Source organism: Carettochelys insculpta, chromosome 16 (genome assembly GCF_033958435.1).
Source record: "Carettochelys insculpta isolate YL-2023 chromosome 16, ASM3395843v1, whole genome shotgun sequence".
Classification (NCBI taxonomy): Eukaryota; Metazoa; Chordata; order Testudines; family Carettochelyidae; genus Carettochelys; species Carettochelys insculpta.
Window position 1 is genome coordinate 14,152,783 of NC_134152.1, and position 103,098 is coordinate 14,255,880.

The following is a 103,098-nucleotide window of genomic DNA, read 5'->3' on the forward strand; positions in this document are numbered from 1 at the left end:
TTCCTCCACCCGCCTTGCTAAGATTCTGGGGCTGAAATGATCCGGCACTGACAGGCTGGAGTCACAGCCCAGGAGTAAATGGCGACAGAGAGCCCCAGAGGGGCGGCAGCAGCGCTACGAGCAGAACCTTACCCCACCCAGCTCCTACACGTTGCTGCCTGTCCGAACCCAGCCTCAGCCTCCCAGACCCCACCCCTAAGCCGGCTTCCTGCCAGCCCCTCCCACGCTGAGTCCCCTCTTGCCCTCACCCGAGCCGAGAGGACCACACAACGCACTAGCCCCGCCCCGCCCCGCCCCGCCCGGGCGGCCGAACGAGCTGAGCTGCTCCTGCGCGTGCGCTTTTCAGACGGGCAGGCGACTGGGGCCTTTTGCTTCTCGCTCGCGGCCGCCGCTGATTTTCCCGGGGGGTGGGGCAACCGCCGTCCAGCCCCCGGGCTCTCTCCTGCCCGGAAGTAGTTCCGTGCAGGCGGAAGCGCTCCCTGGCCCCGCGGGCTCAGCTATGGCACAGGTTCCGGGGGCCGCGCCGCCGCCTCACGGTGAGGGGGGTTCGCCGCGCAGTGCGGGGGCTTCGGCAGTTCCCTAGCTCCTCTAATGCGGGTCCGCCCGCTCTCTGCTTCCCTTGCAGGCTGTCCCGGCGTCAGCAGCGCCCAAGCGGGCACCGCCGCCGCCTGCCAGGGATGCCCCAACCAGGGGTTGTGCGCCGCCGGCGGCCCGGCCGCTCCGGACCCGGGTGAGGAGCGCTGAGGCAAGGAAGCCGGCGAGGCCCGCGGGGCGGGATGGGTGTGCGGGAAGCAGCGGGCATGGGGGCACAGGGAGAAGACTAGAAAGTGGTCGGGTAGCGGGGCCGGGGCTGAGCGTTGGGCTCCCGGGGCGCCATCGCTTTGGTGCTCTGGCTCAGACTCTCGGGAACGCCTTTGGCTTTACAGCTATAGCAGAAATAAAGGAGAAAATGAAAACTGTGAAGCACAAAATCCTGGTTTTGTCTGGGAAAGGAGGAGTCGGCAAGAGCACTTTCAGTGACCACTTGGCTCACGGCTTAGCCGAGGACGAGACTAAACAGGTGAGAAACACCTTTCACCTTTCTTTGTAGGGCTGTTCAAAGGCTACAACTTGGGCAAAATATAGACAGAAATGGATGGTGGAAACTTCATTTTAATGAGTTGAAGGTGCTTGGAGAAGAGACTGTATATATCTCAAGTATTTCTGTTTAAAGCTAAAATCATATGTCAGACTTCTCTTACTTAGCAAAACAACGAGAACCACAGTTACAAACAGTTCTTACAATATTTTACTTTATTTTAATTACTGTTGTCAAAGTCCTAGTAGTTTGGTGGTAGGTACGTGGATATAAGAATCATGCTCTAGATTTTCTTTTGACAGATTGAGAACGAGTGGTATATATAACTTGCTAAGGAATTCTAAAATTCTAACAACTTTGTGCAGTGGTCTCAGAGAGGTAGCCATGTTAATCTGTATGTTCACAAAACAAAAAAGCAGTGATATAACTAATGATATAATTTATTAGGTGATGAGCTTTTGTGGGACAGACACACTTCTTCAGATCTGGAGAATCCTAAGATATTGTGAATCTTTAAGGTGCTAATGCACAGGTTTGGTTTGGTTTTTTTAACTGTGGGAAGTGTTTTCCAGGGTAACTGGAGGAATAGAAAATTCTGAATTTAAAATTTTATATTCAAACAGATCTGGTACTGAATAGTTAATGTAAAGACAGTGCTAAAAGTGCAAAATCAGCTTTTGATGTGAATGTTAATATGCAAGAGAAAAATATGACTAATTTAATGTGGGTAAGTGTAAGGTAATGCACATTGGAAAAAATAACCCAAATTACACGTACAACATGATGGGGTCAAATTTAGCTACGACAGATCAGGAAAGGGATCTTGGAGTTATAGTGGATAGTTCTCTGAAGACATCCACGCAGTGTGCAGCGGCAGTTAGTAAAGCAAATAGGATGTTAGGAATTATTAAAAAAGGGATAGATAATAAGACAAAAGATATCATACTTCCCCTATATAAAACTATGGTACGCCCACATCTTGAGTACTGTGTGCAGATGTGGTCTCCTCACCTCAAAAAAGATATATTGGCATTAGAAAAGGTTCAGAAAAGGGCGACTAAGATGATTAGGGGCTTGGAATGGGTCCCATCTGGGGAGAGGCTAGAGAGACTGGGACTTTTCAGTCTGGAAAAGAGGCGATTGAGGGGCGATATGATAGAGGTATATAAAATCATGAATGGTGTGGAGAAAGTGAATATAGAAAAATTATTTACCTTTTCCCATAATACAAGAACTAGGGGACACCAAATGAAATTGATGGGTAGTAGGTTCAAAACTAATAAAAGGAAATTTTTCTTCACACAGCACACAGCCAACCTGTGGAACTCCTTGCCGGAGGAGGCTGTGAAGGCCAGGAGTCTATTAGGGTTTAAAAACGAGCTCGATAAATTTTTGCAGGTTAGGTCCATAAATGGCTATTAGCCAGGGATAAAGTATGGTGCCCTAGCCTTCAGTACAAGGGCAGGAGATGGATGGCAGGAGATAAATCACTTGATCATTGTCTTCTGTTCTCCTTCTCTGGGGCGTCTGGCATTGGCCACCGTCGGCAGACGGGATACTGGGCTGGATGGACCTTTGGTCTGACCCAGTATGGCCATTCTTATGTTCTTATGTTCAGCATGCATTTACTGCATGGATTAGGTGAACTTTTGTATTTCTGTGTGACCTAACCACATTACATACCAAGAAGAATTAAGGAAGATGAGCTCAGATTATTTTAAAATGCGCCTGACAGTCCCGTCATGTTTAATGTCAATGAAGCCTGTGCATAGAGCGTAAGCACTACAGGTTGACCCAAGGTAGCCAGATGAGAGAGGTTCCTGACTGGTGCTGAGTGAGAGAATTTGCCAGACCGTCGGAGGTCAATATTGTCTAGCACATTACCAACACTTCTACATCTTACTGGGCTCTTACCTCTTAGAAGATATTTAAGGGTAAATTAGAGCTAAACACTGAGAGCCAGGACTGGCGGCTGTAAACAAATTTTTTAGAACCACAGAAAACTTGGCCACAGCCATAAGTGGTCGTCTGGCAAAATAAAATCATACCATGTTGTGGATGTTGTCAGATGAGAAGGTTCCGGATTAGGGAGGTTCAACCTGTAGTACACTCATTCCTTGTGTAACGAGTACTCTACTTAGGAGTACTCGCTAAAATGAGGGATGCATATACTTACCACTGTTCACTATCCAAGTGAGCTTCCCCCAGTCATATGAGCTGGCAGCAGAGTCCCTGCCCCGGGTATGGGAGACCTGCAGCCATGCGACTGGAGCTGAGCCGGCGGCAGGGTCCCTGGCCAGGGCGTGGGCTAACCTGCAGCTTGGGGGGGCGGGGCTCCTGGCTGGGGCACGGGGAGATCCTCAGTCCTGCCCAACATGATCGCAACATTCCCCTTGCAGCAACTCCCTGTGCATCCCCCTACCCCTACTCAGGACCGTATCCCTATCCTCCAATACGTCTACCTGACAGCTTAGTGTTGTCTGCAAATTTGCTGAGGATGCAATCCATCCCCTCATCCAGGTCATTAATAAAGATATTGCGCAGTGCTGGCCTTAGACTTGATCCTTGCAGCACTCCATTTGAATCTAGCTGCCAACCAGACACTGAGCCATTGATACCTGTTGGGCCCGCCCATAAAGCCAGTTTTCTATTCATCTTACAGTTCATGTATCCAATCCGTATTTCTTTAACTTATGGGCAAGAATATTGTGGGAGACTATCAGAAGCTTTGCTGAAGTCAAGGTATATCACATCCGTTGACTTTCCCATGTCCAGAGAGCCAGTTACCTCATCATAGAAGCTAATCAGATTAGTCAGGCATGACTTGCCGTTGGTGAATCCATGTTGACTGCTGTTAATCACTTCCCGTCTTTTAAGTGCTCCAAAATGGATTCCTTGAGGATTCCCTCCATGATTTTTCCAGGGACTGTGGTGAGGCTGACAAGTCTATAGTTCCCTTGATTGTCTGTCTTTCCTTTTTTAAAGATGGCCGCTATAGTTGCCTTTTTCCAATCATTCAGGACCTCTCCCACCTCCTTCACATCCTGCATTGCTTAGTGCCATAGTAGGGGAGCTAACTTTGTATGTGAACACTGAGGCAAAAAAAGCAAGTGAGTACTTCAGCCCTTCCCACATCATCTGTCACCAGGTTAACTCCCTCATCCAGTAACTGCTCCACACCCTCCCTGATAACCCTCTTATTGTTAATGTACCTGTAGAAGCCCTTCTTGTTGCCCTTCACATTTCTTGCTAGCTGCAGTTCCATTTGTGCTTTTGCTTTCCTGATTACCCCTCGGCATTCTCCAGGCATATATTTATACTCCTCCTTAGTCACCTCTCCGAGTTTCCATTTCTTGTATGTGTCCTTTTTGAGTTTAAGCTCACCAAGGAATTCCCTTATAAGCCAAGCTGGTTGCTTTTAATATTTACTTTTCTTACCGTGCATTGGGATGGTTTATTCCTGTGCCTTCCCTAAGACCTTTTTAAAATACTGCCAGTCCTCCTGAACTCCTTTCCCCTTTGTATTAGCTTCCCAGGGGATCCTGCCCATCAGTTCTCTGAGGGAGTTGAAGGGTCTTTATTTTACTGCTCACCTTTCTTCCTTTTGTCAGAATCCTGAAATCTACCATCTCATGATCACTGCAGCACAGGTTGCCACCCACCAGTATTTCTCTGACTATTTCTTCCCTGTCTGTGAGCAGCAGGTCAAGCTTGGCATGGCCCATGGTTGGTTCCTTCAGCACTTGTACCAGGAAGTTATTCCTGACATTTTCCAAAAACTTCCTGGATTGTCTCTATGCTGCTTTATTGGTCTCCCAGCAGATGTTGGGGTGATTAAAGTTTCCCATGAGAAACAGCACCTGTGATTTGGAAACTTCTCTTAGTTGTCTGAAGAAATTCTCGTCTGCCTCATCTACCTAATCTGGTGGCCTATGGCAGACACCAAACACTACATTGCCTCTGTTTCCGCTTCTAAGCTTAACCCAAGGACACTCAACTGTGTCTTCTCCCTCCATAAACTGGAGCTCTGAACAATCGTATTGCTCTACCACATAAATTGCAACTCCTCCTCCTTTTCTCTCCTGCCTGTCCTTCTTGAACACTTTATACCCTTCCATGACAGTGCTTCAGTTATGTGAATCATCCCACCAAGTCTCCGTTATTCCAATCACCTCATACTTCTTTGACTGTGCCAGGGCCTCTAATTCCTCCTGTTTGTTTCTCAGGCTTCTTGCATTTGTGTACAAACACCTTAGATAATAAGGTGACTGGCCTGCTTTTGCCTTTCATAGAATCAGAGAACAGTAGAGCTGGAAGAGACCTAAAAAAGCCGTCAAGTCTAGCCCCCTGCTCTAAGCAGGACCAAACCCATCGGATCAGCCCAGCCAGGGCTTTGTTGAGGCAAGACTTAAACACCTCTAGGGATGGAGACTCCACTACTTCCCTGGGTAGACCATTCCAATGCTTCACCACCCTCCTAGTGAAAAAGTTTTTCCTAATATTCAACCTGGACCTTCCCAACCGCAACTTGAGACCATTGTTCCAGGTTCTGCCATCCGTGACCACTGTGAACAGCATCTCTCCAGACTCTTTGTAACCTCCCTTCAGTAGGTTGAAGGCTGTTATCAAGTCCCCCCTCAGTCTTCTCTTCTGCAGACTAAACAGTCCCAATTCCCTCAACCTTTCTTCATTATTCATATTCTCCAGCCCCCTAATTATTTTGGTTGCCCTCCGCTGGACCCTCTCCAGTGTATCCACATCCTTCCTATAATTGGGGGCCCAGAACTGGACACAGTACTCCATATACAGCATCACCAAAGCCGAATAAAGTGGAACAATGACTTCTTTGGATCTACTGGCAACGCTCCTCGTGATGCAGCCTAATATGGCATTAGCCTTCTTGGCCACAGTGGCACACTGTTCACTCATGTCCAGCTTCGTGTCCACTACAACTCCCAGGTCCTTTCTGCAGAACTACTACCGAGCCAGTTGGACCCCAGCCTGTAACAATGCTTGGGATTCTTCCAGCCCAAGTGCAGTACTCTGCACTTGTCCGTATTGAACCTCATTAGATTTCTTGCAGCCCAGTCATCCAATTTGTCTAAGTCAGTCTGGACCGTGTCCCTACCCTCCAGCGTATCTACCTCTCCCCCTAGCTTAGTGCCATCCGCAAACTTGCTGAGGGTGCAATCCAACCCCTCGTCCAGGTCATTGATAAATACGTTGAACAGAACAGGACCCAGAACCGAACCTTGGGGCACTCCACTAGAAACTGACTTCCATCCCGACATTGAGCCGTTGATCACTACCTGCTGGGCCCAACCTTCTAGCCAGCTTTCTGTCCATCTTACTGTCCATTTATCCAATCCACATTCCTTTAACTTGTTGACAAGAATATTGTGGGAGACTGTATCAAAAGCTTTACTAAAGTCAAGATAAATCACATCCATTGATCTTTCCCCACCCACAGAGCCAGTTATCTCATCGTAGAAACTAATCTGATTGGTCAGGCATGACCACTTTCAAACGAGTGGTTCTCCTTTGTTGTACCGTCTTCCTTCCCTGCTTATCTTAGGGCTTGGGTCACCATCCCCCGTTGAATCTAGTTTAAAGCCTTCCTCACTAGGTTTGCAAGGCCGCCTGCAAAGGTGCTCTTTCCTTTCTTCTTTAGGTGGATCCCATCACTTCCTCGCAATCCTTGTTCTCAAAACTGAAACCCATGGTTGAAACCAAATCCCAGTCTCAGACACCACCAGTGGAACCACACATTTACTTTCATGATTTGACAATTTCTGCCTGGACCCCTTCCTTCAACAGGGAGGATGGATGAGAATACCACTTGCGTGCCATATTCTTTGACCTTCCTTCCCAGAGTTACATAATCTCCAGTGATCTGCTCAGGGTCGTTCTTTGCTGAGTCGTCAGTTCCTACGTAGAGATATAGGAAGTGGGAATAATCTGCAGGTTTGATGATTTCTGGAAGTCTTTCTGTCACATCTTAGATTCTAGCTCCTGGTAAGCAGCAAACTTCCTGAGATTCCAGGTCTGGACGGCAGATGGATGACTCTGTTCCTCCATCCCTGTTGTCTTTTCTTGGGGGTGGTGGTCGTAGAACTGCCATCCCTAGGGCTACTCATCCCATGCCTTCCAGCCAGTGGGGTCGTCTTCTGATCCCTTCTCTGAGAGGTCTCTGCCACAGCATTCTCCACCATATCACCCATGCAGAGAGCTTGAAAGCAGTTTCTTATCTTTACAGGAATTGAAGATAACTGAATTGGCTTTCGGCTTCTGGAGGTTACATGCTTACACTTTTCTTCCTCGGTTTCTACTGCCCTCATCGGTTGCTCAGCCTACTGTGCCTGCAGTACTAAATGATGCCTTCTATCAAGGAAGTCTTCACCTTCTCTGAGGGACCGAAGGGTTCATATTTGCATCTCGAGGCCTCAAACCTTTTCTTCCAAGATGGCAGCCAGCTTGCACTTGGAACATACGAAATCCCTTCTGTCTTCCAGGAGGAAAACAAATATAGCACTTGCAGTGCAGGTCACAACAGCTGACATGTCAGTAGGCTTGTCACTATCCATTTTTTCCCTTTCTTCGGAGAATTCACTCAGAAGATATTAGAGCTGCCTTGAAGGGCAGAAGAGAAACAAAACTATTTGATTTCTTTTTTTTATAATAATATGGGGCTCCCCTCTGCCTGCCGGGCGCCAGGCAAACTCCCGTGTTAGCAGCCCCCTGTTTGCAGCTCCCAGCTGGTCATGCTCCTGCTGGTCACTAGCCTCTGGCTTGTGAATCCATCTTTCCTTTGGTCCCTTCTACCCCTGGTGAGTGACGGGAGGGGATGACTCTCGCACACACAGACACTAAATGCCACAGTAACTGAAATTCAAATTCAAGCAATCAACCTAGCAAACTGAAATTCAAATTCAAACAGCCTAGCAATCAGACTCACCCACAAGTAACAGATCAATCAGTAACTGAAATTCAGATTCAAACAACCAAAGAGCCCAGGAGACAAACACCCCCAACAGCTCTCACCTGATTCATTGGGGTTCACCTCCTCTCCCAGGCAGACTCCCCTGTTTGCAGCTCCCAGCTGGTCACGCTCCCGCCGGTCACTAGCCTATTGATTTATTACTTCCATGATACATTGTGTTTTGTTTTCATAGTTTGCTTTAACTCTTAGGATATGTCTACCCAACAGCCTTGTTTTTAAATAAAATATTCCAGAAGAGCTATTCCAGAATATTTTATTTCAAAATAATACTGCTACACACAAAACACATTTCAAAATAGCACTTAGCTATTTCAAATACAGCATCTGCACACACGGAGCCTATTTTGAAATGGAGCCATTGGATGTACTGTGGCTTATTTCGAAATAGGTGAACCTCGGTATACAAGGAATAGCACCTATTTCAAAATATGCCAACTGCTCTTTGAGAATAATTTTGAAATGGTGGTTGTGTTGTGTAGATGCTAGGATAGTTATTTCGAAATAAGTGTCGTTATTTCAAAATAACTTGGCTGTGTAGACCTACCCTTCATCTCTGGATATATTCTAATCACATGAAAGTCACATCTTTCTTTGCTTGCTTCTAATATGAAGTTGTGGACTTGAAGTCGCTTAATTATGTAAATTATTTAATAGGGCTTGTCATAGACAAGTTATCTGTAAGGTTTAATAACTTATAATTTATAGTAACTTATAACTTATAATTTAGAATACTACTGTCCTTGTCTTGAAGCCTATTTAATAGTCATTTTTGAACAGTTTGAAAATTCTGGAGAGCAAGCAGTTGTGTCTTCCATGTGTGGTGGTCTTGACAGTGAATGTGTTCTTGCGTAAATCTGCTAACGTTCTTTTTTCATGTAACACTGCAAACTTGGAAAGTCAGACTTTTTGTGTGATGAATACCAATTTATTTCCTGATAAAAGAGAAATCGACAGTGTCTCAAATTCTTGTGTAGATAAGGTACGACATTCTTTCAGCAACTGCAAGCTTTTACACTGTAGGTACTGATGTTAGGCTGAAGGAAAGTACTCCTGAAATCCTCAAAAGATTAAATAACTGCTCTACATGAGCCTCTTGTAGATGCAGTATTTTTGTGTATCTACAACGCAATCTGAAGACAGCACAGTCCATATTTAAGGATCTTGTTGAAATAAATATAAATAAATATTTATAGTCTATCTGCCAACTCCATCTGTTCTGTCCTTGGTCTCTCATCTGTTTCGCCTCTTCCACCGAGATATACACACACACACAAGCAGACTGGGATCTTGAGGTTAAAAAAATGAAGTTGATTACATTTCTGAAAGGGCACAATCTAGCTAGACTTGCCATAGGGCAGGAGGATACATAAGGGATAAGAGAAGTTGCCATAAAACACGTTCTTCTGTACATACTCAGGCACTGTGGAGAGTAGGTCAAAGTAGCTCAGGCATGTGGTTGGCTTTCCATTTGCCTGTTAGTCTATACTGGTCTGGGCAAAATATGACCCACAGACACAGCGGGGATCCTCAGGCAAATTCCCTGCCTGCCTTGCCCCTGCATGCTGTTCAGAAAAGCAGCTGCAGAGCCCTGATTGAGCAGTTAAAAATCCAGGTGGAGAGGCTGTGCATACTGTCCCTACCCCCTGCACAATCCCATTGGCTGGGTTCTGGCCATTGAAAGCTGCCTGTTTTGAAGTACAGGCAGGACACAAAGCAGTTCACAGACGCACATGGCCCCTGCCATGGTCGGGCAGGCAGAGAGCCTGCCTAAGAAACCTGATGGGCTGCTCGACAGGAGTCATCCAGTTAAGTCTCCCAGCCAAGGCTTGCATCTGACAGTTTAGTCCCACATCCACCCCTGACTCCTACCTCACTATATCTTAACCCTATGCTCCTCCTGCTGCACCCAGACTCTCTCCCAGACCCTGCATCCGAGTTCCTTTCTCCAAGTCAAAGCCTGCCTCCTTTCCTAGGTCTCAAACCAAACCCCTTTTCACCCCAGATCACAAATGCCTCCTTCAGCCAAACTCCCTCCCAGTCTTCAGGCCCTGTCCTGCAGCTCAGTCCCTTACCCCAAGATCCCTTCTGAACCCAACCTCCATCCCAGACTCTGCACCTCCTTTGTTAATATTATGGAAGAGTACGGCCTTTGACCACTTTCCAGATTCTTGGAGTGGACCCCCTCCAGCAAAAATTATTGCCCTCTCCTGCTCTATACTGAGGGTTCTCTGAGTAAGAAGGATGGAGCACATGGTAGCTTTGTTTTACTCCTGTATATGCCTTCTCACCCCAGAAAAGTCAAAGCTATTAAATCCACCTTTTAAAAATATGGTCTGACACACACAGTAAAAACCATTAATGTGTTATTGGTTGGTTCAAGTGCAGTTAAGATTTAAAAAAAAAAAAAATGGTATGGGTCATTCTTCCCCAGTAGTTTCTATTATCAAATCTGTTAAGCTTACAGGTCAGCACAAGGCTCTTAACTGCCAACAGATTTATTGTGAAACCTGATTGTAAATTATGTGATGTACAGCTCTTCTTTGCTTCCCTGCTTGCTCAGTAAACATATTTTTCTTAAATATGAGCTTAGGCATTTTTGTTGCTTATATATGAGGTAGTTTGGAATGTAGCTGGCTTTTCTACTTCTAGCTGGATAAGAGTAAAAAGTTGTTTTTGTTGTGCGTGCGCACAATGTGTTTAGTGCTGATAAAGTTTTGTATTTATGAACTGTTATCTAGAATATGTCTCTTTGACTTTGAATATGACTTTCAGTTCATTCTCTTAAATCAGCTTCTGTTATTCAGGAAAGAACTTTCCTTTAATTGATAATATTTAAAGTCTTTCCCACAATAGTGAGTTTCCACATGCACTATTACATCATTCAGGAAGATAAATCATAAACACTTCACGTTAGATAAACTCTTGTTCCCTTTACCGTGATGTTTCACAAATGATACCTATGTGAGCAGTTCTCTACAGGATATTGCTTGATATATACAATAATCATAGAATCATAGAACCATAGAATGCTAGGAGTGGAAGAGACTGTGAGAGGTCATCATGTCCAGCCCCTGCCCTCATGGCAGGACCAGCTACTGTCTAGACCGTCCCTGATAGACACTTATCTAACCCATTCTTAAATATCTCCAGACATGGAGATTCTACAACCTCTCTAGGCAATTTATTCCAGCGTTTGACGATCCTGACAGTTGGGAACTTTTTCCTAATGTCCAGCCTAAACCTCACTTGCTGCAGTTTAAGCCCATTGCTGCTTGTTCTATCTTCAGAGGCCAAGAAGAACAAGTTTTCTCTCTCCTCCTTAGGACACCCTTTTAGATACCTGAAAACCACTATCATGTCCTGTCAAAGTTAGACTCGATATTCACAATTTGTCAGGCCGCTCTGTTAGCAAAGCTGCTCTGCTAATGTATCCAGAAATGTGAGTCCCCTTCCCCCCGCACCTGGGGCGTGGGTCTCTTAATTTATACAGCACAAGAAAGTGATTCCATAAACAAAGAAAAAGCCAGACTCTCACTCATCTCACATAGCCCCTGAAACCAGTCAAGTACCTTCATTTCCATATCAGCTTCAGCAATCTCCGGTTAATGACTCTCTGGTTACCTTAATTAATTACCATCTAGCACCTACTGCTGTGGTTCCTGCTTTCCCAGGCACACCTGGCTCCATCCAAACCCACCCTACATTCCTACACACAGCATCAACATAACTTCCCCTTCTTGAGCTCAGAAGCAACATTGTATCATAGTGTGATTTTTATAATGTAACTCTTACACTTCCACAGCCCCCCCATAATCTTCTTTTTTCCAAACTAAACAAGCCCAGTTCTTTCAGCCTTTCTTCAGAAGTCATGTTCTTTAGACCTTTGATCATTCTTGTTGCTCTTTTCTGGGCCCTTTCCAATTTCTCCACATCTTTCTTGAAATGTGGCGCCCAGAACTGGACACAATACTCCAACTGAGGCCTAACCAGTTCAGGGTAGAGCGAAAGAATGACTTCTTGTGTCATTTTCACAACACACCTGTTAATGCATCCCAGAATCATGTTTGCCTTTTTTTGCAACAGCATCACACTGTTGGCCCATATTTAACTTGTGGTCCGCTATAACCCCTAGATCCTTTTCTGCCATACTCTTTCCTAGACAGTCACTTCCCATTCTGTATGTGTGAAACTGATTGTTCCTTCCTAAGTGGATCACTTTGCATTAGTCTTTGATTAAACTTCATCCTGTTTACTTCAGACCATTTCTCCAATTTGTCCAGATAGTTTTGAATTTTGACCCTATCCTCCAAAGCAGTTGCAACCCCTCCCAGCTTGGTATTATCTGCAAACTTAATACGTGTACTGTCTATGCCAATGTTTAAATTGTTGACGAAGATATTGAACAGAACTGGTCCCAATACAGACCCCTGTGGAACCCCACTTGTTATACCTTTCCAGCAGGATTGAGAACCATTAATAACTACTCTCTGAGTATGGTTATCCAGCCAGTTCTGCATTATCCATAAGTAAACCCTGCAGACTATTAATGCCTGAAATCTTGTGGCAGGAGAGGTAAAGAACAAGCCAGGAAATCCCACAGGAATCCTGAATTCAGAACTTTTGTAGGGATTTCACCATACTACAGAAGACTCTTAGACATGAGCACCTGATCACCAGGCTGTAGCAGGTAACACAATTGTCAGAGATTTCTGGTACACTGTTATCTATACATTTTGTCAATAGCCAAGTTAAAACTAGAGCTGTTTCAGGCATGTTAAAGAAACAAAAAACTAGAAAAAAGTGACTTTATGGCACTCATTTATCTAATGTATAATATATATGACTTTTGGTTGTTAGAGCACCTGAAATCTGTGACTATGTGAACAGTGTGGCCTATTAGTGGCAGTAGTTCAGTCTGCATTTCCCCAGTCATAAGTTGTTTTTGCTGTGTCCATCCGTCTGTCTGTCTGGGCAAGGTTCTACCATAGTCTCATCCCTGGATTGTGCCGGCCACAGCCTCTCTTCTAGCCAGAAAAAGGCCTGGCCCAGCTCCCTCCTCTGGCCAGTGCAGGGCCCAGCCCTGCCCCACTATTTCTGACATTGCCTCTATGCGAGTAAGACTAGAGTTGCTGAGACCTGGCAATGTGAATCTTCATAAGCAAAAGTATACATTTGGAATGTTAATTTTCCTCCTAAAAGCAACCATACAATACAGTTGCTTAAAATTTTGTAAGGTTCAGATGCTTTCAACATCAGCAATTGACAGTTGTATTCTAATTAAATCAGTTTGAAGGTAGCTTGTAGTATTATTCAAGTTTATCAAGCTTACATACTTTGGCAGTTCCATCTAAGTTCTAAAATTTTGTATGTAATTTACCACTCTGTTCCTGAAACACTACATACAAACCCAGATATCAAAATTATTTCTGTGTAATCCTGCCTTATTTAATACTAGTCAGCAGAGGGAGCATGAGTTACATTCAGGTCCCAGAGCTGTGTTACTATGCATAAAGAAGATCAACAGGTATTTTATGAAGATCATCTTACACTTGGGCTTTCATGGTGTGGGGGAGTTTGAGGTTGAGTTTGCTAGAAGTAACCTATTAAAACAGACAAAAAAGGGGTTTCAGATGTGGTGATACTAAAAATAATTGGTATTCATTGCTTCTTTTAAGTGGCTGTAATAGGATGGGGTTTCTGGGCACAGCTAGAGAAATCTATCCAGGGTACCTTTGCTTAAAATCCAGGCCACTTACAGTCCCAGGCTGGGATTTCCTTCTCACTAAGGCAGATCTAACCAGCCTTCATAGCACTTCTGCCAGCCCCACTGGCCAGCCAGAAGCCACACAAGCAAACCCACAGACTTCTCAGCTGCTGTACCAGCCCAGGCCAACAACCCCAAAATTCACATGAGAGGCTCTTAAACCCATTTCACTCAGCACCACACAGATTCTTCCAGACCCCAAAGGGCCCAGGCCCAGACCCTGGCCAACATATGCTTGGATCTTACCCAAACATCACCCTCATCAGTTCTTTAGATCTAATATCTAAAGATTTATTAATAAAAAAGAACAGGGTTAGAGAGAAAAATTGTTAAAGTAATACTTTACATGCATCAGTCATAGCCAGTGATGCAGGCCAGCAATGTTATTTGCTGATTCTTGAAAGTCTCTGAAAGTTCATTTCAGGTTACATAGATTCAGTTATTGGAGCATTGTAGATCTGGCACACTGGGGTCCACATGCTGGCACATGGACCTTTGGAGACCAAAAGGCAAAGGATCGAAGATGAACTCTGCTAAATCCACACCATTGCTCACTCTTGTGTTGTGTGTCTGTTCCTCTTCTGTTCAGGGACAAAGCCCTTTCTTCCCATAGTCCCTTGAGGGTCCACTCCCACCTGGCTCAAGTGGGCTATTGTGACAACCTCCCATTGGATGAATCCCAGGGGACAGTCTCAAATTTCTGAAATGGTCCTGTTCCTTTGTTTCAGTGCAGGTCACTCAACCATTGGGCTGCATCCTATTGACGTGTCCCAAGCATCTGGAATTCGGATTCAGTGTCTGAGCATCTTGTTTCTACCCCGTTGTTCTGCCCAATGTCCCAGCTGGGGCTGAGTTCACATCTCCTATTGTGAAGTTTAGCACATAAACATTTTCTAACACTGCTACGTAGCTAAAATCTATAACTTTACCTACATACATGATACAGACATTTAAGTATATGGGGGGAGGGATAGTTCAGTGGTTTGAGCATTGGCCTGCTAAACCCACAGTTGTGAGTTCAGTCTTTGAGGAGGCCATTTAGGGATTAGGGCAAATAGATGTCCAGGATGGTGCTTGGTCCTGCCAAGAGGGCAGGGGACTGGACTAGATGATCTCCAGAGGTCCCTTCCAGTTCTAGGAGACGTGTATCTCCAATTATATCTTATATCTAAATAGCATACAAAGCATCAGGGCATCATCAGCTTTCATTTGACACCTCATGTGGCATCCCTAGCACAATACTTGGGGCCAATAGCCATGCTGGGCATTGAAATGGTTTCCATACCCAGTATAAAAATCTGGTCACATGACAGTGGCTGTATAGCCATAATGGTGAGGCAATAATCTTTGTAGACAAAGAGAATAAAACTGAGGGATCAATGTTTTTTGAGAGAGGTTCTTTGTTTGGTGAAAGTTAAATGTAATTGCAAATGCAACCTGTCTTGGCTCACAAGCTGGCCAACCTGTCATAGAATACTAGAAGACTAACCTGACATTGTGTCAGGGCTAATTCCCTACCCGACACTTCAAGTGTAGGTATTGGGGGACAGCTAGTCAAATAAAACACTGCTGGACCCTGTCTCTGCAGTTCCCAGAGACAGAAAAGTTTTCCTGGCTTCAGTCTTCCCTGAAATCAGTCAGTGGCTGCTACCACCACATGTACAAAATCTCCCTTTTCCAGGAAAGAAATCACTTGGAATCTCTTTGGGAGGGGGAGAGCATGGCAAAAATTTCCAACCTCCTTTTCCCAAGGTAGCTCAGTGGTTAGAGCATTGGCCTTTTAAACCCAGGGTTGTGAGTTCAGTCCTTGAGGGGGCCTCTCAAGGGCCTGGGGCAAGTCAAATTTAAAACAAAACAAAAAACAAACAGAGGGATGGTGATAAGTCCTGTGCAGGGAACTGGACTCAATGACCTCACAAGGTCCCTTCCTGTTCTTTGAGGTATGTATGTATCGCTCCATGTTTCAGGGTGTTATAAAGAGCACCCCCACCAAAAACAAATCAGTAAATAAATAAAAACCAAGCAGACTGCTGTGAGCTCTCTGGTAACATGTCTTTGCCCTAGCATGTAGTTTTAAGTCCAGTAGGATGCAGAGAATCAACCAGTACTTGTGGCTTAAAAAACAAAAAAACCCACACAAATTGCTTATACAGTAAAACCCTGACTTACATGTTTGTTGCGTTCCTACTCAACCACACATAAGTCAAATTTCATGCTAGTTGGTGGGGGTGCAGCGGGGGTTAGAACCGCTGCCAGCTCCATCTGGGAGCCAGGTGCTCCACCTTCTGGCTCCAGTCCCCAGCTTCCCCACCTGGGACAAGCTGCGTCACTGGGCCTGTCTGTCCCCTGACTCCGCCAGCTGGGGGAGCCAGGGGACAGACTGGCGGGGTGACAGGACTTCTCCTCAGCGTCCCCCCGCTGGGGGAGCCGGGGGACAGACAGCCGCTGTGGCATGGCTTTGGGAAGCTGGGGGCTGGAGTGGGAAGCTGGTGGAGGAGCTGCACTCTGGCAGCCCCCAACCCCTGAGAACTCCAGGAGTTCATGTTTGCATATACGTGTGAATGAGCAGCTAGGGTTTCCCTCCTGATTTCGACTTGCATTAACCCAAGTTAAGCTCAAGTCAAAACTGTGTCTATAGGAGCCTTACTGTATTATTAACACAAGACTGTCTTTGCAAGCACTGTAAATGGCTTGTTTTTTTGAAGCAAAACACAGGGTGATTTTCCTGGATCAGATTCTTGGTTACAGGAGGACAAAAAGAAACAAATAACCAGCTCAAATAATTTCCAAATCCCCAAAACAATAAATCTTTACATGACTGTCTAAACCTTTCCCCACTCGCCCATTCCAGTGAGCCCAGGGGATCTGTTATGGAAGAGTTCATTTCTTCCCCTCTGTCCCTAGAGAGAGCCCCATCACTTCTCTGCTTCTAACAAAAGAGAGGCTGCTGATTCAGTTTCAAGTTTGAATTTTTCCTAGCTCAGCTCAGCTCTTTGCCACTTTCCCCCAGACCCCCACCTCCTTGAGAGGCAGGTTATCTTAACCCTTTCCTAGCTCTCTGGGTAAGTTTTTTGGCTTTCCTTTGCAGCTCCCATTCATAACACGTTGCTTGGGTCCTTCGGGGCAGGTGTTTGAAGTGGAGGTGCTTCTTGCCCCTCCTGTTGTTGTTCATGGGTATGACTGTCCCTGCTATCAGAGCTCTCCCATTCTGTTTGATAAGAAACAATCAGATTCCATAAGACCATACTAATGTTACTGTATCTAACGTCTTGCATACATCATTTGCATTTTATACCGTGTAGTGCCTTCATTCCAAAGGATCTCAGATTGCCTCAGTTGAATATGTGTAAAGCACGGGATATTTTGTTTATGTAATGGAACATTAGAACTTTCATGTAGTTGGGAGCCCTTTAAGTCAGATGGTATTTTATTACAAGAGTTAAAAGTGCCATTAAATATTTTGGAAAGACGTACAGTAATGAACACAAGCCTTTTTGAATAGCAAAATGCAGCGTATTCCCTACAGAAAGTCACAGGGCACTTGAGGGAAATTGTTGTTTCTGTTTTTTGTTTTGTTTTTTTTAAACGGCGGGGTGGGAAGGGCAGAAACCCAGCAAGAGTGATTACTGGGAATATTGAAGCCTGAATGCATCCACTAAGGACAAGCTTATCAGTAAACTGGAGGAAACAGAACTGAAATTTTCTTTCCAATTGTAAATGTTAATCAGTGTAGCTATAGACCTCTTCACCTTGTGTTGGTGTGTGTGGGTGGTTCAAAACCACCAGATACCAGAGGAGAATTTGAATTTAGTTTAGCCCTCATGTCGTGTCCTCGTAGAGGAATGTGTGATTCTCCAACAGTAGGAAGGGTCAAACAGTATTCCACTTATATTATCTTTAAAATAGAATAATTTTTTTAAATTATTCACTCAGGAAAAATGTCAGAAATATACTGCAGGCAACTTTCGTGCATTGGAATGATACAGTGGGCTTTTTCTATCTGATTCCTTTTTACTTTATTGGTTATCTTTTACTGCACTCTTAAGCTACAGCTATACTAGAGAGATTTGTCAACAAAACTCACGGCGCATCCACACTAAAAATGCATTCTGTCGACAGTAAATCGACAGAACGCAGCACTTTTGACAATGTGCTGTGAAAACACCTTCACAGCCACACCTTGCCAGAAAGCCATCTCTCATGGCAGACCAGAAGGAAGCATGAGACACCTCCTGCCATGCTGTGCCCTCAAGAAAGTACCCTGAGATATCCCAGGATCCACACCTGGGGATAAAATGCTGGGCCCCTTCCTGGACCAGGCCAGAACTGCAGGACCTCCTTAGCCTCTGGGTTGAGGGATGCCCCATCCTACAGCCAGCTGGCCGCCACCCTGCCTGGACAATGGAGCAAGTCCTGGTGAAGGTCAAGGAGCTGAGGCGGGGTACACCAGGTATGCTGCCAGGAGGTCAGGGGCAGGGTATTTGTACAATTTGTACATGTTTTTTTTTTCTTTCCATGAGTATTTTGCGCTTCTCTTCTTTTATCTTACGGATTTCAGATCAATTATCCATATTACCAGTCATTTGACTGCTGTCCTGTCCTGCAAGGTGCCGGAGATGCACACTGTTGCATGGAAGGATAGCTGCCAGTGAGTCGGGTGCAGCCACAAGGGGCCAGGGCAGTACAACCAGCAGAGATGCTCAGGGTGGGTGCTGACTCTTGCAAGCAGTGGCCCAATGTGCTGTTGCTTTCACCTGACTTGGTTGCTGACCAGGAGCCTGCTGGTCTCTCTCATTGTCACCTTTTTTTCTTCTCAAGAGCTCTGTGGATATCCATTTTATATCAGTGGATATAAATTTGGTATCTGTGCAGGGCTCCACCAGGCCCTGCTTGGCTGCTGAGGGAACAGTCAGTTGTAAGAACACAAGGATTGGAGGTTCTATGACACTTTAAACAAACTGTAGTAACACTTTTGCCAAAGATACCTTCCTTCGTTTCTAATATGTACACCATATTATAAAAATATTTGTTATTATCAAACAGATCTTTTCTTACTAAAACAGCAGATGGTTCAAAAACAAAACATGTTATAACAACACAATCGCTGTGCTATTTTTTCATCCCCAGTTTGATTCAGCTTTGCATGAGTAGGTGGCAGAGTTGAGAAGACAAGAAACCCATTGCTTTTATCAAGAGACAAAACTTTTGTACTATTCTTCAGGTTTTTAATAGCTGTCTGTTCTATTTTTTCTGTCATCTGTTTCAAGGTTGTAAGGTTTTTGTTTTTAAATTATGGAGCTGCAAGAAATTAGTTATATTGAATGAATGCTTGTCTTTGTATCTGAGCATGCTTAACGTTTCTAGGTTGTGATGGGTACCATATAAACATCCTTAATAAAATAGCAAACTCTTAAAGTGGCTTATTTGATTATGGATCTTCCCAAAATGTAATCTTTGTTTTGGTGTGTCTCATACATTTTCGCAGAAGCACTACAGTATAATCAATCTATTAAGATTTCTTGGGAGCCAGTTAGCAATGGTATGTCTTGTGTTTTTGCCATGCTTGAAAATGCATGCTCAGATTTCAGACTTAATAGCGTATCCTATTCTATAATTAGAGTAAGTCAATGTTAAGTAAGTCAGATGCTTGCAGGTCAAGATTTCCTGATGCAGAGTTCAGTTATTATTCAACATGTTGACTGCTGTTAGAGGTTTTATGTGATGGTTTACTAATTCATATACTATATTTTACTGATACACTGTTAGAGGTTATTTTGATTCTTCTGCAAGTGACCCCATGGGCATTCCACCTTAGGTGCCAGGGCAAACCTATCACCTAAGGTAGAGTGTTCCCCTGGGTGCTCCACCTTTGGTATCAGGCTTGCCCTGGCACTGCAGCTCAGAGATCTTGATAGCTGTTTTCAGCCAGGCTGCGCATGCACTGGCTCCAACATGCCATTTCGGTCCTTTTCTATCGCATGCACGGTCTGGATTCAGCCAGTTCCTCTCAACTTCCAGCTGCTGCAGATGGAGCTTATACCTTGTTCTCAGCCTTGACTGTTGTTCATCTTCTTTTTCCCTTCTTCAGGTTCATTACCTGGAATAGAGACTTTTACAGTTAATAGCTAGTTTGAAGTTGTCAAGTTGCTTGTTATCTAAGTCAACAGCTATTACCACTTCACTGACAACTCCTGTGGAGCAAACACTCCTTATCTCTGTTTAAGTGACTTTAATTTACATTTTGAAGAAACTGTGATAACCTTGCCCAGCACAGTCAGTTCTAAGAAATGTGACATTTGCCACAAGGCAGTGCCTGCCTCCGATGGCTGTTCTTAATGCATCTCGTGTTTGGGAGAAGGGCACGTTCCATAGAAGTGCCCACATTGTTCAGAGCTTATATTACAGGGCCGGAGGGACAGGGAAATGTGGCTGTGCATGATCTTGTTTGACAAGGCCCTCCAGCCTTCCTCCGTTGAAACTGGTGAGTCTTCCTAAGATTGCTCTGCACTTGTGCTGGCTCTTTCCTCTGAAGCTGCCATGCACAAGTGTCCAAGAGCCTCCCTGACTCGCTTGTTGCGTCGGTTACCCAGAGGAACTATGAGTGAGGCTGAAAGTGCTGCTGAAATGTCCCTGGCGTGTCTAAAAAGGCCAAGACCAAGAAAACAGTTCTGCCAACAGCACCAGTGCACAAGAGAGAACCAAGTGCTAGATTGGTTCCGGACCGTCCAAAGGCAGCATCGATGGTTTCCGTACTGCAACAAAAGCGCTGACCTGTGTGGCACCGATGCCGGCACCAACTCCTGTGGCACTAACCCCATCAGCATTAACTGTACTGGCACTCGGCCGTGAATCATTTCAGGACTTGTTCCGCAGGGTGGCCAGTACACGAGGTGTTAAAGTGGCAGAAATCCAAGAGAGGAAGCAAGGGCCCTTAAAGAACTTGAGTCCCCCGTTTTCCTCAAAGATGGCTATCCCCATGGGTGAAAGCAGCTGACATGACAGATGCCAGCTTCCACTCCCACTACTAACAGGGCAGATAAGAAATACTTTGTCCCTTCTACGGATATGGAGTACTTATTCACCCACCCCCACCCAGACTTGCTGGTGGTGGAGTCCTCTCAGCAGAGAGCTGAAGTGCCGCAGTACAAGTCCACTGACAAGGACTCTAAGCATCTTGACCCTTTTGGTGGAAAGATTTATGCCTCTACCACGGGACCGCTATGAATGGCCGATTATGCGGCGCATTTGTTGAACCACAATTTTGACAATTACTCCAAACATGCGTTGTTCATGGAGTACCTGCCTGACTCTAAGTAGCCATTGCTGAAAGCTATTGTCCAGGAAGGCTATGTTGCTTCCAGGACCAGTGTCCAGATTACCCTTAATGTGGCTGATACGGCAGCTTGATCTATGGCCATGGCTATAGTTATGAGGAAGGCAAACTTCAGGCATCCCCAAGGAGCTCCATACCAAAGTGGAGGGCTTGTCCTTTGACAAGCTAAAGCTTTTCTCCGAATCTACAGATATGGTGCTGCACTCCAGCAAGAACTGTGCTGCCCTCAGAACTCTGTGTATGTACACTTCACCATTTAGGTTCTGATGGTTCAGTCCATATCAAAGAAGGTACTGCCAACTGTTCCAAAGGCGGTATCAACTGAGGCAGTATAATCAGTTCAGGCCTCCTCAGAGACCTCTGAGGTGTAGGAACAACCAGCTTCATGGCCAACAGCAGCAGCAAGCGAGACAGCAAGTTTGACGGTGTCATCTAGAGCTGCATCCCCATCAATGTGATAGTCGCAGCTCCTCCCCCGAAGTTGTTCCAGCACCACTTGTGACCATACTTCCATCAATGGTCCCGAGTAACAACAGACCAATGGGTGTTGGAAATAGCGTCTTTGGGTTATGTCATCCCTCTTTGAGCCATCCCACCCTCCCACCCCACCCCTCTTCAGAGAGCCTTCTCACGAGACTATGCTTCGACAAGAGGTGGATCACCTCCTCGCCATAGGGGCAGTGGAACCAGTTCTGGATGAGTTCAGAGGGAGAGGCTTCTATTCCCGATACTTCTTCAGGTCATAGCCATACCACAGTCTGGGTCTGTCCCACGAAAGCTCATCGCCTTATAAATTATTTGTTAGTCTTTAAAGTGTTACTGGGCTGCTTTTTTGTTTTCATTTTTGCTTTGAGTGTGCTGAAGGGTATGGCACAGATGACTTCAAATTGTATTTCAGAAGCTTTGCTACTACGTGTTAAATTCACAGTAAGGACTCCTACAAAAGCAATTGATTTTCAAGCAGTCTTCCCTCCTATTCTGAATGCTACACAAATGCCTAATTATGGAGAGTTGCACATATGCTTAAGACTATCAAAACAAAAAGCAGTCAAGTAGCACTTTAAAGACTAGCAAAATGGTTTATTAGGTGAGCTTTCGTGGGACAGACCCACTTCTTCCGACCACAGCCAGACCAGACCAGACTCAATATTTAAGGCACAGAGAACCAAAAACAGTAAGCACGGAGGACAAGAGTCTGTTCTGGTCTGGCTGTGGTCTGAAGAAGTGGGTCTGTCCCACGAAAGCTCACCTAATAAACCATTTTGCTAGTCTTTAAAGTGCTACTTGACTGCTTTTTGTTTTGATAGTGTGTAGACTAGCGCGGCTTCCTCTCTGTTACTATGCTTAAGACTGTTTTGGGTCTTTTATATCTCTCAGTGGATTGTAAACACTGAGTTGTGGAAGATTTCAGATTAGTATACTTCTGGTTGAAGAGTAATTTAACACCTACTACATGGTGGGCAACCTGTGGCCTGCAGGTTGCACATGGCTCACTGGGGCTCTGCCTGCAGCTGCTGCCCATCCCCACACATCTCTCCCACATGGGGGCACTGAAGCCCCACACTTCCTAAGCTCCCCCTTCCCTCCCAGCACTTTCAGAGCAAATGGCTTGATTTGCGCTCTGGCCCTGCTTCTCCCCCTTCATTGAGAGGGTGAATGGCTGTCTATTAGAAATGGTCCTGTTACCAAAAATGAATTTAGTACTATCAGGCCAGTGATCTAATGTCAGAATGCTCCATTTCCCATTACTAGTCTGAGCTAAACATTCTCCAAATTTAAACTCATTTTAGTGTTGGCTTCTAATTTATATAATGTAAACAACTCTGGGCAAACTTATTTCCAACTTTTTTTTTTCAGGTTGCTCTGCTGGACATAGATATTTGTGGCCCATCAATCCCTAAAATAATGGGTATAGAGGGAGAACAGGTATGATTATTTTTTGTTTTAAAAACAGTAAGAGAAACTTATCTCAAGTGGTCTCATACCTTATTTACAGGGAGCTCTGTTTGATTGCCTCGATTGCCCTTTTTTCTTTTCTTTTTTGCGAGGGGTATTGTATATTTAGGGCTTGTTTAAGAATAACTTGCTGAGAAGTAATTTGTGGAAATGCTTAAATAGTAAAAAGCAAGCTGAGTTTCTCTTCATTCAGTACAGTCTTGGCTAGCTTATACAAAACAGTTATTGTCAGGATAACCCAACATAATACTGTAGAATTATCACTTAATACAAAATTCTTACATTCTAGTGATATGCAGTCTTCTTATAGTATGTGTTCTGGTTTTTGAGAAGTAGAGGTGAACTGTGTTTTGGTACAGTAGCAGAGCAGGTCTCACTTCTGCTCCGGGTGAGAGCGTGCTCACTACAAGCATTCACTTAGCCCATGCTCTGACTGACAGTGGGTCAGTCCCAGAGTCACTGAGCTTGGCCTGGCTGTAGGGGAATTAACTGGGAATTAGTCCAATCCAGGCCCTGGTTCAGGATGGGGCAAACACAAAGTCACTGAACTCATCCTGGCTGCAGGAAGAGCAACAAACAGGGCTGTAATGGCTGCAGAGTAGTCTGCCACTGAGTCAGTGGGGAGCAACACTCTGCCTTCCTCCATCTGTTTCTTGGCCACTGTGCTCCTTCTCAGCTCCAGCTGCTGCTTTATTCTCAGGGATTGGTTTCCTTAAGCTGCTTCTCAGGGCCTGCATTAGGGATCCAGGTAGCCCTGGCCAGTCACTTCGTGTTAGGTAGTGGGTCACACCAGTTGTCCTCTGCCTTCGGGCTCACCTCAGTCTCCCAGCATAAGGAAACAGGAGGAACATCTATCTCCTTTGGCAGCTGAGATCTCTTCTCCAGCCTTTATACTTCTGGCCCTACACTTCTTCTGGAGGATGGGGTGAAGCTGAACTCATCCCACCTACACTAAAGCACACTGAAGTGGCTTTTCCCTTCCGGATTAGAGAATAGCCAGCCTGCCTCACTACAGGTACTAATCAGGTTCAGTAAAACCCCTATTTACAGGATTTCGACTTGTGCGTTACTTGGATTAGCCCAAGTTGAAATTGTGAGTGGTGGGGAGCTGGGAACCAGGTAGCTCCCGGCTTCCCTCCAGTTGCGGGAGCCAGGAAACTGACCAGTGCTGGTTCCTGGTTCCCTGACACTCCTGGGAGCCGGGAAGCTGATGAGCGCTGGTTGGTTTCCCAGCTACCTCAACTTGCGCAAAATTCAATTTACGTGTGGTTGCCCAGGAACGCATCCTTACGTGTAAGTCGGGGGAGTTATTGTACACCATTTCTCTTGCAGATGACCTAACTGGCATCGGAGAAAGACACTGAACAGGGAATTTACTTTTAAACACTTCTTGTAGGTTATGGTTCTGTTTGTATTCGAAGGATATTTGAACTCTGTTTGCCATGGGATTAGCAATCTTTAAAGCAGGCGTGAAGTATATGCAGTCTCTGTAGCTTGTCTGGATCCTGACCCCAAGACTCAAGACTCCCTTCCATAGAATCTGGCCTGTGTCAGGGTTGAGGGTGCCGAGCCCCGAGCCTTGCAGGTCAGATCAGGCAAGCTACGGGCTAGATGCAAACCGCAGGCTCGGGCAGGGGGCTTTGGGGAGTGGCCGGGGGTGGTGGGGAGGAGAAAGGCGGGGAATCAGCTGCAGGCTCTGCTGCCCGTCATCGCTGTTCTCCTAGCCAGGGGAAGTAGCAGTGGCCTGGGCAGCCTGTCTGGAGGCTTCATACAACTGCTCTGATTGGCAAGAATTCCAGCCAGTCAGAGCAGCAGAGGGTGGTGCCTGGGAGCAGGGGAGAGGGGAGGCAGAGCCATGTGCACCTGGGTGTGCTGCAAATGTAAGTTCACCTTTGCTACCCAGACCCCACACCCCCGGACAACTCTTGTATCCCCAATCCTACCCCTTTCATGCACCCTCTCTCCCAGACCCCTCACTCCCACCCTGACTCTTCCCATCCAGACTCCACATCCCAAATCCTCCTGCCCCTTCCTCTCACCTAGACCCAGACCTGCCTGCTCATGTACCTTCTTCTGCCCAGATAACTGCTCTTCTACAACCCCTCCTGCCCAGATCCCCCACCCACAGCTGAGTCCTGCACCACACTCCAGCCCAGATCACCCACCCCCACCCACTCCTGCATCCTACCTCCCACCCAGACCCCATAGTCCTGGCTCCCATACAGTCGGGGACCGCATCAGTGAGGGTTTTTTCTTGTTTGTTCTCACTTCTGTGGCCACCAACTGATTTGTCTACAGCTCAGTTGCCCCCAATCCAAAAAAGGTTCCCCACCTCAGCTCTAAGGCATTTATCTGTGATCAGGACAACACATTAACAGGAAAGTAATGTCATTTGTATTTTGAGAGGAATTTGTATATATTTGTGTTTTCTCGAGTTGGTTGCCAGTCCCCATTCTAGTTTTATATTTTATGACAAAACCACCTGCGCATAGCAGACTTTTAGCAAGTATCCCTGTGCTTACACACAGAGACTAGCAATATCTGAGATTTCCTTTCCTTCATGTATTTCTGTCCTTTACAGTTAACATGTCTGCAGCAAGGGTATGAAGGCTATATTGCAAATTATTGGGCAGCATGAATTAGTTGTTTATGGACTAATTCAAGGACTCTCTTTTTGCAGTTTCTGACATGGGCCTTGGACTCTTTCAATACAGTTAGCATATTTCTTGACAACTGGTTTGACATACAGCATTACAGTGTAGCCTATATATTTTACATATTTTATGTAGAAACTGGTTTTAAAACATTGCTTTAATCCTCAGGTTCACCAGAGTGGTTCTGGGTGGTCTCCAGTGGTAAGTAATAAGTCTTTTTTCTTTTTCTTAATGGATGGCCAGATGGCCAACAGACAACTTGGGCAGGGGACTGTATCAGAGAGAAATTTAGGACTATTTTTTCCTTCAACCCCACTCTTTTCCGTATGCAGAAGTCCTGCTTCTTATGGGGGCACTGAAGGTACAAATCATAGGTTTAAAAAATTTCTTCTACTACTAACATCACAGGGCGTTGTTATAAGCAAACATTTTAAAACAAAATAAGATGTTGGTTTTTCCTGCTTTTCCCTTTATGCTGGTTTTGGTTTGGACAACAAAAATAGAATCGTAGAACACTAGAACTTGAAGGAACATCAAAAGGTCAAGTCCAGTCCCCTGCCCTCACGGCTGGACCAAGCACCATCTAAACCATCCCTGACAGCTGTTTGTCTAACCTGCTGCTAAAAATTTCCAATGATGGTGATTCCACAAACTCCGCAGGCAATTTATTCCAGTTTTCAACCACCCTAACAGGCAGGTTTTTTTTTCATATGTCCAACCAAAACTTCCCTTGCTGCAATGTAAGCCCCATTGATTCTTGTCCTTTCATCAGCGTGTAGTAGTCAGAAGTCACTGGTGTGGGGTCCTGACAATTCTCCTGCTCCGTCAGTGGTGATAATCATTTGGTGACGTGGGTATGCCCCCGCTGTATATCGCATTAGTTCTGTGCAGATGGCAATGTGGTAGACTTCATGAGAGCCTGCAAAGACCACAAAATCAGATAAGGATCAAAGGCACCAGGCCAGGTTTATTGAAACAAAGCACGGTCTTAGCTTCCCCAGACCAAAGGTTTGCCATTATATAAATCATTGATGAAGATATTGAACAAAATCAGTCCCTGCAGAACCCCACTTTTTGTGCCCTTCTGTATGAATATGAACCATTGAAAATTGCTCTCTGGAAATGATTGTCCAACCACTTATGCATCCACCTTGTGGTAGCCCTGTCTAGCTTATATTTCCCTCATTTATTTATAATCATGTGAGACTGTATCAAATACTTTACTGAAGTCTATGTGTATCACATCTGCTGCTTCTCTCATTTACAAGACTTGTTATCCTCTCGAAGGAAGCTGTCCGAGTAGTAGTAAAGCAGTCAGTTACACTATTTCTGGTTCTCATGCACTTTCACAGTATTTCACTTTGCTACAGCACGACACATAATTAACTCTCAAGGAATAATAAAATAACACTCTTAACAAAATGGATGGAAATATTTCAGATTGTATTCAAACTTTTGATGCTGAGAAGGGAAGTCATTTTAGTCACATGCCTTCTCAGTGGTAATTCTGCATTATTAGTTTATAAAACACTCTTTAAAATGTAAACATAATAAGATTATAAATATAATTTGGTATACAGAAATTATGCAGCCTTTGACGGACTGAAGAAAATGAAGTGTCCTTAATTTTTCTCCAGCATCCATTTTCTTGAAGTATGTTTTGCTTCATTAAAATCTTTTGGGAACTGGTAAAGATGTAATTTTGTCAAGTATATTTCTTTCTGGGCTATTTTAATAGTATATTTCGTCTTTTCTAGTATGTTGAAGAAAACTTAAGTGTCATGTCGGTGGGGTTCTTGCTCGGTGGTCCTGATGATGCTGTTATCTGGAGGGGGCCCAAAAAAAATGGTCTGTGTATCAAGTATTTTCACTGTTTATTGTTACACCAGGGAGCATAAAATATCGCAATTTACACGGTCCTTCCTTTTTTCCGGATAAAACTCGGGTTGTTGGAAAAGCAGTTATTCTTAACCATCCTATAGTCAAATGAAATGATATCTTATATTGAACTGAGTTCTCTAACATAATCAGAACAACTTAAGACTGGCTCTATGGAAGTTTGGGAGTCTATATTTGATAAAACATATCATTGCATGCACATTGCTGATTAACATTGTAACTTTTATACTTTTCCACACTGGGCAGAATTTGTATCCATGGTTTATTGCCTTATGTTAACTAATGAACTTTCTAAATGGGCGTGGATATAGATCACTTTTAAAAAAAATCCTAAATTGATAGTATATCTGAAAGAAATGTGACTGTTCAACACCATAATGAATGTAGGTAGCAGAACTGTCTTTTTTTTGGCTTTCATCCTTCTAAAAGTATACTGTTTGTTTTACTAGCTTTTTGTACATAAAAGAAAACTGGTAGGAAGTAGACTACTTAATTATGTCAATACCAATAGCATTCTTTTGAGTCAGTTTTGCTGATGAATTTGTTACAAAATTGCTCATCCATTTTTCAGACCTTACTGTATGATTTGCATAGTCTGAGAGAGAGAGAGCTGTATTAGTCTGTAGCGTCACAAACAAGCTTTCTTGTAGCACCTTAGAGACTAACTTGCAAAAGCTCATGACCTAATACATTTCTAAGACCCATAATTTGAAGTGGGTCTTACCCATGAAAGCTCATGTCCTAATAAATCTCAGTCTTTAAGGTGCTAATGTACAGCTTGTTGTGTGTGACTTCCATGTTATTGTAGATTAAAAATTACTTTGTAGCCCTTTCAGTTCCACTTCTCATAGCTTTCTGCTTCCATGTAACTGCATTTTCAGAAATAGACTATACCTAACATTTTATTGCTAAAATTCAGTTCTAGTTGGACTGTGCATATGTTAAAATACAGAGAAATTTGAGTGGAATGCTTTGTTGGAAGTATAATTTAAGGTGGAAATCTTTCTGAATGGAGATTCTGTACTGATATTGTGAGAGTGTAGAATTTCCACTATTGCAAATGATGGGATCTGAGAGTAGAACTGAATTCTTTATTTTATAGAATCACTACCAGTAATGAAAGTTGTGCAAGCAAAATTACAGCTTCAGTAACATATTTTACCACTTGTAAATCAGGGGTGGGGTGGGGACGGGACACCGAATCTGGATCTGGTCCACCTATGTGCACAGAGCAGCGCTGTTGAGAGCAGCCAGCTGCTTCCTGTGGCTTTCTGCACTGTGGAGCAGTCGGGGGAGAGGCTTTGCATACTCCTCCCCTGCACCCAGCAAAACTTCTCAGATCCCATTGGTTGCTTTGCTGGGAGTGGGTGCAGCCTGGGACGCCGCCGCCTCTTCTCTCTGCACCACCAGCACAGAAAGCCGCATGGAGTGGCCTGGCACTGCTTTGGTCAATGGCTCCTGGCCAGGACCTACCTCACATTCCCTACAACACTGCACTTCAACTCCCTCCCGCACCCTGCACCTCTTCCTACACCCCTCCCCCAAGTCAGAATCCTCTCCTGCACCCTTACCTCTTCCCAGACCTTGCACCCCAGTCCTCTGCCCCAGGTCCCAATCCCTTCCTTTACCCAGTCTCCCTTTCAGACCCCGTGACACTCTCCTGCACCCAACTGCCATTCCAGACTTCACACCTCATCCATAGAGAAGTGCGGCCCTTGACCACTTACCAAGATCTTGGAGTGAATCCCCATCATAGATGGAGTTTTACAGCTGTAACTGATTGGAACTTGCTAAATAATTCCAGTACATGTGAAGTAATACAGTCCACCTCATTCATCTATGTTGGCTCCGGACTGTTAACAGGAGTGAAAATACGTTGTTGCTGAAATAATCAGATATTTTTTGAGTGGGACGGTGCCATTTTTCATACTGTATTTGCAGATTAGACTCAGGCTTTGAGATTTTGAGTATCATATTTGGGGTAATCTTTCAGCACAGAATAGATTCTAAATGTGCTTTTTGGACTTTTTGAATAACATACCAAATTATGAATGTCTGCGCTCAAGCTTTTGGTTCCTTTAAGTTTACAATGGATATTGAGGCATCTGTGCACACTTGGACTTGGTCTATACTAGGAAAATAAGTCTATTTCAGATATGCAATTCTAGCTATGGCAATTGCATACCTAGAATCGACATATCAGAAATCGGCTTATTTGACAGTCTTCACTAAGGAAGGTTGACCTCCCTTACTCCTTGCGATAGCGAGGCATACAGGGATTGACTGCCAACCCCAGAGATCGATTTTGTGCATCTTTTCCAGACATGCAAAATTGAACCCCAGAAGATTGACCGTGACCAGGTTGATCTTCACAGAAGTGAAGATACACCCTTGCTGTTTTCTACCTTATGATTCTAAATTGCAAATGTTGGTTATTCATCTTGCATCTCTTTCTAAGGAATGATCAAACAGTTTCTTCGTGATGTGGATTGGGGTGAAATTGACTACCTTATTGTGGATACACCTCCGGGTACTTCAGATGAACATTTATCTATTGTGCAGTATCTGAATTCTGCACACATAGATGGAGCAATTATAATCACTACTCCTCAGGTAAGACAGGTATTGCTACAAATGCAATGCCAGTTAAATCAAATCTTTCCTTTTGAACACTTACCACCACCACCACCACAAATATGGCCATGTCAATCTGTTTTAGCATGTAGGCATAAAGGATGGTAGAGGAATGTCTGTCCTTAGAGATGATTCTAGAGCCAACTAGGTTGAGTTAAATCATCTTCTTGCCATTTGGGACCCATGCCCAACTTGGTCCTTTCAATTGTAACCAAATTATTGGGTTCTGATCCAAATAAATCAAATACGTTGCAGAGACAGCAGTGTTAGCTCTGCATAGCAGCATCTGAACACTGATATTGAGAAAAGAGTTTTGTCATTTAAATAACGTGATGTTCAACATCTGTGCCTCTCTATGGATGTTACAGATCTGAGAGTATTTTGTCTTTGGGAACTTGCAGTACTGTAGTAACAGATGGTGTTAGGTGGGATGTAAGGAGTGATAACGTTAGACAAGAGGAAGATACTAGTGATGTTGGGGCAGAGGGGAGTCAGAGTGACTTTTTTTTTTTTAAAGTAAAGTAGAACCTCTGTAGTTTACTGTACATGTCCCAAGGAGGAAGTATAGTGAATCCTAGAATCTTAGAGGTGGAAGGGCCCTCCGGAGGTCATCTAGTCAAGCCCCCCTTTTCAGGCAGGATCAACCCCCACTAAGTCATCCCAGCCAGGACCTTGTCAGTCTGGGACTTAAAAAACCTCAAGGGATGAGAATCCACCACCTCTCTAGGCAATGCATTCCAATGCTTCACCACTCTCCTGGTGAAATAGTTTTTCCTGGATTCAATGGGCTGTGTGTGGTGAATTTTTTTGAGGGGGTGAGAGGCTTTTTGTTTGGTGTTTAGATATCACAGCTAAGATTAGTGGTGAACAACTAGCTAAATAAAAAGTATCAGAGGGGTAGCCATGTTAGTCTGGATCTGTAACAGCAACGAAGGGTCCTGTGGCACCTTATAGACTAACAGAAAAGTTAGCAGTTGATCTAGAGGTGTGAACACCAAGGGAGGGGAAGCTGCTTTTGTATTTAGCCAGCCATTCACAGTCTTTGTTTAATCCTGAGCTGAGGGTGTCGAATTTGCAGATGAATTGTAGCTCAGCAATTTCTCTTTGGAGTCTGGTCTTGAAATTTTTTTGCTGTAGGATAGCTATTGTTAAGTCTGTTACTCCCCTCCCTTGGTGTTCACACCTCCAGATCAACTGCTGGTAGTAAGCCTCATCCTTCCTGACTGACCTAACCTTGTTATCCCCAGCCTTGCTCTGGCTTATTTATACCTGGCCCTGCAGATTTCCATGACCAGCATCTGATGAAATGAGTCTTTGCTCATGAAAGCTCATGCTCAGAACTTTTCTGTTAGTCTATAAGGTGCCACAGGACCCTTCGTTGCTAAATAAAAAGTGCATTCTTAGTTGGCAATTTGAAGGAGGGGTAGAAAAGACCATTTGTGCCAGAAGAGGCATAATTTTGCTGAAGTAGGAACAGCAAGAAAATGTCCAGAGACACAAGTAGCAGGAAACAAGAAGGGAATAGTAAGTGGAATGCAAAGTATGTGGTAGGAGGGAGTAGAAGGAAACAGTCAGGTGTGTGTATGAGAAGGGTCAGGGCTAGAGAGTGGTGTTAGAATTTACTTTGGAAAGAATGAGTAAATCTGTTCCTGCACATCTTCCTTGACACCTTGACCAGATAAGTTTTTTTTTTTTTTTATGTCTTTCCCTAAACTAATAGGAGATGCGAATGTAATTTCTTTTATTTAAAGAATATTTTTGTCTGACTGCATGACATGAATGCAGGAGATAATAAAGATGGTTGATGTGAAGCTGGAGTTATTGGACAAATTTAAAGATGTTGGAAGCAAATTTTTTTTAATAAAGATCTAAACAACTTGCTAATCTTTGGTCATTCTCAAGGCAGAAGATCCTTAATTGAGTAAACTAAACAATAGGTTATATGCTTTAATCCTAGTAGTGGAAAGCATGCTCAGAATGTGAAGAGAAGTCAGCAAGAATTCAAGAAGCGCTTTTGTAACTGTAAAAAGATTCCTGTGCTGGGAATGTTTGCTTTACAGAGAGAATCCGTAAGTGAAAAAGACAAGTAGATATGGACTGACAAAAGAACGCTTGCTTTTGATAGGAAATATCCCTTCAGGATGTTCGAAAAGAGATCAACTTTTGTCATAAGGTGAAACTGCCAATCATAGGAGTTGTTGAAAATATGAGTGGCTTTGTATGCCCAAAATGTAAGGTAAGACCATCTAAATCTTACCGCTAATATTTTCACTCTTGTTGTAATACACACACTTCAAATGTATGTATTTTTGGTGGTGACCATGAATGAAGGAAGAGAGAGGATTTATTTATCCTGGCAGAGACTTGTTTAATCTACTGAATAAAGCCGTTCATTATAAAAAAATCCTTTTTGGAGGAGTATAGGGAAAAAAGTCCCATTTGTTGGAAACAGCATCAAGCTCCTTTATATACAGGTATTGTTGTCCTAAGACAGTTATGAAAGTTGCTTTTCTGAGGCCAAGCATTTGGGGTGGGACATGGTACAAAAATAACAGTTCTGAAATGAAGGCTTCAGTTACACCTCTGTGTTTAACAATTTTCTGTCTTAACTGTTCCTATTAAGAGGAGCCAGTGGCTGGCATCTTTGAATAGCTGACATGATGTAGTAAACTTTGGAAGTGCTGTGTATTTAAGAACTACTGTATTCTATCTTTTTGTTCAGTTTTGCTTCTAAAAATTTATGCAAAATGTAGATGTTTCAGTGTTACTAACAATTTCTTTTAGAGGTAGATCTCCTGGTAAACCTTAAGTGAGCTACACATGCTGCTTTTACTTCAGAAATTTCTTGGAAAAAAATCAGTTTTTTGCAGGTCTGAATTAAAGAACATTGACATATTTTGGATGGCCCTGCTACTTGCTTTCAAATCCCTCAGTCTGTACATTTAAATTCTAACCTACAATTATGTATATGCTGCAAAAAATGTCAGATGAACAGTAACCTAAATTAAATGATTAGAGGACAAATGTATTAGAAATGGTACTTGTGCTTGATAGAGGAATCTAAATGCTCTTATTGCGCAGAAATAATTTGTGTGAAGACTTAGGTCAAATGTTTTAATTGTCTAGACCCTAGATCTTCAGTGTATTTAGAAATAGCATGCTAGGAAACCACTGTATGCAGAGTTCAGAATTCCACAATATATTGTCCTGTTTTGACTGAGATTTTAATAAGCGATGTTTGGAAGATGCCACTAAACATCTTTGTGATGAAATGTCATTCTCAATTTTTTTTTTTTAAACATTACAGATTGAAACTCAGATCTTTCCTCCAACAACTGGAGGAGCAGAGAAGATGTGCCAAAATTTAAATATTGCTTTCTTGGGTAAAGTCCCCCTAGATCCTCGAATAGGTAATCTTGACAAACGATTTACTAAAAAGCAATCATGTACTTGCCATTACTTCAGGATTATTTTTGATATGTCGGTTTTACTTACTGTGATAAACAGAAAACATGGATCTGACTTTTTTTTTCTTTTTTTTGAATGAAAATTCCTGTAAATATGGGACTGTAATAATATGCTTTAGTCTGAAATGAGTAAAATGATAGAATTTCCTGCTTAGGTTTAATTAGTAATCATGTGAGCCTTGTGCACTATAAATTAGTTAATAAAGGTGAAATATTTTGAAAATCTGCTCATTTTGAATTGCAGGCTGGGTGAAACCATACCATAAGGAAGAATAAAATTTTGTAACATACTGTTTGGGTACAGTTAGAAGTAGAGTTTTTATAACTGAAAAACTGCTAGTTGTATGAATTTAGTTGGAATTTTTCGGTGGATAATTAGATAAAATAAGATAATTAGATAAAATAAGAGCTAGTATGTAATCAGCCAAGTTACTAATAGACAACACACGATAAACTACACTGAACTGAGTATAAAGCAAGACTAGATTGGTGCTGCTCTTTCATGGAATTAAGGAACAGCATTCTGTGTTGGTGGAAAGGTGGTATAGACAGGGTGCCTCCATAGACTCCTAAATCTAAGAAAACTGAGGAACTCAATCTGCTATTTAGTTCTAATGGCTGCCTATAAGAAAATTGCTACCATGCTGCTTTGTTTGTCACGGACACAGGAAGAACATACGCCTTTTGTTTCACTGGATTGGTACAGGAATTCCTCACTTAAAGTCATTGTTCTGTTCCTGAAAAAATATGACTTTAAGCAAAATTATGTTATGTGAATTTGATTTCCCCATAAGAATTAATGTAAGTAGTTGGGGATTAGGTTCCAGGCAAAATTTTTTGCCAGACAAAAGACATTATATGCAGTTTTACTCACAGCTGTGACAAAGGTTACATATACACTACCCAGATTGACCTGCTCAGGGTCAATCTTCTGTGGTTCAATTTTGCACTTATTGGGGATGCACAAAATTGAACTATCGGGGTTGAGAGTTGACCTCTATACTTCTCATTCTCATGAGCAGTAAGGGAGGTCTACACAAGGATTTCTCTGTCCACATTCTTTAGTGGACTGTCAGGTGCGTCAACTTCAGCAACACAATTGCCATAGCTGGAATTGTGTATCTATGATTGACTTTAAGATCTAGTGTAGACCTGGCTTTAGGTAAGTGAATATCTTCTGGACCCAGAACTCAGGTGAAGGTGTGGGCCAAGTATAGCCTCACTCCTACGCTTGCAGAGTCCTCCCTGTGTACGCTCTGAGAGTTAGGGTTTGACCCAGGAACCAGGGATTAGTATGCAAGAAGCACCATATATGAAGGCACATGATGCGTCATCCTTCCCCTGTAACTGATGGGGATGTCTCTGCTGGCCGCTTAGCTGCGGATCACATAAATGTCTGCTTCAATTAGTCACTGACCACCCCACCACACCCTTAGGCGTTGGGAGACCAGTTGTCTTCTAAGGAACCAAGTTGACAGGTTGTATGGTACATTTGGGAGACACAAATTCTGAGGTACTGGGTCTCGAGACGTTCCTCTCCAAGAGGCAGGTAATCACGTGAGAGAAGGGAGCAGCAGCCATGACACAGTAATCTCATTAGAGGAGAAAGCACTTTGGAGGCAGCTGCTTTGCTGAGGCAGGTTGCCCTTGATTGCTGCAGCATCCATGAGATGATCAAAGGTGAGAGCTGTGAGGTGAGGGTGGCCTAGGGCTTTGACCTACCACAGGGGCAGTCTCTAGGCTAAAGTAGTAAAGCAGCAGATTAGCAGCACTTTCTGTTTTGTCCATGGCAGCAATGGAGTGAGCCTATAATCTACAGGCACTCTCTTCAAACTGCTGGGGTCTGTTCAATCCCTGACACCACAGGCTCTGCTCCCACTCGCAGTCCTATAAGGACCACCCTTGTGTCTTTCTGCCCGGTTCTGCCATGTCTGCTGAGCACAGTGTGTCCTCACTTCTGCCCCTCACTCCTAACATACTGCAAAATTGCTTTTTGCAGCAGTCAGGAGGTGTGGAGAAGGAAGGAGGGGAGGATGTGCTTGGGGTGGGCATGGAAGGCATTAAAACAAAGCATTGCACAACTTTAAACAAGCAATTTATCTAATAGAACCGCAACAAAATGTTAACTGGGATGCCTTTAAGTGAGCAGTACAGTAATTTTAGGGAGGAAGTTTCAGGCATTGTTTCTTCTCATTTCCACCCCTGCCCCCCCTAACAAGGGTTTTTCTTTTTTTAGGGAAAAGTTGTGATAAAGGCCAATCTTTTTTGTCTGACATACCTGAGTCACCAGCTACTTTAGCTTATAGGAATATCATTCAAAGTAAGTATGTCAATCTTAAGGCTGATGTGTGATTGACTTCTATGCACACTTACGTTAAGAAGGTTAATTTACACAGTATAGGGATCACAACATTGCATCATTTGTTTCCTCTTGTCTCAGAGAATTATTTCATCCACTTATATTTTAAACAATTAAATTCTGTGAAAATAATGGCTACCAAACTGCAGGTAACTAAAGTAAGTGTTTTGACTTCTGGTTTGTTTTGACCTTCATTGAGTGCCAGCAAATATGTACTCTTAACCGATAAAATAAAATAGGTGGCTGAACTTTCTACAAGCAGGCATTTCTTAAATGGAATTTGGTAGCTTACCAGTGAGTGAAGTTTTAAATTTCACTCTTACAATTCTGGAAGAGTGTGTACAAATACCAGAAGAAAAATAGGTCAAATATGTCAGCTTAATATAAGACACACAATTTTGTTCAGAGCTGTCAATGCAATGATCAGTAATGAAAAACAAGGTAGTATTGAACTTACTTTGTCTCTTTGCAGGGATTCAAGAATATTGTGGCCTACACAACTTTCAAGAAAAACTATCTAACCAAGAAATGGAATAGATGTGCAGTTAATTACAGGAAACCAATGATTGTATCCCAGATTGATAGGAAGAATGTAGAGACTTCTATTTCTTTTCTGTATTGCAAATAAATAATTAAGTTAACATTCTGGCTTTAATTTTCCTAATTTTGTGTAATCACCGTAATATTTGAACAGCAGCTAATTCACCTGTCTCAAAATTTTGTAAGCTTATAGAAATAAGTCACCTAGTACATCAGATGTGTAAGTTGAATGTGATATTTTGTAATATCTGAAATCTTGCGTAAGAGGTGAAATTAATCTCCAAAGAGATGCACATATAGACTTTATTCAGAAACTCGTACTCATTAAGTATATATATTTTATTGCCTTATGTACCCGAGTCTCTTTCAAATATTATTTTCAAGGCTTCGTTTGAGTTTTAATTGTAGTGTGCATTTCCACTCTGTGTTTTGTTGAATAAGATCACTTGTACAGCTTCTGCTTTGATTAGCAGAGTTCCATATTTAAAGTGCAGTCACTTAAACTTGGGATGGTCTCTTCTTTCATTTACCAGAGTTTCTGGGAGAAGAAAAATAAGTTTTAGCCTAGAGAGGAAAAAAATTATGAATTTTTTTACTTAAACATGTTTGTTTGCATGTTTGCTTTGTTTCCTTGCTTGTAACACAAGATAGAGGGTAAACAACGAGACGATAAACTGCACTTGCTTTCAAATTTAAACCAATGTAAACTTGACTTTGTGGCTCATAACAGGATGAGGCCTCATCTACGTTACAAAATTAGGTCTGCTGACCTTAATGGCTTTTAAATCTACTTCGGTACACCACCTTGATGAGAGTAGCAATCCAAGGTCTATGCTGGAGTAGTGCAGACAGCGCTGTTCAGGTTCTTGGACTCTGGGACTTTGTGGGACAGCTCCCAATGTGAACGGTCGGACCAGCACTTTCAACTCCACTGCATTCCCAGGTACGCAGGAAAAGCCCTAGGAACTTTTGACTCTCATTTCTTGTTTGACCAATGTGGTGAGCCCAGCAGTAATGCCCAGTCTCTCAATGAACTCCAGCATGGAGTTTGCCAAAGATACGAAATGTGATTGCTGTGTGGGGAGAAGAATCTGTGCAGGCAGCGCGCCGAAGCAGCAGAATAAATGCTGATGTCTATGCCAAAAACACAACTAGGTTTTGCATGCGGGGAGGTGGGGCAGGCTTTCTAATTCAAACTACTGAACAAGGACTGTAGTTTGTAAGCACCCTTTCCCACATAGTTTTGAAGCAGAAGCAAGAGAGCACTTCTAATGTGTGGCTTACCATGCCTGCCAGCAAACAGTTAAGCTGCCTACAGCTCTAGTGTATTACACGTTACTGGTAAACGCTCAATTTAAAATAAGTAATTCAGCCTTGTACGTACTCTGGCAAGGTGCCCTGTGACAGGGTGTAGCAACAGTGCACTGAGCAGGGGGAGTGAGAGCCATGCGTATTGGACAGAAAAGGTCCTGCCCAAGGCCCTGCGGGGCATGCTCCTGGATATGTAGACCAGGTATAAAGGCTGGGGAAGCCTGGCAGTTGCGGCTGGCCAGCAGGGGGGAAGGAGTTCCCTCGGAAGCCCGGGAGCCACTGCTGCAAGAGCAGGAGCCAGAGAAACCACCCAAACAGTAACAGCAGCAGCCCCAGCTGCACAAGAAGCAGCAGCGACAGTGGTGGCAGCTACCACTGAAGGAGCAGTCCACGGCAGGAGCAGTTGGAGGGAGCACGGCCAGAGCGGAGATGGCAGATCACACCAGGAATGGGGTAGGAAGTAGCCCAGGGTGGGGGAACTGGAAGGTTACCAGTGAGCTCAGCATGTTGTAGTGAGGATCCCTGCTGTGCTAGTGGCTGGAATCCCACACCCACCACCAACAGGGCTCTGGGGCTCGAGCTTGGTGGAGTGGGCAGGTCCAAGCTCCCTTACCCCCACCTCCTTGTGAGCCTAAGGCAGGGGAGACCTAGATTGCTGAGGCCAGACTGGGTGGAAGGCCTGCAAGCTGTGACTAGGCCACAGAGACCTGATTGGCCACTGAGGCCCTGTGTACTGGGGCTAGGCAGCTAAGGCCTGATTAGGCTGTGAGGCCCTGAGGACTGGGACTAGGCTGCCAAGGCCGGATCAGGCTGTGAAGCCCTGAGGGTGATTCAGGAGCCCGCAGGAGCGAGGTGGGGCAGGAGACCCTGCCACATGCCCCATTGTCCGGCTCAGGTCCCACGCCTCTGCCCCTAGCTGTAGGGTTTTGGCTGCACCTACCTCAGTTGCTCTGGATGGTTGGTCAGTCTCTTTCCCTCCCCTAGTCACAGCCAGGGCTGTCAGCCTTGTGGGGAGGGGAGCCTTGGCTCTCTTCTCTCTTGGTTGTCTTTGCAAGCACTCCCTGGACACCTTCTCTATCTTGCCTTCTCCTTACCTCCTCAAATGCTCTCCAAACTGCAGGCTGCCAGCCTGAGGTGTCCTCCTATCCCCACCCCACCCCCCTTCCCAACTCTAGCAGGGCCTGCTGACTTTCCGGTTACAATTCATATGTCTTTTGTGCAGCATGGTGCTTCATTCATTGTACAAGAGCAAATCTTCTCTAAAGTACCCAAAGTCCATCATCAATCAGTTACCTCCTGTCCCATCTCTATCTGTACTTAGGCTATCACAAATTAGAAGGCAAAAAAAAAGTACACAGGATGAAATTTTAACAAGCTCATGCTGTTCGACTGCCCTGATAGGACTCAGTTGGATACAGGGAGACAAGGTCATTGACGCCAAACAGGAGAACAGGAAGGCATGCAAGAAACATGAGGCTAAGACACAGGAAGCTCCCAACAGACCAAACGGAGCTGATGAGTATTGGTGCAGAAAAAGCAGCTTGGACGTAAGAGTTCCCTTGCACTCTGAATAAACCACCTGCCTTCCTCACCAAGTTCTATAGCCTCCTCCCCAAAATGCCCTACAAACTGGAAGCGTTTTGGGAGGAGACGCCTAGGAAGCTTTTCAGAAACCGCCAGGGATGGCTCCTGGAGCAGAAGGCTGTTTCTAAGTTTTGATCACTATACTGCGGAAATGTGATAAGCCATGTCTCACTCTCTGCATCTTCACCTTGTCATGGTGAGTAGGCTTGTGTGTTCCAATGAACCCGAGAGTAATGCTGTAGGGAGTCTCGCACTCCCAGCAAGATCAGCCATGGCAGCAAAGTCAAGGGGGAGGGTCCAGATGAAGAACGATGCTAAAAGTACTCAAAGGCAGACTAGGCAGATGATAGCAAGAATCATCCTACAAAGGCTGTGAAGGCAGATGAAGGCGGCAGTGGACAGGAGATTCCCAGTCATCATGGATCCTATGCCATTGGACCTGAGTCTATCTGTCAAGAACCATGTGGTGCCTGCAGTGCAAGTCACTCCATGTTAAAAGAAGACACACAGGCATCTTCCTCTGCATACTGCTCTGCTAAACTTAAGCCCTACAGCGAATGGCAATGGGAGCAGGATTGTGAAATCTGGAAGCTTTTACTCATGGACCAGCACATAGATGGTGGATGTATGTATCAGTCGTTCGGTTTCAAGGACTGAGGTGGTAGAACAGTTCGGATGTTGCATCCATGACTGAACAGCCCTATTTAGGATCCACTCTGCTCACCTGAGATAGGATGGGGCTAGAAAAGGTGCCCAAAACATAGTCCACCTCAACCCCTGACTGGATAACTGCATTCAGTGGGTTCACCTCTATGAGGTTGAAATTGAACAGTAACCTTGCCCGACCACCCCAGTGGAGAATGGTTATCTGTGAGGGGAGGCGCAATTTGAGAGGTCCTACTGCAGTGCAAATGAGGAGAGATGGAAAAGAAGAAGAGCATCAAAAACTGCCCCATGCTGCTCCAACAGCTACCAACACCAGCCTCTTCTGTGATGAGATCTGCGGCTCCAAAACTGGGCTGATCAGCCACCAACAGACTCGCAAATAGGAAGGTAACATGAAGATGTCCTACTCATTATCAAGTGATGGCCAAGAATAAGCCATGTGTCATTGCACTCCCCCGCCTCTCGGTTATCAGATCTTATGCACACAACATTTTTAAATTCAGTTATATCTGTGTTACCTAAGTAAATATACCGTGATTTCAGGACAAAATTTTTATTCATTGTGCCACTTGCATTTGAAGAGGTACATGCATAATAGGGGGCAGCTGGGTAAGAGCAACATGCGTAACTGTCACATCCTTGTCTGGTCATTCATGGAAACCATCTTTCAAAGCCTTTCTGAGGTGCAGTGCCCATTATGTGCTCTCCTTATTGCGCTGGTGTCTAGCTGCTCAGAATTAGCCACTGGGCCTGTGGGGTCCAACCACTTCTGAAGCATTAGCCACTCCAGTAGTGGCTACTGCTATAGCAAACTAGCCACATTATTCTGAAAAATATAGGTATTGTTCCAGCCAATCAGCCACTTGTGGCTAGGGCCCAGTGTATTAGACACCATGGCACTAGGCAATCTGCTTCAACTCCCTACCCTGCCAGAAATTTTTTTCCTATACTTTCACAGATTTGGAGCACAGAGCTAGCAGCAACAGAGTATAACTTTTGTTGAGGTCTAATCTAGTCAATAAACTACACTAGAATCCCTTTAACTGGCCAAAGGTACAGTCTACCATTATTCAGCACTTGTTCAACCTGTAGTTGTACTGATTCTTGCTGTCTAGACTGCCTTTTGAGGGGTTCAAGAGCCACAGGAGCAAAGGGTATGCTGGGTCACCATGGATAACTATCGGCATTTTAACATCCGCAATGCTAATTTTCCTTTTTGGGGAGAAAGTTCCATCTTGCAGCTTTCTGAAGAGACTAAAGTTCCTAATTATGAGTGAATCATGCACCTTTCTGGACCATCCCACATTGCTGTGATCCACTGGCACCTGCAACACCATTGAGAGGTACCCCTTGTGTTTATATATTTTTGTAAAGGTTTTGTGGTGCCAAGACAGAGATGTGAGTTCCATCTATAGCCCCAGCATAATTTGGAAATTATTCCATTGTGGCAAATCATCCACTGTGTCATGCACATTCCCCCACGCCACTGTCTTTCCTAGCGGAAAGGTACTGACTCCTCTGGCTGCTTGCATCACAGCATCTCTCACCCCAGATTGACTCCTGACTTGTAGCAGTCTGGCATTGCAAGTCTCCATAGGGCTATCACCACTCCCTTCTCAACTGTTGGAGCCTGGCTCGTTCTGGGAAAGCTGCACTCCAGCATTGAGGGAAAGTAATTTACAAAGTTCCATGGAAGTGGCCTTACGTATGCAAAAGTTTTGCAGCTGCTGATCATCATTCCATAACTATACGGACCCACAAGTCTGTACTTGTTTCCCAGGGCAAGAATGGGCATTCCATCTTGTCAACAGACCTGACTGCTGCCAACGTATGACAATTGCTCCATGCAATGGGCTCCAGCACATCTGTGCAAATGGCTTCTTCACATTCCTCCTTGTGTCAGCAGCTCCTTACTAGGCTCTGGACAAACTGCAACATAACGTTTGCAACCGTTGCCACAGCAGTGTGCAGCTTAACAGGGTCCTTGCTTGCCATGCTATGGTGACTGCCCAGATAATCAGGGGAAAAAAAGGTGTGAAAATTGTTTGCCATTGCTTTCAAACAAGGAGAGAGGGATGAGAGTAGTAAATGATGGGAGGTTGATGACATGTACCCAGAACCACTTGGGACAACACTGTCCCATCAGGTAGTGGGGACTTAATCCAGAATTCAAATGGACAGCAGGAACTGTGGGGCTAGGGCAACCAATTGCATAACTTATTCTGAGGCACCTTATTTCAAACCTGGTGCAGGCTACGCTGCACAAGAGTTCAAATGAGCGCTTAATTCTAACCCCCCAGTAACCCTCGTACAACGAAGGTTACCGGGAACAAAACATCACATGTGAAATAGCCATGCTATTTTGACTGCAGTGTTTAGCCATGCGTTTTCTATTTCCTGAAATAGAAACAATAGTCGTAGCCTGCAATGGCTACCCACAGTGCATCACTGGTAGAGTTGAAGATCACTATGGGAGTGGGGATGAAATGCACTCCCACAGCCTCGTGCCTAGTGAGGATCAACATCTGATTTTACAGAGTCGAAGGTGCTAAAAGTCAATAAATAAATTCAACCTAATTTCCTAATGTGGACGTGCATCAAGCTGACTTTAGGACACTTGCAGCCTACTTGATTTGTGAAAGGGAAACAAGTCAGTATTTAGGCTTAATCTTTTTGTAGGAGTTCAGTTCACTAAAGTGCTGTGTTGCCAGAAATCCCCCTCAAATGTGCCTTTCTTCGGCTCTCCTTGTCCAGGTCCTTGATTCCAGACCCTCTCCCCAACCTCCCATGACAGAAATTAGCCAAAGGAAAGAAAAAGTGGATGGTCAAGTACTCTACTTTGCATTCACTCCAGACTGGTATTTTTATCCTAAGTATGTAAGTCTTCTGAGTTATCCAATGGCTAAATATCCCCAAATTCTGAGACAGAAGTAACACATAGTATAGGAAAACTGCAGTTGTCTTTTATATTACACTTCTGAAATTACGCTGCCTGATCTTTAAACTATGAAGATCACAGGACTGAATATAAGAAACACCCAGATATCAGGCATCCTCCAGGGGTTGTTGTGTTGATGATTAGAATGACCCCAGTCTTTAACAACTCTGCATTAACTTGTCGAACAGAGAGAAGAAATTACTGCATTGTAGGGTACGAAGCTAGTCTTTAACCTGTTTTAAATAAAAATTGAAATTTTAACTTCCTTCACTACTAGCAAAGGAACTCTGTCGCTAAAAATCAAATTTGACGTGTTTCGACCTTCTTCAGACAAGGTTAATGCTCTAGAATAGTGTTGCTTATCAAGAACTGCTTTAATAAATGTAGTCTTGTTGCTTAGCTTATCCACTTTTCCAATATCAGTCTTCACCTTGCACAGTCCCCTAGTTGTTGTGTATTTCCATATCCTTCAGGATATCCATACCCTCAATTTCTTCTTTTGTCTCCTGTCAAATGAACACATGAAGTCCAGTGATGATGATCTGTTTAGTGCTGCTCCAGCATTAGTATCTAGAATATCTACCACAATTGTTACTCAATCATTTTGCTGCTGCCTCTAATGTACTTCACAAAATCTTAACAGAAGTGCACAGAATGGGTTTGTTAAAAAAACGCTTTGTTTTGTTTTCATGCCTGTATAAATTAGTTTGACAATTTAGAAAAATAATTTTTTCCATAATGCATGAGGCAACATAGTGCTTATTTTCTTTAAACCATCCAATTCTGCACCTTATTGGAATGTAGAACTTGATTTGTTAGCCTTTGCCTTTGATAACCATAAAATAAAAGAATGTAGTAGCAGCAGCAAGATGTTTTCTTATATCATATCCCAAACTATGAACAGAACTCTCAAACGAATACAGTTTTATAGATCACTTTTCAAGGAAATACTTCCATTTATTGTGAAGCAGTCCATGTCAATAGGTCCTTTTACTTCTCCACTCAGGTCAAGCTTACTCTTATGCAGTACAGCAGCCAGACCATACAATTCTCCAACTGTTTTTTTCGTACTAAACATTAACCTTGAATTTCAGAAAGAGGGACCACTAGTCAGAGTTTAAAAGCACTGGTGCTGATACAAATCATGCATAAGAAATCTTTAGGTCCACTTAGAGGTATACATGATTAACACAACTTATTGTAAAGCACAACCCAGTATTCCTCTCATCCTCAATCATGTCTATCAAAGTGTAAATCAGCATAATGCCCAATTCATGAAAAGTTGCTGTATAAAACAACACTACTATTGACAATAATAACTAAATTTCATACATACCCTTTGAAACATCCGTCGTGACATAAACCTTGAAGTTACTTTGCTGATGCTTTTTTTTCCTCCTAATTTACAGTGGATGTATCCGTATAAGTTAGCAGATTGAAGGGAGATTCCAACTATCACAAGAGCCTGCAGAAGTTAGCCCAATACAAGGTATTACCTCACCCAACATGTCTAAGAGGCTACAATCACAAATTTAGTATGGACAGAATGATAATGCTGCTTCATATAAGTAATATCAAAAAGAATCAAATAATAAATTAAAATTTGCACTTTAGGAAGCTTAAATAACCAGTTACATCCCTCTGTACCCAATGACAGATTAGCCCTGGGTTGGTCTCAGAGATAGAAATCAGCTTTGGTCTCACACCCTCCAGTTTGGCCCATTTTTTCATTGTTTTGTTCCTAACTACAATGCATCTGCCTGCCTCAAAAGAATCTCTTCATATACTGTCATGTTCTCTTCATTTTAAGATATAGTCTTAGCCAAATTCTCACTACCAGCTATTTACAAGACCTTTAATTTAACCTTAAATGCCATTACCCCTTTCTGTACAAAGGAGGTCCTATAATAATTTACTCTTCTTTCATAAATGTGCAAACCCCAGCAGGCATATCAAGAGTGGCACCGAAGCTGATGTTCAGCATCACCTGACAGGAGCTCAGCTATGCCCCTCCTTCCCCCATGCAGAGACTCCCAGAGCTAGGGTCAGACCTGCATCGCTGGGACCAGGGCTGGAGCCCCCACCAGTCCCTCTGCAGCATGGGAGGGGACCAGAGCCCACCACTGGAGCAGGGGGTTTGGGGCTGGAGCCCCTGCCACAGTGTCCCTCCCCCACAGGAGGACTGAGGCCAGCATCCACACACTGTCAGAGCCTTGTAGCAGCCCCAGGAGCATGGGTCCAGAGCCCCATGGCAGCCTAGGGAGCATGGAGTCCTAGGGGAGTGGGAGGCTGGGAACACTTGAGGCAGACATCCCCTGTTCTAGCAAATTCTCTTGTTTGGGACCTATCACATCCTGACCATGCTGGACCACAGATGCAACCTCCTGTATTTGTTTGACTCCAGCTATGTGGTTCAGGAAAAGAAATGCAGTGCCCTTTGCACATAAACAGCTAACACTCAGCAGGGAGCCATGAAACATGCTGCCTTGTTTAAAAAAAAGAAAAAGAAAAAGAGGGAAAAAGTGAAAAAAAAAAATAGAAACAGCTCTTTGGTGAGATGAGCTTCTGACTGAAAGAGGTTTCCTAATTCACCTCACATTAGTGACTTTAAAAAGTATCAACCATACTTGGGTGGTACATAGAGGTCAAAAGGTCTAATTTTGGCACTTTGCCTCACAAAGGTTGCTGATCCCTGGTTTAGAAAATGTGCCAACAGTTGTAGAAAACAATCATACCTCAAAAGGACTTGGTAAATAATTTTCAGCTGCTTTCAGAATCAGAGAAATGTGGGAGTACTGAAAGGACCTTGGGAGTTTATCATAAAAATCACAGGGTTGGAAGACACCTCAGGTCATCAAGTCCAACCCCCTGCTAAAAGTACGACTAGTCCCAACTACATTACCGCAGGCAGGGCTTTGTCAGAGGCCAATCCTCTGCACTACATTGAGACAGAAACAATTATCAGACCATTCTGGACAAGTGCTTGTCTTAACTGTTCTTAAAAACCCTCATTGGGGATTCCACAATCTCCTTTGGAAGCACTGTCCAGAGTTTAAGTACACCCCTGACAAAACTTTTCCTAATATCTAACCTAAATCTCCCTTGCTGTACCTTAAGCCCATTTCTTTTTTGTCTTACCTTCAGTAGACAAGGAGAATAATTGATCAGTGTCCACTTTAAAACAGACCTTCAAAAATCTGAAGATTTAACAGGATTCCCCTTTGTGTCTCCAGACTAAACATGTCCAGATTTTTTAACCTTCCCTCAGATGTCAGGTTTTCTAAACTATTTTGAACAGTTGCATGGTTATTTTTCCATAACACGGGGGCAGCGGGGAGAATGGGGCTTATTTGGTGACAAAATGGTGATAGGTTTTATATTTTGACTCTCCTCTGGACTATTCAGTTTCTCTACTCCTTCTCCAAGGCTACGTCTACACTCGCCTCTTCCTTTCAGAAGAGACATGGTAATGAGCAAGTTGAGAACATGCTAATGAGGTGCTGCCATGAATATGCAGCTCCTCATTAGCATAACAGCAGCCATGCGCGATTCGAAAGTACTGCTTTTAAATCGCGCGCTGCCCATGTAGATAGGGACCTTTCAAAAGGAGCCCCAGACTTCAAAAGCCCCTTCTTCCTATTCGGTTTTAGGAAGAAGGGGCTTTCGAAGTCTGGGGGGTCCTTTCAAAAGGCCCCTGTCTGCACGGGCATTGCGCGATTCAAAAGCAGCACTATAAAATCATGCACAGCCGCCATTATGCTAACGAAGCACTGCGCATTCATGGAAGTGCCTCATTAGCATCTTCCCAACTTGTTCATTATCATACCCCTTCCAAAAGGAAGGGGCTAGTGTAGACATAGCCCAAGTGTGGTGCCCAATACTGGACCCAGTACTCCAGTTGAGGCCTCACCTGTGGCAAGTGGAGTGAGGCAGTTGCCTCCTGTGTCTTGTATATCAGTGTTCTTTAAACTTTTTAAGACCAGAACACCAAACAATAATATTTATGTGGAACACCTATGAAAATTTTCTTTCAAAAAATTGTCAGAGCAAAAAACAAAATCAAAGTATAACAGCAAAAACAAAATGAAGTAATTTAATGAAGTATCCTAGCAGTGAAGTAACATTTTGTCTGGTTTTAATAACAAAAACTATGTGCCATCAGTGTATTTTTCCAAACACTCATGGTACACCTGCATGTTGTTCACAGAACACCAGTGTTCCACAGAACATAGTTTAAGACTGTTATATATGATACTTCTATTAATGCTGTCCAGAATATTAATCTTTTTCACAACTGCACTGCCAATTCCTTTTAATATGTGATCCACTATAAGAGGGGTGAGCAAATTTTTAGGTCGTGCCCCCCTTTTTGGTCTTGCAATTAGCCAGGTGCCATCCCACCACAGGAAGGGATTTCGGGGCGGGGGGGCGCTAGGGAAGCAGGTGCTGAGAGGCTCCAGGGGGTGCCCAGGAGGAGGAAGGGTGTTCAGGGAGTGGACCCCAGGAGGGTACCTTTTAAATCCAGGAACTTGCCAACTACCCTGCCGCTTGACTCAGGGCTTCTGTGCAGTTGATTGGCCCAGCAGTATAGGGGGTGTGTTCCCTTGGCAACGCAGTGGCCACACAGGAGAAATCAGAGGCTGGGGAGGCAGCAGAAGCTGCAGGGAGGGTGGGGAAACCAATTGCACTGCCCCCACCCTTACAAAATATCACACACCCCTGCACTGTTAACACCCAGCTCCTTCTCAGCAGTAATACCACCTTGCCAGTTATTCATGTTTGAGCGGTGAAAGTTGTAGAACTGTGAATTTCATCTCTTCCTTCCTTGGTACTCTGCACATCTCCATATCATGAATTTAGACAATTAATAGTATTGGTATTACTCTCTTCCAAAGATATAGCAGACATTTTCTAGAAATAGTATCTTATTTTTAACCACTGTTATTGAAGTGTACATAGAAGGTCTCAATTCAAGCATATGCTATCATGGATGTGTGAACTAGAGGTGTATGGGGGGTGCTGCAGCACCCCTCAGGTTTCAGTGGAGGTTCTAGCTGCCAACCCCGAAGCCCACTCCAAGTTTGTGGGGGAGAGAACAGTAATAAGGGAGCTGGCTTTCAGCACTCCCACTATTTGAAGTATTGCCATGCCACTCTGTGCTACATCCCAAGTAACTTCACTATCTTCATTAATGCTCATTGGTACATGTATGAGTTTTGCTATATAACTGGTATATCAGTATATGTATCAGTCCTCCTATATATTACTGTCCTAGAGAGGCCAGTATAGTGGTACTGACAATAAGCAGCAACTGCAACAGACCAGTATCACACTGCAAGTCATGGAGACCAGAAGGCTGGGTGATGAAAGGATTAGAGGATTTTAGTACCAATATTATCTAAGTTCCAAGAAGGCATGCAAAAGTAAAACCCTACACCAGGTTCTACTCTATTAGATTGGATTTGCCAGAACTAGTAGTTTTTAACTAGGGCTATTGGTGGAGGTATCTGAACTGAAGCCGCAGTGAGGGCTGCCAGCTGAAACATCTATTTGACTCAGAAGAAGAGGGTGGATTAGCTAGAACCTATTGGGGATGGAGAGTAAGGATTTATAAAGCCTCACCAGGAGATATTTACACCAGTTTGGGGACAGAAGCTTGCTCTACAATTCTTGAAGCTGTTACTGGAATCTTCTAACTTGGATTTCATAGGACGAATCTAACCTAAAACTGTATTTTAACAGACTTGTTTTTCTGCGCCTTTCCCCTTCACTACACTTATCACCCACAGCTAAAATGTAGTTACCCGATGCTTACCATCCATTTCAACTTCAAGGAAAACAAAGTGCTAAAAAAGAACACTGTCCAAATAACTGGACAGATAATCAGTCCAAGCCAAAAGATTCGAGCTTCAGCTTCAGTTGAGGCAGCTATGCTCGCAGATACCTAGAAAGAAAAACATTTAGTTACCTAAAAACCCTAACAGTAGTTGAGAACTGAGACATTCTTTTCACAGGTTTTTGCATGCACTCTAACATTGTGGTTTCTTCCGAGTTTTATATACTATCTGTTGTAGCTACCTGAAATAATTTCCTCTTCCTAGTGTAGTAATGAGAGGCTTGGTGTAAGGCTAAAGGCAGAGGACAACAGTCAATGCTTTGTTAATATACAGCAAAGCTAAAGGTTTCAAGCCTGAACAACAGTAGGTTAAAGCAAAAACTGCTAGGTAGATTCTGCCCACAGAAATGCACCGAGACAGATCTGATAAGTCACAGGGCCTAACAGCACATAAAAACACCTAAAAGCATTCAGAGCCAGGCATTTAGTGATACACACAACCACATCCTACTTAGTACTACGCACTCCCCATACCCTCCCCATAGATAACAGCTTAGCACCAGGTACATTCCAACCCAAGTTCAGGAACAGGCTGTAGTGACAGCATGATGGATAGTGTTGTTTTGATGGTATCACCATTATCCCCCAAGTGAATGGGTAGAGCTAGTTACATTAAGGGGTGTCAACGTATTACAATGAGGGGGTTGTACCAGGATACATAACTTGTTTATACCTGTGTATAAACGTATGTATAACAGGCTGTGTCGAGCGACCTAGGGGATGACAGAGCCCCCTTGCTGTCAATTGAGTCGCGTCCATTGTCACGGCGTATGCATGTACCAATGTAAACTGTTGAGTCATATTGGAGATTCATGAGGGTGTTGGAGACCATACATCAATGACAACAAACCTGACTCTAGTGCCTTTGTACCTCACTTGATTTGTGGTTCTTGGGGGCTCTCAGAGGTCTTCAGTATCAGCTAACTGCAGGGTCTACACTGTTGTTCAAAGAGGGCGCACACACGCGGCCAAAGTGATTAACATCAAAGGGAGCAGACTGGACGTTCAAGCACTGTTCCAGTAGAGATGCCCGACCACACCTGGCTCTATGGTTCCTTGACAATCAATTAATTGACATCAGTGCAGCATGGAAGAATAATATACAGTTTCTAAAAATAGTATTGCTTTTAATTACCTAGAAAAACTGGTCTTGCCCTGAACTCTATTTTGTATCATAGGTATACTGTGTAACTAGTTGAACCACCAAGCACTTCAGACATTTCTAGTCTGCATGAAACAGCCACTAAAATCCAACAAAACAAAGCAGCAGAAATATACCATTTTAAAGACTAACAAAATGATATATTTGGTGATGAGCTTTCGTGGGACTTCATAACTGGGTCTGTCCCACGAAAGTTCATCACCATATAAATCATTTTGTTGGTCTTTAAAGTGCTACATTTCTGCTGCTGTGTTTTGTTGGAGTACAAACCAACATGGCTACCTCTCTGTTACTATTAAAATCCAAGTTTATTTTTAACAAAATACAGAAAGGTAAAATACTAACTGGCAGAACTCAGCTGATTTTATTTAAATCCTACAAAATTATGAAGTACCCTAGAATGTGTATGTCTAGCACACAAACCTGTCTAAAAGGAAGGACGGTAATGTTTTAGGAACAACTGTGAACAAAATCACCTCTTACATCCAAAATATCAAAACGTCATTTTGGCTTTTACTATAGTCTCTTATTTAACCTCACCTTGGATTTTATAGAGGACTACAGATGTGTCTATTTCTATACATACTATATATGCTGTGTAAAATGCTCCCTTGCAAATGAGAAATCATATAAATATCTGGGAAAGCCATCTAGACTACAATGGCATACTGTATGTTTCAAGCTTTCACCATTCTACAGTTTAGAAGTCATAAAATACAACCAGCTGTTCAGTCATTATACTGGGTACAGCAATGACAGATTTCACTTTGTATAACTTACTATCAAACATGTGACATTTTATCATGAAAGTCATGCCTAGAACTATATAGATTTCATTGTTAAGCATGAACGGCGTCCTTCAGGATTCCTGTTTTAAGTTGGTAACTGCAGAACATGCTCAGTCTATATGTCACAACAAATACAGAATAGGTGTGACTCCTGCTCCCACAGAAACCAGGTATATCTGAGCTGACTCTTGAAGAAGTAGCTCAGAAACTAATGTTGGTTAAAGTACTCATTTGACTTTAACACGGTCTCATATGCACAAACAGGAGTGTTTTCAATCTACAAAAATGCTCAGTTGTCTTAACTGAAAGTGAAACATCCAAAAATCTATGAAGAGCTACAGTGAAGCACAAAAAGGGAGGGAATGGTTTAAGTTGAGCACACGTTATGCTATTTGCAAAATCAAGCTTCAGTGCACAGGTTTTCTAAACAAAGAACTTGTGTATTTTTATAGAACTTAAATTCAGTATGGTCAGAAAAGCAATAGCATCCAAGCTGAAAATGCAGATTCACCTTTACCCCAATAGTTTCCAAGGGAAATTCTACAGCATGTCTTCTCCAGTCTCACTTGGGATGCACCAGTGGGTGCAGTAGACTGGAACCTTCTCAAAGCAGTGCCAGTTAGAGCACTAATGTGCTCTTCTGCCTTCCTGAATGTTTGAAGGTAAGGCTCTAAAGGGGACAGGGTGACATTTCATTCCCGTTCTTTATGAAAATTTGCTTGTGATATGAATGACATAACTGAGATGTCCTTTATGCAACACATGTAAGGTATCATTGGAAAGATAGTGATTTAAGGAATATGATTATCCTACTTGTATGCACGTAACATTTTTTCATTGAAGTTAAGAATATAGGCTAATGCATTTTAGTTCAACGATGGTACTCTGGGTGAGGCACACTTCAGTTATTACAATCAAAAACCAGACAAGACTGATGGCTGTTCAGCAAGGATCATGGACTGCGCAAAGGCTTGGCCTTCCTGCAGACACTCCACACTGCTACTGACTCAAGGACACTGTGATGCTACGGAATCAGTTGACCTGGTCACCTGATACTAACATCCATCCTGAACTGGTGGGGGAATCAAACAATTCCCACCTTGTAGAAAGTGGAGGGAAGAAAACAATCAATGTCTTCAGTTTGCTTCACTTCTGCCTCCTCACCTAAAGAAATACTTAAACACCTGCAAACAAAAGGATTCAGACTGAAGGGAGTGGAGGGAGAGCTGCTGGGCACAGGCTACAAAACACCTGGCCTGTGAAGTACTCTACCTAAACAATATTTCAGGTGAGGAATTATTATTTGTAACTAATTTATTTTGTAAATAAACATAGTTTGTGTGCTTTGATTTTCTTCAGTAATCTTTGTTTGTTTGCTACCTCTCTAACCACTTAATACACACCTTTTTATAGTTAATAAACTTATTTCAGGTTTATAATATAATCCAGTGTAGTAATTTCAGTGGTGACAGGGAAGGATGTTGTGCATCCCTTCATCCACATTGAGGGAGAAGGCAAATTTCACATAATTTTGGGTTTGCACTCCCAGGGAGATAGACATCTGTGTGCTGTGGCAAGTCCCTTACGCTCAGCCTTTCCAGAGCTGATCTCACTGTATCATACTGCGATTGGGTGTGACCCTGTCTGTGTGCATGCCTGCTGAAGGATGTGGGAGGAGAAGGGGATAGTCGCCCTGGGGCCCAGAGCTCCAGCCATCGCTACTTTGGCAGCGCTGCTCTGCTGTAGTGCCTGGCTCTGGGAAGGGGGAGGGGGCAGCACTGTCATCCAGGTGGCACTAAGCACTGCATCTGTTCCACCCTTAGCCCCTTGCTTTCTGAGAGCATGGAGCCAGGGCCCCTCTCCCACCTTGCCCTGGGGTCCACAGAGGCTGTTAGCAAAACAGGGTTAAAGGGTACCCAGGCTGGCTCAAGAGTATCTTCAGCACATGAAGTGGCATCCCCAGGGGGCCAACACTCACACAGGTTGCCTTCTCCCACTTTATCTTCTTTCAACCAGACAGTAGCCAGACATGAATCTCTCTGGATCCATTGCATCCAACTCATTCTTTAAAAATGCAAGGTCTTAGATTAGTAGATTGCTAACTTTAGTTTTTTTATTCTTTGTCCTTAGCTGAGACTTCAATTCCAGTTCCATTTCAGATCTGAAAACTAAGCGAAGTGACTTTATAAGATGTGCTTTTCTACAGTGGTGTTTCTGAAATACGATGTCCACTGTAGTGCCTTTATACTTGTCTTGCACTGAGAGGGTCATTCTCCAAGACTACATAAAGAGCACCAGAAGAGACTACACGCCCTATTGCTTCTGACTGCAAAACCTCCTGGATTATACTCATCCAATGAGTGCTGCATCTAAAGTGAAAAGGCTAGTATCACTTTATGATGCCTTAGAGAGTGAGAAAATGAAAAACATTACACAAAAGGCACTGATCTCTGCCCCAGGATACAGATCTAAGATGTCTGTGCAGCCAGTTCCCACATCATCAGATCTAAACTTGAAATGCTCAGACTCAATCGATACTGAATTCTGAAAAATCTTGGAATCTATCCAGTTTGGTTCTGAGAAACACTGCAAGGTAATTCCTGTTAGCAAGGCCAAATCCTATTCAGGAGACTCCTACATCTATCTGGCCTGGATCAAAACATTAATTCCTCAATCAGAAACTAAGATTTCAGGTCAGGGTAAATCCCCATCTAAGAGTCATTCTCCAATTCTGAAGATGTCTTCAGATCTGAAATTTATTCCAGAGCTGCCCTGGAAGACCAGTTGCAGCATGCCGATCTGCAATCAAATCCACTAGTGGCTTCACATGGGACATAAACTGTTTCTTCCTCTAAAGTGGAATAAGAGGAATGTTCCTGCCAGTTATCCTCAGATCTATAAACCAGAGAAGACATGGTTGGATAAGTTATTGCAGATATGCCCAAACTCTTCTCTTCCCTCACAACACCCATTAAAACTGTTAAACATCACTAATGGCACCACTTCAGTCTATTCTTAAATAACTGTTTCAATTAAAAGTTTCAGGTTTTCTATATCCTCTAAAGCTCACCTAGTAAGTAATTCTGAAGAGGCATGTCCATATACATCCTCAAAAAAAACAAAAACAAAAAACGAGTACCAGCATGGAACCTCCAGGACCACTTTGTTCTCTATTGCTTCTACATATTAAAATGGCTTTCACTGTTGCCATCAACTAATCAAATGAGTGAAATACTTACTCTTTCTGTCTCCTAGTCCATTCACTCTCTCCCATAATCCTACATTTGTTCCCAAGGTGGTATCAAACTTTCACATTTTTTCAAACTGAGGAAAGTATCCATTCCATCTCTTGGTGTTACTTCCATAACATGACCTAGCCATGTTCCAATTGCATTGCTATAGGTTGCTAATTAGAGTTCTCTCTATATATTTATAAAACAGTGGTACTGGGACTTAGCTTCAGTTGGTTCTTGAAGTCCTACCTTCCCCCTTATCAGAGTGCTTGGCAAGCAGTAACCCGTAAATGGACCGGTAACCTTCATTTCTTAAAGTATTTTCTTACTTACCTGTCCTTTGAGCTGGACACTCCCCATTCACATTCTCCCCTTCCCTGGAATCCTAACAGAAGCTTGAGACTGAAGAAGTGGTGAAAGGAATGCGGTAGCAGAGGGTTTCATGTACCTGTTTACAACCTGGTCTTCACAATATTCAGGAATGCAAGGGAAAGAGGTAGGAGGGATATGTGGATACTGCTATGAAAAGGTTCCACTTCGTTAGCTGCACCCATGAATGTTAATATGCGGAGTCTATCTCAAAGAACTCCATTTATAGATAGATAACCTTCATTCCCAGCACAGTTCTTGAGTTTCAGCACAGAACTGCAGTCAGTAATAGGAGTGAACAAATAGAACTCCAAGCTAGCACATGATGTTCTCTCCCCAGAAAATAGAAACTGTAAATCTACAGGCAGCAAAAAAGCTTAAATTTATGTCTAAAACCAAGTTGCATTGTTGCTGTCAAGGTCTAAGTGTTGAAAATGTTCCATGACAAAAGTGTGGTGCTATGAAAAAACTCTGTGTGCTCCCAAATCCTTTAAGATTGCTCTGAAAATTTACACCAAGAGTTGTAAACTGTGGATAAAAATATCCTTTACAACATTAAAATTCAAGAATTAACTGCACTTAATAGAGTATCAGTGCTATTTATCAGCTCTCCATCATTATACATCGTAACATGAATAATATTTTACTATTGTTCTTACTTTAAAAGTACCTTTTTTGCTTCAAAAACCCAATGGCTTTTTCCATCTTCATCAATCTGGTTCCACCAACGTAAGCCAACTAACAGTCTTCCAGTTACATTCTAGTGACAGAGTTAGTCAGTTATTTTCATAAATCAATTAAGTAATTCAGTTAGACCAAGGTTTTTTAAATTCATAAACATGACTCTGAAAGACTAGATCCTTTTTGTCAACTATTTAAAATTAGTTTTCAGACAACCCCAGGCAGGTGGCAGCTAGCACCCAGTCCCAGCAGCAGCTGGCCTGGGGAGCCAACCATGGGCAGCCAGTAGCCAGCCCCTCAGCAGTCGGCTCTACGGCAGTCAGCCCCATAACAGCTGGCAGTCAGCACTGCAGAAGGGACCCAGGCAGCTGGCAACCCCACCCCGACCTCCAACCCCTAATTATCCAAGCTTTGGACTACTTTAAAGAAATCAATTTAAGACATCATGACCAGCCAGAACAAGATTAAAAGTTTGTTTTTTCCAGTTTGTCTTCAGTTTAAAATTCCAAGCAACAGATTCTTCTATCAACATCACTAGAGTTGTCTAATAAGATGGGGTCAAGCTCAGAAGGCCTACCACACTGGTGGTAATATTACTGTCTTGTGCAGTTCAAACAGTAGAATCAGGACTTCGGTGATCCTTGTTATCTATGCAGAGCCCCACTGGTTTCCGTGGGGGTATTATGCAGCCACAGAAGTCTACTCACATGAATTTGATTGTAAAATCAGCATCTCAGTCCTTCTCTCTAGATGATTTAGAACTGCAATAAGATATGGGGGAGTCTATTCTGAAGTTATTATAAATAACCTGGGGAGCAGTGATAATGCAATGGCCAAGTTCAGGATCCCAACTGAAGAAACAAAGGAGAACAACAAAATACAGACCATGGACTTCAGAGAAGCAGACTTTGACTCAGGAAACTGATGGGCAGGATCCCCTGGGACACTGACATGAGGAGGAAAGGAGCCCAGGAGAGTTGGCTATATTTTCAAGAAACCTTACTAAAGGTACAGGAAGACACCATCTTCCCCCCCCCCTCCCCCCCAGAAGAAAAAGAACAACAACAAAAACAAAAACAAATGTATTAGGCAGACAACTTGGCTTAACAGTGAAATCTTTGGTGAGCTTAAACACAGATGACTAGAAAAGCATATAAATATATTGATCAAGCATGCAGAGTTGTAATCAAGAAGGCCAAAATGCAGTTGGAATTGCAGCTAGCAATGGATGTCAAAGGTACAAGAAAGATTTCTACAGGCATATTGGCAATAAGAAGGTGGTCAGGGAAGGTGTGGGATCTTTACTGACAGTTGATGTGAGAAAAGATGAAGTACTCAATGCTTTTTTTGCCTCTGTCTTCAGAAAAGATCAGCTCCCAGACTGCTGCACTAAGCAACAAAGTATGGGAAAGAGGTGGGCAACCCTCAGTGGAGAAAAGACAAGTTAAGAACTTTTTAGAAAAGCTGGACATACACGAATCCCTGGGACCAGATCTAATGAGGTTGCTAAGGGAGTTGGCTGATGTGATAGCAGAGAAAACTCATGGCAATTGGGGGAGGTCCCAGATAATTGAAAAAAGGCAAATGTGGTGTCCATCTTAAAAAAAGAGAAGCAGAATCCAGGCAACTACAGACAAGTCAGCCTCACCTCATTCCTGAAAAAAATCATGACGGGAATAGTCAAGAAATCCATTCTGAAGCACTTGGAAGAGGGGAAAGTGGTCAGGAATAGCCAGCATGGATTCTCCAAAGGCAAGTCATGCCTGTCCAACCTGATTGCCTTCTATGAGGAGGTAACTGTCTCCATGGATCTGAGAAAGGCAGTAAATATGATACACCTTGATTTTAGCAAAGCCTTTTACGCAATGTCCTACAATATTCTTGCTAGCAAGTAGAAGTAGTATGAAAGGTAGATAGAAAGCTAGCCAGATCATCAGGCTCAACAGGTAGTGGCCAACAGCTCGCTGTCTGGCTGGCAGTTGGTATCAAGTGAAGTGTCCCAAAGGTCAGCTCTGGGGCCTGTTCTGTTAACATCTTTATAAATGATGTGGATGAGGGAATGCATTGCACCCTGAGCAAGTACACATATCACACTAATCTATGGGGAGAAGAAGATACACTGGAGGATAGGGATAGGGTTCAGAGTGACCTAGACAAATTGGAGGATTGGGCTAAAAGGAATTTGATGTTCAACAGAGATGGGAGAATCCCAAGCATTCTTACAGGTTGGGGACTGACTGGCTAAGTAGCAGTGGAGCAGAAAAGGAACTGGGGATTAGAGAGGATGAGAAGCTGGATCTGAGTCAACAGTGTGCCCTTATAACCAAAACAACTAATGGCATATTGAGGTGCATTAGTAAGAGCATTACCAGCAGAGCTAGGGAAGTGATTATTCCCCTTTATTCAGCATTAGTGAAGCCACATTTGGAGCAATTCTGGGCCCACGATTACAGAAAGGATGTGGATGCATCAGAGAGAGTCAAAGTGGAGGGCAACAAAAATTATTAGGGGGCTTGAGCACATGACTTAAGAGGAAACGCTGAGGGATTTGTGCATATTTAGTCTACAGAAGAGTGAGGGGGGATTTGATAGCAACCTTCAACTTCCTGAAAGGGGGTTGTAAAGAGAATGGAGAGTGGTTGATCACGGTACAAAGAGCAACAATTTCAAGTTGCAGTGTGCAAGGTCTAAGTTGGATATTAGAAAAAAGCTGTGTCATTAGGAGGGTGGTGAAGCATTGGAATGGGTTACCTAGGGATGTGGTGGAATCTCCTTCCCTACAAGTTTTATGATCCATCTTGAGAAAGCCCTGGCTGGGATGATTTAGTTGGGCTTACTCCTGCCTTTAGAAGGGATTTGACTTGATGACCTCCTGAGGTCTCTTCCAACAGTATGATTCTATGAAATTAATGGTATCTCTAAACTTTCAGGTTGTCTAGACTCCAGGCTTTTAAAAAGATGTATAAAATGAAAAGTCACATTAATGATTTTTCCCCTGCCTACATCAGCTTCTCAATCTCAAAGGTCCTGATATTATATCCATCTTTTTTTTTTTACCTAATCAGTGAATACTGCTCTTTCAGCTGAATGTAAAGATCAAGGCATAGAAAAGTACCATACCTGAGTCCAGAGATAGAGCATAAATATACTACCATAACTGAGGTAACTTCCTTAATATTTGTACTAAATTGTGTAAATGCTACTTCCATCTTGTTAAAACAAAGCTGTTCAGTAGGTTTGGCTCTGCACTTGCCATTAAGAAAAATCAAAAGCAAGAAATAAACAGAATATTCTTTAACTTCATTACTCATTCAGAATGTTCTTACCTTAACAGACCAAAAGTCGAAGGACAGAAGGAGAAGAATAGTGACAAAGCAGGCAACAAAGCTTTTGCTGAACCAGTCACAGAGCAAGTAGGTTACTATAGCACTCACTCGGAAAAACAGGTGAAAAAAGGTGGCTAAGGGATGCCTAGAAAAACAATCCAGAACACTTACTAATTCAACAGACAAAACACAGTACAGTATTAACCAGTGTTGCAATTTAATGTTTGTGCAATGTTATTGAAAAACATGTGCGATAGGATGCAGATCTCTTATTCAGCAAAGTAATTACAGGTTTTTCATGAGCTAAGTTTTAGCATAAGACTAAAAGGAAGATTGTGCTGCCTACTACTTACAAACATTCCTTCTCCCAATTTCGAATGAAAAGAGGTAGTGTCTTCTCCATTTGTTGTAGGCAGTCCCTTGGCATATGGGAGATAATAGGGGCACACAGAACCCTGGGGAGGAATAGGGGGATCTTGGTATGGGACACAGGGTGCACTTAGTTCCTGGCATAAGAGAGAGAAGGGGGAACCCGGGTGCAGGTGGAGGGGTTAACTAGGGATTGAACTCCTGTTGGCATGGCAGACTGGAGGACGTGGGAAAGAAGGCTGTACACAGAGACCCAGTAATGGGGAGGGACACACAGTCCCCAGTTGGGATGAAAGTGGGGGATACACAGGTGGAAATGGGAGTGGTAGAAGGAAGTTGCAGGAGAGCCCTGAAACAGAAGGGGTGGGAGGGTGACTCAGAGGCGGCTTGTGGGGGGAATGGGAGAATGCAAAGAACACTGGTATATAAAGTTTGGCCTAAACAAGCTATGAAGTGTGTGACTTTGAGCCCAATTTATAGTTTCAGTGGTTACTTGGATCTGTTCAGCAGATGTAAGCAAAAATACAGCCACTTAAACTAATCTTGTTGCTTTAGAAAGAAGGTGAAATTGTATCTGTCCTATTCTGCAGGAAAGCTGTTTCATTAAGAAATATATTATCTTGCTTATTTAACAGTTTCTATCTGCAAGGTGGCAGACTAATTAATACTTAATTAGCACATATACAGCATCCAAGTGAGTAGGAGGAAAAAAAGGGACATTCACCTCACTCATTCAACTTGGGGTGCCAGTGTTCCCCTCACGTGCAAGGCCTGTGGAGGGGGGCCAAGACTTAGGGTTTCCACCAAGAGGCAGCTGAACTTCTGGGAGCCCAGGGCTAGTAGATTTTATGGAGCTCCCCTAGCCTCTGGCATGGGGCCAAAAATTGAGGGGTTCAGTGTGTGGAAGAGAGGGAGGGTTAACTGGGGACTAAACTCCTGATGGCAAGGGAGATTGGGAGACCTGGGAAAAGGATTGTACTCAGAGATCTAGGAATCGGGAAGGACACAAGTGTGGTGAAGAAGGAGCATAAACAGGTGGAAATGAGTGTGGCAGGATGGAGTTTCAGGAGAACCCTGAAACAGAAAGGGTGGGAGGGTGGCTCAGAGATGGCTTGCGGGGGAGAATGGGGCATTGCAAGGAACACTAGTATATAGAATAAGTTTGACCTAAACAAGTGTGACCATGAGCCCAAGGGGAACGGGGTTTGAGAGGGAGGTAGGGTGCAGGGACAGGGTGAGGTGTTTGGGTGATAGGTAGGAAGCAGGAGCAGGCTGGGGCTGGAGATACAGGATCTAGGAGGGAGAGAAGGTGAGGAAGGAGGCAGGGGATTGGGGCACTTATCTGGTGCCGCTCCCGGGGAAGGGGGTAGTACACAGGTGGCTCTGCGCTGCCCTGCACTTGCAGGCACCACCCTCCACACCTCCCTTTGGCTGCTATTCCCAGCCAATGGGAGTGGTGGGGAAAAGCCTGCAGGCAACCATAGCATCTTCCCTCCACTGCCATTCCCCCAGCTGGTGGGAGAGAGAGAGGGGAATAGCAGTGCCCAGAGTGACTCCCTCCCCCAGCCACGTGCTGGTCAGTTTCCCAGGTCCTGCAAGTGGCTTGCGCAAAATTTGAGTTACACAGGAGTTGCAAGGAATGCGACCCCTGCATAACTCAGGGATCTACTGTACTTACAGAAATAAGCAGACATGCTAAAAGTCTTGTAGATGTTAACATTTAAATGACTAAAGTAAAAGACTGCAAAAAAGTAAAGTGTAAGGGTTAATGCACTGGTTTTCACTTAGTTCAAAATGTGACACAAGTTTTTAGTTAGGAGTGGACAATGATATGTGCTATTTGTAGTATGTGATTAACATGGTTGGTTATGCCAGAGAATTACATTCAAATGGCACAATGGTGTCCCATGTTAATGCCCATATCAAATCAATTTACCATGTAATTTTTGTGCCACACCAGCAACATCACTGTTGAATCTGTAAATTAAGCTGTTTCTCTTCTGGCTCATTAATCAAAACCACTCAAAGCTCCAGCAGTCAAAACTTGGTTAACAATTGTTTATAATATCTTAGCCATAATAGAATATTTCAGTTCTCCAGAACTACCTGGCAATGCAATGTTCACAGAAGATGTAAACTCACTAATATAGCAAGAATGAAACAAGGAGAAAATCAAAAAAAATATGGCTTAATAGTTTATCATTCTGCTGATTGTACCCAAACTAACCTTGAACTTTCAGAAAATATCTTCTGGTTTATAACTACGCATAAGAAATTTTAAGCTTAGGCTTTGTTTTCTTCCTCTGTGCAGCTTGTTTAAAAATGCATGGTTTTATTGGAAATTGTTAAATCTAGAAGCATTGAGTTGCTATTGCAGATTTGGAATGCGTGCTGACTTCACTCTAAGGATGTAATGAGGAATATATATACTCACACTTTCTGGTTTCAACAGTAATTCAGTATAGGGAAATGTAGGGCATCTGAGCTATAGAGTCTTTGCCAGGATGTCTAGGAAGACTAGTGACATTGACAAAATGGACTACAAGGGAATGTGACTGTTACTTTTCCTTGCAGCTTACCACAACGAACACACTGCAAGACCTGACATAAAAGATGCATTGTGCAAGCAGACAAGTAGTGGGTAAGGCTGCCAGAATACATCAGTGGCTGAAAGGTACTAGCCATACTCATGTTGGGGGATTCCAGGGTGTTAACAGTGCAACCAGGAATTAGAGATCATAGGATCATAGAATTCTAGGGCTGGAAGGGACCTCAGGAAGTCATCGAGTCCAGCCCCCTGCTTTAAGCAGGATCAACCCCAACTAAATTATCCCAGGCATGACTATGTCAACCCAAGACTTAAAAACCTCCAAGAATGGAGATTCCATCACCTGTTTCGGTAATGCATTCCAGTCCTTCACCACCTCCTGGTGAAATAGTTTTTCCTAATATCCAACCTACACTTCTCACTGGCTGTGTCTACACTAGCAAGTTCTTACAAAAATTTTTTTGAAAAAAGGGGGCTGTTTTGAAAGAGCCCATGGAGTGTCTACACACAAAAAGCAATCTTTTGAAAATAACTTGAAATCCTTTTGAAATCTCTCTTTGTTTCCTGTTTCAGGAAGAGCACCCCCCTTTGAAAGCTTTTTTACAAAAGAAAACATGTATAGATGCTCTGCAGGGCCCTTCTTTCGATAGAACAGTCTTCATTTTCCATACCTGGCCCATTCTTTGGAAAGAGCAGGGTGCTGTGTGGATGCTCTCTTTCAAAAGAGCAGATCACTCTTTTGATCTGCTTTTTTCTGCCTGGCTGCACTCTTTCAAAAGAATTTTCCTTTGGAAGAGATCTTGTGGAAGAGCTTCTTTTGGAAGAGATCTTCTGGAAGAGCTTCTTTTGAAAGATCTTTGTAGTATAGACGTAGCCCCTCTGTAACTTCAGATCATTGCTCCTTGTTCTACCATCTGTCATCATTGAAACAGTCTCTCTCCATCCTCTTTAGAGCCCCCTTTCAGGAAGTTGAAGGCTGCTATAAAATCGCCCCGCAGTCTTTTCTTCTGAAAACTAAATAAGCCCAAATCTCTCAGCCTCTACTCATAGGTAATGTGCTCCAACCCCCTAATCATTTTCATTGGCCTTCACTGAACTCTCTTCAATGCGTCCACACCCTTTCTATACTGGGGGGGCCAGAACTGGATGCAGTACTCCAGATGTGGCCTCACCAGCGCCAAGCAGAGGGGCATAATAACTTATTTAGATCTGCTGGAAATGCTTCTCCTAATGCACTCCAATATACCATTAGTTTCCTTTGCTGCAAGGGCACACCGTTGACTCATACCCAGCCTCTCATCCACTGTAATCCTCAGGTCTTCTTCTGCTGTGCTGTTACTTAGCCAGTCGGTCCCCAGCCTGTAACAGTGCTTGGGAGTCTTCCATCCCAAGTGCAGGACTCTGCACTTGTCCTTGTTGAACCTCATCAAACTTCTTTTGGCCCAATCCTCGTTGTCTAGGTCATTTGTCTGGATCTCTACCCTCCAATGTATCTCTAGCTTACTGTCATCTGCAAATTTGTTGAGGGTGCAATCCATCCCCTCACCCAGGTCATTAATAAAAGATGTTGAACAGTACTGGCCCTAGAACTGATCCTTGGGGCACCCTACTTGAAATAACTGCCAACCAAACACTGAACCATTGACCACTACCCGTTGGACCCATCCATCAAGCCAGACTGATTCTGATCCCCGACTTGGAAAGGGGTTCAATGGAAGAAGCATCCTCTTGAAGCAGCAGGGATGACCAGAGCAGGAGATGGGACATGGAGAGCTAGGTCTCCGAGGTGCCACTAAACAATCTCTGTCTTGGATGCCTGACTGGCTGGTTTTTGCTCATATGCTCAGGGTCTAATTGTTCATCGTAAGGGGGATTGGGAAGGAATTTTTCCACAAGTCAGACTGGCAGTGACCTTGTGGGATTTTTGCCTTCCTCTACAGCATGTGGGTGTAGGCCACTTACCAGGACTAGCTGGGTGTGTCTCATTCAATCATTCTACTATCCCTGCAGAGGCCTTGGGCAGTGGAGCACTTAGGTTCCTTCTGTTCTCTGCCAGTGGCCCACAGTAATCTAGTGTCCTGTGAATTGTACTACTTTAATCTAATTCCTGCTGTCGGGCTTCATGTGTGGATGCTGGGTGGCATCCAGCATTACATTGGCACGCTAAATCTGATGGCCTCTTATGGTCCGAAACGCTACGACTCTATTTTAAATATACTATTTTCAATTCAAGTCCTGGGTCTGCCTTTGGATTGGAACTTTCAACAGCATACACAAGAACTGTTTGTTGGAGACTGATTAGTGTTAATTTAACAAAGGCACCTGCAAATAAATTAACATAAAACTGGATAGGGATCTTCAAGTAGAAGTTACTTATTTCAAATTGAAGTGTTCATCCTCTTTCAGGGCCAAGCAGAGCAAAGCCCTTCAGTGTGGCTACATACAAAAAGAGACAAGTATTTAAACTACGCTTAGGGCTTGTGTACACTACCACCTTCCCTCAAAGGAAGGATGGTAATTAGGGTGTAGGGAATTTACTAATGAAGTGCAGCAACTTCGAAGTTACAAAATTTTGAGGAGTAAGGGGATTTCGAAGTTGCCCCGGCACTTCCAAGTATCGGTGGGTGTGCTGCGGCTAGACACGTGCTGGTACTTTGAAGTTTAAAACTTCGAAGTTGCTGCGGGGCGGAATTTGCTTCCCTACACCCTAACTGGTAACCTGGACTAGCCCTTAGTCTGCTAGACAGTCCTATGCTTTGCTTCACTTCCTCAAGCTACTCTCTGTTCCCTTTTAGAACTCCGTATGTCAAATAATTGTACTCCCATGCAGATTCTTGCAAGTATCTCAGCAAGCAGCTTTAGCCAGCACTTAGAGAAGCAATTTAATCATTGCCTCACTTCCCCAGAGGATAGATCCCATTAGAATTGTTTCACTTGGGGCGGTATTTTATTTTTGCACCATGTATAGTCATTTGCAGGCATTCCGGCAAGAAAACGGTGGTGTCTGAGGAGAAATTCATGCCATGAAATGATGAGATTTCATCTACAGCTTTCTAATTTCTTCACAGATTGTGTCCAGTCACTCTCTGTTTAGCAATTGTCTGAGTTATTATCTTGGACACACACTTGGTTTCCTCTTTGTGGGAAGTAACAAAGAGAAGTGGCATAATTAGTTGAAAGGGTAAATTAGATTTATTTTTCACCATAGAAATTTGTGACTAAAAGGAAATAGGAATATAGTGTTACAGTAAACAAAAGATTGCATATTTCTTCTCTGCTTCCTCATTTATGCCTCAGAAGAATCTTTGGAAATAGGTTTGTTGACTTGTTCATGCTTCTGCTTCAGAGCTGTAAATGATAGTTTCTCGTTCCTACTATTTAAATAAGATTTTAACAGAATAGTCCCAAACAGAAGAGAGTTATAAAACAGGTAAAAGATTAAGCCATAATACATGTGTCTCTTTTGAACAAAGAGTAAGGTACACTTTCTGAAATCCATTCACAGGTAAATGGGATTAATCTATATTTAATTCAATATTATTTGTGCAGTGGGAAACAGCCATTTCTAAAATCCCTCCAGATATTCAAGGGCAAGCTAATGTAATTCTTAAACTTTCATGTTAAGCAACATGCCATTCAAAGAAACAGTATGATTTTCATAAGGTGATTGATAGACTTTCATATTAAATCTGCAGAAATAAGTGACATAGGATGGGTCAGGAGACATTTATAATATAATGATCCTTTGGCTCTAGTTCATGTGTTCAAATTCAGTTCAAGCAGAAAGCAAGCAAAATTTACCATTTCTCTCTTTGATCCTGCTTTTGTATAGTGTACACTGGACTCCACACAGATACAACAATCCTCCTGTGAACTATGCAGTGCAGAACTAGGGTCATATATCTGAATTTTTGCATATAGGTTAAGTTGGTAATAGAAGTTCAATTCCCAATGGAGAATGATCATCACAGTAGGCAGTCTCAGGGCTTGTCCACACTCAATTATTTAATCACTTTAATAAAATGGTGGAAAATTTAATTTAGTTACATTTCATGCATTTCTCCAGTGTGGTTATAGTTTATACTCTATAAAAGCATTTATTGGATTAGCTTTACTGAAAATTTATATAATTATGTTTTACACCTTGCTAATAGTGTAACTGCATGCATGCAACTGCACCAATTTACTTAATTAGGTGTAAAAATTGTGTATAGCCAAGCCCTTAGTAAGTGTAAAAGAGGGAAAGATGAGCAACAAATGAAAAACTAAAGTAAAAGTAGCTTTATGCCTGTTTCTTTCACTTGTTAAATATCAAATTCAAGATAGTGCAGCAAAAGAAGGCAGACTTCACATTCATTTTATTTTTAATATGAAATAAACAGAAAATAGCCTCAAATCACAGGCATTCTGTACAAATTACAAGGAAGCAAAATTTTGCAGGTCACTTCACTTCCTTTGCAGATACTGCAAAGTGAGCATGTATGTGTCTGTGGAGTAATTTTAGATTAATAGTCAGACTTGCCAAATATATTTAAATGGTTCTGTTTCCTCCTTTAAATAAAATAATGTCAACATTGAAAGGCCCAAATCTATTTTTATTGTCTTGCTTTCTCAGAATTCTACTGAAAACCTAACAGACTTAGCTACTCCTCTGCCCGTTTTCTTTAAATAAAGATTTTCTTCTATTAAGGAACATTCTGTGAGTATTGACAACTCTTCTGAGCAACTTCATATTGCTTTAAAGGTACTTGGCTACATCTACACAGGCAGCCTCTGTCAACAGAAGTCACTGTCGACAGAAACCTTGGCAGTACCTCTGTTGACAGACTGTGTCTACAGGTAAAAGCAGATTGAAAGAGCAATCCACTCTATCAACAGAGAGCAGCCACACTGTCCTGCCCTCTCTCAACAGAGCACCTGACTGGAAGTTCTGCAAACAGGGCTGCCTGGGAAACTGGAAGCTCTCTCTGTTGACAGAACTATCTACACAGGCACTTTGTTGACAAAACACCGTCAACAGAGCACTATTGTCAACAGAGCACTATACCTGATCAGGAACAGGTATAATGCTGCAGAGTGAACAGCTACCTGAGTTTTGTCAACAAACAAACAAACTCTCGACAGAGCACTTTAGCCAAGTAGATGCTTTGTCAGTTTTTTTGACAAAAGGACTGTTCTGTCAACAGAAGCTGCCCATGTAGATGCAGCCCTTGTGTGGAGTTACATAATTTGTTTCCATGAAAATTTAATTTCCAGATTTCAAGGAACGGTTATTCAACATATCTCTGAAGTAAGCAATGTTAGGCTCCAAAATACAAACCTAAAAGTCAATTTGCTTAGGTTTTCTATCACCTTCAGGTCACAGACAGCACCCATTTTGAAGCCAGCAGCAGTTGTTCCACTGACTTCAATATGCATCAGATTTGGACTCTACTTCTTTATTTATATGTATGCTGTGCTTAATATGTTCTTAATCAATTTGCCACAACTGTCTGTAAAAATACTTTGACAAAAAACACCTTCCTAAAATTTTGCAACATTTAGGCTGTGTCTACACATTCCCCTCCCCACCCTTTTGGAGGGGGTACGTAAATCCAGAGGATCAAAATTGCAGATAAGGTGGGGATTTAAATATCCCTCGCCTCATCTACACATTCCCACGAGATGTGGCCTTTGAAGTGAGGTCATTGCAAAAGTGAAAAGTGCCATGTAGACAGCAGCACTTTTAAAATGACCCCACTTCGAAGGCCGCATCTTGTGGAAATGTGTAAATGAGGCATATTTAAATCACTGCCTCATCTGCAATTTCGATCCTGTGGATTTACATACCCCCTTCCAAAGAGAGGGTGTGTGTAGACACAACCTCAGAGTGGCAAAGTGCACTTTTTAAAGTTAATTAAAGTCTTTCACAACTGATCTTTTGTAATGGATAGACTTGCCTTCTTTTTTTAACTGAATAAATTCAGTCCTTTCAATCAAGTAAGAGCAGGCAAGGGTGATTTTGTGTATAACACACTTTCACCAGAACAAAAAACCTGGAATAGTAAATGTGGTATAGCAAACAAAATCTCAAGCAGGAAAGTATCCTTTAAGGGTGTTGTGAGGTATAGCCAAATTGATTACCTTTTGGGTATTAGTGAAAATTTCAAATCTCAGAATTATGTGCTAATAACTAGGCCAGTGTTTTTCAAAAGCCCACTTTCAGCCATGCCACTTTGTTTAACTAAAGGGCCTTTAGCCACAGAGCCTAGCAGCTCCCATTGGCTCCAGTTCACTATTTCCCATCCAGGGAAACTGCAGGGAGTGGCACATCCTGCTCTGAGAAACAATGAACTAGACTATTCTCAGACCCATGATTATAGCTGATACCAGCAAGTAAACAAACAAGCCAAAAAGATGAACAGCCAAACAAAACAAGCAATTAAGCGAACTGACACTTCTTCTGTCAACTAATCTGCCCTTTCAATTCTCTCTATTCATAACTATTCATGGCTATTTCGAAGATTTGTGCCGGTGTAGACAAAGCCTAAATGATGGTTTTACTGCAAATGGAATTTTCCACTTAGATGAAGGCAAAGTGCTAGTAAATGATATCTGCCTTCCCTCTGGGCTGGAACAATGTCCTAAATAGGAGACTTTTATTTTCTGCATGGTAGTTTCATAGAAGAAAAAAGAATGGAAGGAGAATGTTCCTCTGAGCAGGATTTTTAAAGGCTAACATACTGTCCTCAGCAAACAGAAGACACATATTTTTGTTTGATACGTACAACTATGCAGAGGCTTAAGAACTGAAAAGCAATGCTTGAATCCTGACTCAAGGCATGAACAATTCTTGGGGACTATTTTGCTGTTCTGCTTGTCTAGCAGCATAACTGTTTTAAAATGTGTCTTTCAAGGGAATAATCACTGCAATTACAATAAACTTCTAAACTGGGATAAAACTGGACCCCCCTGCCTCACTTACCTGATTCTTGCTTTTCTTAATGCCAGTTCCTCTTCATTCCCAAAGTCAAGAGACACATCCTCAGTGTCATCCACTAAAGGCTGGAGAGAAAACCCCAACACCCAGACACCAATGGAGAAAGAGACATATCCTCACTGACACATCAACTCCCTCCAGCTTACCAGCCCTTCCTCTCACCTCCACCAGCACAGCATGTCCTTTTCACCAGACACCTCCCCTCACACCCCAACTCCTCCAGCCTGACACCTCTCCCCTTTGCCCCACAGCCACCTCCTCTCACACCCCAGCTCACCTGATCCCACCACACTCCCCTCTGCCTTCCAACGACCTCCCCTGACAACCTCACCTGCCCCATTTCCTTCCAGCCACCTCCCGTCACACCCCAACTCTCTCCACCTCTCCGGCACTTCCCTTCCCTCTCAGCCCCCTGCCCTGACACCCAGCTCCCCCCAGCCCGCCGCCTGCTCCCCCCAGCCATTTCCTCCTACGCTCCAACTCCCCCGAGCCTGACACCCCTCCCCCACCCCTTCCTAGCCCCCATTGACACCGCACCTCCACCCAGGCCCTGCCTTGCCCTGGCCTGGCCTGGCCTATCGCATGCGGTTGGCTCAGGCGCCGGGGCTGCCATACTGCCGAACCTGCTTCATACTGCCGAACACGCCGAGCCGAGCCAGAGGCTCCGCGATCCCCACAGGCCTGGCGCGGCGCGGGAGGCAAAGGACTCGGCCGCGCTAGCCAGGCGTGACCGGTTGCTAAGGAACGCTCGGGCCGGGTGTCTCAGCGAAAAGCGTCCGGCGCGGCCGGGGGAAGGAAGTCTGGGCTAGGAACTGGGGTGAACAGGGCCAGGCTGTGCGCGAGAGGGTGAATTGCGGCGCCGGCCCGTTTGAGGGGAGCGGGCCCAGGCTGTTTGTGACAGGATGAATGGGGGGGGGGGGGTTGTTTGGCGGGAACAGGGCCCAGGCTATTTGGGAGCGAGTGAATAGGGGGCCAGGCTGTTTGTGAGGGGCGGATAGAAGGCCAGGCTGCTTTTGCGGGGCACAGGACCAGGGTGTTTGTGAGGGGTAGAATAGGGGTCTAGCCTGTTGGAGGGAACAGGATGAGGTTATTGCAGGATGAATAGGGGGCCAGTCTGGGGTGGGGGGAGAAGACCAGACTACTGGGAGGTAAATGTGAGGCAAGCAGTGGGGTGGTGGAGGTTAGGAGGTGGAGTTTGGAGTGGAGAGGTCTAGGCGTTTATTGGGGTGGGTAAGGGACCAGGCTGTGTGGGTAGGAGGGAGGGAAGCCACTGCATCAAGTGGGAGAGCACAAGTCTACAAGAGGTGGGGGTAGCTGGCTGATGAGAAAGTTGGATGGGATATTTGCATGACATGTCATATTGCATGGGGGACTCTTTGAGCAGTGTGCTGTACAAAATCCAAACCCAGAGCAGAGACACTATCCTCACCTGAACCATTTACATATTAGTTTTCTTTCCATTTGCCAAGTGTGTTTTAAATTGAGAATAAAAGAATCCTAATTTAGATGCAGTGTCTTGCTCTCAAATTTGTTTTTGTTTGCTGTATACCAGCAAACCAGAATCTCTTTTACCTTTATTAAACCAAAGTACAGTAAAATTAATTTGAGTAAAATAGAAAACAGTTCAAATATCTTTTTATTTTAGTGAGATCCTTTATTCTCTCATCTTTTTATAGTTTTTTTCAAGGAAGAAGCCTTTGCTTGAGTCTCAGTGACAACAAACATTGGTTTTGTAAACACATCCAGATTAAGAAGAAGCTCTTAAGGCCTGTTCTTGAAGATAAAACTGACAAAGGAAAGAAAGTAGGACAAGGTTTAATAGGATAGAGTGAAGCTTTTCTGTATAAAAAACAAACTTGTAATGCAAGCCTCAGAGCCCTTAAAGTTGACTTTAATTTATTACTGTTTTACTGTGTGCAGTCTGTTTCTTTATGGCTAAAGAAACAGACTGCACACGAGAATCGTCTGTCAGGATTTCCTGGCAAAACTTCTGTCGACAGATTGTGTCTACACAAAAAAGTGGACCAAAAGAGCAAGCCACTCTGTTGACAGAGAGCAGCCACACTGTCCGGCCGTTTCTTGACAGAATGTCTGACCAGAAGCTCTGCACACAGAGCAAACAGTCTTGTCTGGTGAACCTGAAGTCCTGCCAGTCAAAAAAGGGCCCCAGAGCATCTACACAGCTGTTTTCTTGACAGAAAGCTGTTGGGAGAGGCGTTATACCTGAGCGGGGAGAGGTATAATGCTGCCAGCGGATGTAATAGGTGTTGCTGACAAACTGCTGACGAAGTGCATTTTGTTTGTAGCTGCTCTGCAGACTTTTCTGACAAAAGCCGGAAAAACACTCTCATGTAGATATAGCCTATTATTGGTAGCTGGCAGTTTACAAACATTATAAGCAGTATAGATATACTTGAAAGCATTGTAAAATTGGGAGCGGGGACGTTTTCCCTCCTTTCTCATGGCAATGATATGATCAAAAGTGCTGTTCAGCTTACGAAAATGAGATTCCCAACTTGGTAGAGGAAATAACACAGTGCTCTTGCTTTATGTAAATCTTGTTCTCCTTCCCCAGGTGAATGGTCCCACTGAAAACAATGAATTACTAGAGTAATTCTGTTATTGGCTAAGCAGTTCTGTAACTGACACAGGGCTTATCTGAAAGTTATTCTAAGAATCACCTTTCTTTTTGTTGGATATGCTTAAGTACAGCTTATGTGCGGTAGCTCTGGTACACTACATAATGAAAGCATGAAATGACACAGCTAAGCTACTTTTAACGTTTTAGCAACGTTAGTTATTTATTGTTATGAGACAAAGATAAGGAGGGAAATGTGTCAGAAATTTAGGGGCTTTTTTGAGACCAGTGGTGAAATATTTTAGTTTGATAAGATTTGAGTAAGCTGTCAGACAAGAGTTAATGACTGCAATATCTTGGTTAAGAGTCACTAGATAAACATGCTAAAGAGTATCACTGTGCACTTAAAACATCTAACCTGGTACCTTAGTCCACCACTCCTTTATGACGCACACCAAAAAGGGTCAAGTATGATAAGACAGAAGTAAATGTATTTATTCAAATAGTCTTTCTTATAAACAAGTGAATGATGGAAACAGCTGATTATGCACAAAACAAAAACATCAGCCTATCCTTAGTGAAAGTTACCTTTCCTGTCTCATAAAATAGATTCTCATCCCAATGTTCAATCTCTGGCAGCACTGGCTAGCCATAAGGTGCTAGGAACCATTCCTTCATGGAACTCTCCCGCCATTCATCCAACTACCTACTCAGTGAATAAGTGCAGAGTGCTACACTGAATCAGTCACAAACAGGACTGTTACCATATTGCTCCTTTTCACTTCCACTGAGTCTAGTACAATGCAGATGTAAGTCTTGTAACTTTCTGTAAGCTTTGTTTTATAGTAGCTGCCAGGTCTATATTATACAGTGTTATAAGTTAGTAAGAAATTGTTTATAGATACAATTTATAGATAACAATTTTTGGACCTATGGTTCTTTATATTTTGAGACTGTTCTGGTATGGCTATGATCTGAAGAAGTGGGTCTGTCCCACAAAAGCTCATTACCTAATAAATTATTTTGTTAGTCTTTAAAGTGCTACATGACTGCTTTTTTGTTTTGATACATACCATAAGTCTGTAAGAAATCCTGGCTGTTCCTTTGTAAAAGAAATTGCTCTCTCTGAAGTGACTTTCCTTTGTGTGAGTGAGGAAAGTGTAAATGTGGGTGTGCACTCTTCCTGATTGTCCTAGACTGGGTCACAAAAACAGTTGACTCAGGAAGGGAATTCTGATGGACCTAAACCAGGAAACTTGAAGATCTAGAGTTTGCAGATGACTTAGCCCTGCTTGCAGACAAACTAGTGCACATGTAAGAGAAGATGGATGCCCTACAGGAAACAGCTGAGTGAGTGGGCCTCAAAATCAGTGAATATAAGACCAGGCTGATACGCATTAACAACAGAAAGAAAAGCGAAATTACAATAGAAGGGAAAGCAGAGCAAGATGTTCACCAGTTTGTATACTTGGGGAGTGTTATTAGCAAGAATGGGGGCACTGAAGAGGACCTCAATGCGAGAATATGGAAGGCATAACAAGCCTTTGCCATATTACTACCAGTCTGGTGCACAAGAGCCATTTCAACAAGAACCAAGTTTCAGCAGATCCCTGAGTTGTGCATAGGTTGCGTTCCTGGGCAACCACGCATAACTCAAATTCCATGCAAGTCGACAGGAGCTGGGAACCAGGCGGCAGCCTGGCTCCCAGCTCACCTCTGCTGGCTTCCAGGAGTGGCAGAGAGCCAGGAGCCAGGCTGCATCCAAGTTCGCAGCCCCTGCTGCCTTTCATGATTTCGACTTGCTTTAATGCAAATAATGCATAAATCGAAATAATTTATTTCGGGGGTCTACTGTACGTATTTTCACTTTCAATGTGAAATCAGTGCTGCTATATGGCTCAGAGACCTGGCATGTTCTCCAGAGCAGTACTAAGAAGGTTCAGATGTATGTCAATAAATAAAGTGGTACGATATAATGCCAGACGAAAACTAGTGGACCAGAAGCAAATCAGAAGCCAATGGTAGTCCAAATCAAGAAGAGAATATGGCAATGGGCAGGCCATGTCCTGTGTGAAGACTGTAAGGAAAGTATCATGAGAAAAGCATTAGAATAGAAGCAAGAGGAAAAGGGGGCAACCCAAACAAACATGGTGACAAAGCTGCATGGACGAAGTAAAAGCACGTGGCTTAACATGGAATCAAATCAGGACTATCGCTAAGGATCACAAGAGATGGAGGATGACGATGGAGGCCCTATGCTCCAGTAGGAGCCCAAAGAATTAATCATCATCATCATCAATGGAGTCAGTCCCCAAAGCCAGCCTGTCTGGACGACCAGCTGCTAGCAGCAACTTGATGGCCAGAGAATAATAGGAGCTGAGCCCTGCAAAAGACCCACGCAAGAAAGAGAAAGAAGCCCCACCAAGAGGAGATCAGAGCCCCATCTGCTGTTAGCTGATGACTCATGGTCATAGTGTCTTGGGACAGTGGGAGAAGACGAGCAGGTGGAGTGAAACATTTATAAAAAGATGGGTGCAAAGCTATAAAAGAGTTCTTCTTGCCATCACCATTCTTCAGGAGTTAGTCTCGGGAGGTTGGGAAGGTATGAGGAGGCTCAGGGCCTTGGCCCTTGGTCCCTCCCCATCTCTCAAGGATGGATGATATTGACTGCTTCTGAGTACTACACTAACAAGAAAGCACAAGCTGGCAAGGGAGCAAACTGACAAGGAGGTCATACAATCAGCTCATTGCCCTGGATTCATGACTGTAGGCAGACACTGGACTCTTCTGTGTAAGTGTATGAATGTAGGAGGGTCTTAGTGTGACTGCAGGCAGACACATTGGACCCACTGTGCCTTGGCTTCCTCCACTGTCTCTATTCAACACTTCTGCATGAGTTCACCTGTGTAAGTGTATGAATGCAGGAGAGTATGAGTGTGGGTGGGTGGGTGTCCTTATAGCTATTTCCCCTTTTTCCTTGAATCCAATAATGGTATGTAGTAAAATACATATGAGTGTAACCCTTCGGGTGTCTCTAGTGGACATAAGGTAACAGCCACAACTTCACGGCAGTAGCCTTCATGTCTGGTACCCCACCATAGGGCAGCAGCTGGGAGCAACAGGGTTTAATCCTACATGCCCAGTGTTTTCCCTATGGAGAAGAAACCTCCAGAGCCAAGGGACAGAGTCAGGGTAGGATTAACCTTCAGTGGGCCTGGAGACAAACATTTTTGTCAGCCCTTAGGGGGCAATGGAGAACCGTGCAGGACCAAGCCACCTCTCCTGTTGCTTGCAGTCCCATTCTGCTGTGCTTGTCAGTCCTAGTGTCCTGCAGGGCTCCTGACCCATAGCAGCCACTGAACTACCTGGGGCTCAATAACCCCCTGCTGGCTCCCACAAGCAAAGAGGCAGTGTGTCAAGGCAGCCCCGTACAGAGGAGTGAGACTAGAGCACAGGGACCAACTGGGGGTGGCAAGGAATGGAGATTGCCAGGGTCTGAGCACAGGGATCTCTCTAAGGGGAGGTGAAGGGGCCAGTGTGTTAAAAGGAGTTGGGCACACCATAGATGGCTAGGGGGAACTGAAGGAGGATTCCAGGAAGAGGCAGCAGGTCACCTTCCTTACAAGGCACTGGGATCTAGGACTTCACCACACTCACCCATTCCAGCCAGTCTGTACCAGCTGCCCCATCCCCCACTCCTCAGCAGTCTGGCGTCACTATATGGCAGCAGATCCAAACTTGGTATTTTGGGGAGCAGGCCTACAGAGTAGGCTTTTGTTCCTCTCTCCACACTCACCACAAACAGTGCCTGTCCCCCAGGATCGACAATACTCCCGTGTGCTCTGTGTTGAAATTTCTTCACTCAGCTCCAGGCTGGGGTGCTATCTGCTGCCTTCCTTCTCCTGTGAGCTGTTTGGTGGGGGCAGGGAACCAGGAGATTCTTGGCTGCAGGGATCCTCCTCAGAAGCCTGATGCCCCTCCTCATCAGGACTGTGATCTGATGCCACAGTACAGGTATCCACAGCGCTCTTGACTGCTGATGTATGGCATACCCCCAGTATTGCATCCAGCTGCTCATAGTACTTGCAGTGTTGGGGGCAGCCCCAGAGTGAATGTTTGCTTCACAAGACTTGTAATATGATTGGTGAAGTTCCTTTATCTTAGCCTTGCACTGCTCTGGATGTCTATTGTAAACCCTGTCTCATAGGGTGCATGAAATCAGTGCATATGTGTCCCTATTTATGTCTACCATGCAGCTGTGACATAACAGACTCCTCACCCCCCCACCTATATGGATCTCACAGACCTCGCCTGGGCTCCATGCTGGTGCCCTTTTTGGAGAAGAAGCACTACCTATTATTCTTCTGTTTGCATCAACATACCTCTGTGAAAAAAAGCTTTTCAAGTTTAGTCACATTAAAAGCGAAACAAAGAAATCAACTGGATGTCAAAAACTATTTGTGTTGCACACTTTCATCTTTCAGACTTTGTCGTCATAGACAAAGTCAACTTCCCCATGACAGTCCTAGACGATGCAGTATGGGAAGGTGGGGGGCAGTCATCTGTGGGGAAGCAACAAGTTCTGAGCTACCTAGAAAAAATAGATGTGCACAAGTCCATGGGTCTGGATTTAATGCACCCCAGAGTACTGAGGGAATTGGCAGTGGTCATTACCGAACCTTTGGCCATTATCTTTGAAGACTCTTGGAGATCGGGGGAGATACCGGATGACTGGAAGAAGGCAAACGTAATGCCCATCTTTAAAAAAAGGAAAGAAGGACAATCCAGGGAACTATAGACCCTTCAGCCTTACCTCAATCCCTGGGAAAATAATGGAGGGAATCCTGAAGGAATCCATTTTGGAGCACTTGGAGGAGGGGAAAGTGATCAAAAGTAGCCAACATGGATTCACCAGGGACACGTACTGCCTGACCAATCTGATTAGCTTCTATGATGAGGTAACAAGCTCTGTGGACATGGGGAAGTCAGTGGATGTGGTATACCTTGACTTCAGCAAGCCTTTTGATATGCTCTCCCACAACATTCTTGTCCATAAGTTAAGGAAATATGGATTGGATCCTTGGACTATAAGATGGATAGAAAGCTGGCTTGATGGTTGGGCCCAACGGGTCATGGTCAATGGCTCAATATCTGGATGGCGGTCTGTTTCAAGTGGAGTGCCACAAGGCTCAGTTCTGGGACCGGTGTTATTCAACATCTTTATTAATGACCTGGATGAGGGACTGGATTGCACCCTCAGCAAGTTTGCGGATTACACAAAACTAGGGGGAGAGGTAGATATGTTGGAGGGTAGAGAGAGAATCCAGAGGGACCTGGATGAATTGGAGGACTGGACCAAAAGAAATCTGATGGGGTTCAATAAGGAGAAGTGTAGAGTCCTGCAACTGGGGCGGAAGAATCCCCAACATTGTTACAGGCTGGGGACCGACTGGCTCAGCAGCAGTACGATGGAAAGGGACCTAGGGGTTATGGTGGATGAAAGGCTGGATATGAGTAAACAGTGTGCCCTTGTAGCCAAGAAGGATAACGGCATACTAGGGTGCATTAGGAGGAGCATTTCGAGCAGATCTAGAGAAGTAATTATTCCTCTTTATTCGGCACTGGTGAGGCCACATCTGGAATATTGTGTCCAGTTTTGGGCCCCCCAGTATAAAAAGGATGTGGATTTGCTGGAGCAGGTTCAGCGAAGGGCAACAAAAATGACTAAGGGTCTGGAGCACAAGACCTATGAGGATAGGCTGAGGGATTTGTGCTTGTTTAGTTTACAGAAGAGAAGACTTAGAAGTGATTTAATAGCAGCCTTCAACTTCCTGAAGGGGAGCTCTAAAAAGGAGGGTGAGAAACTGTTCTCAGTGGTGTCAGATGGCAGAACAAGGAGTAATGGTCAGAAGTTGAAGAGGGAAAGGTGTACGTTAGATATTAGGAAAAACTACTTCACCAGGCAGGTGGTGAAGCATTGGAATGCGTTGCCTAGAGAGGTGGTGGATTCTCCATCCCGTGAGGTTTTTAAGTCCCGGTTGGACAAGGTCCTGGCTGGGATGACTTAGTGGGGGTTGATCCTGCTTGAAACAGGGGGCTGGACTAGATGACCTCCTGAGGTCCCTTCCAGCCCTGTGATTCTGTGAAACCCTGGCTTTCCCAACCTGTGAAGAAAATGCAGCAGCATCCTTCACAATAAATTCATTTTTTTCTGCTATTTCTGATGTTAAATTACATTTTTATTAAATGTTTAGGCCAAGAAAAACTATTTGTGCTTATTTTTATACCAAGTTTTTGTGTTTATTTTAAATTTTAAATTACAAATTGATTAAAAGGGGGTTTGGATGATGGTAAAGAAGAGATGGGGGCATGAGGGTTTCTCAAAAATCAAAAAGGGGTTGTGATGCCGAAAAATTTGGGAACCACTTATCTAGCCGTCTTTCTACCCACCTTACGATTCATTTATGCAATCCATACTTCCTTAATTTGAAGACAAGAGTTTTGTGAAAGACTGTATCAAAAGCTTTGTTAAAGTCAAAGTATATCACATCCATTGACTTCCTCATGTCCACAGAGCCAGTTACATCACCATAGAAGCTAATCAGATTGGTAGGCATGACTTGCCCTGGGGCAATCCATGTTGAATATTCCTGATCATAGAATCATGGGGCTGGAAGGGACCTCAGGAGGTCAGCTAGTCCAGCCCCCTGCTTCGAGCAGGATCAACCCCAACTAAGTCATCACAGCTAGGAGCTTGTCAAGCCGGGACTTAAAACCTCTAGGGATGGAGAGTCCACTACCTCTCTAGGCAACGCATTCCAGTGCTTCACCACTCTCCTGGTAAAGTTGTTTTTCCTATTATCCAACCTACTCCTCTCCTTCTGTAACTTCAAACCATTGCTCCTTGTTCTGCCATCTGTCATCGCTGAGAAAGTTTCTCTCCATCCTCTTTAGAGCTCTCTTTCAGAAAGTTGAAAGCTGCTATTAAATCACCCATCAGTCATCTCTTCTGTAAACTGAATAAGCCCAAATCTCTCAGATTCTCCCCGTAGGTGATGTGCTCCAGCCCCTTAATCATTCTTGTTGCACTCCACTGAACCTGCTCCAGCACATCCACATCCTTCTTATACCAGGGAGCCCAAAACCGGACACAGTATTCCAGATGTGGCCTCACCAGTGTCAAATAGAGGGGAACAACCACTTCATTAGATCTGCTTGCAACGCTCCTCCTATTGCACCCTAATATTCCTTTAGCCTTCTTGGCTACAAGGGCATACTGTTTACTCATATCCAGCCTTTCATCCACCATAACCCCTAAGCCCCTTTCTGCTGTACTGCAGCTTAGCCAGTCGGTCCCCAGCCTATAACAATGCTTGGGATTCTTCCACCCCAGGTGCAGGACTCCACACTTATTCTTGTTGAACTGCGTCAGATTTCTTTTGGTCCAATCCTCCAATTTATCCAGGTCCCTCTGGATTCGCTTTCTACCCGCTAATGTATCTACCTCTCCCCCTAGCTTAGTGTCATCTGCAAACTTGCTGAGGGTGCCATCCAGTCCCTCAAAGATGTTGAACATCAGCCCCAGAATCGAGCCTTCAGGCACTCCACTTGAAACCAACTGCCATCAAGATATTGACCAATTTACCACTACCCATTGGGCCCAACCGTCAAGTCAGCTTTCTATCCATCTTATACTCCATGGATCCAATCCGTACTTCCTCAACTTATGGGTAAGAATGTTCACTTTCCCCCCTTCCAAGTGCCTCAATATGGATTATTTGAGGATCCTCTCCATGATTTGTCTGGGCACTGAGGTAAGGCTGACTGGTTTATAATTCTCTTGATTGTCCTTCTTTCCTTTTTTAAAGATGCGTACTATATTTGCCTTTTTCTTGTCATCTGGGACCTCTTGATCGCCACAAGTTTTCAAAGATAAAGGCCAAAGACTCTGCAATGACATTTGTCAATTCCCTCAGTACCCTTGGAAGCCTTAAGTCTGGATCCATGGATTTGTGTATATCTAGCTTTCCTAAATAACTCTTAACCTGTTCTTTCCACACTGAGGACTGCCCACTTCCTTCCCATACCGCATTGCCTAGTGCAGTAGTCTGGGAGCTGACCTTGTCCCTGAAGACAGAGGCAAAAAAATTCAGTACTTCAGCTTTTCCCACATCGTCTGTTGCAAGATTACTTCCCTCATCCAGTAAGGGCCCTAAACCCTTCCTCATCACCCTTTTTTTGTTAACATACCTGTAGAAACCCTTCTTGTTACCTTTCTCATTCCTTGCTTGATGCAATTCCAATTGTGCTTTTGCCTTCCTGGTTATTCTCCTGCATTCTCGAGGAATATATTTATATTCCTCTTCAGTCGTCTGTCCAAGTTTCTACTTCTCACACATGTCCTTTTAGAGTATAAGCCCACCAAGGATTTCCCTGGTACGCCAAGCTGGTTGCCTACCACATTTGCTTTTCTTACTGCACATAGAGATGGTTTGTTCCTATGCCTTCAGTAAGGCTTCTTTAAAGTACTGCCAGTTCTCCTAGGCTCCTTTCACCTTCAGGGTGTGAAAGTTACTGCTCACCTTTCTTTTGTCAGGATCCTAGCTGTAATTAGCTTTGCTTAGTACACACTGACTTGGTTTCAAAACTGAAAGCGGGGAGGGGTCAGCAAAAGTAATTTTTTTTTGGTGGAGTTACTATTCCAAGTTAAATACTCTGTTATTCTAGAATAACAGTGTGGACACAAGGGTTGGGTTTTTTTTTTGTTTTCTTTTTCTTTTTCCAATGGAAAAAAGGAGTTCTTCTGCAAGGACACCTCTAATGTAGACAAGCCCTTAAGAGAATGATTCTTATCCCTATCTTTGCCACAAAGTTCCTAGGTAATGCACCTTTTAAACTAACCCTGCATTTTTACACCTAGCTAATGGTCATTTCCTCACTTTCTGGGTGTCCAATTTGGGACAACAAGGGTCTGGTCTGCAGTAATTCTAAGCACTTACAACAAACAATAGTCTCATCTGTGACAAAGTTTGCAATCTCAGGCAGTATTTTGAGGGATTATTTTATATATAAGCCATTCACAAATTCAGTATGATTGTATTTTGTTCTAGGAAAAGTTACTGCTGCTCCTTCAGGAACTAAAATTAGTGGCTGATGATTAAGGTAGGTCACTGAGACTGTAAACAATGCCTGAGAGGTACCACCCCTGGGCTAAATCCATATGCTGATTGAAATGGGGTTTTTAGAGGCTCAAAAGAGCTTATGATATGATATGTTGACCTGGAACTGAAACAGGCTCTTCCTTTTCATTCAGCAAATGGACAGAATGTTTTGGTGCTAGGGGCTATGAATCCTGAAGGGAAGGGGTGAAAGGACTTTGGCCTACCAGGGTCCCATAGCTCTGATTGGTGCAGTAGGATTATTAAGCATATTGGAAAATGTATTGTTTTTGAGATGTTCTCTCTGAAGGTTTTGCCTTAAGACTAACTATACTGTGCTTTGGAAGAGCTGTGTGGTAATCTGTAACTGCTGGCATATGCTGTTCATAGCCGTCAGAGTGAAAATAAAGCTGTCAGAGTGAAAATAAACAGGCTGCTTGGCAGTCTGGCTTGCTGAGAGTATCACAGTATATAGCAGCCTTAAGATCCCTGATCAAAAGGGAGCTGGATATAGGCTCCTGCTCACAGACAGGTGATGACTGGAAACCTGAAGGGCATTCCTGTGGCAGATCATAAAAGTAGGGGTGACCACAGTGCAATTACCTTTGAAACTGAAAATGAGAACAGTAATATTGACCTTGATCTTTTTCAGGCCCCATTTTCCATACCCTTCCAAGAGTATTCTCAAGAAAAATGTGTTTAGGTTTGAGAACCACATGAATTGTGTGGTAAATGAGTCATATAAACATACAGTGAAAATAATTAAAAATTATATTCACTAAAATTTGGATGGCTAAGCCTCTGAACACACATTAAACAGAGGATAAAATTAAGAGTTTCAGAGGTGTAGCCATGTTAATCTTCATCATCAAAGTGGTTTTTATCAGTGAAAATGTATGCCCAGATAAAAATGAATAGTTTGAGTACAATCCATTCTGTCTTCTCAATGACACCAGTCAGATGGTCATACTGGCTACGTCTACACGTGAAGCCTACATCGAAATAGCTTATTTCGATGTAGTGACAGTCTATTTCGATGAATAACGTCTACACGTCCTCCAGGGCCGGCAACGTCGATGTTCAACTTCGACGTTGCGCAGCAGCACATCGAAATAGGCGCTGCGAGGGAACGTCTACACGCCAAAGTAGCAGACATCGAAATAGGGATGCCAGGCACAGCTGCAGCCAGGGTCACAGGGCGGACTAGCGCTTCCGGGGCAACAACTAGCCTCTCCCTTAAAGGGCCCCTCCCAGACACACTCAGCCTGCACAGCATGAGGTCTGAGGAGCCATAGGCACACAGACCCCGGGCACCGCAGTCATGGATCCCCAGCAGCAGCAGCAGCAGCAGCAGCAGCAGCAGCAGCAGACAGAGGTCCACCCAGCCCTCCTGGCAGGAGCAGGGCTTGCCCTGCTCCATGCCATGCGGGAGGCAGCTGAGCACCTCCTTGCTACCCCAGAGGAGGAGCTGCCCCCAGGACAGCAGGGCTCAACCCCCAACCCTGCAGCACCCCGCCCCCCCACCCCCGCCTCACACGCCGGCGGCTGTGGAGGTACCCCACCAGCACCGACTGGTGGGAGCGGCTGGTGCTTGGGGAGTGGGACGACGACCGCTGGCTCAGGAACTTCAGGATGAGCCGGCAGACATTCCTGGAGCTGTGCCAGTGGCTCACCCCCGCACTCAGGCACCAGGACACCGCCATGCGGCGTGCCCTCACAGTGGAGAAACGGGTCGGCATCGCTGTCTGGAAGCTGGCCACTCCCGACAGCTACCGATCTGTGGGACAGCAGTTTGGCGTGGGCAAGGCCACCATCGGGGCTGTTCTCATGGAGGTAAGAGAACCCACGGGGGGAGGGCAGGGCAGGGGAGGGGGGCCCGGGCAGAGGAGGGCAGGGGAGGGGAGGGGAGGCCAGCGCAGGGGAGGGGAGGGCAGGGGAGGGCGGGGGAGGCCAGGGCGGGGGAGGGCAGAGGAGGGCCGGGCAGGGGAGGGGGGCCCGGGCACAGGAGGGCAGGGCAGGGCAGGGCCACGCACACCCTGCTCACCCCTCATTGGTGCTGTCCCATGTGCTTTCTCTGCAGGTTGTGCGTGCCATCAACGCCATGCTCCTGCACAGGCTCGTGAGGCTGGGGGACCCACATGCCACCATCGCGGCCTTTGCCACCCTGGGCTTCACCAACTGCTTCGGGGCTCTGGATGGGACTCACATCCCCATCCGCGCCCCACATCACAGTGGAGGACGATACCTGAATCGCAAGGGCTACCATTCTGTCGTCCTCCAGGCCTTGGTGGACAGCCGGGGACGTTTCCAGGACATTTATGTGGGCTGGCCTGGCAGCACCCACGATGCCCGTGTTTTCCGGAACTCGGGCCTGTGCCGTCGGCTGGAGGCAGGGACCTACATTCCCCAGCAGGAGATCCCTCTGGGGCACACCACCATGCCCTTCTGCGTCATCGCAGATGTGGCATACCCCCTCCGGCCGTGGCTCATGCACCCGTACACGGGCCATCTCTCCGCTAGCCAGGAGCGCTTCAACGAGCGCCTGAACCACGCGCGCCAGGTGGTGGAGCGCTCATTTGGCCACCTGAAGGGACGCTGGAGATCTCTCCTGACCCGCCTGGATGTGGGCCCCAACAACATCCCCCTGATTGTGGGTGCCTGCTGCGCCCTGCACAATTTGGTGGAGAGCAAGGGGGAGACCTTTTTCCAGGGCTGGGCTGTGGAGGCCGGCAGGGCCGACGTCCAGCCACCTGCTGCCCCCAGTCAGCAGGTGGACCCCGAAGGGACCCGGGTCCGGGAGGCCCTGTGGGCCCACTTCGATGAAGAGGCCGCAGGGTGAACTCTGCCCAGGCCCCCCACTGCCCGCCCCTTCCTCCACCACACTCCTGCCCCAACGCCCACACCATGGAGCACCCAACCGCCCCCTCCCTCCCACTTTTCCTGGACAAATGACAGCACGCACTTGTGGCTGAACTTAAACTTCTTTTTCTTTGAGAACTTTTTTTTTTTAACTATAAATATATAAAACAAGAACAAACTATATACAACATGTGGAAACAAAGGCATATGTACAAATAAAACAATCGTCACAAACAAGTGTCCTCATTAATAAAAAGAAAACCAGGGAGGATAAAGGGGAGAACTATTTACATGGGGGGGACGGGGCAAACGGGGGCCACAAACAAATAAGTTAAAACTATATACAAGGGGGGGGGCCATGTCCCGGGCCACTCGCCCCTACAGTCCGGCACTGGGCGTGGGCCTGTCCTGGGCTGGCTGGGTGTGGGCCGGACCGGAAGATATGCCCGGCGAGTCTCAGCTGGCTCCAGGGGTCCCTCAGCGCTCTGGCCCTCGACGGTGGGTGGCGGGGCGACGGCGGACGGGACGGCGACGGGCGGAGCAGCTGGTGGTGCGGCTGGTGGATCAGGCACGGCGGGTGCTGCGGCGGCTGGTGCGGCATGGGGGGCCAGGTAGTCCACCAGACGGTTGAAAGTCTCCATGTAGGCCCCCCATGCCTCTTGGCACCAGGCCAGCGCCTGCTCCTGCAGCTGCAGATGCTGCTCCGCGACCTCCAGCTGCCGTCGGTGGATGGCCAGCAGCTGGGGGTCCGTCGCCGTCGGCTGGTGGTGGTGCGGGGTCCGCCATCTAGCCCGCTGTGGGGCTGGTCGGTCCTCGGCCGAGGGGCTGGCCTGGAGCGATGGTCCTGGAGGGCTCTCCGGGACCACTGATGCCTCGCCGGCGCTCTCTTCCGGCCCTTCTGATGGTGCAGGTGCGGGACACAGGAGAGGAGGCGAGGAAGAAGAATGGAGACAGGCGTTAGTGTGGGCCCCGAGCCATGGCCTTTGTCCCCCCAGCCCTGTGCTGCAGGTTCCCCATCCCCGTCCCCGGGAGATGCTGCTGTGATGGATGGGGTTCAGGGGTCCCCCTGCCCTGCACCCCGTCCCCTGGTGGGAGCGACTCTCACTTCACCCCGCAGGGTCTGAGAGCAGGAGAGGTTTCTTAGGCCACAGATGGCCAGTTTCTGGCAGGAGTGACAGCACCAGCTGTCGGAAGAGACAGTCCTGCCAACCCGTCGTGGGGAGAAGACCCCAAGGGGGGCCCCTCTGGGATGCAGCTTTCCCCCTCCTCAGGCTGGCTGCCTTCCAGCTCTCCCTTCCCCTAGCCTCTACCTGTGGCCCCCGCCCTCCCCACCCAATTCCAAGCCAGCTCGGCTCCTCCCTCCTCTTTGTTCGGGGCAGAGGTGTCACCTGCCAGCTATAGCCCCAGGATCCTCCTTTGCCCCTGGGAGCTATTTGGCTCTTGTTGCTCATATGTAGCCTGAGTCTCCCTTTTGCACTCCCCCCACTCCATCACATGCTGCTGCTGCGGGGTGTCCCACTCCCTCCTCCCGGGGGCCCCTCGAGGTTCTGCTCCCCCCTGGCCCAGGGATGGGGCATGGCACTGTCGTGCGGGGTCGGGGCGGCAGGGGCTGATGCACTGCTGTGAGGGACATGGCCCTGGTGTCCTTGGGGCCATGGCCATGTGAGCATGTGGGGGGCCCTGGACACATATCTATTACCCCTGCCCCTCAAGCCCAGGGGTGTACACCAGAGGGGGGTACCTACCTGTCGGTCCGCTCCCACGGTCTGGAGATCCCCAGGGGGCGGAGGCCCGGCTGCTGCTCCGGGATGGCAGGAGGAGGATCTGCAGCCCAGATTCTGCAGAGGAGGAGCCCCCCTCCTCCTCCTCCTCCTGCCACGATGTCCCGGGGGTGGGCTCCGGGGGGGGCCCCCGGGGTGTGGGGCTTACCTCCGGGGCGGACTCCGGCTGCAGGGCCTGCTGGGGCTCGTCGGCTGAGGTATCAAGGGTGGCCGGAGGGGAGGAGGTGTTCCGGGGGCCCAGGATGTCCCTGAGCTCCCTGTAAAAGGGGCAAGTGACGGGGGCGGCCCCAGATTGGCTGGCTGCATCCCGGGCCCGGGAGTAACCCTGCCGCAGCTCCTTCACCTTACTCCTGACGTGATCAGGAGTGCGGGCAGGGTGACCCCGGGCAGCCAGGCCGTCGGCCAGCCGAGCGAACGCATCCGCGTTCCGCCTCTTGCTCCCCATTACCTGGAGCACCTCCTCCTCGCTCCAGAGCCCCAGCAGGTCCCACAGCTCGGCCTCCGTCCAGGAGGGGCCCCGCTGCCGCTTGCCAGCCTGGCTGCCCTTCTGGCTGGGCTGGCTGCCCTGGCTCCCCTTGGGGGTGGTCCCCTGGGGGCGCTGGGGGGGCTGCCGGGCAGCCATCGCAGCTGGGTGGGTGGCTGAGGGACGTGCAGGCTGGCCGCGTGTCTGGGCTGCCGCCTGCACGTTCCCTCAGCTTCCTGCACAGGAAGGGAGGGGGAGGGGACCTTTAAGGGGCCGCTCCATGCGGCCACCATTGAGCTGAGGGGCTGGAGAGAGCGTCTCTCAACCCCTCAGCTGACGGCCGCCATGGAGGATCCGGCAATTTCGACATTGCGGGATGTGCAACGACTACACAGTTCCTACTTCGACGTTGAACGTCGAAGTAGGGCGCTATTCCTATCCCCTCATGGGGTTAGCGACTTCGACGTCTCGCCGCCTAACGTCGAAGTTAACTTTGAAATAGCGCCCGACGTGTGTAGCCGTGACGGGCACTATTTTGAAGTTAGTGCCGCTACTTCGAAGTAGCGTGCACGTGTAGACACGGCTACTGTGTTGTTGTATGAAGAGTGATAGAGAGATAGCCATGTTAGTCTGCATTCTATCAAAACAAAAAAGCAGTCATGTAGCACTTTAAAGACCAGCAAAATAATTTATTAGGTGATGAGCTTTCATGGGACAGACTCACTTCTTCTGATCATAGCCATACCAGAACAGACTCAATATATGAACACAGAGGTCCAGAAATTGTTTTCAGGGTTGACAAATCAGAAAAATTGTTATCAAGGTTGGCAAATCAGAAGAGCAGAGGGATGGGGGGTTTGGGAGGGGAAGTTAAGGGTTAGCTAAAACATCAAAGTATGAAAAACAGTCCTTATAATGGGTCAGGTAATTGCTGTCCCTGTTCAAACCATGTGTTAATGTGTCGAATTTGAATATGAATGTTAGTTCTGAACATTTCCTCTGTAAACTGTTGTTAAAGTCCCTTTTAACTAGAGCACAAACTTTCAGGTCTTTAACAGAATGGCCCACTCTATAAAAGTGCTGGCTGACAGGTTTGTGTATTTGGAGAGGTTTGATGTCTATTCTATGTCCATTCATTCTTTGTCAAAGAGTGTTTGCAGTCTCTCCTATATATATGGTATGTGGGCATTGTTGGCACATGATAGCATATATGATGTTAGTTGAGGAACAGGAAAATGTGCCCATGCTTCTGTAATTAAAGTGGTTAAGTCCAGTGATGGTATCTACAGAACAGATATGTATACAAAGTTGGCAACGAGCCTTGTTGCAAAGAAAAGTTCCAGGATTGGTATTGCTGTGGTATAGTCTGTGGTTGCTAGTGAGAATCCTCACAATGTTGCGAGGTTGTCTATAGGAAACAACAGGCCTATCACCTAGGGCCTTCTACAGGATGGCATCAAGATTTAGGATAGGTTGTAGGTCTTTAATGATGCTTTGCAGTGCTTTGTGTTGGGGGCTGTAGGTAATGACAAGTGGTGTTCTGTTATTGACTTTTTTGGGCCTATCTTGGAGTAGTAGGTTTCTGGGTATTCATCTGGCCCTGTCGATTTGTTTTTTTAACTTCTCCCATACACAGACTTTAACAATCTGCACCACGCCATCAACTTATGCCTTGACCACTCCACCTGATGGATACATTTCCTGGACACTACAATATAAATCACTGATGGCCTGATCAATATCAGTCTACAGGAAACCCACTGACTGCTACACTTACCTACATGCTTCTAGCTTCCATCCTGCAGATGCAACAAGATCCATCATTTACAGTGAAGCCCTGAGTGCAGTGCCATCTGCTCTGATCCTACTGACAGAGACTGAAAACTATGAGATCTGTACCAAACATTCATAAACCTGACTTGCCCACTGCGAGAAGTAAAAAATCACAGTGCACTCCTAGCTATGTCCAAGATACCACTGACTTCCCGAGGAAATTATGAAACATTGGAAACTTTCCTGACAATTCCATCCTTGCCATCATGGATGTAGAGGCTCTCTACACCAATATTCTACATGAAGATGGACTACAAGCTATCAGGAGTACCATCCCTGATGCTACCACAGCAAATATGGTAGCTGACCTACGTAACTTTGTTCTCGCCACAATTATGTCCAGTCTGGGGACAATTTATACCTCCAGATTACAGGCACTGCTGTGGGCGCTCACATGGCCCCACAGTATGCTAACATTTTCATGGCTGACTTAGAACAATGATTCCTTAGCTCTCATCCCCTGTTACCCCTCCTTTCCTTATGCTACATTGATGACAGCTTTATCATAGGCTGCACGGTAAAGAGACATTGGAAGAATTCCACAGAGGTTTTAATAACCTGAATCCCCACCATCAATCTCAGCCTTGACTATTCCACACGAGAAATACATTTCCTGGATACCACAATACAAATCGCTGATGGCCACATCAACACCACTCTGTATGGGAAATCCACTGACTGATACACTTACTTACATGCCTTCAGCTTCCATCCAGCACACACCACATGATCCATCATTTGTAGTCAAGCCCTTAGATACAATCACATCTGCTCTGATCCTACTGACAGAAACCAAAAACTATAAGACCGCTACGAACCGTTCATAAAACTAAATTATCCACCTGGAGAAGTGAAAAAAAAAAACATACCCCCACCCATGATCCCCCTCCTGTGTATTTGATTTGTCAGTTTTTATTGCAATTTTTTTTTTGGTCCTCTGTACTTATAAATGTCAGTTTGTATTGGAAATGAGATTGATCTGATGAAGTGGGTCTGTCCCACAAAAGCCCATCACCAAATAAAACATTTTGTTAGTCTTTACAGCTTCTAATCTCAGGCCTCTAAGCACTGCAAGGGGCCTAGCCACTAGGCTATTCTGCCGTCAGGAGGAACCTCATACAGGGCTCTAAAGAAGATGGAGAGAGACTGTTCTCAGAGGAGACAGATGGCAGAACAAGGAGCAATGGTCTAAAGTTCACAGGGAGAGGTAGATATTTGGAAAAACTATTTCACCGGGAGGGTGATGAAGCAATGGAATGCCTTACTTACAGAGGTGGTGGAATTTCCACCCCTAGAGGTTTTTTAAGTCCTGGCTTGACATAGTTATGGCTGGGATGATTTACTCGGGGGTGATCTTGCTTTTGGCAGGGGGCTGGACTAGATGACCTCTTGAGGTCCCTTCCAGCTCTAGAAGTCTATGATTCTATGATTAAGAAAGAGAAACAGTTCTACAATTTGTAGCAACTTCGGAAAAGCTTGTGGAACACTGTGAATTTAAGGAGATGTTAAATGAAGTCATGTGACAGGTTAGCATGTGGCATGCATGGTGAAGCTATACAAGAGCACTTATTAACATAGGCCAAGCTCACCCTACAGAGGACCATTGATATGGTGGTCTCCTTGGAACTGGCCACTCAGGAGGCACGATATCTCAGTGCACTGCCTAGGCTACATAAGATGTCTGAAGAACCTATTCCAAAAATAGCAGTGAGCCAGAAGTATTACCACCCAGTGGTAAGCCAGGTCACCATGCGACAGGATGCTGGTGTAAGGACCTAGTGTGTTGACAAAAACAGCTTTTTTTGGACACATAGAAGGTACCTGTAAACAGAAGAAAAAGAGACCTGCAGTCTGGCAGACCAAAAAGGAAAACCTTTCTTCCCTTGAGCAGATTCAAAATGAGCAAAATAACACCTGATCTGAAAAAGTGCCTCTCCATGTTTTTTATTTAGCAGCAGACTCACCTGAATACTGCGTAACCCCATTGTTGGATGGCAAACCTGTGTATGTGGAACTGAACACTGGTGCAGCAGTTTTGCTAGTTTCAGACAGTGTGTATTAGGAAAAGTTAAAGCTTCTGTGCTAAAGGCAATGAAGATCATTCTGAAGACATACACAGGAGAAGCTGCACCACCCTTGATCACTACTGATGTTAAGGAAGAGCTCAATGGACAGGCTGCTGAATTGCCACGATTTGTGGTGAAAGCCCATTGCCTTAATGGGTAGACCATGGCTTAGGAAGATCCTGCTGAACTGGGTGCTAGATGACTAAAGAAGAAACAGGTCTGAATGATCTACTGATGAAACATACTGTTGGAGCAGATCTGGGAAGTATGAGTGGAATCACTGTGAAAGTGAACATTAAACCTGACAGCCAACCAAAATATCTGAAGGCCAGAACTGTGCCGTAAGACATCAGGCGAAAAGTTGAAGTAGACCTGGAGTACCTAGTCAAAAATGGAGCCCTAAGACCAGTTACCCATGGGCAACTCCAATCATTCCCATATTGAAGAAAGTTGACTCTGTTTGAATTTGTATAGATTTTAAGGTTGCTGTTAATTCTGTGTAATGTGCAAAGTGATATCCTCTTCCCCATGTTGATGACCTCTTTGTGGCCTGACTGGGGGACAAAAGTTCAGCAAGACTGATGTGAGCTAAGCATACTTACAAATGCACATCAGTGAGAAGTCCCAAGATCTGTTGACTATTGTGACCCATAAAGGGCTTTATCATTACTGTTGTTTACCCTTCAGAATAACGTCTGCCCCAACTTTGTTCCAGGGGCCTAAGGAACAGATCTTGTGTGGTTTGCCAGGAGTCCAGTGCTATCTTGACATCCTGATCACTGGTAGGAATGAGGAGGATCACCTTAAGAACTGAGGGACTATCCTACGAAGACTGGAAAAGTATGGCCTATGAGTCCACAAGACAAGTGTGCACTCTTTCAGTCCTCTGTTGAATATTTGGACACATCATTTATGTTACTGGCCTTCAAATGGACCCTGAAAAAGTTAAGGCTATTGTGAAGGCTACATTCCCTCAAAATGTTAGTCAACTTCACTCATTTTTAGGACTATTGAACTCTTTTGGAAAGTTTATTTCACAGTTAGCCACACTGCTAAAATCACTTCATGAACTTCTTAGTTACAACAAGGCCTGGAAGTGGACTGAAGCCTGTGATGTTGCAATTAACAAAGCTAACTGTGCATTGCTTAACTCAGAGATCCTGACACATTTTGATCCAGCCTTACCTTTATAGCTGGTCTGTGATGCCTCCACTTTTGGAGTGGGAGTGGTTTTGTCACACATTAGCCACGTCTACACGTGCCAGCTACATCGAAGTAGCCACGCCAACTTCAAAATAGCGCCTGCCACGTCTACACGTGGCGAGCGCTATTTCAACGTTGAAATCGATGTAAGGTGGCGAGATGTCGAAGTCACTATCCCCATCAGGAGATGGGAATAGTGCCCTACTTCGACGTTGAACGTCGAAGTAGGGCACGTGTAGCCGATCCGTGTCCCGCAACATCGAAATAGCGGGGTCCGCCTTGGCAGCCATCAGCTGAGGGGTTGAGAGACGCTCTCTCCAGCCCCTGAGCTCTATGGTCACCGCGTGCAGCGGCCCCTTAAATCTCCCCACCCCCTGCGTTCCTGTGCAGGAAGCTGAGAGTGCGTGCAGGCGGCAGCACTGACATGCGGCCTGCCTGCACGCCTCCCTGCAGCCCCAAGCCACCACCCCAGCTGCGATGGCTGCCCGCCAGCCCCCCAAGCGCCCCCAGGGCACCCCACCCCAAGGGGATCCAGGGCTCTCAGACAGCCAGCCAGTCTGGGAAGAGGCAGGAGGGCCCCTCCTGGACGGAGGCCGAGATCCGGGACCTGCTGGGGCTCTGGAGCAAGGAGGAGGTGCTTCAGGTAACGGGGAGCAAGAGGCGGAACGCGGATGCATTCGCTCGGCTGGCCGAGGGCCTGGCTGCCCAGGGTCACCCTGCCCGCACTCCTGACCACGTCAGGAGTAAGGTGAAGGAGCTGCGGCAGGGTTACGCCCGGGCCCGGGATGTGGCCAGCTGATCTGGGGCCACCCCTGCCACTTGCCCCTTTTACAGGGAGCTCAGGTCCATCCTGGGCACCCAGTACACCTCCTCCCCGCCGGCCACTCTTGACACCTTGGCTGATGAGCCCCAGCAGGCCCCGGAGGCGGAGTCTGCCCTGGAGGCAAGCCCCGCACCCCAGGGGCCCCCCCAAGAGCCCACCCCTGGGATGCTGGAGGAGGAGGAGGGGGAATCCTCCAGCAAGGGGGAGCTGCACATCGTCCTGCTGTCCCGGAGCTCCAGCAGGGTGTCCGCCAGAGGGTGTCCCCCGACCATGGGAGCGGACCATCAGGTATGTACCCCTCCGGTGCACACCCCCGGGGTTAAGGGGTGGGGACAACAGACATGACCAGGGCCCTCCACATGCCCAGATGACCATGGCCCCAAGGACAGCAGTGGCATGTCCCTCAGAAGAGTGCATCAGCCCCTGCCCCCCGAGCACAACAGTGCCATACCCCATCCCTGGGGATGGGAGGAACGGAACCTAGGGTCCCCCAGGGGGGAGGGGGTGGGACACCCATCAGCAGCAGCAGCATCTTCCGGAGATGGGGATGGGGAACCAGCAGCAGAGGGGTGGGGGGACAAGGGCCACGGCTCGGGGCCCACACTAACAGCTGTCTCCACTCTTGGTCCCCCCCGTGTTCCGCAGCTGCACCATTGGAAGGACCAGAGAGCGCTGGCAAGGTCTCAGTGGTCCAGGAGAGCCCACCGGGGCCATCCCACCAGGCCAGCCCCTCGGCGGAGCACCAACCAGCCCCAGGACGGGGCCGACGGTGGAGCCACCACCACCCAAGGACAGCCATGGACCCCCAGCTGCTCGCGACCCTCTGGCATCAGCTGGAGGTGTAGGAGCGGCGCCTGCGGGTGGAGGAGCGGCGGCTGGAGCTCCAGGAGCGAGCGCTGGCCTGGCGCCAGGAGGCATGGGGGGCCTTTATGCGCATGTTTGAGTGCATAGCGGAATACCTGGCCCGCCCTGCCCACTCCGCCTGCCGCTCCACCCAATGCTCCACCCGCTGCTCCGACTGCCGTCCCACTGCCATCCGCCACCCTGGGGCCTTCCGCCGAGGGGGACCTGGGGCCTGATGACACCCGCCGGCCATACCTGCCGGTTCGCCCAGCCCCCAGCCAGCCTCGGCCAGGGCTCAGACCAAGGCGAGGGTCGCGCCCGCCAACCCCGGGCGCCAGACAGTAGAGGGGTGCGGAGCCCAGGACGTGGCCCCCTCTCCCCCTTTGTACATATCCCCCCATATAATATATTTGTATATAGTTTGTGTTACACCCCTGTTCTGTTAGATGGTACCTGCCCCCCCATGTAAATAGTTCCCCCCTTTTGTTCTGCTCTCTCTATATATATTTGTTATATGAATAATAAGAGAAATCACCGGTTTTTGCTTTCAAAAACAACAGCTCCATTTTTATTTGCAAGAAAAGGGGGCGGGTTGTGTGCTCTTGGGTGCTCTGTGGTGTGGGCGTGGGGGCAGGGAGTGTTGTGGAGGATTGGGGGGTGCAGTTGGGGGCCTGCCAGCATTCACCCTACGGCCTGGTTGAAATGGGCCCGCAGGGCCTCCTGGACCCGGATCCCCTCGGGGTCCACCTGGCGACTGGGGGCAGTGGGTAGCTGCACATCAGCCCTGCCAGCCTCCACAGCCCAGCCCTGGAAGAATGCCTCCCCCTTGCTCTCGACCAGGTTGTGGAGTGCGCTGCACGCACCCACCACCTGGGGGATGTTGGTGGGGCCTGCATCAAGGTGGGTGAGGAGACACCTCCAGCGCCCTTTGAGGCGGCCAAAAGTGCGCTCAACCACCTGGCGCTCATGGTTCAAACGCATGTTGAAGCACTCCTGGCTGGCTGAGAGACGGCCTGTGTAAGGGTGCATGAGCCAGGGCCAGAGGGGGTACGCTGCCTCTGTGATGACGCAGAGGGGCATGGTGGTGTCCCCCACAGGGATCTGCTGCTGGGGGATGTAGGTCCCCACCACAAGCCGGCAGCACAGGCCCGAATTCCTGAACACCCGGGCGTCGTGGGTGCTGCCAGGCCACCCAACATAAATGTCCAGGAAGCTGCCCCGGCTGTCCACCAAGGCCTGGAGGACCTCAGAATGGTAGCCCTTCCTGCCGGCTCATGCGAAAGTTCTGGAGCCAGCGGTCATCGTCCCACTCGCCAAGCACCAGCCGCTCCCACCAGTGGGTGCTCGTGGGGTAGCTCCACAGCCAGCGGCATGTGCGGCGGGGGGTGGGTCGGAGGGCAGCAAGGTCTGGGGTTGCTTCCTCCTCCCCTGGGGGCAGCTCCTCTTCTGTGAATAAAAGGTGGTCAGCTGCCTTTTGCATAGCATTGAGCAGGGCAAGCACTGCTCCTGCAGGGGTGGCTGTGTGGACCTCTGGCTGCTGCTGCTACTGCTGCCGCTGGGGGTCCATTCTGCTTCGACGGGTGTGCGTGCCTGTGGCTCTGCAGACCGCATGCTGTGCAGGCTTCATGTGTCTGGGAGGGGCCCTTTAAGGGAGCGGCTAGCTGTTGCCCCGGAAGTGCTAGTCTGCCCTGTGACCCTGTCTGCAGCTGTTCCTGGCACCCTTATTTCAATGTGTGCCGCTTTGGCGTGTAGACGTTCCCTCGCAGCGCCTACTTCAATGTGGTGCTGCCCAACATCGACGGCACCAGCCCTGGAGGACGTGTAGACGTTATTCATCGAAATAGGATGTCGCTACATTGAAATAAGCTATTTTAATGTCGCATAAGCGTGTAGACGTAGCTATTATGCCTAAGGTGACCAAATTCCCCTAGGGTAAATATGGGACACCGTGGGAGTGGGGACTGTCACGGCTAAATGGAACAGATGGTCACCCTGCAGCGGCAATGGCTGCACCCTTCCTCACACCCAGATCTCTCACCTCCAGCCCACTCCTGAACTCCTCACCTACTGCTGCATTTTGCCTCCCACCCAAATGCCCAAACCCCAGCCAGCTCATGCACCTTCTTTCCCAGCCAGACCCCACACACCCACAGGGCCTGGGGAGAAAAACAAGCCTGCAGCAGGTTCTTCAGGGCTCGGTGCTGCAGACTCCGAAGGGGCTCTGGCCCTAGCCCCATGCTGCACAGGGATCCAGGGTGGGGCAGGGCCTGGTGCCACACAATACAAGGCTCCGGCCCTGGCCCTGTGACACAGCAAAGGCTGGGTGGGGGGGTGGCTCCACCCTCGTGCCACACAGAGCTCTGGCCCCAGGTCCACAGCAGGAGACGCCCGGATAGGGCTTCAGTCCCAGCTCGACCTCTACCCTGTGGCTGGTCTCTGGTGGGGGGGGGCTCCAGCTCCGCAGGAGGTGCAGGGGGGCCCCCTCACCATACAGAGCTCCAGCCCTGGCCCAGTGATATGGTGGAGGTTGGTGGCGGGGGGGCTTTGCCCTGCACTGTGCAGGGTTTGGGCTGCAGTAGGGCTCTGGCTCCACCTCAGCCCTGTGGCGTAGACTGGGTGTGGAGGGGCCTCCAACGATGGCCGCAGCCCTGCACTGTGAGGGCCCCAGCTCCTCGACTCCAGCCCCCACTTTCCCATCCCCCAGCTCTGTCCCCAGCCCAGACAGGCATCTGAGCAAGGCTGGGGCTGGCATTGGCATCCCAGAGGTGCAGCAGGTGGGGAGCTACATTTTTAAACTGCGGTGGCCGGAAGAAAAGCCCTGTGAGTCTCAGGCCAGCACAGGGAAAGGTCACCGGGGGTGGGGGGTGTGGAAATACAGGACAATGGGTCCCATTTAAAAAATAAGTGGGGATGCCTTTTTGTCTCCCTAAATATGGGACCATCCCACCTAATCTGGGACAGATGTTCACCCTAGTTATGCCTTTGGGAGACGTGAGACCAATTGCTTTTGCTTCGTGCATTTTAAGCAAGGAAGAAACTAACTATGCACAAATCAAGTGTAAAACATTCGGAGCCATGCTCCTAGGACATCTGCTGATGCTCATGGTGGGTTGGGGGAAGGACCTTAGGGGCTATGAGATGGGCACGATTCACCACCTCTCCTCCCTCTCCCTTACAGCTGCACCATCAGAGGTCTAGGCCAGCCCCCTCTCACCACCAGGGCCAGTCAGCCCAATCCAGGGACTGGAGCCAGCCAGCTCTGGAGCGGCGCCAGAGAAGGCCCGGGCAGGCCCACGGGCAAGGAGCCATTGCCGGGCATGTGATGATGCCCTGCAAGCCTATATGGCCACCCTGAGGAAGCAGATGCACCTCCAAAGCTGCGTCTACATGTGCACGCTACTTCGAAGTAGCGGCAGTAACTTCGAAATAGCGCCCGTCACGTCTACACGTGTTGGGCGCTATTTCGAAGTTGAAATCGATGTTAGGCGGCGAGACGTCGAAGTCGCTAACCCCATGAGGGGATGGGAATAGCGCCCTACTTCGACGTTCAACATCGAAGTAGGGACGTGTAGACGATCCGCGTCCCGCAACATCGAAATAGCGGGGTCCTCCATGGCGGCCATCAGCTGGGGGGTTGAGAGATACTCTCTCTCCAGCCCTTGCGGGGCTCTGTGGTCACCGTGGGCAGCAGCCCTTAGCCCAGGGCTTCTGGCTGCTGCTGCTGCAGCTGGGGATCCGTGCTGCATATACAGGGTCTGCAACTAGTTGTTGGCTCTGTGTATCTTGCACTGTTTAATGAAAGTGTGTCTGGGAGGGGCCCTTTAAGGGAGCGACTTGCTGTTGAGTCCGCCCCGTGACCCTGTCTGCAGCTGTGCCTGGCTCCCTTATTTCGATGTGTGCTACTTTGGCGTGTAGACGTTCCCTCGCTGTGCCTATTTCGATGTTGGGCTGAGCAACGTCGAAGTTGAACATCGACGTTGCCAGCCCTGGAGGACATGTAGACGTTATTCATCGAAATAGACTATTTCGATGTTGCAACATCGAAATAAGCTATTTCGAAGTTGGGTGCACGTGTAGACGTAGCCCTAGAGTGGCAGCTGTGGGAGGAGTGGGAGTGGCAGGTGTGGGCTTGGGACCAACGAATGTCCCATCTGGATGCTGTCATTGGCACCCGGTGGGACCAGTTGGCTCAGCTACTTGCGCCTGCCATCTCCATTCCCTCCACAGCCCCCAATACCCTGGGCCCTGCCCCCACCCAGCCTTATGCCTGCAGCCCTGCTGCCCTGCCCCCACCAGACATCCCACTGGCTGTCCTGAAAGTGCCATGGTGGCTGCTGGCCACAGCCACCCTCCTTGCCCACAGCTCCCCCATCTGCCAGCCCCCTCTACCCCCCAGGCTCCCCCACTCCCCCTGTCAAGCTCAACCCCACTGAACCCCCACCCACGCCTCTACCTGCCTGAGTTCCTGGCCCCATCTAAGCCTCAATGAGGACCCCGAACCTGTGGCAAGAGGGGATCCCATTGCCAGCACTGCTCAGGGTCCTGCTCCTCTGGGGGGTCATGCTACCCACCCCTCCCTAGTCTGAGGCCCCTCTACCCTGTCACATGCCCCCCTCCAAGTTCAGATGCCCCCCACCCCCAGTCCCAAGCTCCCCAAGTTCCAGTGTCCCCCCATCCCAAGCCCCCCCCAGTTCCAATGCCCCCCATCCCAAGCCCCACCAGTTCCAATGCCTCCCACCCCCTCTCCCAAGCCCCTCGAGTTCCAGTGCCCCCCATCCCAAGCCCCCTGAATTCCAATGCTCCCCATCCCAAGCCCCCCTCAGTTCCAGTGCCCCCCACCCTCTGTCCCAAGCGCCCTACAATATATATAGTTACACATAATTGCACACTGTGAATAGTTATTGGCACAACTTTTATTTTGCACAAGGTTTTCTCTTTTAAAGCAATTTGTTTATTTTTTCACCACCTCCACATCCCCCTTTATTGGGGAGGGGTCTTGGTAGGGACAGGGTAGGATTGTGGGCCTGAGGCCCCTGCAAGGGGTGCCCTGGGAAGGGTCATTGGGGGCTGCAGGTGAAGCTCTCCTCTAGGGCCTCCCAGATCCACAGCCCATCCCTGTGCCTGGCTGTTCACAGCCATGGCCAGTGTCTGCCCCCAGCCCTGGGAGTAAGGCTTCTTCCTTCCCCTCAACAATGTTGTGGAGGGCACAGCAGTTGGCCATGACTTGGAGGATGTTGTGCTTCCCCACATCCAGCCTGGTGAGGGGCACCGGAACCACGCCTGCAGAAGGCATCCTCTGCCTGGTTCCATGCTCAGTTGAGGCTGGTGTTGAAGAGGTTCTGGTCAGGGTCTTGTGGGGTAGGGCCTCATGAGTGAGGACATGCGGAGGTATGCAGCATCCCAGAGTGGCATGTTCATGTCTCCGACTGCCACTTCCCAGCAGAGGATGTAGGTACCTGCCTCCATCCTCCAGTACAGGCCAGAGCTGGGGAACATGCAGGTGTCATGTGCCCATCTTGACTACCTGATATAAACGTTGAGGAACCGTCCCTGGTGGTTGACCAGGGCCTGCAGCATGATGGAGTGCTTCTTACACTTTATGTACTGGTCTGTGCTGTGGTCCAGGGCACAAATGGGGATGTGGGTCCTGTCAATCACTCTGAAGCACTTGGGGAACCCCAGAGCAGTGAAGCCAGCCACAACCACATCCTGGTCTGCAATGTGGATAACCCTCCAGAGCAGGAGCATATTGATGGTTGTCACTGCCTGCAAGGAGAGGAGACCAATCACACACACAAGGGACTGAAGGAGGGTGTTCTTGGGCCCCAGCAGGATCCCCTGCCCCTTCCCATCTCTCTTTCCCCCCCCCGGACTCCCCTGGTTTCCCTCTATCGTGCGGTTATCCCCCCCAGCAGCAGACAGGGCTTCCCCCCTCCCCAACCCCACTCCTCACATCCAACAAACCATCTCCCTGAGGGTGCCCCTTTGGCAGAACCCCCTGTCTCCCTTCCCCCTTCCCCCATCTCATGCAGGGCCTGCAGCCCAAGAGTGTCATACCTGCATGAGTACCACCCCTATGGTGGACTTCCTCATGCTGAACTGGTTCCCAGTGGAGTGGTAGCTGTCAGGGGTAGCAAACATCCATAGAGTGATGATGACCCCCTTCTCCTGGGGCATGGTGGGCTGCAGCTGAGAGTCCTCCCTCTAGAGGGCCAGGGCAAGCCAAGCACAGAGCTCCAGCAAGATGTCTTTCCTCATGCGGAAGTTCTGAAGTCACTGCTGGTCATCCCGGCCGGCCTGTACATGGGGGTTGGGCAGAGGTGGGGCCCAGCGGCTCCAAGGAGGCGGAGGATGGCTGTGATCATGGTGCTCAGTAGTCTGAGCAACTGAGAGTGGTTCCAGCACAAGCCCAGGGGCTGCTCTGGCACCATGGCTATCTGGAAAGGTCAAATTCTCACAGAAAGTGTGTGAGCCCTGCAGTAGCTGTGCTGTCCCTTGTGGAGGTAGAGAAGCCTTGGCATGTGCAGGGAATCTGAGCGGTGGAAGTCCCTTTTATGGCACGCCTGGCCAGGACTCCTGGATGGGCTTGCTGTTCATGCGACTCTGTCTGACGAGGCTCTGGATTCCAGAAGATCTCTTCTGACAGCAACTTCTGTCGATAGATCACTGAAGTGTAGACATAGCCTTAGTGAAGACCTTGTTGTGCTTTGTGCAGACAGCACCAATACAAACTTCGTTGGTGCTCAAAGTGCTGGGGAAAATAACGTATGGTAAAAACTGCAAATCAAATTAGCAAAAGAGATCCTTAGTATTGGCTGGGGTGCTCACATCATTCATAATTGCCTACAAAGAGTTGCTGACTGTCTTATAAACCTGGAGTATTCAAAATTGCTAAAGCACAGTAACACACGATTCCTTTCTCTTGGACCAGCACTAGAAAGAATTTGTTAATTTTTGATGGGCTGCAGGCATATTTTCTGTCTCAAGGCAAAGGCTCAACACTGTTCAAGAAAGTCTTCAGGGACCCTTTCACATAACCATGGCTTACTCTTGCTAGTCAGTAAAAAGTAATCTTTCAGGACAGTGGAGGCAATTGAGAAAAATGACTCATTGATGGTGACAGAAATTGCACTGTATGTTCATGCCTTCAAAATAATTTAGCAGAGAGGCTCAGAGACAGATTTGTCACATCACACATAAAGATCCTGACGCAGTCTTTGGTTGAGGTTGGGGAAATTAACAAACAGGAATTTTACAATGCAGTTGAGAATTTTCATTCAACATCTCTGATGTACTTGGAGCACTGGGAACCTGCCTTTGAGAGCACAGAAAAGCTTGAGTGGGCCCTGTTGAGAATCATAGTAGTGTGGGATAATATACAAAGCAGTTTTGTGATTTGCTACACAAGAATTCCCATCCTAACTTTGATAGATGAGAATCATCTTTTTGATGAATGGACAAAAGCAAAGTCAGTAATATCCTTCACAGCTCTGTCTGGAACACTCAGAAAACAGCTATTTCTGAAAGAAAGTGGAATGTGTTTCAAAAGATGGACTGGAATCCTGAGGCTGGAAGAGACCTCAGAAGGTCCTTGAGTCCTGCCCCCGCCTCAATCACAATCAACCCTAACTAAATCATCCCAGCCAGGACTTTGTCAAGCCAGTCCTTAAAATCCTCTAGGGATGGAGATTCCACCACCGCTCTAGGTAATGCATTCCAGTGCTTCACCACCCTCCGGCTAAAATAGTTTTTCCCAATATCCAACTTAGACTTCCCCCACAATAACTTGAGACCATTGGTCATTGTTCTGCCACCTGTCACTACCAAGAGCAGCCTCTCTCCATTCTCTTTAGAACTCTGCTTCAGGAAGTTGAAGGCTGCTATCAAATTGCCTCTCACTCTTCTCTTCTGAAATATGAATGAGCCCAAATTCCTCAGCCTCTACTCATAGGTCATGTGCTCCAGCCCCAGCAATGGGGCTCTATCATCCCCTAGGTCACTCGACACAGCCTGTTATATACACTTTTATACACAGGTATAAACAAGTTACATATCCCAGTACAACCCCCTCATTGTAATACATTGACACCCCTTAATGTAAGTAGCTCTACCCATTCACTTGGGGGATAATGGTGATACCATCAAAACAACACTATCCATCATGCTGTCACTACAGCCTGTTCCTGAACTTGGGTCAGAATGTACCTGGTGCTAAGCTGTTATCTATGGGGGAGGGTATGGGGAGTGCATAGTACTAAGTAGGGTGTGGTTGTGTGTACCACTCAGTGCCTGGCTCTGGGTGCTTTTAGGTGTTTTTATGTGCTTTTAGGCCCTGTGACTTAGCAGCTCTGTCTCTTGGTGCATTTCTGTAGGCAGAATCTACCTAGCACAGTTTTTGTTTTAACCTACTGTTGTTCAGTCCTGAGGCCTTTAGCTTTGCTCTATGTTGACAAAGCATTGAGTGTTGTCCTCAGCCTTTAGCCTTACACCAAACCTCTCATTACTAAAGATGACAACAGCACTTGCACTCCAGATTCCTTGAGCTTCTTCCCCAGGGCTACATAATCCGTAGAGATCTGTTTTAGGATACATGTGCCAATTTTCTTCCTTGTTCTTTACTGCCCTCACTGGTTCTTCAGCCTGCTATGCCTGCAGTATTAAATGCTGCCGTTTGTCGAAGAAGTCTTCATCTTCTATGATGAATCAGAGGGTTGATATTTGGGCCTCAAGCCCTCTAATCTTTTCTTCCAAGATGGTGTCCAGCTTGTGCTTAGTACAGATGAAATCCCTTCTGTCTTCTGGGAGGAAGACAAACATGGCTCATGCTGTGCTATCGCTATCCCTTTTTGCCTTCCTTCAGAGAGATCCCTCAGATATTTTTATTGCCCCGTTGGATAGAAGAGAAAAAAAATACAAGAAAAAGATGAAACAGTCTGGGACTCATTTCCCACCACAACCCCAGGTGAACTCCCAGGCAAAATCCCCAGTTGGCTTCTGCCCTGCTCACTGTGTTCATTCTGGCTGCCTATTTACAAGGCTGCTGGTTGGGCCTGGCTCAAAGCCTTGCCTCCAATCACCCCTTGAAGGCCCACCTGGAACAAAGCACTCCCGGTTCACACTTTGCAAACTTTTCCAACTGCCAAACACACTCTCAGGAATGGTGCATGCTCTTCTAGAAACCTGTGTGAGATAATGCTCTCACGTTCTTTCCCATCCAGAATGAAAGTAGCAAGGGCTGCATGTTTTTTGCTACAGTGAATGCAGCTACAGCCAAGCCAAAGTTCAGTATATTACATGAAATAGTTATGTCTCTATAACTTTACAAATGTGTGGGCTGTAGGGTTTTTGTGTGTAGTATACATTTCAGGGGGTTTCCAAGCATGTTTCTGTTTTTTTTTCTGCTTTTTGGTCACTTCACAGATTTTGTGCCTCTGTCTGAGCTTCTGCTTATTGTTTCATTATGAAACTCGACGTGGCTTTGTGGTTATTCACTTGTTCCTTTCTTTAGTGCTTTGACTTATTTTTTTCTAATGCATTTCCCATTCTGATTTTGTCAGTATGATAGCAATCTACAGAGTATGCGAGCATTTCCAATTAACTATTTACACTACACTAAACCCTCAAAATGCGCATTAATACGAGTTAAGTGCAACTCAAAATCCAGCTCCCCCTAGTCCTGGTTCAACCCGCCACACAGCCCTGCTCACCACCCTCAGATGGCTCTGGTTCACCCCACATACCTCTGCCCAGGTCTAGCTCCAGCTCAATGCCTCCCCCTGCCCCAGTTCAAAGCCTGCCCCCACCAACTCACCATCTGCTCACGGCTCTGGCTCACCACCCTCCACCAATGGTCCTTTCCTTTTACCCACTGCAATGAAACCCCCCAGAAGTTTGATCACAAATGAGCCTTATTGTGACCTGAAAAAAATTGAAATTACACTACACATTCTGTTCTGTAGCATCTACAAAACTAAAATCAGAAGCTACCATTAAAGCAGAATCAGGGACTTGGGAAGAGGGGATGTTTCCCACCAGAAAGGGAGAATGAATCTCTTGGCAGTTCCCTCTTCTGCTCTTTTTCTTATTCTCAGATTTGATTTTCATTCAGAGGTGCAATTTAAATATATGTTGGAAAGAAAATCTTACAGATGCTTTGCGCTCATTCCCATTCATGTGGGGCTCTGAAGGGCATCCCAAATGCAGCCCATGTGATTGGGTATTGCTCTCAAGCAGAAGTCACAATAGAGAACACAGAGAAGTCACAAAAGAGAACTTTCTAATTACAAACCAGTTGGGTTATTCCTCCCAAACACTTGGCTTGTCACTTTTTCCACGCAAACTCAGCTGGGAGGTCTTTGTCCGGGTTTGCAAACCTATGCTCATCTTCAGGGATTTTACTAGTAGTCTTTAAAAGCACAGCACACTGATTTCCATGAGAGGAATGTGGTGAATAGTGAGAAACTAAAATCTGACTCCTGGACTGTCTACATGGCACAGCCAAGCAAGCTAAAGGGATGTGATCTGTAAGTCACTAACAGCTCTCTAATCACTGACATAGACCCTGCTGGTCCCTTTTAAAAGGTACCTACTTCACTTTAGCGTGTTGAAACAACATAACAGTAAGAGGAATTCAGTACTTTTGAGACCATGCCAGCAGGGGCAGATAGAGTGCAGCAGGTTACAGAGCTTACAATTCACACTCTTCTATTGTGCTTTACCTGCCCTGTGTACACAGGGCCTTCATGACCTTTTCACACACTTTTCTGCTGTGCTAGCCCTTTTTAAAAAATAAAAATACAATTATTGGAAAAGGAGAACTTGCATTTTTTAATTCTCTGTAGTCAAAGGAAGTGACAATTCAGTGTAAATCTGAGGTTAATATTTTAAAAATAGTCTTCAAGATAATATAGTGATCAGGAGAGACAGACTGCTGGGCAAAGGTTTCTGGAAAACCCAC

At 45.8% G+C, this 103,098-nt stretch overlaps 2 protein-coding genes across 9 annotated transcripts; one reads left to right on the forward strand and one right to left on the reverse strand.

Annotated features, from left to right (window-relative positions):
• The first annotated feature begins 347 nt into the window (after positions 1 to 347).
• NUBP1 (NUBP iron-sulfur cluster assembly factor 1, cytosolic) lies at positions 348 to 36,785 on the forward strand. 3 transcript variants are annotated; one of them, XM_075011040.1, is made up of 11 exons: positions 350 to 536; positions 626 to 730; positions 927 to 1,060; positions 23,033 to 23,101; positions 25,954 to 25,986; positions 27,543 to 27,633; positions 30,143 to 30,297; positions 32,444 to 32,554; positions 33,626 to 33,728; positions 36,022 to 36,105; positions 36,617 to 36,785. In XM_075011040.1, exons 1-11 carry the CDS (start codon positions 500 to 502, stop codon positions 36,679 to 36,681), a joined length of 987 nt encoding a protein of 328 aa, XP_074867141.1. In that variant the 5' UTR covers positions 350 to 499; the 3' UTR covers positions 36,682 to 36,785. The 3 variants fall into 3 exon arrangements, with proteins under 3 accessions (XP_074867142.1, XP_074867141.1, XP_074867143.1); XM_075011041.1 differs by lacking the exon at positions 23,033 to 23,101 and having other exon boundaries at positions 348 to 536; XM_075011042.1 differs by lacking the exon at positions 350 to 536 and having other exon boundaries at positions 626 to 745.
• Positions 25,995 to 69,261, reverse strand: TVP23A (trans-golgi network vesicle protein 23 homolog A). Of its 6 annotated transcripts, none has more exons than XM_075011046.1 (8): positions 69,158 to 69,261; positions 68,520 to 68,599; positions 58,639 to 58,783; positions 55,302 to 55,391; positions 48,999 to 49,127; positions 44,520 to 44,648; positions 43,614 to 43,689; positions 25,995 to 26,704 (listed from the first exon to the last, which is right to left on the reverse strand). In XM_075011046.1, exons 1-7 carry the CDS (start codon positions 69,164 to 69,166, stop codon positions 43,627 to 43,629), a joined length of 645 nt encoding a protein of 214 aa, XP_074867147.1. In that variant the 5' UTR covers positions 69,167 to 69,261; the 3' UTR covers positions 25,995 to 26,704; positions 43,614 to 43,626. The 6 variants fall into 6 exon arrangements, with proteins under 6 accessions (XP_074867147.1, XP_074867149.1, XP_074867148.1 ...); XM_075011047.1 differs by lacking the exon at positions 25,995 to 26,704 and adding an exon at positions 28,889 to 29,566; XM_075011045.1 differs by lacking the exon at positions 25,995 to 26,704 and adding an exon at positions 36,933 to 37,222.
• Between the last annotated feature and the right edge of the window lie 33,837 nt (positions 69,262 to 103,098).

Excerpts from the sequence above, each read along its gene's own strand:
- TVP23A (XM_075011046.1), bottom strand. Across the intron at positions 49,128-55,301 it reads GGGTTTTTGAAGCAAAAAAG|GTATCTGCGAGCATAGCTGC; the intron begins GTACTTTTAAAG and ends TTTTCTTTCTAG. Across the intron at positions 43,690-44,519 it reads CACGACGGATGTTTCAAAGG|GAGACAAAAGAAGAAATTGA; the intron begins GTATGTATGAAA and ends TTCATTTGACAG.
- NUBP1 (XM_075011040.1), top strand. The coding sequence starts at position 500 with ATGGCACAGGTTCCGGGGGCCGCGCCGCCGCCTCACG. Across the intron at positions 23,102-25,953 it reads TGGGTATAGAGGGAGAACAG|GTTCACCAGAGTGGTTCTGG; the intron begins GTATGATTATTT and ends TTTAATCCTCAG. Across the intron at positions 33,729-36,021 it reads CCCCCTAGATCCTCGAATAG|GGAAAAGTTGTGATAAAGGC; the intron begins GTAATCTTGACA and ends TTCTTTTTTTAG.